We start from the raw sequence: 140,064 nt of genomic DNA on the forward strand, positions 1-140,064 counted from the left end.
ATCTAAAAGGTAAGATCTGATAAGAAGAAGAAAAGTGGCTGGTATAGCTTGAGTTGATCTCATACTAAAGCAAAATGACAGGACACTTCAAATAACAGAACACACCTTTAGTGTCTGAAATGATTCAGTCCAGGTTACTATACACCCTGTCTCTTTGACACATCCTTTAAAGAGGATGTGTCAAAGAGACCGCCGTTTTATTCCATCTGAACTAAAACTGTGTTTTGTCAAAAGAGAAAAAGGAGCCGAGCTGAAAGGAGCCGAGCTGAAAGAGGTGGTTGTCGGTTCTATTCCCGTCCTTTCTGTAAGTGTTTCCTGTCTGAACCTACTCCGACCTTTTGAGCAAAGGGTTTTTTTTTTCAGCTGCTTTAATCTACTGAGAACAAAGACAGAATGCTTCCACCTATCACAACAGGTGGCCACGCACACACCTGCTGGACAGACACACACAATAAAGCCCCTTTCAGACAACACTGGTGCGTCATCGGTCTGTTAAAGCGACAGCATTCTGTCATTCAGATGTAGGTCACTTTAACATGATATTTACCAAACATGTGAGATTGCACAGCACATCATGTGATATACAATACATTACAAACACTAATAAAAGACTGATTAAATAATTAGACATTAACTGTTAGTCTCACATCAGTTCATGAAAGACAGTCTTTCTATTGATTTGTGTACATGAACATGAAAAACAAGTACATTAAATCTCTGCATTACTGGCTGGCAATCTTGTTTCTGTATCACTCACTAACATGACACATACATTTCAAATTCTACCTTTTGTAGCCCAACACTCAATGGTGGGTGTCTTTTTTGGGGGTCAAAATTGCAGTTTTTCATAACCAGATGCTCAGATTTTAAAATTTCTGACAGTTCTTTAAGTAATCGTGTGACGTATGATGACATTTTTTTTTTTTTAATCCAAAAATGAACCATTTATACCAGAGCCAGTTAAAAAAATTAGTGTTTTGACCTAAATCTGGCAACTATTCTGCTGAAAAATCTGAGGCCAAAGTCATTCAGATTCATCCTCTGGGGACCACGAAGGTCTGTACAAGCTTGGAGAAGCTTGTATCCAGCCAATATTTAAACTTCTTCAATTGAGCAAGGAGTTAAAACAGCCAAGGTCACCAGGTTTCACTGGAAGGTATGGTTGAGTATCATCTGCATAAAGACATGGTCACACCAGTATTTAAAATGGTTGATGATTCTACTCAGGTGGTTTGCAGCAGATTATGAAGCAGCTAGGATGAGAATCAGCACCTCAGAGTTGGAGACCATGGTTCTTTGCTAGAAACCAGTCAACTGGGGATGAGTTGAAGTGTTTCAAGATCCTGTTCACGAGAGACGGGAAAATAGCGTATGAGATAGGCAAATATTTTGATGTGGTGTCTACAGTAATGTGGGCATTGTACTGGACCATTGCGATGAAGAGGGAAGTGTGAGGCAAAACTTTTAACTTATCAGTTGATCTACATTAGAACACTTCATCTACTATGTTCATTGTGGCAGGATGAGGAACTTGAACATCCAGAGGGAGCTCTGAGTAGAGTTGTTGCGTCTTTGCATCAAAACTAGCCAGATGAGGTGGTTCGGGTTAGGATGCCTCCAGGATATTGTCTTTTGGAGGTTTTCTGGGCATGTCAAAGTGGAAGGCAACCCCAGGGTTACCCCAGACCTCACTGGAGGGATTACATATCTCATCTGACTTTGGAACAACATGGGATACCCCAGTAGGAACTGAAAAACGTTCCTGAGGAGAGAGATGTCTGGAATGCAATGCTTAGCCTGTTGCCATCACAACCTGACACTTGACAGGTGGAAAAAATGAATGGATGGATGTACAGATGATAATTCTGTTGGAACTGGTGCAATAAGTGCATTTATTTGCAATGATGAACTAAATTTGGGACATTTATTTCAAAGTTTGGGAACTTTGCCATGTAAACATAACAAACTTTCTTGACTGTGCTTACATTTGAGAAAAGGGAAAGCACAAAATGTGTCAGAATTGGACAACGTTGGAGCATGAATCACTTCATAAAAGCGACTTAGTTTGCAGAAAGTTATGAGATAGCATCTGGCTGTAACAATTTCTTGAATAACCTGTGCAAACTTATTGTCCCAGGAGCAACCAAGCAACAAGCTGATGTTGGTGACTGCTGTTTCACATTTTGTACAACTGGAGGCCAGAAGAAACATATATAATGGAACAAAAAAAGGAAATCCACAATGTAAGAAGGAGACCCCTGAAAACCTACACCTGAAAGCCATTACTTGTCTAGTTGGAGGGCATTTCTCTACAAATTTGAAGGCAGTATGTGGCTTAAAAGGCTGAATTTACCTCGATAGTTTAGGAAAACTTTTAGATAACTATTCCCAATTGAACTATTTTGTTTTCCATCCTGGCCCTGACTGTAGGCCACCAGAGTGCTACTTGTTTTCAGTCTAGACATCTAATTTGAGACTGTTATACACCTGGGATGTGAGGTGAGAGCAGCAGTGACTGCTGATCCCTGGGTTCGGACTAATCTGCTGTCACATTCTTCTTTACCTCGGACAAAAAAAAAAACAGCAACAAAGAAAAATAAATGGCACAGTCACACAAATATGAGAAATCTTGTCACAGGAATAAGTGGGGGAAAGATAGGAATCCCGGCATAGACAGTCTGCACAGTCTCTGGAGAGCTGGGAGAGGGGAGGAGGAGGGGGAGGAGAAGGGGAGGAAAACAAAGGGATGATCAGAGGGGATGGCGGTGTGTCGCTGGAGGCTGACAAGGTCTCTGGTGTGGGACACTGGGAGCAGCTGTTGTGATCCCATCCCTGCTCGCCCTCACTCACTTTCTAACACTCTTTTTTAAAAATTCATTTCTTCTCTCTCTCTCTCTCTTCCTCCAGTTCCTAAAAAGGATACAGTACAAGAAGGGCGGCTGGGGTGAGGGGTGTAGGGGGGGAACAGTGGGGGAGAAACCAACAGAGGAAACCCCCTTTGGTGGACTCCATGAGTGCATGTGTCGAAACCGAGGTTACTCAGCAGAACCAGAAGGACTACTTTCCATCGCTATGGGGTGAGTACGATGCACGACTGAGGATGGAGGGAGGGGGGCTGCTGGTTTAGACAGACCATAACCACATTTATCCATGAGAGAGTTGTGTGTGTGTTGAAGGAAGGAGTGTGTTTTTCAAGGAGGAGGCGTGCAATGCTCACGGACTGTGGTGAAGCAAAGGCTGTGTGACTTGTTGCTATAATCGACTACATAACGGAACAATCTGACTGTAATTCCTCCTGAGCGAAAGAAAAGTGGTGCTGGCATTTAAAAAAAACACAATTTGCTGCTGTCTCACAGGGGAATTGCAAGCACTGGCAGACTTGCTTTCCCTCCGTTTGTGTCCCAACTAGTTATCCTCCGGTAGCGCGGCTCTATTAAACCAGTGCCAGGCTGCAGCATGTCAACTCTCACACTTTGACAGCCCCTCCTCTTGGATGATTTTTCACGTGCTACCATTGCCGCCCACAGAGGCTAACATAAATAAACACATGCCGTCACGAAAGAAAAAAAAAAAAAAAAACCAAGGTCGGCCTAGATCCCACAGTTCCTGCATCGCACGGCACCAGTCCCAGTGAGGTCGTGGGACTTGTGGGCTGAATCTGAGCCAGGTCCAGAAACTTGGGGACAGAGGTTGAAAAGGCAAAGCCAGGAAACCCTCACCCTTTTGACCCCCTCCTCCCTCCTTCAAAGAGGTGGACTACTGTGATTGGCCGCATCAGCTGAGGGAAGTGGAGAATTTGGCTTGTGGACTGGTCAGTTTTCATCATTTGTATTCTCTATCTTCTGTCCTTTTGGTTTCTTTTTCAAAATCAGATTCTTTCTCTCTTACGCAATTCATCACACATAAACGCCAGGGTTCTTCACCTCGTCCCCGTGTTTTCCCTCCTCCGAGCTTAGAATTCTTGGCATTTTTTCCCTCTTAGCTTCTAAAACTCACTGTGGTGGCTTATCAGCGAGCTTTGGAGAGGTCCAAATCGCTGGTTGTGCCCAAGGATGAGTTTGTTCTGACTATATAAGGCCTCCGTCTTCTCTCCTCTGGTCCCGCGCCGCCTTGTTTTGCAATTTGGCCTCGGCTCAGTAGTGGAAATATCTCAAGAGGGCTTTTTGCTTTGTTGTCACCACATAGGATCAGAGATGTTTATCTGCCGGGTTCTTTTCTAAATGATCTGGGAAGTGGATGGGATGCAGCACATGGGGCTGATTTAACTTGTTGTGTGCATGGTGGAGGAATTGTGGAATTGCTTCGAAAGCTGTAGAGGCTAAAATCCTAATGAGGAGTTCAAAAGATTGACAGCTAAGATGGAGTTTCGTTTCATCTTAGTCTAACTCGGATCTTCTCAATTACTGGTTTAGAGTGACAAATCCAGTCGTGAGCTCCCTGCTTATGATTTAAAGCTGCACTTATTAATAGTTGATGTGTTACAATAGATCAAACGAATGCATAATGTGAAAGGTGTCACATGTAGCTTGCAAACCTTCACCATATGTTTATGCACATAGTTTTATGGAACGGTTTCTTTGTGTGGTTCATTCCACTCGTGTCAACAATTTCATTTTTTCTGCACAGTGCTTGATCTGCAAGAAAGCAGGCAAACATTGTAAGTTAGGAACTGTTTATTGAAGAGCGTCTTGCATTTAACCAGCAAGATAATGCTGAAAAAAAAACATATGACTCTCAATATATGCTCAAATTGTTCCATGCAGAGATGTAGTCTAAGATTTTTAAGATCCTCGGATCAAACCCCAAGACACCCTTGAATTATTTGGATATTTCATATTACATTTGCCCTGTTAAACATGTTAAATTACTTTTTGGGACGCTTGAGGAAGCACTGATTTATTAGAGCTTTGTAAAGTTGATAAAGGAAACATTCAGAGAGCACAGAACGATATTAGAATTCATACAGAATCACATTTTTCTTGACTAATTAGAGCGGTCAGACTGAACCAAAACCAAACCCTGTTTCCCCAAAATAACATTCCTATACAACCAAACTGCATCTCATTTACATTTAGAAAGAAACGTGTTTTTCCCAGGAAAGATAAGACTGTGGCATTATTGAAAGACTTCCAGTTTAAAGGAGCCACAGACCCAGGAGACATGGGTTTGCGTCCCATGTGGGACCATTATTCTCAGATTTAAGTTTCGTCGTCTCTTGTTGTTTACTCTCTATTTGGTTATATTTAGGCAGGAAAATTACGTGGTTGGATTTTGGGAAATATCAGTTTCTGGGTTACCATGGCAACGAGCCTCACCCCAATCTAATATGACATATGATTGGCTGGCTAGAAATGAATAAAAGGCAAAGCAATAAATACATAAATGGCCAAAATATGTTGATTTAAAGCATGTTTTGATACGTCACAAACAAATTGAATCCAGCAGAAGATACAATCCCTCTTGAGAACGGAGTTCAGTTGTATTGTAACTGATTTTTTGGGAGACAAGGCCAATCAGTTCTGCCATTGTTCCCCATAAAACCAGTGGTTCAATGGTTCTGGTGTGAGGAATTTTCAGTTCACTGCCAGGATACAACGACAGTGGAGAAATGCTAAATATTTATTTAAAACCTTTTAATAGAACAAGTATGAAAACAGTGCCCATAAACAGAAACTGATGCCATTGTTCTTGTTTCATGTATGCATGTGCTGTTTTTTCAGCTTACTTTACTTACTTACGAAACCAATGGATGCCCTTCTTGGTATTTCAAGCATCCGTCCGTTACCAATACACCGATTTGTTTCTCCTGTGACCGAGGGCCGCGTGACGTTTCTAACTCCTGATTGGACATAAACAGAGCGGACAGTCGTGTGTGTTTACAGAGGGATATATTTGCTCTTTCTCCAGCGGCTGAAAACCCTTTTGGATGAAACGGCTTGATAAATGGCCCTGCTCTTCGGCTAGATTTGGATTAGGTCTGCGAGCCCTGCTTGGAAGTTATTGCTTTATAATGGGAACATGTAAGCAAAGGCCATGTGCTTTTCATCATTCCAGGAACGACAGTTGCATAAGTCATACAAGAAAGAAAAAAAAGTAAGATCAAAGATTTACATGCAGCGTGCGATGTTTGGATGTGCACAAGTGCTGGCATTAATCTGTGTTTTTGTTGTTTGAGTCACATTTCCTCTGTACCCCCCCTCCTTCTTCCTTTCTCTTCGTTTAGTGTGGCTGCAGTCATTTCTGTCGAGGTTACATGAGTCACTTATTCCCCCTGGGGGTGACAGTGATGGAGCCAAGTTCCCATTGTGTTCATCCCAAATTTCCATTTCAGGACGAGAGCTATTCCAAGCCATACTTGGTTAAAAATAAACCTCAAAAAATGAGATGAGCTGTAAAAGAAAAACTGTGATCTAAGGGAGAAGGGGAGGGGAGGGGGAATGAAGGGAGCAGATGTGGAAAAGCTGTTTTACGCTTCGTTTAACCCATCTAGATATTCGCTAAATGTGGCAGACTGTGCGAGAAACCACTCAAAAATCAATCCTCAAGAAGACGTGAAGTTTTCATGTCTAACACCTCCACACTTCTTGTTTGACATAAACTTCAGCATCTAAAATGTGACTTCGCGTGAAGAGACTGTCCTCCGTGGTGGCTATTAGGAGCTATAATAGCAGGACGGAGCCTCGGCAGCAGGATGATGTGTAGAATCTGGGACACGTTTCTGCATCAGAGGTGAAGCGTCAGCCAGGCGGCGCCTTGACGTTTATACGAGCTCGAAAAATTGATTCAATAAATCTGCGAATGGGGGAGACTAAACAGAATCAGGTCCGCGGGAGGAAGGCGAATCGTTTGATCGCTTATTGCGGCCTCGGCCAGAGCCGTCCGTCAGTGTTTGGAGCAAAATTTACAATTACACTTGCTGTAGATCACTGATGATACAGGAGCTGCTGACAGGTGCTCAGAAATTTAAAAAGATAGTTCAGGCCTTATGTAAGCTACTCCCTCTCTTGGTGTAGTTTTACCTTCCTTTAGAGCAGAGGTATACAGCAATAGTTAATGTCATCCCTTTAATGTCAATGATTCAAAACTGTATCACCTTAGAGTAAATGAATGACTTCTAAGTTGGACAGTGAATTTCTTTGCTTTGTCTCAATACTACTTATGTCCAGTTTGTTCCTGTTCGACATGAAAGATACCAAGTTTCTGGAGGGATGTTCTGTTACTCTTTAGACACTATTTCTTTACTCTTTGCTGGATGAGTTGTGTTGCTCTACCTTTCTCTTTAAAATGCCTCAAAGGTGTTTTGTTAGATTTAAGTCAGGCAACATTCTTTGCCAGGTCATATTTCCGTGTTTTTTTCTTTGGAAATTCTTGTACCGTGCTGGAATATTCCTCCTTTGCCAAGCCTCTGTTGGCTGGGAGGCATCTTGTCAGCCAGTACATCTCCAGGCATTCATTGTGTCATCTATAAATGTCACTTCCCCTTTTACACTCATGCAGCCCCATATCAGCACACTTTCACCTCCATGCTTCACTGTCAGGACTATGCCTTCAGTGAGGTTCGTACCAAATGTGCATCAGAACTGAATGCATTTATCTCATCTGCTCCCAACGTTCATCAGGCTTCTTTTCATGCATTTTAGCATCTTGGACTTTAGTGCCCAAGAGCCGAGGAATGTTTTTCTCTTGGATGCCATCTATAAAGGTTCATGTTATGTAATGTCCTTCACACTCTCTGAGCAGTCACAAAAACTTTTTTGTCAACCCCCATGCCAAGTTTGAAGCACTTGTCTTTTTTTTTTGGAGCTAGATTATCCAAGTAGTGCGCTGTCTGTAAGGTCACTTGAGGACAGCCATTACGACTCTGGTTAGTGGTATGATAGCTTGTTCTATACCTCTGGATTACTGCTGCAAATGCGTTTTGACCTTTTAGTTGATCTTTCTGTATCCTTTTCCATCAAGTCTCACAATCTGATTTTTAATTCCTCTTGCAGTTCTTTTCCACGGGGAGCCATGATGTAGATATGCAGATACATGTAGAACACAGGTCTACAGCTGAGAAAGTGAAGCATGTTGATGAAGTTAGGTTATTTGGAAAGCAGTGTTTTTGTGATCACAGATTTCCGACCTTATGTGTCAGGGATCACAGACGTATTAACTTTTGCTTCTAAGAGTTTATGCATTGCAGTCTGTATTTTGAACATCCATCCATCCATTATCTGTACACCGCTTAATCCTCACTAGGGTCATGGGAGGGCTGGAGTCTATCCCAGCTGACTTAGAACGATGGCAGGGGACACCCTGGACAGGTCACCAGTCTATCGTATTTTGAACATATTTCTTATTTCAGATTGTTCATAAAAACTTGTCAACTTAGGAATACTACAATTATTGAGTGGTGATGCAATTTGACATTTAGGTGATTTTGCTATTTACTAAATGCCAGACACTGATGTAGCCAAAAAAAAACCTATGAAACTCATGACATTAATGATATTGCAGTTCATTAACTGCATGCATTTTATTTTGTTCACTTTTACAGACCTCATGAACATTTTATCTGCTGTAGTAGAGCGGATTTGTCTCAGAATATGGACAGCAAAACACCCGGGAACACTGCAGGAAGCCTCATTCCAGAAAATGAGATTGTATTGATTTACTGGCACAAGTGGAACAACGCCAGCCTGGACATGACATTCACGCTTTGGCTTTCTATAAGACATGTGAGCAGTAGTGATGATATGGCTTACATGTTAGGAGTTGTAAGCCCATTTTTCCAAAATTTAAGAAGTCTCTTAAACAAAAACAATGAACTAAAAGACACTAAAAGTCTCTACTGACCCATTGTTTGTGTTAATATATTGATCATTATAGCTAATATGGAGCTTTTATTAGCGTTTTTTGTTCCCCCTGCACCTTCCCTGCTATGACATTTCAAAATGTCATTAAAAAAGTTCTCCTACGACTTTTACCTGTTCTTGACTTACTGACTTTGATTTTATTTACTTACCTTTTGCTAATTGATGGCGTCGTTTCAAACTGACGTAAAATAGGACTTGTTAACAGAAGAAAACAAATGTAACTCAATTTTCCCAATTTCTCTGTAATGTCACATTCATTTCACTTTACTTCTAATTGATCGCTAACAGCTGAATTTTCAATCAGTTTGTGCTTCACGGGTTTTAAAATCTCAGCATTTAAATGAGAAGTGATGTCCTACTGTACTTACCTCAGCTCTTTATTAAGTGTAGACACATCTAAGCCCGCCACCCACACAAGACGTTAGGAACAGCGAAGACGAGCCCATCACTCACGTCCTGCCACACATTAGCTTCACTTTATTGACTCTGCGGCAGACCCGTAATGTGCGCTGGAGCCAGCTGAGCCTCCCGGCACTGCTGGTGTCCTTGTTTGAGGACAAACTCACAGCAGTGCTACCTTTGGCTAAACACACGGTTATCTTCGGACTGCTGCAGTGCTGGATGGCTTAAAATTCCCCACAAATACACAAACTCTGAAGGCTGGATTACAAACTGAACAAATTGGGCGACTGGTTAGAACCACTGAAGAGGCTTGATTCACTGAGTCAGTTGGTTTATGGTCGTTTGACAAGTGCAGCTTTGGGAATATGCACAATTTAATTCATGATATCATCTGAAGTGATGAGGGCCTTAAGGTGTCTAATCCTGGCTGGGCTCTGTGTCAAATTATTGTTACTTCAGAGAAGAGTACTGGTTTGTTCTGAGGCTTTAGGCAACATGTGAGTATGCTGCCTGGTTTATTCTGTTGTGTGCATTGTACAAAATCTGTACTTGGTAGTCAGCCCATTAGCCAATACCTGACTGCATCCATACTGAAGGATTCCTCATTTCACACAAGTTTAGGGCCAGATCAGGAAGTACTTCATCCCTTATGTAGCAAGGTGGAAAGCCCAACCAGACTGACCATCATCCACGACTATGTAGGCAGAAAGAACCATACCTGGGACTGTAAATATCCAGTTCCAACCAGGGTTTTGTGGACTCATAACAGGCCTTTGGTAGGGTGATCAAACATCCTGTTTTCACATCCTGGGTGTTTTTTATAAAGTGATGAAACTGTCCTGGAGGAGGCAAACTTTAAATGTATTGAATTCATAAGGCATCTTGAAGTAAACTTTGAGTATCATTTGAGTATCTCATTGCCGGGTCGAGTGTCCTGGTTTTCAGTAATGGTCACCCTACCTTTGGAGGGTGAATACACATGACAGTAACCATGATCAACAGTGAAGGCAATGACTCAGTTCCCTTATTTGACTGAAATCCATGCCTCCTCTTGGTATTTCTGACAATTTTATAAATGGTAAATGCTCTGCACTTATATAGTGCTTTAGTACCTTAGTGGTACTCAAGGCACTTTACAATGTTTCCCATTCACCCATTTACACACCAGTGGTGACAGAGCTGCCATATGCAAGGTACTGCCTGCCATTGGGAGCAAATTCAGGTTCAGTTTCTTGCCCAAGGACACTTCAACTGTGGAGAGGTTAAACCACCAACCTTGCGATTAGAGGACAACTGTTGTCCTTATGTAAATGTAACCCCAAATAACTAAAGTAATGGAAAAATGTTCTCACTTCTTCATCATTTTGTCACTTCTATTTTTCCTTTAGTTCTTGTTTAAAATTCAAAAATCCCTCTGCAGAGAAATAACCTGTACATTCCATCTTGTATAGCACATGTACTGTTTGTTTGATCCATTTCCTATGTTGCCTGCGTGGTTGCCCTTGTGTTTTAGGAGGCTTTTGAAGTCTGCTGGAGGTAAAAGTGCAGTCATCATAAATGGGGCTTTGCAGAATCCTTCAATAAAGCTCTTGAGATTTTGACTTTTCACATAAGGGGAAGAACAGGTGTATTAATGGAAGCTGCACTTCACTGAGGGGAGGTTCTGCCTTTGTTCATGCCAGTTCGGTGTCATGGTTTAAGGGGGAATTTAAAGGAACTGTTCACCACATGAACCCAAAACTTTCAGTTAGGTTTGAAAGGCTCGTTGGCTTTAAAAATCACCCAAATCATACAATTTATCAGAAACAGAAACTGTAAAAACAGGGAAAAATCATTGGAATTTTTAACTTTTGAAGCCATAAATAGTGTTCAATGTATACTCCATTTGGAAAAATAATTAAATCTAGGCTTAGCGTTTAATCAAATTTGCTACATTTCTTTAAAAACGTCAATCAACAATGTTAATATGCTGCTTAGTATCTTGTAGAAATGCAGTTTTCTTAAATACTTTGCACATTGTTTTGGGGCAGAGAGGTGTATCCAGTGTCCTTCACTTACAAACTTGTGGGAAAAAAATGACTCCAACCCATTATATGTGTTAGTGATCAGACTATGGAATAAGAATGTAATCGCCACAGCTGAGCGCCACCCGGCTGAGCGTCAGCATCCAGAGCGGACCTCCCCGGGTGCTGATGATTATGATGAATGCCCAGGACCTGCTCTCTCCCAACGCGTTACCTAACACCTAATGCTGACTATTCATCAGCAGGCTGCCGCACCGGCCTTAATCCAGTTAGCAGAGCAGACATGGAGCCCGCTGAGGGAACAGAGTGCACGGGTGTATATTTTCATCTAATAAAATGCCAATAAAAACCTGGCTGCAATGATTTATTCACTTCGGGAGCGGTGTTGAGCTTCGTCAACAGAGCAACATCCTAACGATTCTTAAATAAGTTTTTCAGTTGATAACAGAACAACTGTAGACCTTTATAGTGCTTAACTAAAAAATAAAAATATATATAGTCTTAAAAATGTTATTATAAATTAAAGGAAATGTAACAGTTTCTATTTTGTATTTTAAAGCTGCTTTAGTACATTTTTTGGCCACTTGGGGGCAGCAGAATAAGCTGCAGTATCAACACGGAGGTGAAACTAATGAATGATGGACTCATTTTGACTTAAAACTGCAATAATATTCACTTCATTTTGGGTAGAACTTCTCAGCAAGCGGGCTAGAAATGAAACACAGGCATTAGACTTTAAAGCTGGTGTTATTGTCATCGTAAAGCATAAGCAGTGCACTATAAGCAAAAAATGGAGTAATAATCCATCAGTGCTCTAAAAAATGCTCTCGTATGTTCAGCAGCTCGTCACAGTATATTTCAGATTTTCTCTGAAACACTGCTTTTGCTATTTAAAAAAAACTAAAAAAAATCACTGATGCTAGTTTCTAGACAAAACCCTTTCGGAAATTTCAGATTATAGAATCAAAAACGATGATCTAAACTAGGCTTATAAACTCTCTTAGGCTGACTTGTCTGTGTGAGCGTCACTTAAAAATGGAAATCTTTCTTCAAATAGTCATTTTACCTTCTGCTAACACAAAAGTGCTGCTTTTAAAATGAATTGTTTCATTCAATTTCAAAATCTGTTTATTAGTTTTCCACGTACACACATAATAAAGAAATACAATAACAATTTGAAGTATTTTTTCAACTTTGTCCATTTATTATTGCGATTGCTGTGTAACTGGCATGCTTTAAACTCCACACTTTTTAAGTGGAGCAGCACAGTAATTTCTTACTCTTGGTCTGATCACTCCAAGAGACACTACATCCACTTCTCTTGAGACATTTTCTGCATAAATTTCATTAATGTAAAACATTTTTTCCCCTTTTTAGCATCTTTACATGCAAAGGAGTAATAATAAGGAAACTTAGTGAAGCTATAGAGGTGGAATCCAACGTTTTTATATGTCATTCTTAATAAAACAACCAGAATATCAGCAGACTGATTGAGCTTCTTGGTCCAACTCCTGTTCCCCTCAGTGGCCTCTGTTAGAGGTGTGCTCTTGCTTTACAGACTGAAGTTCAGCTCCTCTCAGAGCGCGTAGTCAGATTATTTGCTTGTTTCAGCGCTTATTAGCGGATAATTCATAAATTATCCATTAGAGGTTGGAGTAATGATACTGTTTATACACACTGAGCAGTAATCAATATTAGTTAATGTTTGAATCGCTCGATGTTATGGAGACATCACAGGTATGTGGAGAGACAAGAGGTTAAATCTGAGATGGTATGGTGCTTTAACTCAATTTTAAGATCATTTACCACTAAATGTACCCCCTGACTTTGCAAAGTTTATGCCAGTCTTTTATATTCTATGAGCAGATTGTGGTCTCAGTCTGTGATGTTTATTATAGCTGCTGTTCTTTGCCCTTTTCACATGGAAATTGCAAAGAATAAATAACTTGAATCTTTCCCACGAACCCTATTAAGGTCATAAAGTGTCTTAAAAGTCTTCCTCTATAAATACTTTGTTGGATCTTTAAAATAACCTTTTATCTTTTTAAAGAAAGTTGGCTTGAAAATGACAAGCACCGGCAATGCGAAGCAGTCCCAGATAGGCATTTTGAGGCAACTTGTGGCAAAGAACTTTTAGATTTAAGCTTTCGCACCTTTAAGTATGAGAGTCGTTTTCCTGCTGGTGTACTTTTAGTTACTCTACGTGTCGTCTGGATGGGCTAATAAGTTTGACGTCTTGGCCACTGGTTTCTCACACTGATAAAGTCTGTGTAGGTTCTCATGCAGCTTCAGGCTCTTTTCTCAATTTTTAGTAATTTATGGAGACCTTGGAGAAAGTACAGATGTAGAAAAGCTCATTTACAATCTGTCTGCAGATTCTCCAGGTAATCCTAAAGGCTTCAGTAAAAGGCAGCTGAGCTTCCTTTTAGTTCTTTGTCTTCACCTCAAGAGGCTCTGAAGCTCTAACTGACTAGTGGGGAGTCCCAGATAGTTATTCTCACCCTAAAGCGACATGACTAGTTGCTCATTAAATGACTCAGAGTCTTAGTGGTGGTGAAACCATCTGGGGAATGATCTCAGAATAGCAATGTTCAGAAATCTGGAAAGACAAAACAGGTGGTTTAAGAAAGGAGTTAGGAAAGCCATCAAGGTAAAACTGTACCAGGCATCTCTATACAGGGGAGGGGGTCTATGACACCACTCATCAGGTACTTACAATGCAGTCATGAGATACACCAGAATTCACACCTTGAGTCATGAATCTTTGTTTCATCAGTGGGATATAATCCAAGTGAATTGCGGTTGCGAAAAAAATACCTGGAAACCAAAAAACATCCAGCTGCCTTCTACTGAGACACTTAAGCTCATTTAAAATCCCTTTAGTAGAAATGCTAATAGCTAAAACTCAAGCTTTACTCGCCAGTATGTAGCAAGCTTCACTCCATGTGGCTCAAAAAGGCAGTTTTAAAAATAAAGAACGATTTAATATCTTTGCTTTTTAAATATTTGTATTTTATGGCTTTAACGAAACAGTTATTAATAGAGTTGAAGGCTTCTGCTAGTTGTTTGCATACCAAGACAGAGCATAGAACACATTTATAAGACAGCAGAGATGAAAAGATAACAGCATATAAAGGGTCAAGACCAAGTTATTGACAAAAGATGTTGTGTTTCAATGGGAAGTGCTGCAGTGCATTAGATATACAGTAGCATTATTCCAACAGACGATTGCTGTCACAGTGAATGTGCATGTATTATGTCGTAATTGTCCTGTGAACATGTAAAATGTGCCAGAGCACAGATGGGGAAGCCAATGCTGGCTTTGATGGCAGGCCCAGGCAGTTATCCCCTGTGTATATACGTAATGGAGGGCAACTTTGCATCTCAGGTTCCTCAGATATCATTGATGAAGATGGGCCGTGTTCTCCAGCAGCCGTCTCAGTTTATTTTCCCCCCGTTTCCAAGCAACTAATGATCCTGTGATGGTTTTGAATACACCTTGTGCTTGAGGAGAAGGGATTCAGTAAGTGTTTTTCCACGTGAAGCGATCATTAAAAGTTGATGGGAAGACTGGCACACTTTTCTTCTAAGTGGGAACATGAATGCTGCGAGCCTGTTTAATTCTGGTTTTTATTAATGAGTAGACGGTTAATGATGTTGGTCGATGCATTTGTCTTGGTTCAACTTTGACCCAATGTACTTGCTGTAATCGTCTGCACACAGTTTTCCTTTAGAGTGGACCTTTTTTCATAGCGGACTTTTTTTTGGCTTGCCACAGCAGGGAAAGCATGGGTGTAATTGCTGACATTAATAAAGGCTGCATTCCATTTCGGCAACCTGATTCCAGGGTGCTGGTGTTGTACACGATAGGTCAATGTTATGGTTTACTGGAACACTTTATGAAACTCTTTAGGAACTCGCGGGGCATTTTAAAGCAGCCCACACCTTAGTGCATCTTCCAGCTGAAGGAATCACCCCAATAGGACCTTCATGGATCCCACATTAATACAGGCGATGGCCATTCCTGAAGATGTTTACGCCACCTTACCCCTGCTCTGAGTTCTTGGAGGGGAAAGGCACCTATATTTATATCTAGATCTCAATGAAAACTTTGATGGGTACATAATAATTAGGAACGATGTCCAGAATCTTTTAAGATCCAAGGTGTAATAAAGACTTAGATCTGATTTATTGCAGAAAAATGTTATTAAAATCCTAAAATCCGGCAGCTTGGAAGAATTGTTGGTTATCATCTGCAAAGAGTTAACGCTTAATCAGCAGCCCGCTGAGGTTCCTGGCTTCCCACCCACCTTCTTGCTGGCCTGCAGTTCTGTAACAAAAACATCTTCCTAAACCAACCTCCACACACCCTAACTTTTAGCCTTGCTACATAAAGGGCAAACTGCATTTCTGTGCTAGCATTTAGTGCCAGTGCAGGAAGCTTTGGCACCAAATGCTATGTGGCTCTAAAAGACACACTGATTCTGTCCGAGTATCTCTTGGTTTTGTTTTTCTGATTTTACCAGAAAGCATGAGTTAAAACTTGGCTTGTGGAGTCTGAAACATTTGGGCCTTCATATATTCATGAGAATGTCAAACAAAAATTAATATTACTTTGTATTGTGGAAATTTTACAGCATGATCTAGTGTTTTGGGCTCTTGTCCATACCAGAAACTAAAAGTTATTACTTGTGCTTTGCTGCTTGAATGTTGGTCATTCTTTTTGTGTTGCATTTTGTGTTGTGCCTGTTGTATCCAGCTGATCACAGAGGCTGATAAAGTCCATGACACTATATACAAGTGCATGTTTCATTTTAGATTGTGATGTTGTAAATACTTTCTCCCAAATCTGCTCTTTTAGTGGCAGAGGTTAAACTTGTCCTCTTTGGGCTTCAGGTATCTGAAGAATTTCTACATTCTTCCCCTTGCACAGTACTACTAAGGTCTCTTTGAAATGTGTATGTGTTTTCTGTGTAGGTGTAAGCATGTGTGACTGCCACAAGCAGCACGAGTTACATTCTTACTGTATGTAGGAAGATAATTTGCCCATAGGGTTTATGGAGGCTGATAACAACCACATGCAAATGAAAAGCTTTTGCCTACTGGCAGCTGTAAATACTTTGACAAGGAAAGCATACAGCTGTTTCTCTTTAGCTTCAACTAAAGAGCGAGAGCCTTGAAATCAAACTCACGGCCAATTAATATGTTTAAAAATTCAGAGAATTATGATTCTATAAAACAGCACTGACACCATCCTGGAATACAAAAACACTCATGAATCAGCAGCGTCTTTAGGCAGGATGAGGCAGGTTTTATTGCAGGTCAAGCTGACACCCCAGAGGCTGCTGCTATCTAAGTTCTGCTACTAATTGTGTTAACGTTAGGCAATAGCCATATGGAGTGGGGAGCGGTCATGCTGCGGTATTTCCCACATCAGCACCCAAAGTCTCAGAAAGCTGAGTGTCAGGCTTAAGGAGTAACTGAATACATGGAACCATGTCACCTCAGTAGGATAAAGGGAAAAGTTTTCTGTTAATGTTATACAACAGAAATGCATAATCAGGTTACAGATAGGGGCTGTAAGGTGGCGCAGTTGGTAGCACTGTTGCCTCGCAGCAAGAAGGTCACCGGTTCACGTCCTGGTGGGGGCACTGGGATCCTTCTGCGTGGAGTTTGCATGTTCTCCCCATGCAGCGTGGGTTCTCTCTGGGTTCTCCTCCTACAAGGTCCAAAAACATGTTGAGGTTCATTGGTGATTCTAAATTGTCTGTAGGTGTGAATGTGAGTGTGCTTGGTTGTCTGTCTCTAAGTGTAGCCCTGTGATAGACTGGGGACCTGTCCAGGGTGTCCCCTGGGTCCGCCTGGACAGACTCCAGCCCCCCCATGACCCTGATGAGGATGAAGTGGTGTATAGATAATGGATGGATGGAGATTACAGATACATTTCAGGTAAACAGGGATTCCTAGAAGGATTACATCTTCAGTATTTTTTTCCTGCCCTAAAAACCCCCCCCCAAAAAACCCGGCAACACTAGAGCATAAATTTCAAAATAAACATCACAGAAAGCACAAAAAGACAGTTTGTGTTCTTTTACCTGGCGAAGGTGCACACACAAAACTCCTTCATTGTGAGTTTTGCTTTATTTATTTTGCTCTACATCTGTTACAGATTAAAGTGTTCATAAAATTACAACTTTACTGTGATTAAGACAGACTCCATAACAGCTCAATGAGACTCACTCGTAATAAATGAAGTCCAGGTTTTGGCAAAAGTGAACAGAAGCTAAAATTTAGTTTGTTGCTTCCAAGTGTTTGTAGGAGTCTTTCCTCTGAGTTTATTGAATACCTGCAGCATCAAACAGCAGCAGGATCTATATGAGAGACTCCAAAGAAAGTGAGTCGTGCACAGTTATATAGGAGGTAGAGAAGCGGTACCTTCATTAATTAGACTACTTATAAATGTAAATTATAGCCAACATGGAGACAGGATCGATCTGTGTCCAACAGTAAATGACTTTCTTTTTCTTCTTTTAACATTTACTCAAGGCGGAAATATTTTTCTAGCATGCCAAGTGCTTTATCACTGAGATTTTTCTGAGATTTTACAGTCTCACATTAGGATTTCTGCAGGACTGACGTTGTTTATGTGGTTGCCTTCCCATTGCTATGTACAGAAAATGATTTTAACGTATCTACCGAAATAGCAGCAGGTAGCCTCGTAACAATGAAAAAATATTGCAAAGTACCATAACTTGCAGTAGTGAGATAAGTTACACATGAATTTTCACCTCAGTGCTGACTATTAGTAATGATTTATTTGGGGTATTATTGTATTGTATTGGGTGAACTTCTTCTCTTCAATTATACTGCAGCATTTCTTCTACTGGCCTAGTTAAAGGGTCAGCTCACCCAAATTACTAATAAATAAAATTTCTATTAGAAATTAATTAAAATAGGTATATTGCATAACCTATAAATCCACACGGAATACATTTTTAAAGTAACCCTCCCAGCCCTGCTGAGTGGTCAAACCAACAATAACATCTAAAACTGGATCCTGCACTGTCTGCATGCCCTTCCTAATGCAGAGCCAACCACATCAGTGAATAGGAAACTCACCTGTAACTAACAGATGTTTTTTTTTTTTGCTGCAGCCTCTGCAGGACTGTATTCTGCTCATGGCATACATACTAGACTTGGAGGATCAGCTAAAGATTTCTTAAAATAATGATCAGATTAGCCATCTGTGCCCATGAATTTGGTTTGTGTATAAGAAGTGCTTCATTTGACACCAGTCATGCAAGTGAAATTGTAAACACAGGTGCTTCAATGGGAGGCTGTGCACAGTTTAAATGTAAAAATAGCCCATTTTAAGTGACAGCTCTCTGACCTTAGGAGTATTTTGCACATATTCTATGCTTTAGAATTTGAAAACCATCATGGAAAGAGCTAATGAAAAAGGCAACTGCAGGACCGTAAGACTTGCGACACATCCCCATTCTTCCGCACACTTACCTTTTGCTTCACTACAGAAAGGTCACACTGCTTCCTGTGGTGGCACTGGACATTCATTCAGAAGTGCAAGATCATCCAATATGCATGGATTTTCTTTTCAGTATTCCTCCTGATGCTTTTTTCCCAAACAGTTCCTATAACACGGCTGGTTAAGAAAATAAAGAATACAGTAGCCTACCAGGAAAAGTCATTCATCACTATCTTCATCTTCCTCCTGCGCACTAAAACCACTAAAGTCGTCTTCTTCAATGTCAGAGTTAAACAGCTTCAGAATTACTTCGTCACACACTTCCTCAGTCTCTCTTTCGTTGTCGCTCTCAGTGTCACTTTCGTCTCAAATTAGTAAAGATCTTAAAAATCCATAAATTAGCCTCATCATTGTTTAAGCCTCATTGTTCAAAGTGTGTAAAAAAAGGAGCGATTTATAGTCCAGAATTTACGGGAGCTTATTTGTTTACTATGATTATGCAAAGAATATCAAAATCATTCATGTAATTTCATAGTGTGTCATGGGATGATAAAGTCAAGATTTAGTAAATTGTTCACAAAGTAGCTTCACGAGAATATTTCATCACTAACAATTGCATAATCTGTCTTCTGACTTGAAGCCAGTCACCTGCACTGACTCATGAACTGTAATTATTGACCAGGGAAGCGTGTGGAAGAGCAGTGTGTACTGATCATGCCTATGTGGACACAAGTGCATCATGGGACAGACAGCGTGTGTGCAGTATGTGTGGGTGTGTGTGTGTAGGTTAATAACCAAACACCATCTGAGCACAACCCTGGGGCATCACACAGCAAACCCATACACACACCTACACAAACAGCTTTAATGAGTGTGTTTCCGCTCAACGCTTATTTTCTTCCCCCCACAGTGTTTCCACAGGGTGTTTTTTTTTTTTTTCCATTTATATGCATACACATCCAGATGGTTAGTTATTCTTGTGAGGACAGTCATTGACATAATGCATCCCCTAGGTCCTTATTTGAACCATCACAACTAAGTGCCTAACCCCAACTCTTACCACAACTCGTACTTAAGCCTTGTTCTAACCTCAGCACTAAAAACAAGTGTCATCCCACAAATGTCCCTTTGAAGGGGATGTGAGAAAGTGAGGAAATGTCATTACTAAAAGTCTAACTGGTCCTTGTAAGGATTATTGGACAGGTATACACTGGAAAGACAGGCACTGCAAAAGTCAATGAGAAAGTACAAAACAAATCTTGCTCGGGATTGACGGGAAAATGGATTGTGTTGGACGTTGTACTGAAGGCAAAGCTCTCTTGATCTATGTTCCCACCCTTAGCTATGTTCATGAACTCTAGGTACAATTGTTCAGAATGAGTTTCCTCAGTAGGGTGGCTGGACTCAGTCTTACAGATAGGACATGAAACTTTCACATGGAACCTGAAGTAGAGTCAGGGTGAGCCGACCCTTTAACTAGGCCAGCAGAAGAAATGCTGCAACATATCTGAAGAGAAGAAGTTCAGCCACAAACTCCCACAATACATCCATCCATCCATTATCTATACACCGCTTAATCCTCACTAGGGTCGCGGGGGGCTGGAGCCTATCCCAGCTGACTTATGGTGAAGGCAGGGGACACCATGGACAGGTCACCAGACAGACAACCACTCACATTCACACCTACGGACAATTTAGAATCACCATTAACCTCAACATGTTTTTGGACTGTGTGGGAAGAAGCCAGAGAACCCAGTGACTGTCATCATTACTGCTTTGCTTTATGACCAAATACCTGCAAAACTAATGGCCAGTGTCACCACGGTAACAAAATAAACTGTTGGCTAGACGACACACTATACCTACCTAATGTTATCATCGCTGTTATCACATGGGCCATAAACAACATGTGTATAAACTCGATTGTGCTGTTTGTGTGGGTACATTTTTAGCAACCTGAACTCATGCTTATCTTGTTGACTGAGGGCAGAAGGAAATTAAGGCTGTCAGGTCAATGACCTGTAAGTTCCCCAAGCAGCTGTTGTGATGTCAAGTACAAGTAGATACAGCTATTCTATTGAGACCCATTTTAGGACTGTATTCCTTTACATTTTGTAGAACTGGTGACTTTCAAAGTATGCTGAATTAGCTAAAAGCAGTAATCACTGGGTTGCTGTTACTGACAAAACTTAAACATATGACCATTTCCAGGGAAGCACTGTTTGCCCTGCCAAATATTCATGTCTATTACAGACCATATCTTGTACTGTAATTTGCACAGTGTTTAAAATTCTGTCCAGAGTTAAATTTATCAGAGACCACACTGAATATTTCATTCCCTACCTCACCTTCATGTTCATCCATATCCAACTGGGGCTTAAGTCTTTTATGTCAATCAAAATGATCAGACATACACAACAAAAATTGGGAATTAACACATGTTGCAGCCGCCCCGAACTATACATGGAGACACAATGGAAATTCTGTCTATAACTCACCAATGACATTTTTAAAGATTCTGTGTCTCTTTGGGAACTCAATGGAAATGACAAATTCTCTATTTTATATGAAAGAATATTTTGAAAAGTTCTTGCTCTGGTATCACCCAGTCGTATTTTAAAGAAAGAAACAGACAGCAAAACACAGACTGCACCAAAAATGTGAAATGAAATTAAATAACTAACAGAACTTTTGTGATTCGATTAATTCCACCCCTTTTATTCTGGATGTTCCTGTAACAGGAGCAGGCTTTATCAGTTATAAAAAGACAACTGTTGCCATTTTTTAAAGGTTGCTAAGAGTGGAACACGGTGCTAATATGATTAATACGACTAATGTTGTGAATAATTTCTTTTGCATCAAATTCGATAGAGTTGAAGTTTTTATAACACCTGTGTATTTTCTGTCTCAGCATCATAAGGTGATTTACTCTCTAATTTAAAGCTTTGAATTTAAGTTGGAGTAAAACTGTCTTCTTTCTTTTTTTGCTGGAGTCTTTGACATCTCAGTCTGGCCTGGTGAAAAGGGAAACAAGACTGATTGTGTTACAAAATTCTCCCGACTGTATCTAATCTACAAAGGTTGTTCATTTTGGCCTGACAGTTCTGCAAATGTTACTGCAAGCACCAATTATTGATTAAACCCTTAAATACTCATTAATTTATCAAAATTATGTCGTAGTCAGTTTTTCCATTATTTACCCCTTCCTGTCTTAAAACATCTGAGATGTAACTCTACACTGTTGCTGCTTCTAGAGTGTGTAGATCTATGAAATCACCCCCTTTCCACCCACCCCTCTCCTGTTTGCTGCATCTCTAGCACACCAGCTCACCTATGACTCAAACACTGTAAAAAATGCTGCTTACTGCACAGCAGCAGGTTGCAACGTTTTCCAAACATGTTTGGACCAGAAATGAATGCAGAACAAGAACACTGAAAGTTCCACCCTGTAAGTTATGCGAACTTATTTCACTTGTGATTTGTCTTCTAGCATATAAAAACACCATATGAACATGCTAACAAGGTAAAAGATTTTGAGCGGAAAGAGAACTGTAAGAGGTTAAAGGATGCTATGATCACACGGTGCAACTTTATTAGATGTCTATAGAAGAAACAAGCATGACGCTAATGCGTGTAATCAGTGCCAACAATGCCAAAAAGATATCCTGTGGTTTTAATTATAATCAAATCCAGTGTTGTATCAGCTGTTAGAATCAAACACTTTTCAGTCTAATTTGGTTTAGCAACATTTGCAAACCATTGAAGTTCAGTTATTAAAACTTGGTAGACAAAGAATGTCCATTGTCCTAAACTGCCTACTTTTAGGGTGATAAGTTAATACACCAGTTACGGCACCAATGTGCTAATAAATAAATAAATAAATCAAGGGAACGATAAAAGGTTCAGTAAGTATTTTACATTGGTATTAGCAAATCTGGAACCTAACCCTTTCTCTAAGTGCTATATGTACCAAAGAAATCGATTCTTCTTTTGGGCAAAAGTCAGCATGTCTTACCTTCAGTGTGTACTTACTCTAATAGCCACAACTGCCATGATGAATTATAGGTCATTGTCCCAGGATGTTACAACTCCGCCTTGAAAAATCACACAAGTATCTTTGTGCCAAATTAGGACAAGAATCAGTGTGACATCCCCTTTCTGCAATTACCTAACACAATCCAAAGTTCAAAATGAGGCCACTGAAAAACAACACCATAAAATATGAGGTGAAATCTATATGCATTACCGTCGCCGGCGGATAGATGCGTTCCTTAGGGGAGCATCTACTGTAGGGCTATCTTTGCTGAGTTATAGGGGCCATTATAGCAGTGGAAATTGCCATAAATCTGGACAGTAATAGAGATCAGGACAAACATCTTTTATGTGAGATAGATGAACAGGGAAAAGAAAAGCATTTCCTGGCGTGGAGCAAAAAGCCAAAGCCCTCAGGGAGACACATGATAGGAAGGAGGGCATTGTTGTTTCAGATATTTGTGGTAGATATGTATCATTTTCTTCTTCAAACTCTATGCTGTGCTTAAATCCCAGGAAATCTGAAGGGGGATGTGTGTCAGCTTTTTGGCAAACAATGCATTTCATCAAATCTGATTGTTCCAACCAACTTAGATTTATGTCAAAGATCGTCTGACTCCAAAGTATTAAAGTTCAAGGCTAAAAAAGCTGGAAGTTCACAAGACGAAAGGTTGGTAAGAAAAGTCCGATCCAGCTGCGTTAGCAATGCTGACCTCTCCAAGGTTCCACCCAAGATGACCAAAGATGTTTGTTCTCCCTTTCACTCTGGGAACACATTGACCCTTTTTACTTGATTTCACAGTCATGAAAAGTGCCGTATGTTCCCCGAGCAGGGATCTCACATCATTACCATTTAAAGTTTTCAAGGTGACGCAAACTTTCTTTCCAGCTGGAGCATCGAATTTAATCTTTTTTTAATGTTATTGCCTTGTGTGATTTTTTCCAGAGGGGACGTTGGCAATGTCCAGTTTCTCAAACAATGTGTTTAAAACCAGGCTGTGGGTTTCCCCTCACATGGTTTTCTCTTCGATTTCTGAAAGTCCGAAATGAGTTTGAAAGCTCGGCCATCGTTTTCGATCAGTCTGGTGATAATTCAGCTCTCAGTTGACATTTGACATCTCTGAAAGAATTGTAATGGTGTCGATTTACCTTCTCTAACATGTGTCAGTCTTACAATATGAAACCGTCTCATCAACACAACTTTGACACTGAACTCATCTGCATAATGCTCATCAAGAAACTAAGAGGCCATGCAAATGGATGATAATGGTTCAGCTGGGTGCCTGTCATCATGCACCATTTATCTTCTGTGGGGGTGGAGAGGCAATCAATTACAGCATCACTCAAAAACTCTGCCGACTGAGAAAAGGATGCAAAGTTCACTGCGAGATGTTTGGCAAAATGGGTCGCTTACTGTCCATGCATATAGGACGTGTAAATTCAATAAAAAGTGTGACGGAGGTTTTATCAGCATTATCTAGTGGCAAACTATTAAACATCTCTTGGAACTAGGGACCTACTGCTTTTCAAGGAGGTTTCAGTGACTAACTAGACTTTGAGAAAGTTGCGCAAGCTGGTATTGCACACTTAGAATGCTGATAAACAACTCTGAATAAAATAATTTAAATAGTTCAAGAAGTATGTTTAATTGTGGAGTCTGTGGGGCCCATTCCATGATATGAAGACTGCCATGTATAGTAGTTCTGACAGAGCCTGGAGGTATGTTTTGGGTCACTGAAGGTGGCTTTCCACTGCAGGAAGTCAATGCTGGTGCAAGGTGGTGCAAATGTTTGCAGGAATGGTCCTGTGATTGACTCTTCCAGCCTTACTGTTTCCATTGTGGTGTAGAATCTGAAAGTTTCAACCTAATTTTGGGTATGACAAAACAATAGGAAATTGTATTTACTAGATATAATGTCCATCAGTCTGGCCGAAAGGTCAAGAAAGGTGGTAGGCAGACAGGCGAAGCAGACTTCTTGTGTGAAAAAGAGGGACGATTTTATTTTATGTGAAACTTAAAGTAACAAAACAATACAAGAAAATAATTGAAAAGTAACAAATGTTTTTTTTTTGTAATTGACTCATTGCTACTCAAGAAAATATGGCACCTCACCTCTCTAGTGAGGGAGCAAAATCTCAACTCTTTATATAAAGTGGTCAATCCACACCATCATCAACCAAGCAGCATTTACCTTCTCTGAGTTTTACCAATCGGCAATGAGACCCTTGAAAACGGTGCCGAACAAGGTTTTACAAGGGTGGTTTTTGCCGTTGAAACACACACTAAGATTTGAGCTGCAATAAAACAGCCTATTGGAGAATGGCTTTTTGTTGCTAGAGGATAAACCCCTAACCAACAAGGTATGGATCAAAGGGCGCGTTTGGTACATTGTGCTAGTCACAGCTATAAGTTACCAACTCTGGATTGCATGAAAGAGCACCAGCACGTAACATCTTGTTTTACAACTGACATCACGCAATAAAGAACCCACTCAACAACCTAATAAGAAACCCCTCTATGATGAATTGAAGATGTCAAAATTTAGGTCGTAAATACCTGGTTCCAGTCGTCAGTATTCCACTGGCAGCGCTTCAACACCCAGGTGAGGCTCTTTTTTCTTATTTTGACACTTCAGTGATGGCTTTCTTCCTGAATGTGCCAAACCGACAGCTCACAGTCTTCTCTTCACAGCTGAAACCGGTACCGGCTTCCTTTGACCGCTGGCCTGTCACACAGGCTGACTCTCAGAAACTCGTCTTCTGATTCGGTTGCGGTTTTGGATCTGCCAGACCTATTTCTGTCGCTTTCCATGTGCTTTTTGTTGGAGCAAACTGCGATCCTGGACACATTGGCTTTCTTTGCAGTACCTCCAGAGGAAAGATCTTACTTTTAATTTGTAATATAAAAACTGCCATCCTTTCGTTGCACATTGGGTTCTCCATTGCAGCTCATCTGAAAGTGGCTGCTGTGGCTCTGTTGGATGCCATAATGACAGGTCAGGCCCTTCATTTTACTGATGACTGGTGTGTGGTTATTCACTTGACTTGAACTGCTTTCATTTTGTTTAAAAACTGGAAAGACTGGGGTGCTCTTTAACTTTAGTCCTGTAGTGTACATACAGTATGTCTGATTTAGGTGCAGAACAGTCCAGTGGGTGTTAGCTTGTATTTGGGTTGGACGTCTTACAAGACAGCAGACAAAAAGGTAAATGCAGCTCCTAGTAACGTAATCAAAAGTCATGTTATTCTGTTATGTGAGGTAGATACTGATACAATTACAGGAATTGCCAGTCTCCTGTGTCTTTGGGAACTGAGGCAAACCCCAGTGCAGACTGAGCAAAAGACATGGTAGGAAATCAGGTAAATCATCAAGTTTATACTTTAAATTTAACAGAAAAAACACAGAATACCATAAAGTCATCTTTAAAGCAGCAGGAACATCTCCGTAATTTCTTATTTTTCTAAACTGGAGCTGCTTCAGGAACAAGTTCCACCTTCTTTCTTTGTCATTATAATTTCCATCTATTTTTCGCTCCGCGCTGTCAAACTGCAGAGCTGCTAAAGTGCAGTCACAGCGGGAGAGTGATTTATACTTTTATACAAAACAGAATTATTTTGTCTTGTCTTCTTTTAGCCGCTCAGGAAATTGCATTTTTTGTTCGAGGGATTGGGAGCATCAGCGCTGACCCCTGCATTCATCTTCTGTATTCAGACTCTCCTGGGATGCTGGATTTACAAACTAAGAAAGTGTTGTTTGTTGGGAAAACATGCCAAAGTAGTTTAAGTCGGTAGCACGGTGCTGAGTTCCACCACAGAATGAGGGCAGATTATGTCAGTTTGCTTTTTTTTGTCAGTCATTGTCGCTTTAGTTGTATGCTATTTGAAGGCATCCTGGACATATTCTGAGAAAAAAACGGTTCCATTTGCGCTGGAAGGGAGCCGCTCTCCGTCGCTCTCCTCTTGTGAGATTTATTCCTGTTGTCCCCCGCTCTATGCTGACACTGTGCAGACACACATCTGTGTTTCCTCAAACATTTGCTGGATGGAGGGAAGCCATTAAACATAGCTCTGCTCACAAACAGCCCTGTTTTCAGGACCTGAGGTGATGCTGAAAAGAAGGCTTTTATCTCCTCAGCTGAGTATTTTTGAGGCGTAAAGCTTCTGGCAGGGGTCGACTTATGATGCATTGTTCTGCAGAATAGACGGAGTTTCAGTTCTTTGGCTGCAACTTGAATCCAAAAGGTGCATGGAAAAACTTGAAGTGATGGTTTTTCTGCAAAGCTTGGAGAGTTTTTATCAACCGAGAAAAGGGTATAGAGTCCTTCAGCCGTGTTTAAACATCAGAAAAGGTTCTTTTGACAATATCGGTGTCCGAGCACTGATGGCAGGCTGAGAGCTGAGTCTTGCTCAGGTATGGCTGATGGCCCGGTCAGGGTTTTTTATTTCCTTCCTTCGTGTTTCAGACTTGTTTACTGTGCGGCTCCAGACGGAAAAGCCTGAGGGCAAAGTCCACTGACACAGCAAAGAATGAGCAGAAATATGTGCCCACCTTTTATTTCTGCCCACTGTGTGCATTTGTGTGTGTGTGAGAGAGATACTACTTCTGAATCGTGTGTGTGCATGCATGCCTGTTTGCATTTGATACAGTACCTTAGGCGCATTATTCTGTTATATAAAACCCAAATGTGCGTGTGTGTGTGTTCATTTAATATTTTGTGATTTTAATAACATGCAACTACCTCTACATAGATGCACTTATATATTTGTAAAACGTGTGTTTGTGTGCTTGCGATACAATTTTTCTTCCTATTTAAATGACAGTTTCAATGCTATAAATGTAGGCATGTATACAACAATAAAACCACCTGTCTAATATTACACAGGTTCCCCCTTGTGCTGCTGAATGACCTGTTGGATTATGGGAATGAACATCTACGGGTTTAGGGTTAGGACAGAGGCGTCAGATCCTTTATGTCCTGTTTGGATCTGGCTTGTTTTGACGCATCCAGCAGATGCGTAATGAGATTTGGATCTGGGGAATTTGGAGGCCGGGTCAACGCCTCGGGCACTCTGTTGTTCACCTGGAGCCCTTTCTGAACAGTTTTTGCAGTGGGGTTGGAACACTTGGCCAGTGACAATGGGAAGCGCTGTTGCCATGGAAGAGTGTTCTCAATCTGCAATGATGCTTAGGTGGGTGGTACGTGTCAACATTCACATAAACGCCAGGAGTCAAGGTTTCCTAGAAGCACATTGTATTGTAATCAATGTATGGATCAAAGTATTGTTCACTGTCCTGTAGGATGCACGAGTCATTGGCTGAGGTTTCGTATATATGTTCAGCAAACAAAGCTTTTAGTTTAGCCACACTGCAGCATCTACAAGCTGACTCTCTATAGAGACATAGGTGCTCTGTGAGATTTAGGTCAGGGCTCTTGGAGGGACATTCCAAGACTCAAAATAGTTGGCTAGTCTTTTTTTTTGGCTGATTTCTTTAAGTTGGCATCAATCAAAGAGTGCATGATTCTATCAGTAAATACAAATGAACCTGCACTGCAAGAAAACCAGCCTTTCCCACCGCCATGCTTTACTGTACCCTCAGTACAGTCTAATTGGATCTCTTCTCCTGGCGTTCTCCTCACAAACTTTCAGATCTATGTATATTGAATTTGGACTAATCATCATATATACGGACATATATCCAAAAGCTGCTTCCTTTCCGTACACTTTCTTTGACAAATCTAATCCTAGCTCTCGTGTTCTCTTGAGCACATGAAGGTTTCCGATGTACCGATCTTCCTTTGTAACCGTAGTCATAATACTGTTTTGAATGATCAGTGAACTGAGTTGTACCTGGAACTCCTTGCTGATCTCTGAAGCATCTCTCGTGTCCTGTCCGAACCCTGAGTTTGTTGCTAATTTGACAAAACCAGTGGCTTTTCTTTGTGCAAGCAAATGGTTTTCGACCTTATCTTGTCTTATCTTATCTCTTAGCTCCCTTCGATTGTCTTTGCCATTTCTACGGTTTCTTTTAACTAACCAGTTCCAAGGTTATGTATAGTGGCTCTTTGAAGCCAGTTGGCCTTCGGTTTGCACAGATGCCCCCTTGCAGAGTAACTAAAGGTGTAGTTCATCACATTAACACCAGACATGTTCCCCTAAGCTTTATAAACTTGTCCAAATTGTTACCATTTTGAGAGGTACATCTGTCCTTTCTCAAGAGACAAATATTAGTTTCGGGATTTTCTTTTAATGGATCAGATACCAGCTTATCCTACGTTCAGTAACCTCCTGCAAGTTTGCTGATAGTTTAATCGTCCAAACACTTCATGGGGCCATTCATTACAATGCACACTCTAATGTGCATTTGATACTGTACTTGTTTTGTGGCTCCACATTGGGACTATATATGGAGTAAGTTCTCCGAGAGCAGCTCAGAGTGACTGGTTTACAGCAGTGACCTGCCTTTGTCATCCAGCAGAGGTTTCACTGTGTGTTGCTTGATGAGGGAGTGACAGCCTCAAACATCTTTAACCTTGTTTTCATGGTCTTGGGAGAATGAAATAACCTGGAAAGTTCTCGGTCTGATGCGATCAGCTCTGGCCTTTAAAGGATAATTCCAGTTCATCGCAACCTGGATCTTATTCTCATAGTTCTACCAGCAGTAATAACATTGTAGTCATCGTGCTGTTTGTTAAGAGCTGAGAATGTGGGAGCATCACTGGAAAGTGGTTAAACAAGGCAAGGAAAACGACCTGTCAGACGATCAGAGACATTGTTAGCAAATCCCAGGTAACTAAGTGCTTTTTATGCCTAAGACTAGTCAAACTTTAACAATAACAGTGTCACATGAGGTACTTACAGAGCAGCATGCTTTTATAGAAGCTTCTCTGGATGGAAAGTATTTTGTCATTTAACTTCGAGGATTGCTGGTTAAAGTTCTGCAGATTTGGACACCACTATCATATTAGTTCCACTTAGGGCTGTAGCCGTAGACATATTTGCCCGGAACTATTCGGTACAGGATGTTCATTTTAGTATAAGACTTCTGTTTGGTGCACCCCGTGATCCAAGCAATCACTGTCAGCCTATTTTTGTCAACTCCTGGAACAGAAATGCTACATTATGACAGTGCACCTGCTGTTGTCGATCATGCTATTAGGGTTCGCCTTGAAAGCTGGGCCTACACTGTGTCGTTTTTATTAAGATTATACTATTAGGTCGGTCTCTCTGTGGTGGCCCTGGCAACCAATTCAGAGTCTGCTCTGCCCTTTGTCCCATGATGGGTAAAATGGATGAAGTGGGTGAAGCAACTGGATGGATGGACTATAAGATGAGGTACAGACAGTGGTAGTAAAAATCATTTTAGACATGATGACTGTTCTTCAGTAGTGACAGAAAGAGAGAATGGCAACATTACTAAAGATGAAGCGCACTGCTGGTTTTAAAGATTAATTTGAGTTGATTATTAATTTGTTGTACTTGTCTTGTTGGACATTTTTACTTGATTTATTTTATACATGAAAGTGTACAGGTCAGATACTTTTCGTATTATAGATGCAGTATTTGCAATGAGACACTTCAGAATGTTTGCATTTTTCTAAACGACGACAAAAATGTGAATTTCAGTTTTCTTTTTTCTGCCAAAAATGTGTTGAACCTAAGTTGCTACTCAAACGTAAATTGTTCTGTTTGATTACACCCTCAGTCCTATTGAAATAGATTGGATGGCCCTACTGAAATTTGATGTATTCTTTTTAACATAAGGAAAAGGCTTTTTTTGTAGTTTCAACACACAACATCTCTACAGCAGAATGGATGTCATAAAATAACCAGATACGCACTATATTGGAAATAACAATGGGCAGATGAAGAGTGGCATCATAAACCAGAAATCACTGGTCAATAAAAAGTGTGTCCACCATTTGCATCTTGTGCTGCCGCATGTCTGGTTTGTGGAATAGTGTCCCACTCTTCCTTCAACGACTTGGTAAAGTTGGTGAACTTTTTATAGGACATTGTTGGCATGGTCAATCCAGAACTGCCTGAAATTATTCCTGAGACGACAAATGGTGGCATTTTCGACATTCAACTACATGGTTACAGTCCTAACTGACATGCCAGCATCAAGCATGCCTACAACCCATTCTTGTCTTTGTCTTGGTGTCCATGGCATCATGTCATTAGAAGAAAACTGCATTTTGAGGTTGCCTTTAGTAGTCATTGGTCAAAGAAGTGTCTGTGTACTGGTCACGCTGTCCTTTAAAGCCACACCTGACTAATGTGTAGATTAACTCAATGATCAAGAATATGCCACCAGTTGAACAGCTCAAAATTTTTTTGTGCAGAACAACAGAAATTACATTGTTAGCTTTTCCTTTGAGTCAGAATAGAAGACCATTTTCATGCTGCATTCATATTTCTGTTCATGTTATTTTCATGATTTTTTTTCAAGTGTCTTTTTTTTTTTTTAGAGATCTTCCATCCAAAATCCACTACTGTAAGAAAAACACTGAACAACTGGTGTGAAAATAATATTTCCACTTTATTCCAGCACACAGACTTTCATCTCGACAACAGTTCTCCCAGCTGGACTTACTGTCTTTCTCTCTGGGACTCACACACAGTCAGAGACAGCCTTTCAATTATGTCAGCACTGATCTGACCACAGGGGATGGACAAAGAGAAGTGGAGGGGAGTGTGAGAGTGAAACATTTCACAGGAGGCTCCTCTTAGATGATGCATTTTGCTTTTTGTGCAGTGCCTGTGGACACAGTGTCTGCTCCAATTCCACCACCACTATGACAGCTCTGTTGTATGATTACTATAGATTTTATCCTTCATTGTTGAGGTGCACAGCGACTGAGACAGCGGACTGGTGCAGACAAGTTGTAACCAGCATGACTGTGAAACACATTTTTAAAAAAAAGTTCAGGTGTCAAAGAGCCTGAGGGACTTCATGTTGGGGATGTGTGAGTGTCGCAGTAGTGAGAAAAGATACCTGAAATGTGTTGAATATTTTCAAAGAGGATCTGTACGCTTTCTAAGAGTGTACTTTTAGGTTTCTGCCTACAAACTGTTTTGCAGGATTCCTCACCATTTGCCATTTTTTACAGTAAATGCAGTTGGCTGCACACGCAAGCAACATATTCTCACAAGTTCCTCACAGAAATTAGGCCCATGAATGACCACACAGATACTCCAGAGTTGGTTCACTTCTTCATCTGGATATAAATACTGAACTTGCCATGAGATGTAGTACAAACATTAATGGTCTCCAGAGGATAAAGCCTCATGATTTTGGTGATTTCCTCATTTGCTGCTAGTACCATCACAGGATCAAAGTTTTCACATGTCCAATAAAGTATCTTATCAAACTGTCAATCTAGGTGGACTTACAAACTGATTTGAGTATCAAAAACTTTCCAAAATGATTTTTAAATGATCAGAATTTTAATCCATTCATCCTTTTCCCAACCCTGTGATAGACTGGCAACCTGTCCAGGGTGTCCCCTGCCTTCACCCTAAGTCAGGTGGGATAGGCTCCAGCCCCCCCACGACCCTATAGAAGATAAAGCAGTTTATAGATAATGAATTGATAGATCTTTTTCCCATTCACATGTATAGAGACTCAACATTGGCCAGCTCAGCCAGCAGGAGTCTCAGTTGATCAGCTCCATTGACACTAGCAAACAAAAGTCTAGCACAGCATGCTCTAGACAAAAATTATCTAGCAAACATCCAGGTATCTCATGGTGAAAGTTTAAAAAATCCAAATGCATGTAGTGCCATCTTGCAGTCAATATTTCATCGGTATGTGTTCGTCTTAATATAGCCACGTTACTACAGCATGTTAGCACACAGTATTAAGCTCCACTGTGCTTAAACAGCCAGTCTGAACCCTTAGCATGGAGGAATGTTTCAGCTGCCTCTTTGAGCCGTCCATCTCACAGTACATCAACAGGCTTCTGTGCTGATTAATATAGCTGTCAGCACTGCTGGCACAACCGCTCACATATCTCATTTGTACGAACGAGTGTACTTGAAAAGGTTCCCAGCCTCATCTAGAAACAAGGAGCTTAACTTCCACTTTGGGGCATAACTGTGTAGAAAGCATTTTATCACTGGCCACAAAAACTCAGATGTTTGAAGCAATCAAAGAAAAAAGAAAAGATTTGTAGTGTTGTAGCTCCTGGACAATGCGCCCGTCCACACCAAATGTTGCCCCATGTACCTTACTCACCCAACCTGTCACCATTTGACTTCTATCTGCTCCCCAAACTAAAATCCCACTTGCAGATTGCCATTTAGAGTTTCTAGAGGCTCAAAATGTGACCTTCTTGAGAGAAGTTTTCTGGTGAGACCAAGAACTTTTTCCTCATAGCCACAACCCAAACTGTATTTTTAGGTTTCAGGTCAGGTGTTTTCCCTGTTTTTCACACAATCATTGTGTATTGGACTCGGAAAGTGACACAACACTCGTCATACGTCATGGTGTCTCGAGCGACTCCAAAATAAGCTTTAGTATCTGAGCGCACAAAGATCAATGACATCCCTTTTCAGACTCCAAAAGATGTATGAGAAAGATGCTCAGAGTTTAATCTCATGATGAAGCAGTGTTCCAATTGTATTCATAGCGCATGCAAATTGTGAAGGCAGCAGGAAAGAGCCCACTAAACCTGATGTAGTGCGTATCTTGTCGGCTATGATGTATGTCTTCTACCCGTTTGATATCTAGGTAAATAAATACTGCTTTAATTATTTTTATTCACGCTACACATTTCCGTAAACATATTACGATGTAGAGAACATTTAGTGTAAATTTGGAATACATTGTGCGGAGACACAAAATGAAAAGAGACCGTAGACAAACCACAACAAGAGCCTCATCTGTTTGTGTCCTCCTTCGTCTCCATCTTGACTGACAAGTGGTCCCGTTGTCTCTGATTGGCTGTCTGTGCCTTGGGGGTGATGGGATGCTCAGAGGGGGGGGTTGGGGGTGGTTTCTCTCCCCCCCCCAGGACGAGCAGCCACCATCTGCTGGTAAGGTGACACCACCAGTGGGGGGCCGAGAGTCCAGCTGGGAGGACACTGGAGACCAGAGGGCAGACACGGGAGCTGAAAGCCATTAGACATTGTCAATAAAATCCCGAGCTCCTCCAGCTATGTGATTCACAGGATAATTGAAAGGTTGATTACAGCAAGAGGTTTATTGTGCATAGTTTATTTTCAATTAGTCGCTTAATTACAGCATACAGGTTTGGCTAGGTAATGCTCAATCTGTCGAATAAACGCAGGACTTGAGTTGGATTTGTAAAGAAGTTGCCTCTTCCTCTGTTTATATTCTCTTTAAATTGCAACCAGTGTGAGTTGCTACCAATATTTAAAATCTTTGAATTTATTTCGAGCATTCAGTGCATCTGTTCTTTTGTAATTTTGCCACATTTCTTGCTGCTAATATTTGCCTTGTTTGAGTCCGGTCCTTAGTGGAGTGTGAGAAACTGGAGCCATCTGCGTCTTTCTAGGGAATTCATTACTGCAGATGCTGAGGCTAAAAGGTCTCCACTATAGCCGCTATAAATCAGCACTGCGTAAACCAAATATCTGAGCAAAACTGAATGAAAAAAAAAAACACGACTGTGGTTGTTTATTCCAGGGAGATGATAAATGTGCATCACAACATTAAAGCCGAGATAAATCAAGTAATGAGTTTATCGTACTTCAGAGTTGATGCGTGTGTTTGTTGTATATTCTTGTTTTAATACACTTTCCTCCAAAATATACTTAAACAACATTCTTTAACAGTTGTGAAGAGCATTGACGATGGATTTTTTATCACCTACTTTGCTGTAATACTGCACCATGGTTCCAGATGTCTGCACAACTCTGAGATTCTACTGATTTAACTCTCCCAATGTATACTTACGTTACATATTTTTCACATTTTTGCAAAACTTTCGGGATGAATTCTGATTTATTTTACTCTTTTCTTGAGACCAGCTCCTGCTATGAAACATGTTATGGGTAATTAACAAAATCTAGTTGATTTGAAGGTGTAATTAGTGCTTTATTTTCACTTTAGAATAGTTCAAAATGTCCTTTTATGTAGGTATTTTAGATTTTATGTATTTTTGTATAGAACAGGTGACTTTTAAAATACAACAGCAGAGACACTTTAGCCCAAAATCGGAACTACTTTGTGCTACACAAACATTAACTTTTATTTTTGACCGTTTCAGGGTGCAACTAAATTTAAAACTCATGGTGATTTTTGATTAAACAGTCCTCAGTGACTTTCTATTATCGAAGCAGTCTTTACTACACCAATAAAAAAGTAGTACTCCCCAGTTACCTGAATACCTTCATGTCATCATTCATGCGACACGTACCCACAGTGAAAATGTGCAGCTGCCTGTACAATGGAGTACTTTGCGTTTCTGAAGCTTTTGTTTTGGATGCAAAGACAAGGAGAACACTCGACACACTCTCGCCAGTATTCGCATCTCATTTGTCACGCAAGGATGCGAGCGTGGTTATGCAGATTTCTGAGGAGACAGGTGGTGAAGAGAGCTGCCTCTTTTTTATCGGTGGTACATGTCTTGATTTTGTACAGCTAAGTAATTTCCACACCTGATTTGTGCTGCACATGAACACATCTGATCTGGATCCATCTCCTTCAAATGTGTCCGTCCATGCATTGTTGTACTGCGCTCCAGTTTAGTATGCAGAGTTATTAAACGTGCTGGACTTGAGCATGGTATAGAGTAGCAAGTGTGAAAGTGCCCTTAGTCTTCTGCTACGTACTTGTTTTAAAGTTTAGATCTGTTGGGATTATTCTATAACAGAGACAACTTCAAAAATTCATTTGTAGAGGCTGACACTGAATACATAGAACCTTTAACCCCACAATTGAAACTTTAATATCCCTTTGTATCTGTTGTCATGACCAGAAAACACATTACAAGATTCCTTCAAACCAATCCTGCTGCCAAACCCGACCTGAGACTTGATATTGTTTTGAAAAACCTCTGATTTCTCCAAGAAGTGGCCTGTGCTGCACAAAATTTAAGCTCTAAAATGCCTGTCAGGATTGTAAACTACTTTTCCTCTACCTGCAGCGAACCCTGTTGGCAGGTTATTTGATTTGTGCAACAACAAAAAAAAAAACTCCAACCCAACCTGCTTTTCTTTTACTTCATTGTTCCAGAAATGTTCGACTTTGTTTCAATAGTTCGCTGAATGTTCCCAGATGGCGTCTACATAATCTTCCATCAAACCTGTGTAAACACTGTCGTGACACATTTTCTAATGTTTCCCTGAAATACCTTCACAGAAGATCATCTAAGGTTCCTGCGTTGCAATATTCTGTCAACAGAACAGCAGAGGTGATCTGGGAACTTTTCTATACCTTTGACCCGAAGAAATATTTCTTTAGGGAATGTATGGAAATGTTACTTTTTAACCCTTCCCAGCATGTTTTTCCCCACGCGTTGTTAATGGTTGTATGCGGTGAGGTATTTTCAAAGGAAAGAGGTGGTGAGAGAGATAAGACAGACCTACATCTAGAATTCCATATCTTGTATGCGCAGTTTAGAAAGTCAGCCGGCACACTGAGCTGTGCTACTTGGCTTGTGAAAAAGCTTTGTAGGATCACGTCTTCTGAATCTCTGATGTCTCTTTGTCAAGTCAAAGAAAATAACCCCTGATGATGCCAGAGCAATGTAAGATTAGGCTTTCTCTGAGATTACACTCAAAGAGACTCAGAAAGCTGAAGTTGTGAAATTTGAAAGGTGAATTTCCCAGGAAGGGTTGAACAAAGAAATCGTGTTGAGCTTTGGTGCGAGAAAAGTTGGAGCTTGCCCCAGAATAAAAAGCATAAAATCTTGGCTTCTGCTGTATTGATTTGACCATTCATCTTCCCAGTGCCTTCCTCTTTACTATATATTCCCTCTGCTGTTTTATTCGACAGTCTGAATTGTGAATTTGTAAAAAATATTATGAATTTAATGCATTCTGATGTCCTGTAATGAAGCAACAACAACAACTTTCTGCTACAATTCCTCAATGCACATTTTATTAACGCAGAAATGAAATCATGACAATGCTGAAGTGTCTGAAATCTCACTTTTCTGCTATGTAGAAAAAAAATGGCTGAATGAACAAGCCTTGTAGTTTCTCTGGTGACATCAACTGAGGAAACTTTACAGAGGTTCTTCTGCTTGACACAAAATACTTTACACACCTTTGTTTCACCTAAACATAAGCAGCAGTTCTTTCCAAGACAGTCAATCTCAGTTTACTGCCAGTATTAAGATGCAATCTATGGGCAGGAAGCCAACTAAAGAAAAACCAAAGTGTCGTAGTGATGCATTGGGTCACCACAAGCTGCCAGATCAGCTGCAGTGCACCCTGGCATTGATTCTCCAAGTCTCTGGAAATCTACAGGAGGGATCCATCCATCCATTATCTATACACCGCTTAATCCTCACTAGGGTCGCAGGGGGCTGGAGTCTATCCCACTTAGGGTGAAGGCAGGGGACACCCTGGACAGGTCACCAGTCCATCACAGGGCTAGACTTAGAGACAGACAACCAAGCACACTCACATTCACACCTACGGACAATTTAGAATCACCAATTAACCTGTTATTGGACTGTGTGGGAGGAAGCCAGAGAACCCACGTTGCACGGGGAGAACATGCAAACTCCACACAGAAAGATCCCGATGCCCCCACCAGATGCGAACCGGTGACCTTCTTGCTGCGAGGCAGTGCTGCCAACCACCTTACAGCTACTGGAGGGATGAATTATTCCAAAAGATATTCACCCATTTGCTCTTTTTAAAAAAAATATATATATATATATATATATATATATATTAGGGGTAGCAAGGAGTGCTGTCTAAAATGTTGGTCCAAAATCTCTAATACAGGGCTGGGCAATCCTGGTCCTGGAGGGCCACAATCCTTGCTTGTTTTAGATGTTTCCTTCTTCCAACACACCTGATTCACATGATCAGGATCGTTATCAGGCTTCTGCAGAGCTTGATGATGAGCTGATCATTTGAATCAGGTGTGTTGGAAGGGAACAAAACCCTTAATCCTATTGTTCAATGCCCCCAATTTAGTTTCAGCCTGAACACACAGTTTGAAAAAGTTAATTGTGGTTTAATTTTTACTGCGATATCTGTTGTATGTACATTGTGAAATCGATGAAGTTTTGAGAAGATATGCACTTTATCCATCAAGAATAAATCACATGAGAGGAGGCAAAAATAAATTTAGTCCAACTTTATGGGCAACAGTGTATTATTATTATTATTTATTATAAAAAAACAACACAATACCACCATTTGGTACTCAATTTAGACTAATTATTTCATTTTTTCCCCTTTATTATTATTATTATTATTATATATGGCTTTTAATAGTGCCTTGGGATACTCCAGAACATCTTGTACAGGAATAAAATATAGATATAAAAAAATGTGATGTCTCTTATCACGGGGCTGTAACAGAAGGGGGCTGCTGTCTCTCTCTCCCTCCCTCTCTCTCTCTCTCTTTCCTATAGTCGCTTCACCAACTAGGAAGCGCACAGCCAGCCACCACTTTATGATCCGTGCGCACCGACCGACCGACCGACCCGCGAGGAGCTCTCTGTTTGAGCCCCGCTCTTTCTTTCTCTCTCTCTCTCTCTCTTTCTCCTTCCCTCCCTCCCTCCCTCCCTTCTTTCTTTCTCTCCTTCCACACGTTATTCGGTTTCGTCTCGATGTAGACGATCAGCCCCGGAGCTCACAGTTTTGGTTTTGGGGGGTGGGGGGGGATACTCTGTTGTCGCGCCTTTTGCGCCATGGAGGACCGCTGTTCCCCGGAAAACCAGAGGATGGAAGCGTGGCTGGACGACCACTTGGAGTTCACCCACTCCTACTTTATCAGGAAGGCGTCAAGGTAATGATAGCAATTTTAAAAGAAGGAACAGAGTAGATGGCTCAGATTGTTGTTAAATGGAGTTTCTAATGGAATTCTCTGCAAATGAACTCTTTTGCGAGCGCAGCCAATCAGGATCCCTTTTGTTTGTATAGGCAGTTTAAAAAAAAAAATCATACAGGTAACACTTTACCTCAGACTGATCATATCTTGCATCCTCTCCAGTGGAGGTGAATGTGCAAACCCAGCTCAGGTGCTTTATTTTTTTAACCTGCAGAGCTTGTGCTGATCTCCTCTCACAGCTCAGCATTATTCCATTTCACCACCTCACTTCACAATCAGCAGCAGCAGCAGCAGCTCTGAGAGTTGCACAGGGCCCTTTAATCATTAACTTTTACTGCTGCCGGTGATTCAGGTTTAATTCTCAAGGCTTGAATGGGTCCTTGGTGATAATTATACAAGGCTTTCCGCGTGCTGGTGCTTGTCCCATAAACCAAAGTGTCTTGTTATAGATGTAGCTTGGAGGCAAATGAGAGATTTAATTTGATACGCAAACACACATCTTTTTGGAGCTATAGCAGCTATATAAGGCTTTTTATTTGGTGGTGTTGCAGCACTTCATCAGTACACTCAAGGTCTGTGTTTGTTTTAGTGACGAACCCCTTCAGATCCATTTACCCACTTAAAAACCACCATCACTGACTTTTTCTTTTCATCCAGCATCCCATCTTGAAATATTTTCCATAAAAAGCATTGTCAGAGGATGTGATTTTAAACAACCTCTCCTGCTGTTTTTGAACCACATTACGAAGGCAAAGAAAAAAAGTTGATTGGCTCGACGAAGGAGGTTTGCACACATCAGCCATTCTGCCGTTCTGGTTGAGAGGCATTTCTTAGAGAGGTATTGATTCAGCCACACCTCCCCTGGATACATTAGGGTCGGCCCTGTGGGGAGGCAGGGCGGCTCAACGGGAGATGGAGTAAGACGGACTCAACCTGACTGGATCTGACACTGACAACAGCCACGTTGTTGTCTCTCCCAAGTTTTATTTGCGTGGGCCTAAGATACCACTTTCTTTCTCTTTTTTTTAAACATCATCTTCAGGTTTTTGGCCTTCAGGTGAACAGAGCCTGTGACTGGAAAAAGAGAATGAGTCACATGACCTTCAGCGTGTTCGAAAACTCGAGTCGAAGCCGGAGCGCGTGCTTGAAATGTGTGTGGGTTGATTAGACAATGTGTTGGCTGATTAGAGAGATTCTCCATAATCACATCCAATTTAGTGTCCACACGCAAACATACACCCTGTCTGACACACACACACACACACGCTGGCATTTGATTTGTTCCAGCAAACATCCACATTAGACACATTGATGGGTTAGGGGCACCCAGACTAAATGAAAACAGTCCATCACATAGCCTTGGTATTACATAATGATAGTGATGTGGCCTGTTGCTAATATTATATTTTTGCTGCCTTTGACATGGTTGTTGTTGCAGTGTTTACTTAATGTAATTTCACGTTGTAAACTCAGCTTGTAAAAAGGGAACTCGTTCCTCAATATAACTTTTGTGAGAGTATATAGACATAAAATACTATATCCACAATGCCAGCTTTCACCTTTTTCCTCCGTTCTTAATTGTCATCAGTGCCAAGAGCTTTTGTTGCTTAATTTTCAAGGCTCAAAATTTGATCTTTAGCTTGTCGATAGTTCCCTTATTTTCAGATTTACACAGCTGTAAAAAAAAAAAAAAGTTAGAGAGGATATGAAGTTACATTTACATTCAACTCAAGCAAGCAAAACTCATAAGAAGGTAAAGATTGCTCTCAAAGTCAAGCTGTCTGTCAATTACTGTCCCAAAGCTAAACTTAAAGCACCACAGTGTAACTACTGAACCTATGAGTGACACATTTTTCTTCTTAGTAACAAGAATTCACATAAAAGCCTCACTGCAACACTCAAGGTTTTTTTTTCTGCTTCATCCTCACATTGGCCTGATCCTCAAATGGCAGCTTGTGGTGGTTAATGTGAGATAATATCAGAAAGCTTTACGTGAACACAATGCTGGATGGTGTTTTGTATGTAAGTACATTTTAGTGTGTCACAAAGATACCTTCACAAAAGTACAATAAGACCTCACCAGCCATCTTACCCATTCACTGGATAGCTTAGCATTACAATGGCCAAGTTTAGGAAAAGGCAAGCTTGGCTCATTGCACAATCTAAATCCTCAGCAAAACTTAAAATTGCAGCGTGTTGGGTTGCTGGTTGTGAAGGGAATATTTGACTACAGAAGTTGAGGAGAAACCTGCTGGAAATACAGAGTGGATATGACATCCTTTTCCCACAGTCTACGTTCAGGGAGTCAGACTAGTATACATGTATGTAGAAGTCTAATTGTGTAGTCTATAAGAGTAAGTCTATGAGAAAATGAACCATACTTCTTGCTTGATTTGGTACCTAAGGAAAGATTTCCCCCAACAGGTTAAGGTCTCCATCGTTAGTTGAAAGACTTTTTGAATACAACATGATGTATATTTTGTAAATGATGTTCCCATTTAAAGGAAAGTTTCTAGACGATAAAGAAGTGTATGTTTTAGGGCATAAGTCACTACTGAATGGATAAGTGTAGTGTTCTCATGTTCTCAGTCACATCACAACAGCAACAGTCAAATTCCAAACTCAACGCTTCAAAACGATTGTCCACAAACCATCTATGATGTCACCAGGAGATGTGTTTGCTGTTTCCTGCTTTGTTCTACTGGATGCTACTCAGCAAAATGTACATATTCTCACTTAAATCATCAGTTTCAGATCAAATGTGCGAGGGGGAACAGTTAGCACGAGTTAGCACAGAATGAAGAGCAGCATGAAGCGGCCAACACAGATTCTATAGCCTTAACTGAGTGCGAAAAAAAAACAATTTTAGTGTTCTAACTTGACATCCTCCATCATCGTAATATATTCGACCAACCTTTCTGCTTTTCTTTTCTACAGGCAAATTGTCCAGCTCTGGTCACTTTGCCGTATTTGGTGATGAAATTCAGTTGAGTTTTTGCCACATAACGTGGTGGAAAATCAGTGCGGTGCAAAGTTTGTGCTTGCCATGCAACACTGAATCAGCTCTTTTGGTGTGAAAGCTCTGTAATCCTTACCTCAGCAGAGCCTTTGTGAGGCCAAATGTCATGGAAAAAACTTTGGGCACAGAGAAGGTTTCTGAGTCATTTTATTGGACTGAAATGCAATAACATCTTCTGTATTTCTAAGTAATTCTATTATGACATCATGACTGATTGGAGCACGTTGACCAGCGTTTGCTCCAATCTGGTTAAACGCACATCATGGTAGAAATATGAATGTTGGATAATGAAGAAAAAAAATGTCATATTGACTTTGTAGTGATCTACCTAAATGAAGGAATTTGGTCATTGTCATCGTAACCGTTGCGAGAGACAAGGACATTTTTACAAAAGGAATTAGAACATTTGACATCCTATTCATCGTTAGGGAAAATATTTTTTACAACTAAGTCTTTAACTTCGTCATTCAAGTAGGCCATTTTTTTCTCGGAGTCGTCTTTTAAGTTGTAGCTGTAGTATGAATTAGCTTGGTAAGCTGTTTTTGACTGATGTCTGTTTATGTTTTGGCACAGGAACAGCAAGGAATTGGTGTTCTCTTAGGATTTCGGGGGTTATTTAGCAGCTCTAATTGTCGTCAACCTGACAACCAGTGTGGACTCTGTTTTAACTGTCAGGAATAAGAAGTCTACGTACACCAGTAGACCAGTTATGAACATTCTGACTATCATGTAAAAGTCAAGGTCTGGGATATTTTAGATGGAACAGATGAGTTTCCTGGTCAGTGTTTGGTGGAAATGGGCAGCTGTGAAGATCTGAGTGGGCCAACAAGGGCCAAATGGTTATGGGCAGACGGCTGGGTCTCTGAAATGGCAAGGCTCCTATTCAGCACTGGTCCAAGGAGGGACAAACCATGAACCAGCAACAGGGTCGGGGGATGTGCTGGTAGAAGTCTGATTCAAAGCAGCTCCAGCTCGCAAAGATCTGCCGCTAGTCTGGTACCACAGATCCAATCCTCAGAGCTCTTTTGGTGGCAGGATGCTTACTATGTCAAGGGACTGATACATTTTCCTTTGTTCCAACAGGGAGATGGTGAATGCCTGGTTCGCTGAGCGCGTCCATACCATCCAGCCATCTGCCTCCAAAGACAATCCTCCACAACAGCGTGGCCACCAGCTCTCCGTAGATCTCGTCCCTCCCTCTGCTTCCACCATCCTCCCACCCACCCTCAACCTCCTGGACAACCGCTGCCCCTCCCCAGCTTCGGTCTCCAGCCCGGCCCCCGGCACCCCGACTCGCAAAATCTCAGCGTCAGAGTTCGACCGCCCGCTCAGACCCATCGTGGTCAAAGACTCAGAGGGCTCTCTGACGTTTCTGAGCGACTCCGACCGTGAAACTGTCCCTCTCCGGGGCTCAGTGATGGGCGAGGGCGGTGTCAGTGGGGGAGGCGGTAACGGAGGTGGCGGTGGAAGCGGGGGTGACCGCTGCGCCAGACTGCTGGAGCTGGTGAAGGACGTGTCGAGTCATCTGGATGTGACAGCACTCTGCCACAAGATCTTCCTTCACATCAACGAGCTGATCGCCGCAGACCGCTACTCGCTATTTCTGGTAGGAATGGAAAGGCCTGTGGGTCGAGCTATCATTCCAACTGGAGGTTTGCAATCAGCCAAAAACCAGAGAAAAGGACGACTTCTTGACATGGGCACTCTTTTCTTGGTTGTCAAAGTATGCCTCTAGAAAATGACAGTCCCCAAAATGTAAGGCTTTTGTTTTGAAGAGCTATGAAACTATTACCTGTGTTAGATTATTCACAGGTGTTAGGTTTATGATAGAGAGCTAAAGGTGGATTGCAATTACATTACTCATAGTTTCTATTTTCCCCTGCTTCCAGTCATTATTTTGAGCTACCTCCTGGTTGTAGCGCCACACTTAACACAAGACATGAGGTCAGTCTGTGTCAAATCAGATAAAATTCAGAAAATAAGTTGCTGCACTGTTTCAGATTTTCTTCATAGTTTACTTATTTGTTTTTTGGGATGCCAGTCTAAGTTTTGTAATGCATTTTTGCAGAATTTTGAAAATCTGATATGTTTTAAGACCCAATAGTTTTTCTACTTTCAGTATCCAAAAAGTCTAGGAAGCCAGTTTAAAGGTTCAGTATCACCGGAAATAGAATTCCCAAAGCCATGAAATTTGGTTAGGACACAGACAAAATCAAATGATTGAATGGGCTTTGAAAATGAAAAAAATGCATCATTTTCAAACAAGGGTGATATTGTGACCTATATGTGGACCTAACCACATTTCCTTTACTAAAAGTACAATCTGTGGTCAACATTTCACCAACCTTTGAGGCCTCCAACATTGTTAGAATGTCAAGGCTCCAGGTTTTTGTTATTTTGTCATTCCAAAATGGTGATATGGACTTCGTAGACACACAGTAACTGGTGTGCATAGGGGTCTATATATTGTCATTATATGTGCAAAGTTAAAAGTTGCTTTCATGTTGACTTCATGTTGAAATTTAAACAACATATGGAAGCCTTATATATGTGATTGACGGCCCCGACGAGGATGGAGAGGAGCAGGATGTGAGGGGAAGGCTTATGCTTATCCCCAGTGAGTCATTTAAGTGGCGTCCATCTGATGAAAGCCATGACGCAGACATATAGATAGACACCAAACTGAGAAGGTGTTTACAGGTCATTTCATGCCGTGTTCGTGCAATTAGATTTTGTATTGTACTTGGTTTTGTTTCAGTGATCACCAGTTTTCTAACTTGTGTGTCAGTGATCACAGGTGGTTTCACTTTTGCTAATTAAGTTTGCACTTTGGGGTCGCTATTTTCAATAGTCTTTTAAAAAGCTTTTACTTTGTGGTTCATAATTCTCATTCTGTGTGTCAACTTGAGGATAATGCAGCTTTGAAGAGGTAATGCAATTTTGAAAAATTTGACCTTTAAGTGATGCTTCGCAGGGGTTTCCTCACTTCTGTATGTTGTACCTGCTAGCAAACAGCCTGTTAGCAAGAGCATGTTAGTGTGCAGAAGTTAGCATTTAGTTCAAAGTGTTCAATTTCAGCCTAACAGAGCGCTGAGCATAACTCTTGAGTGTTAGTCTTGTCATAAAAAGTGCTGCTAAACTACAGAACTAAATTCTACCAGGCTCTTTTTGCTTCGTATTAAAAGAAAGAGACCACAGGTGTGTCCTCTTTGTTGATTAAGTTTGTACTGTGGAGCCTCTGTTTTCAGTAGTCTTTCAAAACTTTTTTCTTAATTGTTCACAATTTCTCATGATGTGTGTCAACTTCATGTTACTAAAGTTTTTCCAGAGCTAACACAATTTTGAATAATTTGACCTTTAAGTGATATTTCACAGGAGTTTTCTCATTTCTGTTGTATATTGTAGCTGCTAGCTAGCAGCCTGTTAGCAAATACATTGTGAGTATATTAGCATGCAGAAATTAGCATTTAGCTTGAAGCGCTATTGTATTTGTTTTAGCCAGAGCTGCTGGCATACCTCTTGACTTCTAGTTTTGTTATAAAAAGTGCTGCTAGGATATAAAGTTAAATTTTACCAGCATCTTTTTAAATTTAAAGAAAGAGATGTTTAACAGAGTTTATCAAGTATAACATGCTGTAGCAGCTCTGTTTAAAATACAGGTTAGCATGCTAACGTTAGCATCGAGGTCAATGCACATTGCACCAGCAACTATTAAGGGCATACAATTTCTAAAATTAAATTTTTGTTCCAGTCATCAGTTTTCCAGCTTTATGTCAGCTGTGTGACACCATCATTGTGTGTGTGTGTCTCCAGGTGGGCGAGGACAGCTCCAACAGGAAGTTCCTGGTCAGCCGGCTGTTCGATGTGGCCGAAGGCTCCACGCTGGAGGAATCATCCAGCAGCAGCATCCGACTGGAGTGGAACAAAGGCATCGTGGGACACGTAGCCGCCACGGGACAACCGCTCAATATCAAGAACGCTTATGAGGTGAGGATTTCACGCTGCTATGGTTTACATATTACGAGGGTCAGCATGGATGCTGCTGAAGCCTGTAATGAGGTGGTTTGCAGTGTGTGTGTTGAAGCAGCTTTGGGTGTATTTGATGGTTCTTGCTGACAGAGCACAGGCTTGAGAGGAACCAAAGAAGGGCAAATAGGTCAAAGTGCTCCTCTGGAGGGTTCATCTTCGCCACACAGACACACATACAGACACACACATGCACACACGCACATTATTCTCTTTCATTTTGTAACTGCAGAGTCTCTGATGACATTTTAACCCCTGAGAGTATCAATGGAGTGACCTACTGAGCGATCAGGTTTCTCGTCCTTTTAAATCAATGACCAAAGCAATCTTAAAATGTGTCCCTAACTAAATTCACCAACACAGAAAAACAAGATTATAGAGGAGACATTACAGCGAATACTCTCAGGAAATGCTTTTTAAAATTTGTTTTCCAAGAGTGAGCTTGATACCAATTAATATTTCTGTATTCAGAATACGTTTAGCCCTCAGTAGCACCGCACAACGACTGGAAACACCAAGTCTGGCACTGTCCAAGGTTAAAAATATGCCTACCAGAACCTCTGAAACGCACTATGTTGTAAAAAAGCAGTGGAATAACACATTTTTATTCATTTTATGCATGTTGCAACAAACTACAGCTAGAAGCAGCGACTGTGCACAGCCTCCTGTGGTCTTGTCTGAGGGTGCAATGAATAATCAATGTAGCTGGCAAAAGAAGATGATTAAATTAGTGGCCAATAAATTTAATTGTCCATTAGTTGGGGATGTTATTGCATGTGTGACGACCTGACATGAGTCGCTAACACCTTCTCAACACTGGATAAGCCAAATGTAGTAACCAGGCCTATGCAACCAGGAGGATATTTGGTAGCTGTTGTACTGCTTGTTTAGAAAGCTCACCAGAGACATTGAACATTTGCGTCTCCACCGAACAGTAGCCGGCGAGCACCGTGTCCTCGATAAACCTACGGTCACGCTGCCAACAATCTATCGCTGGCCCGTGCTGGTCCCCTATCATAAAACACATCTGGCTGCAGCAGTGTACCAGCCATCAAACATTCATAAAGTTTTTACTGGCCATCTCTGTTTAAGTAAGAGGCATAACTGTGCAATTTGTAATCTGAATTTCTGATTATTTGTTGAATTAATTAATAGATTATGAGAACAGAACAGTGATTTGGTTCGGTGACACCGAGACCAAATCCTGTCATCACAACTGTATCTGACAACCGGCACTGCAGCCTCAGCACTGAAATAGCTTCAGTAACGTTCTCATTGTGCACATAAAAGAAACATGCAATCATTTTTAGACCTTTTCTTTTGTTTTGTTTAAACAGAGCAAGGCTAACTGTTTCCCCCCTGCTTCCAGGCTTTATGCTAAGCTAGGCTAACTGTGTCCAAATGTAACAGAGAGGCTAACGTTTAAGCAAAATAAAAAACTAATGCAAGTTTAAAAGAATGAAATTAGTTAAATGCTAGGTTTAATTAAGAAAAATAACAAAACCTAGAAGTAAACATTGTGTCTGCAAAATGATCGCATCAGTGTTTAAAGGTAATGCTATAAAATTAGCCTTAGCATGGCTCCTGTTATTAATCATAACAGACTCTATATCACTTTTATTAAAAGCAGCATATAGTTAGTGAAGCGAATACTGTTCAGCAGCTTATTAGGACAGCAGCTCACTTTGAAAATCCTGTTATGACATATTTAAAAAAAACTCAACAAATTGAATAAGTGGGTTCAACCTAAACATCTTCTCCTTGGTCTGTAGCTGCAGATTGAATTTCAGCTCAGACGGAGATACCGACCTTTGACTGCTCCGTCTGCTTCTCAGCTTTTACTGCGTCCCGTTGTTTCTCCTGTTAACTGTTTATAGACTGATGATAAGAGGGATCTGCGGAATGCATGTGGCCGTAGCTTTACTGTATGTTCATGTAAGTGTGTGAGCGTTTGTGCTGCTGACTGCATGCGGAGCAGGACCCTCTGAAAGAGTTACGAGTGTCTTCACAAAGAAGCAGATGTGTGCGTAACGTTTGCGTGTGGATGGAAGCGAGAGAGCATGTGGCTGTAATGAAACCCATCTGTTCTGAATGTCTTCATATCAGTCTGACTTCAGCGTGTGCAGCGTCAAAAATATCTTCCTTAACAACGGATTGCTGTGTAAATGTTACTTATGTTCACCAAAAAAAAAAAAAAGTCAGACACTTTAAAACCTTATAGATACATCGAGTTAAACCCGCATGATTTATACTTGTTGAAATTACACAGTTCCACTTTTTTCCTGCCGATGAAGGGTGTTCTTTTCATCCTTTTCTTGATCTTCTGTCTTGTGTCAAGTCGTTGGCAGCTGTTTCCACAAAGATTCTGAAAACATCGGAGTAGAAAGAAGTAGAATGACTTCACTGCTGCTGCTTCCTCCACTGCCTGCAGACATTTTGGAGGAAAGTGAACCAGTGATAATTTAACAAAACAGCGAGTAAATAAAGTATGTGGAAAAGATGTTGACAGTAACTTCTGCCAAGAGAAATATGCATCAAAGGGTCACTTCACCAAAATAACAAAAACAAACATATTTTCCTAGAAAGCCTTTTGGTGGTATTTAAGCTTGCTGTGCTGTTGTAGTTTGATATCTGAGTGTCTGAGTTTTGTACAAATTTAACCACCTTTCTTTAATTTTAAGCACTTCACTGATTTTTTTTGTTCTGAAAACATTCTGAGAAAATTCAGCACAACGTTCTAGTAATGTTTTCAGCAGAAAGTTTTATTTTACTTTGCAGTATGTTGTTTTTAAAGGCAATTTAATGTTAATGTTGCATTGAGTACATCCTACTTTTTTATCATGTAACATTGGAGGAACGTTTTATATAAGAAATTTCTGAACAGCAACATCCCCAAAACATCCTCAGAGTATTCCAGGCTAAATGTTTTGTTAATATGTCACGCTCCGGTAACGTTTTATCAAAACATTCTGTCATCTGAGGCTTTGAGAGCATCTTGAAAATGTTTTTTTTTAATGTTTGTTCTTCTTACGTTGTCATGTAACACAGTTTGACAGCATCCTCCAAACATTCTCTGAATGTTGAGACATTCTATGTCAGTTTGCTTTTAACGTTATTGGAACATTACTTGGTTGATTTAATATCTTTAGCAGATTCTTTGAACATTAGGATAGAATGTTTTTTGTTATTAGAACTTGTAGGTAATGTTAGCGAGTGTTGTGGGAACGTTCCCTGCTTGCTGGGCGGGTAATAATTTAAACATTGTGCAATGAAATGCACAAATAAATACGTTTACACACATAAATACTTTGATAGGTATGAAATAAAGAAAGTGAATTAAACCAGGAGACACAGGTTGAAGCTCTGCTCACATTAAATACATTTCTGTCTATAAAGTTATCTATAAAATCTCTACACTGATGCATTTGTTTGTTGTGGGAAAGGTTTTTTTCCCCACTATCACTGTTCTGCTGGACAGACAGATTCAGTCAGTTCAATCAGAACCTTGAGATCAAAAGTAACAGTTTAATGAGTGATCAGAGATTTGCCATATTGTCTGTGTGAGGGTATCTACACATCAAAAGTGACCCCGGAATGTATTAAAAGTCTTACATTTCATACACAAGCCAATATTGTTGTTTTTTGTCGGCAGTAATGTTGGTTATAAGATGTTTTGTGTGTGATTACAGGATGCCGGGGGATGTTTTGTATCTAGAAACTACACATAAGATTGTTGTACAGTGAGTTGTGCAGCAGGAGGCTGTTAGAGCCTTTTTGTTTCATTTAGCGCCTGCAGCAAACACTGTCACTACTGGTGCTGTGGTGTTGTAACAGAGCAGCATTGTGTTTGTTTCCACGGGTCCATAATAAATGCATTGATTGTCTGTGCTAGGAATTCGGGGAAATAGTGATAAAAACGTGGCATGATGTTTTGCTTTAGTGCATGTGGTTGACAGAGAAAAGCATTCATTTACATTCTATGTAGTACAAAATGAGTCCGAAAACTATCATGTTGTGTTTGAGGAAGATTGTCGAAACCATGTATGCTGGGACACATCTTAAATTGTGTGATGCTGTATGATGAGGAATGTCAGATGTGCATTAAATGCTTTGGAAAGTACGTTGAGCATTTAATGTCTGGGTACTAATGACTGTTCATATGGACGACAGTAATCTGGTTATTATACTGTGCATGATTTTGTCTGTAATCTGACCCGTTCAAATAAACCGATGTTGCTCAGATGCACCCGCAGTTTAAAGAACTGAGGTCATCTTCACGCGTCTGTGCTCTGCTGGTCACCGCTGCATGTTGGTCTATTCGGCGATGATCCGCCTGCACATGGTACGAAATTAGCTGTCATATCCGTCATGAAATGAATCCCGGCAATAATTGGAATTCTGTTCCTGCTGTTGACAGCTGCGCATATGTTACCCATGAGCTTCTCAGCAAGCAGATTAGAAGCCCAGTTACATGTATACACAGCACAGAAAATATCAGGAGAAATCTGCCCACGGAAATCAGATTTGACTAATCTCCTACCCTAGTTATGTTTCTCATTTATATGAGAGTTAAGAAGTCAGCTTTACAGACTGTAATCTGTTACTTACACCCCGAATATGAGATTTGGCCACTTCATTAAACATCATTTTATGCCAGTAAGGTGCCACGTGTGACAAAAAAAGATATAAAACCTCTGTTCCAAAGCAACAAAACAATGGCAAAGTTAAAGTTTCCGCTTCACCGTGTCCATGAAATGTCTTTCATCGCTGTCTGTATACTTCACAAAACACACAAAAGCAGCCTCAGCAGCTGGCATTATTCATTTTGTGGTGTGTGTGTGTGACAGAGATTTCCTGCTGTGTACCTTCCTCCTTTGAAAGCTCTGTCATCTGGTTGCCTGCCAACCACAAGATTATGATGATGATGATGATGATGTGACTGGGGGAGAGAGAGAGGGAGAGACGGGGTGAGAAAATGACAAATACAGAACAAGAGTGGCTGATGGGATAGTCCACCTGTGTCCAATTAGCTCGCTGTGTGTGTGTCTGTGTGTGCACCTTCTGTGTGATTGCACTTGAGGGTTTAAGTGTGATTTTGAGTGCATGTGTGTGTGTGTATGAATGTGTGTAATCAATGCGTGTATAAGTACGTGTAATGAAATAGAAAGTGTGTCCTTTTTGCTCGCAGGTGAGTGCGAGCTTTAGTTTGCGTGGGGGTGTGTTAGTCACCTTGTTGGTGCACACTTCTGGAAATCAATATCAGTGTGTGTCATGCTGAGCACTAACTGCTTCATTCAATGCACAGTGTTACTCTAGATTATCTGAGTGTAAGCTGCGCGCTGTATTTGTGAATGTGTTTGCGTACAGCCGAACCTGATACTGCTTCCAGGAAGTCCATCTGCGTCATCTGAGGGACTCCCCAGCCCTCTGATTGGATCTTTAACTTCCCATTAGTCTGGATTATATTGATTTCAGAAACACTGTAAGAAACAACCCCCCCTCTGCCTGTTTATTTTAGTACTGCCCTCCCTGGGTTGGACCAAATATATGTTTGGCAACAGCACTGGGCCAAACCAATCCACAGAGAAGCTCGGAGAGGGGGGGGAGTGATGACCTTATCAATGCCTTCACTGTGCTGCATCCAAAAGGCAATCTTGTGGGAATATAATACAGCACTTATCTATCATCCACTGGCTTCTGTTTTGATTTTAGTTGATCCGGCCACATATTTCTTGGATTTTGACAGATAGTTGTACAGTGTGAAGTGTGCAGGAGAAAGAAGCTTTCTTGCTCCAGAGTGTGGCTCTACTTGTGGTTGTGAGTTAGTTTTGCTGAAAGAGACAATGGTTTGTTGTGGGGTTGCACAATATGTCGTTTCTCTCACATCACCACAAGTGCAAAGTGAAGTTAGGCAAATAAACTCAGTGACATCTACAGCTGTTTTTTGCTGTTTCATACACAAAGAGGACTTGCATTGATCTCATTTTCATAATCTGCTCCAATCTTACGGGTTCTTGGATACAGATTTTTTTCTTTTACTTTATTAACAAGAAAATTATAAAGGATTCATATTTTCTATCCAAAAGGTCGAAGGTTACTTTAGACAGACATGCATGTGAACGTCAATCTGACTGGTTGACAGAGGCATATAACTGCAAGGTAGTGATTCCTTTTTTTCTTGCAAGTGTGATAGTCAGACTTACAAATTGACATACTGATATAAATGTCATTACACCATTCATTAGGCGATGTCAACACACATCATTCCCATGCATATAGGCAGGTAGAAAGCTCCTCCAACTTGTAGGACTCTCAGCAGGCCGTTATCGTGCCATTTTGTCCTCTACCACATCTGTAATGTTTTTGATATATTAACTGTTCAGGCAGAAGACAAGGGACCAGGTGGAACCTCTACCTCTTTGTGGAGACTTACAGAGGTGATATACTGACAATTTTGTGTTTGCAAGCACTGTTGGGATTTAGCTAGCAAGGGGCCACCATGACAAAGACTCCTGTGGTATTTAGTGACTTCAGATCAGAGCTCATGTATTCAAGACAAGCCAGAGGCTGCGAGAACAGTGTTCCTATAGCCGAGTAGCTAATGAAACCAAATCACTTTTCCAGTGAGTGTCACATATCTGCGATTAAAATGAGCTTCATCTGCATGTAGAGTACTGCCCACTAGGTTTCTTTCATTTTAATAATTAGTTGCTTATTGATGGCTGATGTTATTTCTGATTACTTTCTGCTAATCAATAACTGGAATGAATGATAACGAGCCTACTGACCTCACTAGAAGGTGGAGGAGGTTCCTATGGGCCCATATGTATGGTAATGATGATAACCAGACATTGATTGGGCTGATCACATCTAAATCAGTTAAATTTATTGCCCTCTAAACCAGTCTTCTTAACAGTGACCATCCAGTCGCTTAGCAACCATTACTTGGTCTGGTTGGTTTATCAAGCTTTGCATTTCTGTGCTTGTTGAAATGATTACATGGAGCTGAACCAAGCCTCAGGATTGTTGTGGTATTGCAACTTCTATTTTACTGACTATATTAGGGCCCGACCAATATGGATTTTTTGAGGCCGATGCCGATTCCGATGTTTGGCAAAGAAAAATTCCGACAACCTATTAATCGGCCGATTAATTTTAAAAATATATAATGAATAGAAAAGTGTCTTCTTTGGTCCCTTAATGCTTACAACAACTAAGATCTGAATCACACTCAGAACATTTTACTCTTTACACTTTGTCCTTTTAGTGTGTTGTGGTGTTTTGAAGTTTTGAAGTGTTTTTCACACGCTTTTGCCTTGGAGAATATTTGTCTTTTTACAAAATCAAAGTGTACAAAGCGACTGTGACACTTGACAGCATTTACTGTTTTATGAGAAATTAAGAATATATCGGTGATTAATCGGCAAAACTCCGGCCGATTATGAGCATTTTGTATCTTCTTTGGTCCCTTAATGCTCACAACAACAAAGGTTCAGAAGACGCAGACAAACAGCAGAACAAGGACAGCTGCCACCTCACCCTGAATAGGGAGACCACCCTCTGGGAGCCAAGCCGAGGGGGCCACCACCCTCAGGGCAGAGGATCGGGGTCGGGTGCTATGCCCACCAGGTGGTAGGCAATTGCAGGTGTCCTGGCTGCTCGACTGAGACGCTAATGAGCATGCTCTATGGACAGAACCTAGTTACAGAAGCGTGCAGAACATCTGGGTACCTCGTGGAGGACACTTGGCAAACATATGTGCAACTGAGCAGCTTTCTCGAATAATTGAAACGGCATCTTGAAATCCAGTACCCAGCTGTTCTTAATACATTCATAAGCTGAGCTAAGAGCAGCAGTCAGTCTGCATGTAAAAAATCAGCTGGACTGGGTTTTAAAGCAGCTCAGAAAGCAAACACTGAAGCTACCACTGCTATCATTGTGTACGTGCTGGGGAGTGATTGACAGGCCATTGCAGTATATAGTATGTAGTTACCATCAAGCCTGCAGTATGTACAGAAGTCCTGCACGAGCAATGGGAGCCGTTTTCTCACACGGTCCAGAACCTGTTGTGTGTCCAGTGTAACTGTGAAATCAGTGTAGCGTTCCTCTTTTAGTCATGATTTTATCCACACACAAACACAGTCCCCTTGAGTCTAGAGGATGATAGAAATGGACAGAAAGAAGCAGAGTGTTTAAAGGTCAGCCGGTGGGTGGGAGAGTTGCCAACAGGAGAATAGTCCTCTAAACAAAACAACTCTCCATCCGCTGGTCTTTAATATGCCTTCAGAAGCCACTTCTCCCTCTTAAACCGACAAATGTGTGTGCCTCCTTGTGACTGATATCAAATACTAACAGAACTATGTATCTGGGGCCTTTGTTTTGGAAGAAGAGTGGAGTTCTGTGTTGCATAATGAGCTTCTGCTTCTTTATGCAAATTGGACCCGCGGTTGTCGTGAGTGTAGGTGGTGGAACTGCTTGTTGAGCGTTTGAATGCAGATGAGGTCTGGTCCTGATGCCAGTACTTTGTTTTAAATGTTTGGTGTCTCTTAATTAACTGTGTCGTAAGCCTTGTGTATTGTTGCTTTGCACCTTAAGCTTTCCGTTCCTAATTGGACAGCATCTGTGGAGGTTACAATGGAAACAGCGGGTGCTGAAATGTACACCTCTCGAAGGCCAACAAAGTAACACAGAGCTGCAAATTTTCTTTTGATATATCAGAAGTGGTTTCCACAGTGAGAATATATGACACAATCATAAACTTCACATGTTCAGGATGACAGCTTTCATCTTGTTCACCACACTGTTTGTCATACAGATTTGACATCCCACATTCTTCCTCGCTCTTTCAACTTGTGGAGTCTGCGTGTCAACTATCGCTAGCTTTTAAATGAAGTGTATCTGAGAACACTTAAGATGGAGTTCTATCAGGCAGACTTGTAGATTAGTCATAAAGCGAACCGTGCACGTTTTCTTTTTCTATCAAGCAGCCAAAGAAGTTGTGGTATGGTGCGTTCATTTGCCTTACTTCACAATGTACCTCTTGAAGTGTGAGTATTGTTATAGTGTCAAAGCTGAAATTAAATAACGTGCATCATCATTTTTTGACGCAACACTCGGTTACCAGTGTCGGCAGGCTGCTACTTTGTTACTAAATACGTGCTGATGATTGCAACTTGCCGATAAAATCACAGTTTGATCCGTTCCTTGCACTGCTGCGGTTGTGTTTCTGGTTTTGAATGGAAAGTCAGCACCCTCCACACTCTCAGTGCACACTTGTTCAACATATGGACCAATCCCTTGTATGACACAGAAAATGAAAACTCATATGTAGTGCTTCAGCAGGAATGCGCTGACAATATCAGGGGTTAAAAAAAACATTCACTTGACTGGATATTATTATTCAAAGCTAATATCGGTACCAAAATGTTTGACCCTGCTGTGTTTGTCCTTTGCTTTCCCAGGACCCCAGGTTCAACGCAGAGGTGGACCTGATCACAGGTTACAAAACGCAGAGCATCCTTTGCCTGCCCATCAAGAACCACAGAGAAGAGGTGAGATGACGCACATACAGCATTCAGACCACATACTAGAAAGATTTCTAAGGCCTGATTGTACAGATGGTAACTAAAAAGCAGAGGGATTAATTCAATTCTAAATCTGGAAAAGGAGACATCTAGTTTGGAGGTAGCCACTAGGGCCAAAATAAAGTATCAGTGTGACATTTCATGAGCTTTATTTGTTTTTTTCTTTGTACCTTACCCAGAGTTAGATGAGATGATCAGTGTCACGCTGACATTCTTATCTGGCGTGGTGCTACATTGCAGTAGCTGTTGCAGGAATCTAAACTGAGACTCTTTTGAAGCAATCCTGAACAATCTGCTTAGCAAAGCTTGTTTGACGCCTTTGTTTCCTGCTTACGTGATTAACAGGTACTGTAGTCCTCAGAATGTGCTCAGTGTTCCTTATTTCCCCTGACTGCTGGCCAGCACTTACCTCGACCAGCTGAAGCCTTATAGAAGTTTGATGGCAGTGCAATTAGATTTTAATGTGCATACTTCTTTTAGAAGTTTTCATCTTATCTCACCAGCAGAGGACCAGCTATTCTTGTTTGGAGAAGCTAAAGATGATTCATGCATTACAAGATGGATTGTAAGACTTGCAAATTCCAGCCTTTAGCACGTAGTAAAGCTCGGATGATGAATTGATTAGTTGCCAACCATTAAATTGACTTTGATAGTTTGATAGATTAACTTTAAACTTTTTTTTTTTTTAAAAATTCTAATAATTCTCTAATACCAGCTTCTTAGATTTAAATGTTTTCTACTTTTTTAAAATACTTTTTTGCTATATATATGTTCAGTCATCTTGGGCTTCGAGAAACACAGATTTTTCACCATTTTCCGATCATTTATAGACCAAACAACTCATTGATCAATTGACAAAGTAATCAAAAGATCAATCAATGATGACGCTATTGCCTTTAAAACATAGCTTTTACCTCTCACTTCATTTGAAAGGAGCTGTGATTATGCAAACCAAGTAATCAGTTTCTAAAGATAATTTTATAACTGTCTTATTAAACAATGCTGTTGTGATAGTCTGTACTTGGTGATCATGCAGTTATGCTTCACATTTGCTCAGTGTGAACTACTACTACCTCTGTTAGGCTGCACTTTGACAAAGTTGTGCTCTTTAAAGTCAGTAGGATTCATCCTGCGGTGACCATGAATTTCTGGAACAAACTTCCTGACAGTCCAGTTGTTGTTGAGATATTTCAGTTTGGACTAATGTGGTGGAGGGACAGGTGAACAGAAATGCTTTTCCATCTTAAATCTTCACAAAAAGCTTGCATGCTTCAGGTGAAAAACTTAAAATGTGACAAACAGGAGAGACAAAAAAACAGACCAAAATGTCAGAATTGTTTGGAGCAATGAGGAAACCGAAACCTTCTGCACATTAGTACACGAAACAAACGAAAATGCCATCCTTGCAATTAGCTCTCCCAATATTTGCATAAAACTCGAGGATGGAAAAGACCATTAATTCACCTTTTCTTCAAAATTCAAAATGGAAAACCAGCTATTAGCACATGAACCACTCTGAATTATGGCTGCGACTGTGCTTAATTAACCTATCGCAGGTAGTTGGAGTGGCTCAGGCTATCAACAAGAAATGTGGGGAGGACGGTGCCTTCACTGAACAGGATGAAAAGGTTTGTAAAGTCTTCCGTCTCACTTAAAAGGATCTTAAATTTAGAACCGTTGATAAATAGCCATTGTCAAGATGTTAATTTGTACTAAGTGTTGGACAAACCGACTGACATCTATTAACAGGAGGAACACTGTGTCTCAGATATTCTGCAAAATGGAACTGTCTTCCTTTACCTCAATCCATCTTTCTCCACCTTTGTGTCCTTCCTCATGCCATCTGTCATCTGTCTGTGTTCACTTCCGTTCTCTTTTTGTTCTCTCCTTCACTGATGTATCTTTTTTTCCATGTAGCAGTCTTGTCCTTTTTTCACAGATTTCGCTCTGTTCCTCCCCAACAGGACTTCTCGGCTTATTTGGCCTTTTCGGGCATTGTGCTGCACAACGCACAGCTGTACGAGACGTCACAGCTGGAAAACAGGCGCAATCAGGTGGGCGTTAATGTGTGTTACAGGAGGTTTGTTCACGTACAGGCACAGCTCAGTGCATGATGTGTGTGTGTCTGTGTATGCAGGTGTTGTTGGACCTGGCCAGCTTGATCTTTGAGGAGCAGCAGTGCCTGGAGGTTTTACTGAGGAAGATCGCAGGAACCATCCTGTCCTTCATGCAGGCTCAGGCTTGTACCGTGTTCATCGCCGACGAAGACTCAATGGTCAGTGCAAACACGCGCACGGACACTTAATCCCGACAAGCTCACACTTGTAGTGACTCCATCTTCAGAATGTGCTTTTGTGATAGACTGTTTGAACCCAGCGCCACCAGACGGGATGATAAATTCGTTAGTGAGTTTATCTGGTTACACTTGCTGCCCTCAAACGCCCAACAAAGCAGTTGTATGATCCATTTCATTACAACACATGAAGTAGCTCAGGTCGATGCTAAATATAAGCCTGTTACATCCACGTATGTTCCCTAATGGGTGTAAATGATTACCGTCCCAACATCTTATTCGGGTTTTCTCATTTGTTTAGTTTGTGGGATAAATTTGCAAGTAACCGCTGACGATGCAAATGCTTGGTCACATGATCAGATGTGCGTCTTGTTGTTTGACTGATATGAATCACTTCAGTGTCAGTAGCTTGGCAGTAGAGATTTCAAATGGCAAGTGTGCTGATCAAACATCTTTATCCATATTAAACTGCTTAAACACCTGATTTAAACCGGTGCTATTTGCAATCAACATTTGCCTAATTCACACAAAGCTGGTGAGAAAGAAAGTGATGATTTGGCAAATTTTTAGACCTCATGCAAGCGCCTTATTTCAGTTCCAGGAGTGCAGCGACAGTTGCACAGCAGTAGGTCTTTGGCACAAGAAACTGTGTGAGCTTCTCCAAACTCACCTGTTATTTCATCTAAGAGTCGAAAAGAAGTGGCTGAAATAAACCGAAGGGAGCGGTGGTTAATAAATTCACTCTTTGCCAGTCCTATCACTGGTCTCATCACTCTGAAACATCTGAGGCAATCGCAGCGGCACACGGTGACGCTGAATGAATGGAGAGAGGCTTCTCGAGAATTTTTTATTATTGTCGAAATGGTGCAGAGCTGCACAACATGAATTCATCACACCTCACATCAGTGTCATCGTCACACACTTCTGGAATAAAACGCAAAATGTTACTTCGACTGAAAAGAGGAGAAGTTGGAAAGAAGGCAGAGATACACAGGATTGATGAGCTGCTGTGATTTGACATCTTCCACATAAATAACGTTGTCAGACAGACTCTGATCCAGGTGTAGAAATCGTTTTACGCCTTGATTTTGAGGTCCTGTTTTGGTATGATTTTGCTGCATCGAAAACAAGAAATACTGCATCTTTTTTCTTTTTTCAAAATTCAGCACTGGTGAACTGAGCAGGCTATTGGTGTGCCTTTAACATAAACAACCTTCAATACTGCTGGAACTGGCTGCTAATAGAAAAGAAAAATGTGCAAAAGTGAATCACCCCAATCATTCGGTTTGGCCTGAATTAGTAGCAGATTAAATGCAAACACACACCACACATGCAAAGAAGTTCAGCATGTGCAAAGGCAGCATTTGCTCAATACACATGCGCGCCGAACCGAAAGGCCCACACTGAAATGTATGTCGTTGCAAATGGAGTTACGGTATAGCAGCCTTGTGTCATCGCAGGTGTTTTAGTCAAGGTGGACACAGTAGATGGTAGCGCATAATTGTTTGAGCTCCGGTGCATAACTTCTCAAACCAGAGGCGGCAGATCAATCAACATGCCAATTTTAACGCAATCAGACTGCAAAGGTAGTGGGAGACTCGAAATGGACATGCATTGTGCTAAGTGAGATACATGCTAATGTGTTCATAATAAAAATGTTAACAGGGTGCTATTTAGCAGGTGTAATGTTTACGACCTTAGCGAGGTGTATCAGCATGTTAATATTTGCTCATTAGCAGTAAATACAAGGAGGGCTGAGGTCCATGATGAAGGGATGAACTAAACTATTAGACATATTCAATTTTCATTTGATGATGATAATGAGGATGACTAGAATAGTGCTGGATTTCTTTTTTTTTTTATTTGAGTACATGAATAGAATTATAAGTCACAATGATAAACATGATGAGTTTATTAACACTAAAGAGGAAAGTGGAAAACAATATCAGTGAAAATCAACGACAAAATAAAACCAGAATTAAACAGAGAAGTAGATGGAGCGACAAGAACATCTTTAATTCAAGGGAACCATTGAGAAGGGACTTTCAACATGAAGCAGACACCTACAACTGGTAGGGAATAGGAATGATAGTTTATGTAGCTTTAATAAAGTCTTGTGGATCCAGGACATTACTCAGTGCAACACTAAGTTTTGTCGGACACCCCTAGGCAGCAGAGTTTGATTATTAGTGACATAACTATTGATTTGGGGTATTTTGCTATCAGACTTTATGGGTGAAGTTTTTTTTCCCTCACCTGCATCTCTTCTCCTGGACTATTCTAAGGATCAGTCGCTCACATTATTATTAAATACTTCTTATAACAATTAAAATGAGCAGTAATAACCTATGAGATATACCAGTCTCACTGTAGCTGGTAGCTGAAGATTGGTAACGATGGTCTAGCTCAGTGGTTCTCCAACATCTTTACACCTGTTTGTAGCTGTGTGAATCTTCATAAACAGCATTAACTCCAAGGCACACAGTTTGAGAATCACTGCTCTAACTCACTGCACAAACTCTGGTATAAATTTGGAACATAGGCTGAGTGTTGAAAGCAAGTACGAGGACCCTACTTCCTTAAAAGCAGTGTTTTGTATCAGTTTTACTCTGAAATAACTTGAAAGGTGTGTAAGCGTCGATTTAAAATTTGTGACTCAATTGGCTGTAGTTATCAATGAAATACAGCAGATTGCATTCTGAGTTTTTCATCAGAAAGTATTGCACTGTACATGCTGCTTCACCTTTTTTGTTGTGAGGACACCAAAGCCCAAACGCCAGACTGTAAAGGTGCACAATGTGATGCACAGCCTTTATTTACTGTCAGAGAGAAAATATGAGCTGATAAATCAGCCTGCGGGTATACAGATAAGCAGTGAATAATTAATGATTTAGTGGCACAACAAAGACAAAGTAACAAGTGAGCATTTCTTGCGGACACAGTGTGCATACATTATGCTACAGGACACAAAGTCCCCAGAGAATGAGATGCCAGGATCAAAATGAAAACGTGACACATGCACAAAGTGAAGGCAAGGTGAAGCTGAGTGACAGCTCACAGAGGTAAACAAAGCCATCGTCTCAAACTTCACTGTCAAACACAGACTGTGTGTTTTGTCTTCTTGTTTGTCTGCTATCATTTGCCATGAAGTCGTTTCCTTTGTTTGACTTTCTCACTGACTGTAGATGATGAATTAAATCAAGGTAATTTATAGAGTTTTATGAAGGGTGAGTTGTTTTTGATGATTTACTGTATATAGAAATATAATATGCAGCAGGAGTCCTTAGAGATATAATATCATCTTAAATATAAAATGGTTAAATATCACAGAATATAAGATAAAACTTCCTCCATCTGTACTTTCCTTGCTGGCTTTTGCCAAGTAAAAAGTCAAATTTAGTGTAATAAATCAGAACACTTTCAAGTTGTGCTTAAGCTATTTTTTCCCCCAAGATTTCATTCTTGGTTGCTTCATAAAAGTGGTCATTTATTTTTTATTTTTTTGTTATTTTGAATTGTTATTTGGAAGCCACAGCCATTACAGAAGTAACATCAGCTATTACTTCAAAACTGACCACTTTTTGCTTTTTCCCACATGCTGGGTTGCCTCTGAGACTCAGAGAACCGTGTCAGGTCTACAAACACAAAGCTGCACTTTGCTTTTCCATTGCAGTCTTTTTTTAACTTCTTGTGATTACCTCCCATGACCTTGGATTGGCTCACTGTTTATTTATTAGACATGCTGAAGCATAGCTGCTCTAATTTTCTTATCTCCACATAAATGTTTGTCATCCATCCATCATCTCTACACCGCTTAATCTGCGGTGTAGATATCCCAGCTGACTTAGGGCGAAGGCAAGGGACACCCTGGACAGGTCACCAGTCTATCACAGGGCTACACTTAGAGACAGACAATCAAGCACACTCACATTCACACCTACGGACAATTTAGAATCACCAATTAACCTCAACATGTTTTTGGACTGTGGGAGGAAGGTGGAGAACATGCAAACTCCACGCTGAAAGATTCTGGGCCCCCACTGGGACGCGAACCAGCGACCTTCTTGCTGCGAGGCAACAGTGCTACCAACTGCACCACCTTGCAGCCCCATGTTTGTCATTGTTTACAAAATGATTATTTTTTTTCTTGAAATTACAGCTTTGTTTATTCCAATTTTGAGAAAATCCTTATGTTCTCTCGTACAGTCAGATTTTGTAAAAGGATACGGTTCAAGTACTATATTACAAAATCCACTGTTTGAACAGAACTGCTGTTTCTCTGGAGATCAGCAACTCAGTTAAAAGACGATTTACTCGTTTATTCAGCAAGAAGCTGTTGAATTTAACGTGGAGAACATTAATACTGTGATATTCCTCCAGCAATTATCCGTATAAAGATTGCTGTCATTAACACTATTGTTACATCAACATCACTGGGTAATGCTAAATTAGCTTACATTTTTAAAGAAATGTTCTGACTCATCAGATTTAGACTTCGGCTATAAGCCTGGAGCTGGCAACGCATTTTGCGGCGCTATCGCCTTCCCTTCCATTATCTGTGTTACTGTTTTCAAAATCCCCTTCACTGCGGGAAACAGCAACAACAACATCCAGGTGGAACCTATGTGCGACATTTTCAAGTTTTGCCAAAGGTTTTTGTAAATCATTCATTTTAATGACTCCCTACATGCAAATATTCCATCAAAAACAATTCTCCCGTCACTATTTTGGGTGAAACCGTCAGTGCATGTGGTTTTTACCCCTAACCAAGTCGATTATAATTATTTTACAAACCTTTCTCCTTATAGCATGAATGCTGAAGTGGTGCAGCCAGACCATTCTACACAGGGCCATATCAGCCCTAGAGAATAACCTGTAGATAGTATTGCATTATTTTTTTAAAACTTATTTTGTTTTAGTTTGTTTTAGAAAAGTAGATCGTCAACAGATATTTTATACCACAATTTTTGATCACTTTAAGGGACAACTGTGTTACCTTTTGACTGATAGGAAAGGATACATTTAAAAGATCGATTTTAATAAGGTTTCTTTTTGATTGTACTAAAAAGCCTCATTAATTAACCCTCAGAGGAGTCTCCAATTGATCCTTGGATTAGACTAAATAAAACAAGATTGTATTAGTAAAAGATCTGTGGCACCAGTAAAATTAAAAGTGGCCACAAAAGGTGAATACAGTCACTGTCTGTAGAATTAATAATTGTTAAATAGTAGCAAACACACCAAAACATACATGTAGTTTTTCAAGTTTTGACTAATTTCTTATACTTTAGTGTATTTTGTAGTTGGAACCAGGTGGTTGTTGAACAGGGGATAGCTGATTAAAATAAGTCCTGTTCAGATCGCTGCATAGCCAAACAGACAGAGCTCTGACACCGCTGACAGTGAGTGGAGAGACTCTGTTCTGCAAATCAGGGAGTTTCATATACGGAGCAGAGGGAACAGTAGCTGGCCCTGTTTTAACGTAAATACAGTCCATACTGTCTCTTTCACTTTACCGACTCTCTCACACACACAGCGCAGTGTTCGAGTCCTCTGTGGGCATTAACATTTGTTTTGGCTTGTCCTCCCTCATGGTCGTCCAGCACCTGAAAGACGCACACTGACACACTTTACGCTCGCACACAGCAAGCAAGCACACGGGGAAATTAACTGCAAATTAACTGTCACACAGCGAGGGAGAGTGATAGACGAGCTCGGTTACTGTAATTCCACATCTCAATACGTGCAAAGACACCTAATCGGCCCGCGGCGGCACAGAAACTCCACTCTACAGTTTTAATTTAACTGTCAACATTTGGAGCCAAACACTAGAGAGCAGGAGGATTCTGGCTGCCTCTGGCCTGTGTTACTCCCGGTTAGTGATGCAGGTTTACAGTGTTCTGTTTGTCCATGACTACAGGTAGAATCAGATTACAGTGTTGCTCAGCACTTTGCGTTGGTAATGCAACTTTAGCTACATTGTTAATGCTGCTAGCAGGCGACGGTTGTGTTTAAAATACTGGAATCAGGGTTTTGTAATAAATCCAACAGCTGCATGTGCTTGCTGACAAGAAACACCTCAATATGAAGAGTTACTGTAGACTTCTGGAAATTTCGAAACACAAGTAATTTATTCTCACGGTTTAAGCAGTAACGATTGGGTCAGCGCAGCTCAGATTTTTCTCAAAATCAGAAAAGCAAATGAAGTGCCTCCTCTATGCTTAGTTTTGTCTCAGAAGGAGCAGGTAGTAGTGACTTCTTGGGATGCAAAGTTAAACAATTTTTCTAACTAATACTTAACAGCGGTTACCAATCAGTGATCGATTATTCATTAACGTGATTCAAAAACAGCAGTTCGATCATATCCGGATCTCGGTATATGAGCTAAACATGCTTTCATTTTCTGCAGCACAAGATGTGCAAGAGAAACAGGCTAGCTGTGTTGTGCATCACAAACAAAGAAACCATCAGAGGAGTGAACGATGAATGAAAGAATGTTTTGCTGCCTTTTCATCTTTACTAGTTAACGTGTGTGAGGTAGAAAAATAATGTTTTTTTGCATGTTAGTCAATACACAGATCAATACACTTTACACGTCAATACAACTTTAAATATTCCATACGTTTTATAGACACTCTTGCGTGCCATACGTTTTATTTTATGAAAAATATAGACTCAGTAAATGTGAGAACAGTAACAATATAACTTGCAAATGCAGATAAAACACTCAAGGTTGACTTACTGGCTTTTTCTGGAGCTTTCTATAATTGCATATTGTCGTCTTAATCATCAAAGAATGACTGCTGAATCCTTTAAATTTCTGTATTTATAGATGAAGGCCTTGACATGCATTTGAAAGCTCTGGGAAGAGCTAGTGGAAGTTGATTAATTTTTTCATTTGTAATTTTTAGGGTATAGTTGGATTTTGTGGAACGCTTTTAGCTGTTTTCTTGGGATGGATGTACTTCCAGTTTTTCATAATATCCAGCTTGCAAATGATGAAAAGTGAAGTAATTCAAATTTATTTCAGGGGCATCTTTTGGTGTCGTTAAAGTTCTTTTTGCTTACTTGGTAATAAAGGATGTGACATGCAGTTGTAAGCTCAAAAGTTTATAGGTTGATTGTGATTCTCTTATCAAGTGCTTTACTTGTTTGTTTTGGAGTGACTGTCTATTCCCAAACTTCTAAAATACATATGTGAGAAAACATACCAATACAAAAAACTCTGATTTTGACATTTTTATCGCAGTTTGTTTCACCATAATTTTAGCTTTCACAATCCACTTTTTGCAACCAGAGACAAGCACCACTGTATCCAATGGGCGTCACAAAACGCAAAACCTTCCCCTTCGCGTCTCCCACTGTGCTGACTGTATTTATGGAGTGAGCGGAGTGGGAGTACACGGCGGTCAAGATGACGACAGCAAGTTAAGAGCTCTGCCATAATTTTGGACCACAAACAGCAGTACTTTGACTGGATGCCGGTGATTCAGGGCAATTTGGAGAGGGGAAAATGACAGAGCTAATACATATGTGTAATGAGACTGTCCACCCAGCAAATGAAGGGTTCCACAAGACTTTCCTGGTTAGAGAAAAGCTCATCAAAGAAACCTCTGATTTTGGTGCAGAAAGAAGAAACCTACAGGGTGTAGCTTTTTCACACTAAGGTGGAGCTCAACGCTGTAGCAGAACCTCTTTTTAACTAAAATATTTATTCTCGCTGAGTTTTCTTTCTTACTCTTGCAACCATTTGTCTCAAAAACCTACAAATGGCCGCCTGACTGGTTGTTTAAAATAAAACTATCCCAGTTATTTCCTTTATTTTAAGTGGCCTCGGTTATAAGTGTGAGTCAGAAATTGTGAACAGAAAACTGCCCGTACAAAGAACAGACAGACTAAGAGCTGATTTAGTGTCAATAATGTACTGACATGGTCATGGTGAGGTCTAATGGATTTCATGGCCGAATGTTTTATTGCGTAAGCATATTACATAATTAAGTTTTATAAGGTAAAATCCAAGTAAAAGTGAAAATAATTGATGAAATGTAATACATTTCTTGTTAATGTTTGTTTTTATGTCTTGTTAGAGTTTTTGCCACTGAGGTCAGAGACGTATGCTTACTATAACCATTTATAGCAAATACCAACATTTTATTTTATTTATTTGGACTTTTTGAAGATCCCAACACACTGAGGTTTGTTTTACTGTCGGAAAAGTTTGCTTAGGGATACAGATGAATCGAGGAGAAGTGCCATCGTTTGTAAAAGGAGTTAGCATCGCAGGCTATTTGCTCTGTGAGTGCGAATTCCTGTTGCTTGACACAATTGATTTATTTCTCCCTGACTAGGGTCCTTGTTACACAAATACAGACTTTAAGATTGTTTTGTAACCTATAAATATGTGAAATTAGAAGTTGTAGAAACGCCACTCTTGTTTTGTAGTTACGTAACGTATATTCCAAACCCCAAAAGCCATTCAAGGGTATTTTGATACTTTTTAATCACCAAATAATCATTCTTTGCTGTAGCAACAGGAGAAAACAACTCCCACACCGATCATATGTCAATAAAATATTAACTAAAACTGATGTATTGAAGCTTCCACTAGAATTCTTCATGACAAACTGCTGGAAAAGTGAGTGTGCATCTTCATATCATGGGCAGGATATAAGCAAATCGAAGTAGCTCTTGTTAAAGATTTTCAGATATAAGTTTGAATGATACTGGATGTGCAGCAACCACTTCACTTCACTAACCCACAAATAACCTTCTTTTTCTTAAAGTGAGCTGTTCACTTTAGGCCTGCTTTGTCCATGTGTCCCTGAGAAAACGTGTCCTGCACTCACACTTCCACATGCTCGAACAAAACAAGCTATTCTTAAAGTTAGTTTGACTAACACTTCAACAAGTTTACTACCCACAACTGGGAGCCTTTCAACAAAAAAATGATGTATCTGACAGGTCCGGTGTTCCGACTGTCAACTTATCATAAATACTGGCAGCGAATGGTATGCTATTGTAAGTGAAGACGCCATTAAACGTCAACTTCAGCGCACATCCCTGTCCATTTACCAGCTGATTTGTGGAGGTGTTGGGTGGACATGCTATGTAGTTTTTAATGTGCAGAGCAGAATCCTTTTGTTTAACTTATCAATATTTAACTCAGTAAAGAGTCAAACATGCAGCTTTTTAGGAAATATTTTTCCAGTAAACAGGACTCAGTGTAAATTTATCTTCTCTTACCTACATCCCAGCACTTGGCTCACAGCGCGGTGCTCAAGTCATTTCCAACCTCACCACCAATCCCAACAACAAGAGATCAGTTTTTAGTGTTCATTCCACTGGGCTGGTGGCTGGGCGTACTGAATGTCAAGTTATTGTAAATATTGGTTTCACAAAGTATCAACTACATAGCCAATTCACCATTTAATATTTGTGTTTAGGTCTGGGTTAACTGCATGGGCGAATGCTACGCCACTGAAGTGGTTTGGATTAAGTTACAAAACATTGGTGTTTAACTTTCTCTGGTATTTGTTAGAACCCCGGTTTGCCCTGCAGAAATGAAGGCTCTTGTTTTAAACATTGTCCAGGCTATGAAAGCAGCTTTCATAAAAGTTCCAAAGCAACAACTGACGTATCGAAAATATTGTCCCAGTAGAAGAAGGGACCAACGAAATCTTAAATCGTATGAGCTCAAGTAAACGAGATAGTTGGATTTTTTGTGTCTGTGTTTTGAGATAGCTGGGAGGGTTTTGGCCCCAACCTAATGTGATGGAGTAGAGAAAAGTGAAAAAGAAAATCAACAGCAATGCACTTTTCCAGATGCTTTGTCCAGGTTGGACTTCACTGTGAGGAGTTTACACTGAAATTACTTTGTACAGAAGAATGGATTCCCAAGCAGACCTCAAACCCTCAAGGCCCCTTCTTTCCAGACTTACATTGGTAGCATTCATAATTTTAAGGTGACGTAAGATTTTGCACCACATCTTTTGTTGCTATGAGATACTATTGAAATGTAACCTTTTTTGGTCAGTTCCTCGTAGTTTTCTTAACACACCATGTAAGGGATTGTAAAGAGGGATAAAGCTGCAGATAAGTGGTTTGTATATTTAACCTTTTTTTTTCTTTTTCTTCAAAAAGTTGATCTGAAACTTAATGTAACTCTTCTTTGGTTATGTTGTATGTAGTTGCAGTATTATTGTAGTTTCAGACTCCTCAATGCTTCAGTTTAAATGCAGACAGGCACTTAAACTCAGCTGCAGGGCCATGCATGGGACATGGTTCTTGGAGACACTGCAATGTGGGTGCAGTGCGACCGATGTGCATGCAAAGGCTCGTGCAATTTAGAAGGGAAGAGTGTCGTTCAGATCATTTTCTGATGCTAAACTTTACCAATGTCCCTGAAACGCCTCACATGCGTCAGTAAATGCTACAAGTCTTGCTTTATTGTCACACATGCATCACTAGATATTTGCAAAGTGCCCAGAGAAGCCTCTAGTCCCCACTCAGTTACTGCAGTGCAGCATTTTCGACAGCTGTGTGGACAAGCTGGAGAACCCACGCTGCAGAGAACATGCAAACTCCACGCAGAAAGATCCCGGCTGTCCTCACAGGGAGACGCAAACCGGTGACCTTCTAGCTGTCAGGCAACGGTGCTAACCACCAAGCTACCTTGCAGCCCTAATGTGTACCACTAAAGTGCGATGAAACTTAGAGTAAGGTGGTGCCAGCATTTTAACAAATCTTGAGGTTCCCTCTGTCAAATCTAGCTTTTGAACTTTTTTAGCCACACTAGTTAATTAGCATCTATTTATTAGAATATCAGTCTGAAGACCAGCCTATCAATTCAGATTCAGTGATTTCTCTCAACATCTGATTGTAATGAAATCTGCTGCAGACCTTCAGGATTATTTCAGATAATTTCATCCACAGCTCAGGTTAGAATTCCAACTTGTCCAACACTTTGGTTGATGACCGAATAGCAAATCAGCCAATCTTAACATGCTAATAAGCTAAACTAAGACAGTAATCCTTACAGCTGCTCAAAATGAACCTGTTGTCATTGTGAGGATGTTCGCTTTTAGTTTAAAGCTCTGCTGTTCCTCAGTACTCCCTCACAAAGCTGCTGCACACTCACATATGTTTTCAATGAATGTGTCACTAACTAACTGACATAGCAGACCTGGACAGGCACAAATTCAGCATAGAAATACTGGTTGGTTTCTGACACTATGAGCAAAACGTGTGGTGTGTTTGTCCCTCTCATGACCTTTTTCTTACCAGACCAGCTGTCTCTCTTACTTTTATAACCCTCCTCTTTTTGCTCTCTACTCTTTCTTTCCTTACTAAACATTTACTCTGAGATTAGGGACTTTTACTGGCCTTATCTTCCAGACGGCCCTCTGTATACAGGTGTCAACGTAACGTGTCTGTAGTTTCTCAAGCGGGACCCACGGGTCTTTGGATTTTTAGCAAAACCTCTCTTCTATGAAAGGAGCTTTCCTGTAGGAAGTCTAGTAAATGACAGTGCTCGCCTTGACAGCTGGCACCGACTGGACCAACAATAACACAGGAGTTTTTTAAGATGTTGGTCTGCATTGGATCACTTCATTTTACTGCAGTGTGTGGCATCAGCTTGGAAACAGTGCTGTGTGTGTGTGTGTCTATTTGCATGTGTGCACGTCTGTGTCCAATATACCAAACCAATGTGCTGTATGGGTTTGACTTGTTTGCATATGTATATGTATGGAAATGCACATGCCAATAATATGTTTGTGTTTCGTTTGGTCATGCACCAGTATGGTGTGTAGCACATTTATGTATAATGTATGAAATGTCAATCACATGTTTGCATTCATGCACGTGCGTACGCAATGTGCATAAGTTTGCATGCTATGGTTTATGTCTGAGTGTGTGTTTGTGTGTGTGTCTGAGTGTGTGTTTGTGTGTGTGTGTGTGACTGTGCGTGTTTGTTTGTGGCATTGATGTCTGATAGGGTTTGGCATCTCTTCACCACTGGGAGTTTTTTGTTCTTCTGTGTTGTTTAACTCTCCCCAGTAGAAACCAATCAGAAATTGGCTACAGGTCTCCTGCAACATATTGCACAGTGTGTGCGAGTGTATTTGTGTGTGTGTACATGTTGTGCCAATCTCTACAGTTGTTAAACCACCTGCTGTTTTCCATTTTCTCTTTATTTCTTTCCCTCCCGGGCTGTCTTGCTTTTCTTTGAATTTTCTCACCAATATCTCCTACCTGAGCAACAAAATAGGCAATTTCGCATCACCTTCCAACACCACAACTAAGACTGTTTTGTCGATTCACATCTCCTTGTCTGAGCTGCTGCTTCTGTAGTTAACATTCAAGTAGGTTTAGAGAAAGATGCAAAAGGTCTGGTTGTGGATAAAACAAGCCTAAGAGCTAAAGCCGTGCTTCCAGGTTTGTGAAGCCATAGTAGGGTACATGAACCTGTAAAAAAATGAAATTCTGTCCTCATTGGCCAGATGTGATTTAGCTGCAACAACAGTCACATGACAAAACAATCTGGTACTTTTCAGTTGAACTGCAGGCAGGTGAAGGCTACGAGTCTTAAAGTCTTAACATTTTAGAGAGCTAACATTTTCTAATCAGGCCTCCACACCAGTAGAGTTAGGGCTAATGGGAGTGACTCATTTGTAAGGATTTGGTTGTAAACCACAACTGAAAGTCTGACCTGATAATAATGAGGTAGACCTATTAGGAGTGATACTTTGGGAAACATTAATGCCTAATAGTTAAGTCAAGCTCAATAGGTCAAGATAATACCACAGTTAATCGGATTTATTGTCTGTACACCCTAACTGTCTGTCACATATTAATGCCAGAGTACTCACATTTAGATCTTGATCTGATAAAAAGTCAAGACATGAAAGTTAGCAGGGTTCATCCTTTGGGGACCATAAATGTCTTTTGACAAATTTCATGAGTATCCATTTGGTAGTCACTGAAACAAAGCAGTGACTGACCAGCCGACCAACACTGCAGTTCCTTGAGCCAAACTGTTAGCTGAAGCTAGTTAAGAGTAGGGAAAAATCGCAAAAATCATTCTGTAGAAGATTGCACTTGCATGGAAGATTGCGAGAGGTCACTCACTAGGAATACATTTAAACAGTAGATATCAGTTTTCTGGTCAGGCCAACCACATTTCACACACCTCTCTCATTTTGTTGCCCGTCTCTGGTGCTCAGCTGCACTATTACACATAAATCACACAGCATGTTGTGTTTTGAGAAAATAATGTAGTACGAGCAGACAGGTGGCGTTTTATAGATGTGCTACTGACTCCCAGTGAACTATTCCTTTGTCCTATGTTGACATGTAAAACCTTGATTGATGCCTCCAAAGAACACAAGAGGACAAACTTGATTTATTTGAGTATTCCTTCACGCAGGAAAAAAATTCCATCAACCCGTGTCATCCTGTTATAAACCTCCCCCCTTGCCAGAGATCCCAATAAATGTCATAACATTGCTGGATCCTTTTTCTGTTTAAAACAGCTTTATTACCCTCACCTAGATAGATCAGGGTGAACTAATGCCACAGAGCGAAAGTGTGTGTGCATGCACGCAGTGTGAGGGGGGCAAATTTTTCCAAAACGAAGAAGCCTCCTCCATCTTTAACATCCTGTCCCCACCTCTTAAAAATGGAAAAAGTATCCTTTGTGAGGGCTTGGGAGGGCAGGTCGAGAGAAAACAAGTCCCTATAAGGGGGGGAAAGGCGTAAGGAACAAGGGAATGTCGAAATAAACACTCCTTCTGGAAAGACTTGATGGCAAGTAGATCAACATCTTGTTTTTTCATGCTTGGAAATGTGTTTTAGGCACAGTCACACTGCCTAACTTATTGAGTACTGGGGCGTTGGGTTAATTAGAGTTAAAGAGGAAGCTGATATGGTTTTGACCTGCAGCAAAGCACAAAAGATCTTTTTCTGAGATCAGACTGGATAGAAACAAGACCTTGAATGCAGTGTGATTCCAAATAGCAATTTCTAACCTCATATCGCCCCCCCATGAAGCCCTAACCACATCACTCAGCCTTTAATATCTCAGAGAAATAAACCCGCTTTTATTCTTTCTGCAGAACTCCTTCTCCAGTGTCTTTCACATGGAATACGAGGAGCTGGGTGAAGTCCTAGATGCCCCCAAAAGGTAAGAGGATCACCCTCAGCTGAAGGCGGTTACTAAATCAAAAGTCCCGCAGGTTGGCCTTGAGGCGCACTCAAGCTGTTTCCACCGGTTATTAGCGCTTGAATTTGCAAACTACCCTTTTCCTCTCTCTCAGAGGCCCTTAGATTGAGTAACGGGCACTCTCACAAGGATTCATTATCATCACATAGAAGGAGAAACAGTAAAAGTGAGATGTAAGGTAATGTTTTGGCAGTAATGAAAGTTTTATTGTGTCCATTCAGTCACTTTGAATTGAAACAGAAAAGACGAGACAGAGCGGCTCAGTCCAATACTCATAAGTTTGCCGAGCTGATTTGCAGCCTCTCGGGATCTCTTTGAGGTAATCCACCTCCTTTCACCTGCCAAATTCCCAGACATTCAATCGCAGGCTTTCAGAACAAAGCTCTCGTTCTCATTAGCCGGGCGCATTTGGCTCGATACGCTGCCTTCAGGGTTGAGCTGACAGCTTCTCAATCACAACATGTTTATCATGATGAAGTGGAGCCTTTTCTCTTTTTTTTTTACTATCTTGGAGGCAGTGTGAGACCTTTCCAACAATCGTCCATCACGCACAGACACAGTTGTTTTGAGGTCATCCTGCACTCTTATTGCATGTGACAGCTCTGTTAGCTGCATATGTGCAGAAGCAGTTGAGTTGTGGTGGATGGAAATTTGCAGTAAAGTCATAGCAATCAGGGAAAGGTATGTATATATGTTTGTCATGTGTGCAGCAACTTACAAAAGCACTTAAATGTGCTCGGTGAAGAATCACTGAAACATTGACCCATTACAGCGCTGCCTCTACATGATTATGATTATCTTAAAATATTGTGGCTATGATCGTTGTTGCATTGTTGGTGTGATTTTCAAAATTTGGCCCATACGTTCTGTCACAAGGAAAGGAAATACTGTCAAATAATCATAAAGTACCAAACATTTGTTTTGCTGTGTAAACCCCCTCAATTTATGGGTTAGACGATATTCAAAAATCCTAATAATGCGACTGGTTTGACAGGTTTTGTGGACACGGTCATTTCTTCATTTATTCCCCCACTGATATAAATATATTAAAATGATCATGTGATTTTGGCGTACTGTGATGAATAGCATAGGGCATCTTTATTGCACCACAATGCTTCATGTCGAATGGCACGTTGTGGCACATTTTACCTTAACAGGAAAACTGCTGCTTCTGTGATTTGGATATTGCCATGCTGTTTTGAATAATTTCTCTGCCGTCGTGCAAAACTGCCACATCTTTAGTTCAAGTACAAACCGGGACTTGAACCAACCAAGTGCCTGATTCAGTTCAATCACTCACAACTACGGGATACATCCATCCATCCATTATCTATACACCGCTTAATCCTCTGTAGGGTCGTAGGGGGGCTGGAGTCTATCCCAGCTGACTTAGGGTGAAGGCAGGGGACACCCTGGACAGGTCATCAGTCTATCACAGGGCTACACTTAGAGACAGACAACCAAGCACACTCACATTCACACCTACAGACAATTTAGAATCACCAATTAACCTCAACATGTTTTTGGACTGTGTGGGAGGAAGCCGGAGAACCCGGAGAGAACCCACGTTGCATGTAAACTCCACGCAGAAAGATCCTGGGTGTCCTCACCGGGACACGAACTGGGGATCTTCTTGCTGCTAACCAGCAAGCCACCTTGCAGCCCCCTACGGAATACAATAAAGGCAAAAATGCAACAATAGTCTGAGGAGGTAAATTTGGAGCCAACATTCCTGTTGAGTGGATTAAGTTCACTTGCAACATTTTTTCCAAATCTAGGACATTCTTAAGTCTGTCTGCGTGGTCCAGATAAAGTGCGTATCAGATGTTTAAAGAGCATCCAAAGCCTCCCTAGACCAGACCTTTCACTGTTCCAACTTAGTAACTTTCCGTAACGGACATTCTGACAGTCGTGCCTGAATCATGCCAGTCGCTGTCTAAAATGACAGTGAGTGCAGTGGACACAAATAATTCTGCCAATTTTTCTCCAAATGCAACACAAAGAACTCCCTTTAAAGAGAAACTACCAGAAAGTGTTGGCATTTATCCTCATTTTAATGACTGATCACGTTTACTCCATTTACTATAAAAACAAGGCATTTAGCCCTTCCTTCAAATGCGGCAATTCAGCAGAGGTTTACTCCATTTTTAGTGACTTTATTAGTGTTCTTTCATTTCAACTAGTTTGTTTTAAGCATAAAAATCTCTTTATACTTTGCACAAGTCCTAGTCGGTGGTGGTCATTTGGCTGTAGAAAGCAAAAGGAGTGTGACACAGGAGACCAGACTGCATGTCCTGTGTTGGTGAAAGATTATAGTCTTGGATAAAGATTCGGAAAAATCCTCACAGATATAAAATAGTTGTTTTATGAAAATATCAGTGTTTAGTTGCATAACCAGATATCGTACATGAAAACAAATTAAGTCAGATAAAAGTGAAGAATGTGCACATATGATAAACACGGCAATCAGATTAGCATTCCTATTATGTAATAATTACAACAAATATTGGTTGTTTGACACTAAAAACATAATTTAATGTCTGTTTATAAGCTTTTTAACTGCTTCTCTCAGATTTTACTTCTGATAAAAACTCCTCCTTCGACTAAAGGCCAAGGCAATTTTCGTTGGTCTTATATAAATGTAATTTTTAGGACACAGGGCTGGCTTTTTCTAACCTAATTCTATTTTTGGTGAACAGGAAAAACAGAGGTGCCTCGCAATTACCACTCCTTTTTCCTGCTTGTTCCCAAAAAACTAATGTCTCATAAACAGCACAGTGGTCATTTGTAACGGAGAAAGAGCAAAACGAAAAGATAGAGACAGAAACGATGGAAAGGAAAGAGCGGAGAAGTGACGACTAGGCAGCCCATCACAGCACCGAATGATTGAGGGATTTACAGTCGGGGTGAGGGGAAAGTCAGGATGAGGAGGAAAGGATTGGACGAGGCTACAGCTGCACAGCTTCCTGACATCAACTTGTGCTCCAGCCAGGAGGAGTGAATAAGCTCTAATCTGATTTAAGACGCAATGAGATAGAAATCCTTCCCCTCTGCTCCCTCCCTCTCCTTCCTCCCTCCTCCCCGGGCCCGCTGGTCTCCAGGGTGGCCTGGCCTCCACAGTTGCTACGCAGCATCTAAAATTCAATCTTAATCTCGGCCCAAGCAACAGAATTGGATAGTGTGTGTTTGTGTGTGCAGTTATGTGTGTATTGTATATGCGTTTGTATCAACTTACCAACGTATGTTGGTCGGTCAGGGTGGCCCTCATGAAATACGATATAAGAGATATAGTTTGATGGATGCCACTATTGTAGCACAATCTATCAATAATACACAAGGTGTGTGAAAAGCCCTCAGTCTGAATTTGATAGTGGTGAAAGCAGATAAGATCTGACTTCTGCTGGTGAGACGTTCCTCCACCTTGACAAAGATAAAAATCCAGATGTCGCACAAAATACGTGGAATTCCTCAAAATAACTTTTGACATGGTTAAACTCACAACTGTTTACTAGTGCAACAAAAGCTCAGTTTGCAGCAGCTTCTGTCAGGGTGTTTCAGAAAACCAATAGAATCTAGATAAGTTAGTTTACTGTATTATTTATTTTAAGGAAGGTTACAAAGAGAAAAATCCAGAAATATATTTATAGGCAATTTTGTACTAATTTAACCCTCTGAAGCCCCAAAAATGCTTTGAAAGGCATTTTGTTTAAAAATCACCCAAATGACACCATTTGTCATAGAAACTATTAAAACAGGGAGAATTGTCAGATTTTCGCATTTACAACAATCTTTTGACTAATCCCACATAATGTGCTGATATGTTGAAAAACTCTATCAAATCATGTATTTTGCATGTTTCATTCAAAAATTCACCAAAAAAAGAAGAAAAAAACACACATTTTGGCACAACTGAGAACGATGAATGTCTCAGTTGCGACCAGCAGTCACATGACAGAAAAAGTCTTGGACTATTTGGCTCTGGAAACATTTTAGAGAGGTTGAAAGTACTTGATAAATAAATGTAGCATGCTTCAAGAACAGTATACAGAGACTCAAGTTGTTGCCAAGTTGTTAGATACATCCAGCATGTATCTGGAGTCGATATGCAGAGTAGTGGGAAAAAACTTGACGTATATTGTAAAACTGTACATCTTAATGTATCTATTGTATGTAGCGCCACCTTTATTTCCTGGCATTGGTGACCCCTGTGGCCAGTTTTTATTTTAAATATAATATATTAATGCTATCTTAGTTCAAGGTTGGTTCATTTTTTCTGTAAAATGAATAATGAAAAATTCATCTTTTTATGATTTATGACAATCAAACTGTATTATACGGCGCAAAAGATATTTTTGAGTTCTCTTTACTTCTAACAAGAAACTGCGTGGGGTTCAGAGGGTTAATAAAAGTTTGACTTGACACAAAAACACATGTGCAATCATATTTGGAGCACAGAGCTTTCAACCAAATGTCATGGTCAGCCTTTTTTTTTGCCTTTACTAGAGTTAAGGAGAGAGATGAGAGGAAAATCAGGGAAGAGAGAGGGAAGAAGTGAAATGTCAGTTCCACTTGCACTGTCCTGCTGCCATCACAGTGCCGTCGAAGCTACAAGCTGCTCCTCTTTTAAGGAAATTGATCGACATAGCAGCACTTGACTGCTCTACAAGTAACTTAACACATCAGTGCTATTTACATCAGGAAACATCTGCTGTTGAATGCTGCCACCACTGCCCTGATAATGAGTTGTCCTGAATCAGCAGTGTTTTCTTGGAGCAGTTAAAGCACAAATGGAATCAGAGTCAAGCATTGTACTGAGATTTAAGGCTGTAAAAATCATTAATGTAAACTCCCACTTGACAGCTGTGAAACTGACTCTTAATTTGCAGCTAAACAAAACACAGTAACAACATTTCACTTAGAATCTTCAGAATTTGACACGACAAGATACCGAAACAGATGGTGTTCAGGAAAACCCATTTCTTTTGAAAGTTGACTACAAATTTGCTAGAACTAAATAATTCAAGCATGCTGCTTAGTGTGAAAAAATCAGCTTACTGCAGGAAATAGCAATGATTTTGAAAGTAACTGTGCTACTCTAAAGATAGGAGAAAATGTAGTGTAAAAGCATTGTTACATGTGTTAGCACTACTTAAAATTGTACAGCATATAACAGAAATGAGTGGACCTCTGTACAGTATCACTTAAATATCAAATCATTCAAAACTGCATCACCTCACAATTACTATAATATTTCTAATTTCACAATTATAGTATTTCTTCTTATGAACAATCAGAATCAAAGAGGCAGAAAGACTATATTGAAAATAGAGGCCCCAAAGTACAAACTCAATGCAACAAAAGTGAATACACATGTGATCACTGACACACAAGTTTAAAAAACCCTGTGATGACTGAAACAGAATTGAGTACACCAGTTATTTCCAATCAGACAAATGCATTGTTTTAAACGTTAATTGCATCTATCCGCATGACTCACCATGGACATGAATTGTCAGAGAAACTGAAAAATCTTATTGTGAGACTTCACAAAGATGAAAAAGGATACAGAAAGATCTGTGAACAACCAGACATCTGTCGAAGGACATTTGCAGCAGTGATCAGAAGGTATAGAACAGGCCACAGTACCACTTATTAGTGGAGCACTAAGTGTCTATAAACACATGTCCAGGCACACAGGTTATCAATGAAAATTAAATTTCTATAACAGCTCAGACAGTGTGAAGGACATTGCATAATATCAGCCTCGATGAATGGCATCCAAGAAAAAACCTTGCTTGAGCTTTAGCGCTAACCTGCAATATCAGGCTGCTTTAGTCAGATGAGACCAGATGAGTCAGATGAGACCAGCGGTGTGAACCTGGCCAGTACTACCACAGATAATAAGTAGTCCTGACAGCAACACACGGAAAAGTAAAAAAGGATTTGAATTCCAGTAATAAAAGATGTACTTGATTTTGTTCCACTGGGGTCCTACTGTGGGGCCTGAAATTGTAAATCTAGCTGTTAGTTTTTAATTTCAGATAAGAGCAAATGACCCACTGTTCAGCTTAAAAGTAATGCAGCTACTGAGGTGACACAATTTTGACTCATTTGATGTTTAAGCGGAAGTGCACAGGGGTGTAATCGCATCTTTTATATATATTTATATCATTCAATGGGTAAAGTAGTCCCAGATAAATGCACAATTTCCCCTTATTTTTAAGGATGATATTTTAGCTATAGTATAGAGTAGGGCTGGGCCATATCATACCGTGCACAGCAATACCGGTGTAACATTAGTGGATGATATGAAATTGAAATATCGCTATAAAATTTGAGTGTAACGTGCATGCACAGTGCCGTTGTTTTCATCTGGTCTAGTGCACATGGAGCAATAAGCAGTGCATCGACCACAGTAGGGCTGGACCTGAATATCGTAATATTCGGTTGTTGTGGTGGTGTACGCATAGCAATTTTGAGATCCGAACATTCACCCACCACCCACCGCTAGCCCCTCCCAGCTGCCGCCACCACCACTGCCACCCGATTGTGGAAACAGAACTGTGACCACTATCCTAAACTGACATTAGCAGCCAAGTACTGCCTGTGCGTCCCGCCCACTTCCACCCCATCGGTCCGAATATTCACCCATCGCTATACACCCCTCTACCCCCAACTGACGTGGTGGTGAGACCAAAGAAGCTGGCTGCAAAGTTTTATGTTGCAAAGCAACTCTACTTTACTTTTGTGGATACTATGCATTGTTATGCTCAGGATTTGGTTGCCCATTTCCATTTGAAATGCCTTTCGATTAAACAAACTGTCAGCAAGCAGTTTACAACTTATGCGCTATTGATTTTGGTACAATATAGCTTTAATGTGCATCAAAAACAGCTGCTTGCTAAATGGAAAAGGATTTGTCCCTTTTTTTAATTTGCACCAATAAAGTTGTGCAGTTTGTATTTTGTCTCGCGTCAATTATATCACCAGTTACATCGTTATCGCAAATTTTGTTTTCTTTTTTTAAATAAATGAAACTCATATTGTCTTATTACATTAACCCTTTCAGTAAGAGCTAAAGTCCTAAGATCCACAGCAGGACAGAGAAGTCAAAAAGTATTGAATGCACACTGATGGATTTTCATGGGATTTTTTGACCATAACAATGCAGTCCTTGTCTTTTAAACACCAGTTGAAAATCCAGACTTTTAGGTATTCAAAGCCAAAAAAAACCTCTCCTTTCTTTTAAAACAGAAAGCTCATGGCTAGGCCTGATGTATCTCTCTGGTATAGGTTATACTAAGGAAAGAGTCACAAGCCATACTTTCTGTCAGGCTATATTGACTGTTTTTTCACACTAATATCTGCACCTGGAAGAGATATAGCTAAGAGGCAGACAGATAATAAAACCTGATAGAAAGCGTGGTTGGTGACCTTCTTTTGATTGGTGAAACGAATTGACCTGTCAAAACCAGTGACTTTTTAAAAAGGAGATTTAACCAGTGAGTTGATAATCTCCACTTTGAAGCTGTTATTTCTTACTGTGTAAACAGCTCATTATGTAATTCGACAGGCAAAAAACAGGGAAATATGAAGACCCAACACAATGATGATGGACCAGCTACAAGTCGAATGTTTTATCTTGTCCCGTCCTTCATAGAGTCTTGTGGGGTTTTTTTTGTTTGTTTGTTTTTCTCAATGCAGTTTCTCCTAATCTAATAACTCTTGGTAAATGCTGCTGTGCGACTGTGCTGTATTGCCTCTAGGACAGCTGCAATAGGGCAAAACCGGGCATCTCCAACTGGGCCAACGAGGGAGGGGAGGGGCCCTGCAGGATGTTAGCTTTAACCAGCTGGAACCGCAGGAGGCTTTTTATAGTGACATTAACCGTGGGCCTCGGCTTCGTAACGACACAGCGTCTGTTTCGCCAAAAGTAGGAAGTTCAGTCGAGCTGAACCGATGTTGATCCAGCTCGCAAGGAGCAGCAGGCAGGGGTATTTCAAGTAGACAAAGTGGGGCAATTAACTTTTTCAGGATGTGGAGTTTGATTGTGATCGTGAACTGAAAAGCCAGAGTTGTGCTGTCAGAGTTCGTAGTGATGCCGGTAGCTATTCTATGGCCTCGTTTCAGTCAATCACAGAGCAAGGGAGAGGAAATGTGGCTTTTAGTGTGTTTAAACTCAAGCACAAACGCAAGCACTGTGCAGCATGTCCATCTGAAGTGTGTGTTTGTGCACCGAGGCCAGCACATTGTTATAATTAGTCTGAATCCTTTAAGTTATCCAAAATGAAACTCCTGGCATGGACTGGATGTTGGAAACCATAGCAAAACACACACACACACACACACACACACACACACCAGCACTGGTAGAAATATGCAGATCGCTCACTTAGTTACAAATAGGAACATCAAAGTCTATAATGCTCCATTGTGCTGTCTTCAAAACCTTGCTGAAGTTGAACTACAAGGGTAATATCTGCTATCTTGATGTAGTGAAGTATTCATTTTACAGTATTGTTTTTATGTGTGTTAATAATTACTCACATTACTCAACATCTAAATGTAGAGTGCAAAGTTAACCGCATTGTGGAAAGAAACAACAGCAAAAAGAAAATGTGAATTCATTTGTTTCCTTCCTATTTCCATTATGTTCACACTGGGCGCTGGTTTTGTTCAGATAAACATCTGGCGTCGCAGTAGTTCTCTACTCAGCTGCCGTTAAACCGCTGCATAATGACATGGCACAATAGAAAGAGGACTAGTCAAGCTTCAAAAGAAGGTAGAAAACATGAAGGAGGTTCCAGTGGGGATGAAGCGTTCGATCAAAAAGTTGAAAAGCTGTACTCATAAAAATGTAAAACTATACCTGCTTTGAAACTAGCTGCCATCTCCGTTGCATATAATAAAAATACTAAGTAAAACGTAAAAGTACCTAAAAAATTGTACTCGAGAACATTTGCTTAGTTACATTTAACCATCATTTGTTCTTCTCTCAAACACATGACCATCAAAACATGTTTTCTGTTTGACGTCCTTTCTGTCATCCACTAACACACTCTCATATTCCCTCCCTCTCTCACACACACACATACAATCCAACCACAACTCTACAGCCAAAATCCACTGGCTTTTACTTTAACCCCATGTTATGTTTACATATCCATTTTCCATCATTTATCAGGCAGTATTATGGCTGACTCTGTGGTTGGACTTGGAGCGACTAAAGATAACAAACAGGCTTATTAAGCGCTGACAGACGTGACTGACGGCTTTAGCTCTCAGGCTTGAGACAGTGGACTCAGGTGCAGTTCCCTCATTAACCAGCAGATGTTTTATTATTCAGCGCTGTTAGCCTGGAGCTTCAGGAAGCAGATTTAAGGTCTCAAGAAAGAATCCAAGGAGCAGCTGAGCGAATCTGTGTGAAGGAATACTCAAAATGCATCTTCTTAGTGTCTGCAACAAAGTGACAAATCACAGAGTCGTTTTAAAATTACAGTTGTCCCACTCTGTTGCAAAGATTATTTCCAGATTCCATTTTTCACTGACAGATTTCTAGTGTATGCAAGGTTTTTCCTCGAAGAACCATTTTTGTCCTGGCCCACATGACTAAATGTTGAATTAAGCATGAACAGTGTTAGTCACCACAGCTAATCAGGTGGCGGAAATACCAACACCTACAAAAACACAAACTTCAGGAAGAGAATTTTTTAACTTTCCAAATAAATGTGATAGGTAACAGCTGTCTGAGAGCACAAAGCAACGTTAGCAATCTGATACATTTCAGTTCATGCTTCTTTTAGCTCTATTTTTGGTCTCCTCCAACTCCTGAGAAGAATATGTCTCTTTAGCTGCGAAACTGTGCACATAAACTTTTCTTTCATAGAAGTTTGTACATGCTGAATGAATAGAGCCTATTAATCAATTAGACCAGAATGTCCCCTACTGCAAAAAAAATAAAAATGATCTATTGAGTGGTGAAATTTGGGCATGTATAAACATTTAGACAAGGAAAAAAAGGCTCAGGTTTGCAGCTTTGTGCATTGCGCCTAACAGGTGCAAACTGGATTTTTGTCTGAAAACCTACAGTCATAAGTCAAGAAAGTTACCTGTTTTTAGTGCATGTCATAAATAATTATAGAGATTTAATTCTCCTAAAATAAGCTGCTAAGACTTTCTCGAATGTCACAGACTCATTTTCTGTTGTTTTATCTTTAATTTAAAGCTGCGTGGTGACAGAAGTAAAAGATTCTCAAATGTCACTCTGTCCTGATGATGGCGACAGAGAGGCTTGTTGTATTTCACAATGCTAGCAAGTGTCTTTGATCCATAGAGGCCAAGATTATTCATGATGATATTATGATGATTATACTACATTTGGGGTGTTTTTTGTAGATGAAACTTTTTAAAAATTGCTTTGGGCTTGAGGGGTTATGTACAGAGCTGACGTTAGCCAGCTTAGCATTAAAACTGGATGCTAGATCAATATGTTGCCAGCAGGGTGATAGCAAGCCTTGCAACTGTATTTATGTAACGCCATCAAGTTGTTGTTCTGTTGGTGCACTGATCAAACCACCTACATTAGTGAACATGTCGGTAGGTATACTTTTAGACAGACATTTTTGGACTGAGCCAGATGTACCTGGGAGTGAATGAAATCACTGCAGTGCAGTGTGGGCAAAAGCAAACCCTGCAGAATCAGGGACAGTCACATGGTGCAGAGGGCCAACATGAACGTGAAATATAGTTTTACTTTTCAGCTGTTGTTTAGGTTTTCTGGCCTCTTTTCCTTTAGTGTATCACATGATGTTAAGCATTTTAAGCTGCAGTTGTTTTTCTTGTCCAACATTTCCTCCAAGATTCATAAGGCTGATCCATGGTCACTTCTGAACATCTCTCTGTTATTGTTGTTGTGTGTTTCCTCACAGGGACTGTGATGTCAGTCAGATTAACTACATGTACGCTCAGTATGTTAAAAACACCATGCAGCCTCTCAACATCGCTGATGTCACCAAGGACCAGCGTTTCCCCTGGACGGTCGGTACTTTTTTGTTTCCATTCTTTTTCATGTACTTTCCTTTTCCAAAGCGAGTAATCATCCCTCTTGTTCTCTGGTAGAGTGAAAACCCAGATCACACCAGCAACCAGATAAAGAGCTTGCTCTGCACTCCCATCAGGAATGGCAAGAAGGATAAAGTCATCGGTAGGATCTATCTCTCTTTCTCTCGTGGGTAGAGCAGCCCTTGAAGTTCGAGCATTGGGCTTAAACTACCTCTTTTCCACCTTTTCATGACAGTATCTTAGCTGCAGGAAGATCTCTGTTGGGATTAAATTAGCCTGAACCAATATGGGTTTTCACAGTGGATCAGATTTAACCTGTGAGTCAACAACAAGGTCAATGTAATTAGCAGTGAAGTCTCGCCTTTGCAGTGTATCGCTAATACAGAAAATCCGGTTTTATTGAAAAAAGGAGGCAGTATCAGCCAACATAAGTATACACTGAGAAGAAAACACTGTGATCCCAGAATGTCTTCAATATTTAAATTGCCTGTGCGGCTTTTTACTTTTCAATGCAGTGATGGGACCTTAACGCTGGGGGCGAGAGGCTTTAATAGTCTTAAATCGTAGGCTAAAGAACACATTAAGCTAGCATAGCATTACCACTTACTTTGTCCATCCATGAATAGCCCTCCCACTCCATCCATCACACTGATTGTCATCAGCATAATTAGCTGATAGCAGCTCCTTTAGTTGGCTATGACGATGACTAATGGCAGTGGTGTCCCTGAAAGATCAAACAAGACAGGTCCTCAGAGCCTCTTCTCCAACCTTTGAGCTTTGTTGATGAGCAAGATGAAAAGCTCAAGCTTAGTTCGTTACTATGAAATGACCTTCGTCTTTCTCCTCTTACGGATTAATTCAGACCAATATATGTTTTGTTCCATGAATGTATTATCAGCATTAGAAGTGTAATATTCTGCTCCATGTTCTTACATTGAACAGATTTGCATCTGGATGTAAACAAAGACTAACAATCGTCCCCCCATTTCATGATAATGTAGTGAGTCACGTAATTAAACTGTCTGCATGGGTTTATCTCTCAAGTGTAGTTTTGCAGTTATTCAGAAGCTAGAATACTAGCCTGACTCAGGTTTGCTGTGTGGTATCAAATCAGCAAATAATTCGGGGATATGCAGTAAATACAGAATACAACAGAAGCGACAACACCAGAAGCATTTTTTAGTTGACAAGTAGAGTATTTACTAAACAATCAAAAACCCTTGCATGCTATTTAGTACAAAATAAAACTTTGCTAAATAGCTTGGATTGAAGTCTGATTGACATTGGGACCACATTTAGTCAGATGAGACCAAGATCAGTTTGTTCAGCTCAGATGGGCTCCAACAGGTTTGGCCTGAATCTCGCCAGGGCTGCCACAGTGAATGCTGACAGTGAAGCATGGAGGTAGCAATGTGATGATATGGAGCTGCATGAGTTAAGAAGGTGTTGGTCAGGTGACATTTATACATTTCGTACTGTGCGTCCTCAATTTTTCATACAGTAAATCTAAACATGAGCACCCTATTGTTCAAATTAGAAGTGATGTAATTATTGTAAGGTGACGCAATTTTGAATAATTTTACATTTAAGTGATATATAAAGAGGACCAAGTTGTGTGTTTGAGTGACAGTGTGTATTTGTGCGTGTGCTCGTAGGTGTATGTCAGTTGGTGAACAAAATGGACGAAGCATCCGGCAGCGTGAAGGCCTTCAACAGAAACGATGAGCAGTTCCTGGAGGCATTTGCCATCTTCTGCGGCCTCGGTATCCAGAACACACAGATGTACGAAACAGTGGAGAGAGCCATGGCCAAGCAGGAAGTCACTCTGGAGGTCAGCCTTATTAACCCACACACATACATACAAACTGTACATATGACTAAGAATGCACCATAGTGGTTAATTTCAGTACTTGTATGTATATTAGGTACCAAACCCAGGTCAGTATATTTGCAAATAATGCTTGGTACCATTGTAAAACCTATTTTTAGTTCAATTTAACTGAATAAAGCATCATGCATTATTAGAGACCCTGTTTTACAAGTACAGTGTCTCATATTTTAGGCAAATGCTGCTCAAGTTTCTAATCTAAGAAAGATAACGCACAGTCAAGGGCAGGTGAAAGCTCAACATGACATCTCCCTGTCAACCTCTAACAACGAGAGTACAGAGACAGTTTTTCAAGTTTTTAGTGAGTTGATTTTAGAGAGTGAGTTATAACAAATGTCTCCATCATCCACACTTCTATGATTTATCATTAAAAGAGATGTAGTTGAAGCAGTCGCTGCCGGACTTTAAAGGGGCGTAGATTTGTACATGCTTTCCATCGACGGAGCCTAAACACAGCAGAAATTTCTCCAGAAATCCTGTGCTATGTTCGCCTCAGGAAATATCACTAACACGTGGTACTGTCCAATCTGTCACTAGCTGCTATAAAAAGTGCAAATTCACAGCCTCTCAGAAACATCCACAGGAAAAAAAATGTGCTTTCTGTGTTTAGTACGAGGGGGTATTGTTTGGTTGTTAGCATGCTAGCATTTACTCGTCAGCATTACAGGCAAATTGCGTCAGAACCTGATGGAAAATGTCCTCAGATCCTGAGGGGAAGATGAACGTCTGTAAAACATTTCCAGACAATCCATCCATTTTTTGTTAAGAAATGTTAGTCCGGCCAAAAGTAGTGAAGTGAAAGGCTTTAATTAGAAACACAGAACATAATTGAAAGCAGCAGTATGTTGAAAATAGGTTGAATGAATGAGATAAAACACTAATTAGCACAATGTCCACATTTGTTTTTTGCTCATCCTGCATACAACAATTTTTGTGTGTTTAAACCATCTGATAAAACAAAGAAAAAGTCTTAAAAAAAAAAACTGTACTGTGCAATTTCTAACATGCTACCCGAGGAAATTGCAATCCCTCATTGAGTTACCAATTCATTAGATACACCAGTTTAATCTAATACAGTCTATTGCAACAGACCTGTGGTCTTTGAAGCTCACACGGTTCAGTTTGGTTGCCACTATCTGTTGTGTTTGTAGTAGTCTTTCAGTTTTTCTTTTTCCCTTCCCTGCCTTTCATTCCATCAGTAAATATCCTGACACCTCTGCTTTAACTCTTTATGCTTCTTTGACGCCTTACCAGTGAGAAGATTTTTAGAAAGAGAAGACGTTTCATCTTACAAACACTTCACTTTCAGATTAGATTGCATTCATGTTTTGGTTACAGTTAGGTTAAAGGTTGGGACTGGCAGTGAAGAGTTGACAGTCAAGATTGAGTGAAAGAGATTGCATTGTGGTGGTGTTAAAAGTATAGACACATACAGTGTGTGTGCGTTTCTGCGTGTGTGTGAGCGCCACTGATAGAGTTATCTGTGGGTGTGTGATTGACAGTGATGAGTCGCGGCAGGAAGATTTTTCTTGCTTCTTGACACTTTCCTTCAGCCTCTGCGTGCGACAGACTGCAAAGCACAAATTCATTATAACTGAGCCCACACACAATCCACTGTGACACTTTCCATTCAGTCCTTGGTCACACACATGCACACACACACACACACACACACACACACACACACACCGTTCACTCCGGTGATGGAGCTGTCAGCTTCAGGGTGTCAGAGGTGATGTGTCCTCTCGGCTGCAGCTGACGCCCACCTCCTCCAGTGCTGCAGCTCTGGACCACTGTGTTGATGTTGTCAACAAAAATTAGGCACAAAAAAAGTAATAGGTGCAAGATGACATGTATTATACGATAGAGTGGAAGACAAATGTGCTAATTACTGTTTTGTTCAACAACCTACATGTGCCATTGTTCACGGAAGAAACAGATGGACGGACTAAATTCATGCACAAGCTACTGAGAATTAGATAAAAGGCAGCAACAAAAGAGCGGAGACAAAACAGGGAAACATGCAAACAAGCAAACCCACCAGAGGATGAAACATTAGCATCACTTTCACCTTTCCTGTTTCAATCAAAAGGTGTCACCGTCCACCTAAATCTTCCTGTAGATATTCTTCAAAGAAATATTACCGTATTTATATTATTCAATAATTTAGCTTCTCCTGTCTGGACAAACATGAACAGTATTTTAGTGGAGGGAAGAGGCAGCTGCTGACAGTGTGTGAACAAGTAAACCTATTTATTTGAGTGTCCAAATCCTATAATATATTGTGTAACCAAAAATTACACAATGGAACCTAAATAGTAGTGTCCCAGCATATTTTCTGCTAACAATCCCTAAATACAATGTGCCACATTTTGCAGAATACTGCATTTGAAGTTTTGTTTTTTAAAGTTAGTAAAAGGTTGCTCTTCTGTGAAATTAAATAAATGAAATCCAAATTAAATTCTGGTTCCTCACTGCTTCAGTTTGTCGGTGCCCAGCACAGAGGCACAGAGCGAGTGTCTTTGTTTTTTTAAATGTTTCAATACAGAACATTGATGCCCTGACAGCTAAAGCTTTGTTCCCATCCATTCTGTGCAATACCTGCATGTTGTTGAGTTTTATTCATATAGCATCAGTTGACAACAGAAGTCATCTTAGCTCGCTTCACATAGTAAAGTGAAGACCTTACTACATTTCACTATAAAGAGAAACCGAACAAATCCAGATGATTCCCTTTAACAGGCAGAAACCCTCCAGCAGAGCCAGGCTCAGGGAAGGCAGCTATCTGCCTCAACCAGCTGGGGTAAAAGGAAAGGGGAGCAAGAACCAGATAGTAGAGAGAAAACACAAAAACAACACATAAGAGAACAATATACACGAGGATCTGAAAAGCTCTGCAGCCAGAGGTACCTGCAGAGGGGACAAAAAATACAGACTACATGAGAAAAGACTCAAAGTGAGTGACATACACTAGTGGCATATGAATGTATAGTGACAGAAAGAGAGTCGAGTGGGAGACAGGTTCTCGGTGAATCATGGGAAGTCCCTCAGTGTTGGCTGTTGGATCATATCTCAATGTTTTCCAGGTTGAGAATTTACTTGTGGTGGTTGGTTGGGTATGGAGGTTCATGCATGGGGAGAGTCGACCAGGTTGCTTTCTGATACTGCAGTTTACCGATGTTCCCTACATGCTTCAAATGCAAACTATCAACGATGCCACAATTAACAGATGTTCCCCAAAGGCCTCACACGCTTCAGTAGATGTTAGCTAGGCAGCCGTGCACAGGGAAGCCTCTAGTCCCCATTCAGTTACTGCAACAAACCAGCTCAGGGCAGGTGTGCATTGAAGCTGAGCGCTACCTCAGTCGGTCATTCAGAGACACTAACAGACCTGCTAAATGTCACGAGCGTGTGACTAATGAAAATGTTTTGTTCAGGTTTTTCGATCACACCTTGGAGCTTTGTATCCAGAGTAATGAGTGAATGAGCAAGGTAGTGATTCAGACACAGGGAGTCTTTTCCACTAACCTCACACACACAGATGGCCTTGAAATGCTTAGGATACTTGTCTTTCAAAAGACTGAAATTTGGCTAGAAGTTCTACACATTTTTGCCCAAATCCAAATCAGGTGTCAGAACGAACACTGCCGGACAGTTCATTTCATTCTGACTGCAGTTCAGTTGAATGTGGCTACAGTAGCCTACAGAACTGTGGTGATGAAGAAACGGACAATTTAATCACTTCTGAAGTGCTGCCTCCATCATTCTAAATAGCAGTTTGAGCATTTTTTTTTTTCAGTACTTCAAAGACTGCCTTTAATGTACTTCCATCACTCTCCCAAAGCAAAGATGGTAAGTGATCAATGAACACTCGCCTTAGAAGTTACATTTTTGTCCAAATTACACTGTCACCGGTCACCACACATCAAAAATAAGTAGTCCTGAAACTGGGCCAAAATGTGCTTTTTGGAGGAAAGTTCAGAAACAGGGATCACTGCCAGTGCAGGAAGGCTTTGATCATGCAGCACACTTATGGGGACAGCTATGAAAGTCTGTGAAAGCCTGAAGAACAGGCAGGAAGAAATCATGTGTTATGTGGCATTTCCTGGTAGGAGGCAGCAAAATGGAGGAAAGTTCTCAATCATGGTGTAGAACTTTTTAAAGAGTAATTCAAGTTGTCATTCAGTCATGGTGGTGCATAAAGGTTAAAAAAAGAACACAACAGCTGTTAGTGGATTTGAAAACTTGACACGCTACCTCATGTTTTTGGAAAAACACCAGACAAATGGTTGCGTACGTAAATGTTAAAAAGCCCAATTTAATTTGGAGTTTGAAAATTTAAAGACAATGTAATGGTCACCCCCTAATGTTCTGAAAGATGTTTGTGTTTTTGTCTATTTTTTTGTTATCATTTATTTTATTTTATTTTATTTTATTTTAGTTTAGTTTAGTTTAGTTTATGTATTTTTATATTTATTATGTTATTTTAAATATATATATTTTTTGATGGGAAATAGTTTTTTGAAATAAGAACAATAATAATATTTTGCACATGTTGGCTCACGTGAATTTTACCATCACTAAAAATTGTTAAAACTGATAAAGAATCTTTAAAAAAAAGAAAGAAATAACAGCACTGATGCTTATTAATTTTACATATTAAACTATTATGCATAACCGTTCTTGTGCTAATTTGGAAAACAGGATTAAAATGAGCCAAGTAGGCTTTCAGTGAAGCAGCATTATCATGGATGTGATCTGTACTTCTTTTCTTTTCTGCCACTGCCTTGTCTTTTTTTAGTCACCAGGCTCTCTCCGTATTGACAGTTTACTCCAGATCATGATGGATTCTTTATATTTTAGATTTGACAGACGTGTGGTTGATGAGTCGCACCACTTTTTCTTATCTTGTCTGTCAAAAAGCCTATTCATCTTGAGCTTTGCATGACATTTTGACTGCCTTGCTCACATCAAAACCCCCTGACAGGTTTCTCAACAGGCATTAAGCCACACTAGACCCACAGGTTGAACCGATGCCAGTCACTTAATTTAGCACAATCACAAACCAAAAGAATCGGCGACGCGTGTTAGAGAGCAGCTGTATTTGAACTGTATGAGTGTTTTCCCCGATATGTCCGCATGCATCATCATTTTTGCATTTGTGTGTTCCAGGTTTTGTCGTATCACGCCTCCGCCGCAGAGGAAGAATCGCGGGAACTCCAGGTAACCGCGGTAAATTCAAATTTATTCATTTATTAATACACACTTACACGCACATGGATTATCCAACACACAGCCAGAAGCATGCAGTGACACACACTCAGGCAGATGTTTGTCCCTCAGAGTCAAAAGAAGGAGACTTTGTGTAGATGAGCAGGAAGCATGTAACACAACACCACGAAGCTAAATCAGCAAGAAAGCACCAGGATAGCAGCTCCATACGGTCGACCTCTTCACAAACACACAATTGCACAGTCACAGTTGGCTAGCAGAATTCTAAATGTGTTGAAGTGAAGTGGCATTTAATTACCCTGAACAATGGAATTAGTTGATACTCGGTGTCCATGTTTAGGAATTTTGTCATACAAAAATTTAAAAAGTACAGAAAAGAAAGTCTGATAGTCAGTGTTTCCTAATCAAAAATATCATTCAGGCGTTCATATGAACAGAATTTAATCCTAGAACTCTGGTAAATACAATAATAGTTTGGTATTTTGTGATCTAAAGGCTTTACCATTTTGCATATACTGAGCTCCAAGTTACAAGTTTGTATGGTTTCAGGACCTCTACGGAGGCCCGGTGGTGCCAAATACAATATGTCAGCACAACTTAAAACATTTCAAAAACAATGCTTCAGAAAAGTTAGTTAAGCAAAGGTAATCGCTTAAATTTGGAAAACTTTAAAATGTAGAAAAACTTTCCAATGACAGAATCGAATTTTAGAAAACAGAAATTTACAGGAAACGAATATTTTCGATGCGGTAAATTTCAGAAATGGCATTTTACATAAGCTGACATGTAATGAACACAATAGGAAACCGTATTACAGGAAAATATCAGAAAGTTGTGCGTTTCAGAAAACAGTGTTTCAGTAAAAGTTATATATTTTGGTAACATTTACATCTCAGAAAGTAGATAAACAAAATAGGAAACATTTCAGACAAAAGAATAATTTTAAGTTATTCACAAAGCACTTATATTTCAGAAAGTGTGACAAGTTCAGAAAACTTTTAGTCTTATCTATTAATAAAACTCACACCAACATTTCTGAATCACTGTTTCTGCAAATTCAGTTGTTGTTGAGTTTTCAGAAAACAGCCTTTTAAATATAAAACACATAATTTCTTTAATATGACTTTGTTTCTAATGAGCATGACTTTTCAATAAACAGCAGGCAGGAACATATTATTATTATTATGTTTTCTGTTCTATTATTAGTTAACTGAAGTGCTGCACTCCAGGGCCTCAGCAGCTTATTTAGTCAGAGATAAACAGAGTGTGTGACCGATCTGTTGCTTTGGATTAAAACTCAAACGACACAGAGGCAGTTCTAGTGGCAGAACGTACATGGAATTACACACTTGTCATATTTTACTGATGTATCTAAAGTTTCAAAGAGACGCCCGACAGCGTTGCATTTGATGTCACATTTAGATGTTCTTTGATTCAACCTTTAATCCAAAACAAGGTGTTTAACAGCTCTCTTCATGCATTTATTGTATATACAGCCGCTGGAGGTATGGCACTTTAATCGTTGCTTAGAGTTTCTGAATGTCTTTAGTTTCTGCAGCCAGCTGCTCAGTGATGCTGTTGCTGCTCCAAGAAATAGTTAATAATGCAGTGGTTAGAAAAGTTTGAGATGTCGTCTGTGTCTAGCCACGTTTAAACTAAAACTTTTTGATTTATTCATCATGTAAATGTCCCCCAGGCGTCTCCTCCACACTTCAGACACCTCAGTGAAGGAAAACAACTGTCTTCTGTCTATGGGATATTTTATAACCTGGTCTGGCAGAAACATCTATTTTCAAATTGCAACAAAAAAAGCAAAAGTTATGAGTGTAAAATAACAGTTCTGTGATTTTGGGATAATCACCACGGACTTTCAGCAGCATGCCCTAATTAATGTTTTAGTTTTAGGGGTTCTGAAGATTAGGGCAACATCACTGACCCCCACAACTCCCATTTCATTTAGCATCCACTGATGGCAACATGAAGGGATTACATGTTACAGCTAACTACCAACTTTATAAGTCATTTAGTAGAGCTAGTGTTAAGTTACTCTCAGATCTTTTAGTGATGCTTTATAGATATTTTTTCTTTACTTTTGTTTAACAATTTTTACAGCTTTTTCACACATAAATGCATTTTAGGTGGTTTTTAGATAGAATTTATCTGTTAATTGTATCACAATATCACAATTAATACGCTTCGATTTGGTTACCACGTCACACTTGGTTAATTCAAAGAATGTGGAAATCTAAGAATACGACAATTCATTGTTTAAAACATTTTGACAATTATTTAAATGTTACATGCCCTACAAACCTGCCAGCAGGCTATGTGGTCTTAATGAGGTCTTGCAAGAAACGCTAGCATTCAGGCAAATATACAGATTTTAAAGAAGCTGATAATTTAGCTAGATTAACTACACATTTATTTGGAAGCTATGAAGTCTGTACAGTTGTAAAATTGTTTAATGTAACTCCTTCACACAAGTAGAGTAAATGTAGAAGTGTGATGGACATTTACAGCAGAGAGTTTGGTAAGTTTACTGTTGGTATGTGTTTTCTCTTTTATGAAACACTAAATATTCAGATGTAGTTTTTTGTTATCTGATTCTTTTATTGTTTTCTTACACCATTTTTTTCTTCTTTTGGCTATAATTGCTTTCCTGAGTACAACAAAAACACAACTGATATAACAAATATTAAAGTAGAAGCTGCATTTTCTCCAAAAATGATTTTAAAACTAAAGATTTATGCAACCTTAATGCGTGGTAATCGGTGAGACTGTTAATCACCTCGCTCTAAACGTCAAATGTGTATTACCACTAGTAGTAATTTGATGGAAAATTACTATTTTTAGTGTTCACTTGAAATAAATGGCCCTCTAGCTTTGTGCACAAAAGAGCCAAAACTTAAAGGACCTCCCTGCAATCAGACTGTCTTACGAATTTGTGAAGTAGCTCATTTGTAAATGGTTTTCTGGCAGAACTCCAGGGCGGCTCTCCAAATATGAACCAGTCAACACAGCTCGACTTTTTCCACCAGCCGTAACAATGACACTACATGACCGTCTGAAAAGGTCGCGTTCTTTTCTCCTCTCCTTATGGCAATGTGGCTGAACGAACAGCGTAGCCTGATTAAGTGGCCTCCCTCGAGTGCCAGAAAGAGGATGTGTCACTCGGTATCTAGGACACAGGCTTGATTTTTCGGGTACTTTCTACCCAAGAGGCCGCTGCGTAGCACCGTAAGATGAAAAGCCCACATGATTGTGTAGTTAAAGTTGCTTATGTAACTGTGGCAGAAATAAGAATTGGGATTAAGGATCTGGGAAGTGATTACTACTCATTAGTCCAACTAAATAATGCAGGAGGTGAACTGCTGCCTCTAAGTGTTTGTGTTGTGTGTGTTTGAAGGTAGCCACAGTGCCGTCGGCCCAGTCGCTGCGCCTTCTGGACTTCAGCTTCAGCGACTTCGACTTGTCGGACACTGAGACCACGCTGGCTACCATCCGGATGTTTGTCGACCTCAACCTGGTCCAGAACTTCCAGATGAAGTACACGGTAAGAATGGGATGTTGTACAAGTGGAAGCCTTAACACCAATTAAAGTCCCCATCCGGTCATTGTTTCAAATCCCAAAAAGCTCATCCCTGTATATCAAAGTTACATATTTAGAAGTTTTTAAAAATAAAAATAATCCCTTCATGCATTGACGTGGCTTGAATGTAACTATACCGTCCTCGAGAATGTCCATAGCAGCATAGTCCCAACAGTGCGCAACACAACGGTAAGTACATGTTGAAGCTGGAAGCCAATTAACTAGATTAGTTAATTAAATCAGTAAATTATAAAGAAGGGTATTGGTATGGAAGCCACCATCCTGCAAGTAGACAGGATTGGTTTCGTAGCATGTATACGTATGAAACCCTGGCTGTCTAAATTTGTGTCTTTGAGACTTTGAGACATGCTCAGCCATGGTGCTGACTGCTTGTTTCACTCATGATATGTCTTCTAGCAAAAACCCATATGGGCATATTAACAAGGTACAAAAAAAAACTCCAAATCTTGTGTTTTAAGTGATCCGTGCTCATCCCTCTGCTTAAAGACCATTTCATTATTTTTTGGGCACATTATTTTTTTCCAGCAAAATCCAACAACTACACACAAAAGATATCCCTCACAGCTTAATATTCAGGTTACCATGACATTTCCTGAGCATGCTCGTTAGGGAAATAACCCTTTTGAGTTTAATTACCCAGTGACATCCTGCTGGACACACTTTAGGCTTTACGAGAAGCATTATCATCAATTAGTCGTTAATTGGCTCCAATACAATGGTTGTTTTGAGTGTTATCGGCACACAGCCACAAGTGGCCACCTGTTTGAGTGAGTGCTTCTAATATTACCAGATTTGAAACAAAAAGACATGTCTACTGCCAGCATTTTACGGGAAGAGACATGTAAAACTAGAAAAATTGGGGGTTATTTTTTTATCGCTAAAAAAGTCTGCAAATATCTCATCAAATGACAAAAAAATGAAGAAAACGTCACAGGTTACGACATAGGCACGGGTTATTTTTAGGCTGTAAAGTAGAATACATGAAGGCTTGTCGTTGCAAACAGCCCAAAAGTTACAACAGACAACACTTTAGCACGTTGTTGTCCTCAGAACATGTCATAAGAAGAGCAGCATGTTGTGTTAGGAATCGCAGAAAAACAATCTGCTTCTCGTCAGCAGCATTAGACCGCTAGAACATTAGTGTGTGTGTGTGTGTTGGAGGATGAGTGAATGCATTTACAACCCAGTTAATATTTGTGTGTTTGCTTGCATCCTTAACTCAGAGACCACACACACACACACACACGGCAGCGTCATGCACCTAAAACACTTCCCCTAAATAAAAAATCACCCACACACTCTCCTTCCATTACTGCCGTCTGTCAGACCCAACGCTCCCCTCGTCTGGCTCCCCCTCGGCGCCACAGCATCGCCCGGCCGCTGGTGGGTTTTGGCTCGCCTCCTTAGCGCGCTGTTCTCGTGAAGAGGTCCTTGTATGTTGGTGGCTGACCTCCGGAGTGCCTGCGGGAGAGAGGCCTCACAAAGAAAGGCTTTGATTGGAGGAAATGAAGGCCCTCCAGCAGCACAGGCTGTCAGTCTGACACCGCGGGCCGACACGGCGGCCACCCCGAGAGCATCACCACCTGGGGGCTGAACCGAGCGACATGTTATTATTTAATTGCCCTTTCTAACATATTTATCGTTCTACAGTCATTCATTCCGATCTTAAATCAAATTATAATGATCCCTATGGAGAAAATGAGCCATTATTTGATTAGCTGAATAATGGTTTGCGGTTCTTATGGTGCCTGAGATTGGATTAGTTTTCATTCGCTGTGCAGTCATGATGAGCGTGTAGCGTAGCGCAGACTAACAAAGCAGAGGGCATTGATTTGCAGGCAGGGTGCTGAGTCCTCACTTTGAGAAAGGGCAAACATCCTGGCAGTTAAGTCCCTTTGCTCATCACATTTACTTCTCCTCTCTACTGTTGTTATTTTACACCCACTTACAATGTAGCTTTTTTTTTGAGCCACACATCAGGCTGCGAAATACATCGAATTTGACAGATTTCACAAAATATATTCAAATGTGTCACTTGAATTTATCATCATACAACACCGTGGGGAGGAAAAAAAAAGAAAAAGAAAATGGCATTGCTTACACTTAATGATGTCGGACTCCTGCGTGGCATTCAGCATTAACAGGGTCTCTTCATTGCTCCTGTGATGCTGCTGTTTGCTTGATGTTTTCCCGCATCTGCTGTCGGCCTGTTGATAATTATAATTCTGTTTCTGCCAGTGACACCTTCCTGGGCTTCTGCAGGCCAACACATAAATGTTACAATGTCATATCCTCTTTGCAGATGCAACAAACCGATTAGTCAACCAATTACACATCCAGTATTTCTATATCTATTTATCTTCGATTATGGTGACAAGTTTTCTCACTAACATGAGAATAAAAAAAAAAGCTTTCATGGTTGAATAAGTGCATCTAAATACCCTGTGTGTGTGTGTGGCAATAAGTTGCACATATGTTTAATACCGTATGCACCATTACAGTGCAGTATAGATGCTGCATGGAGACTTAAGGATGCACTAATCAATATTTTTGTAGTAAAAGAGGATCAAATGACTGTATGCGTAATGGGAAAGATGAGATTTATTATGACAAACCCACAGAAAACCTGCCAACTCTGCCAGTTGTCTGGATCTTTTTTAATCTGCTCAACCAACAAAATCTTTTTTAAAAATCAGAAAAATTACAACTTCTAATAGATTTTAATGTAATGATGTGTAACTTATGGTTGATATTGGGATATTTCTACAAAACCACTTTATTCGACAGGTTTGCATCAATTAGATTTTTAAAAAAACGAATGATTCTGCGCCCCTCTGAGCAACTTAGAGGTCAAGAGTGACTCAGGTGTGACTTATCTGTGGGATTTCTCACCTGAACTGCAGGTTGTGTTTCCACAGAGCAGAGAGGAGACAAGTATGGAAACAAATTAAATTATAAGGAGTAAAATATCTATAGTATGCAGAGCCTCATTTTTTTCCCCCCAGTATTCCTAACTCTTGTTAGTACTCGGAAAAATGGTTCCAGGTTTTTTCAGTTTTTGTCAAATAAATAAAGTGTGTTTTGTTTTTTTTTCCTCAATTCAAGTCATCATAAATGCACAAAAGTAATCTTTGAGTCCCCTCTACTTCCACCCGTAGTTGTTCTTTTCCCATAGAGGTGTGTGACTTCATACTGCAGTGAAAAATGAGCCCACAGGGAGTAAAAATGTGACAGGAGCAAAAAAAAAAAAACATGAAGAAACTGCTTGTAGTTCAGAAGGTTAACCTTATGTGGCCAGCAAATTTACTGCTGCTGTTCGGCTCCGCTGCTCTCACCACAACAACCAGATGTTTTCAGCAAAAAAAAATAAAAAATCTCTGATAAACACCAAACACATCACAGACAAAGTTGGCTGGTGAACACAGTGAAGCAGCGACAGAGTCAAAGTAGCGCCATAAGGAGAGTGAATATTTTACTGAGATTTATCGGGAAAAACAAAAATATGAATGCCATAATGTAATATGCAAGTTGACCCAGAGGCAGATTCATATGCACTTAGCTACAGTGAGTCTCTGAGACAAGCATAATCGGAATAGTTTATGCAAAACTGTGGAAATACTTGAGGCAGACAAATTGCACAAATCCTTACAATTGATGCAGCGAGTGCAAAGTTTGCATGATCTATAGTCGAAGTGGACACATGTATGAGAACGCTGGACTTTCATTTACGGCAACAGCTGCATTGTTACGCAATGTCTTGGCCCTGACTTGTAGCCGGGCTCTTAGTTAACATTTACATTCAAGTTATTTACAGTTTCAGTGCTGTTATAGTTCACGGTGTGTTTTACTAAATAAATGTGTACTTAATCAAATTACGACAAGCACATTTCTAACACCTACACCACGTTCGTCACATTCCCCTTCTGCCTGGGGAAAGTGGCTTACATGGGTTCAATAAATCTTTCTCTGCATGTTCTCTCCTCTGCAGAGTTTATGTCAGTGGATTATGAGCGTTAAGAAGAACTACAGGAAGAATGTGGCTTATCACAACTGGAGACATGCCTTCAACACATCCCAGTGCATGTTTGCACTCCTCAAGTCCGGGCGCTTACAGGTAGGAGCAGCCAGTTGATAATGCTTTTAATTCAAATACTGTCGCTTCAGAGATAATGTGGTGTTATTTTCCCTGCTTTATAGGATGAACAAACTTATCTTTCTCGTATCTATAGACACAAAACACACTTTGATTGATTTCCTTCAGCTCAATGCGAGGCGCTGTACAGCACGGAACTCGCACATAATGAAAAAATCCATTTAAGTAAACAACTTTTCACGTTATTGTTAAAGTCTGTCCTTGATTGCGCATACAGGATTTCTGAGAGAAAGTTACAGAAGAGCTTTGAGTGGATAAATTACCTCTTTTGACAATGAAACAGTGAAGATACGCCGGAAAAACAAAACGTGGGCGTCGTGAAGGAAACGCTGTAAAGGAAAATTCTTGAAAAGTTGGTGTTCAACAGATGATTTATAGAATTAAATGAGATGGATGGATGGATGGATGGATGGATGGATGGATGGATGGATGGATGGATAGATGGATAGATAGATAGATAGATAGATAGATAGATAGATAGATAGATGGGTAGATAGATGGGTAGATGGGTAGATGGGTAGATAGGTAGATGGATAGATAGATAGCACAAAAGAAAGTAAGAAAAAATAAATTTACATGATTTGTAGCTAATGAGCTAAATTATTATGGATGGTGAACACGATTCAAAGGCTCTCCTGCATCGCCAAGAACAAAATTTGTTTGGAAAACACTGAATATTTGTGTTTCCCATGATACAAAACAATCATCTCTGCATGAAACATTGGCAACTACCTGCAGCTGCGATACGAAAGCTGTTGTGTCATATGCAGAAGCAGCCTTGCCGTCCACTCCAGGCTGAGCGCCCACACTGCCAACAGTGTGTGGAGAGTTACAACAGCACTGTGTGTACACATAACAGCCATTATGTTTGGTTTGATTGTGGCAACAGACTGTCATCTGTGAAGGAGCTGCCACCGTGTGGGCGGATTTTCTCTTTGTTTTCGTTCTCACCTCCATTCTGTCGTCCAACTGTCCTCCCCTTCCTTTATCTTCCCGTCCAGAATAACCTGAGCGACGTGGAGGTCTTGGCTCTGATGATTGCAACGCTCAGCCATGACCTGGACCACAGAGGAGTCAACAACTCCTACATACAGAGGTACAGCGGGAGAGCATGAGTCACCGAGGCGCATGTATGATTGTATACGCATGTGTGGGAGCACTCTGGATTCTTACATGTGTGTTTTTCGCAGGAGTGACCACCCACTGGCCCAGCTCTACTGCCACTCCACCATGGAGCATCACCACTTCGACCAGTGCCTCATGATCCTCAACAGTCCTGTAGGTGCACCCGCTCTCACACACACACACACACACACCCATCATCCTTCTCTCAGGATCATCCCTCTGCCTACCAACTACCTCATTAGAGGAGACATCAGTCCTAAACGGTTTCTCACTTTATCTAACAAGCAGGAGATGTTATAATATTACTTATGATCGTGAAGATGTGTTTCATGAGGCACAAATCAATTGGCAGTTTTAGTTTCCATTTCAGTATAGTTACACCTGTCTATGTATCCTTTCAGAGCTCCTCTTTTAATAACACAAAACCCGTGTTAATCATCGCTACACTGCTAACACAGTTACGCTAATATATGGGACAAAGTATTCATGTATGTGGTGTTGTCCCATCAGAAAAATTCACCAAATCAGCTTAAAGTCTTTAAATTTCATCAGAACATCCTTTTGTTCTACATGTATTGTTAAAAATCACCAAAATAAGCAGTTTTCTCAAACTAGATTCTGTATAAAAACTATATATCTTCACTCCACTTTACAACCAAGAAGCCATTAGTGATTAGTGACCATTAGGGAACTTCAGCTGAACTGCAGGCGGTGTTTACACAGAGCAGATAGTATAGAAACCAATTAAAAATGTAAGTAGTGTAATATCTGTGATATGTAGAGCCATCATTTTTTTCCAGTACTGGTAACACCTGTGGGTACTTAGGGAAATGATTTGCATATTGATTCAAGAAAATAATCAAAGAAATGTATTCATTCAGCTAATTCAGAAACTTTAGGGGGTTTTATTTGTTGTTGTTTTTTAGGGCATTATAACTGTGACATACTGCACAAACCACATTTTTGTGTTCTGTCTACTTCAAGCAGTGATTGTGCTGTTTTGCTTTATATTGCAGTGAAAAACATGAGTTGACAGGAGCAAAAAAGAAAAGAAAAAAACTGAAATTGCATCTGGTTGAGAGGGCCAAGTTTCAGTTTCTCAAACATTCACAGTGTGAACTGTATGAAGGCCTGTACGAAACATGAAATTTACTAGCAGATGAGTAAGTAGGGGTCAAGTGAGTTTAAGATCATTTGGAAACAGTGTCATTGTTTTGGGTTTATCCTTTAGAGACATTTTATTGCAATTTCTGATTTTTCAAAATCCCAAATATTAACATCATCTTTAATCAGGTCAGTATTTATAGCATTCCTCAATTATTCTGATAGCAGAGATGTTTATGTGTTGCCTACCGAGGTATAGTAAGATATGTTCGCTGTAATGATCTGGAAACTAAAGCTGTGCCTCTACTGGTCTGATCGGAGGTTTTCTGCAGGTTGACTTGGCTCCTTTTATAGACACTGGGGTGAAATCTGAAAGTGACCAACTGTGGAATCATTCAGTCAGAATCCTGTTGCATATTTCAGAGTCGCCACCCAGGAGTGTATGTGTGTGTGTGCGCGATTTGACCAGTAACACAGTTCAATGATAAACACCTGTCCAGAAGAGCAGTAACACTGGTTTATATCGAATAATATTGATGTAGCAATTTATACAGACTTGACATGCAAGTAATCCCCTTGTGTATTAGAGAGGTTTGGAGCTGTTGGTGGGTGACACATACGCCGACATGAAGCAGGACGAGTTTCTAGTTCCAGGATATATGTTGCCTGCAACAGTTTAAAGCTTTACCTCTTTCTCTTCAATAAAATGTTCATATCTTGTCCATAAATTCACATAATAATCCAATTTTAATGCATCAATATTATGTTATTTTTACACAAAAAATCCATCCTGTTTACGTCATTTTCAGTCAGTAGCTCAAGTGTTACTGTAAAATGTTTCACAATGAAAAAATGTGTAGTTGAAGTTATTAAGACTGTGTAAAATCCAGTATTTATTAGGTGTTGTGTGTCATTTAGTCAATTCTCTTGTAACAATGACTAAGCCCTTTTGCATACTTTACACATATTAACTTGATTCATGATGAGCTCAGCTTTAATAAACATTTTCAATATCAGCACAGAAATGATGATCATTTTGCAAAATATTGCCTTTAGTGTGTTTATATGACAGAAAAATATTGCTCTGTTTTGCAGTTCTAATGAGCGTTCTTCAGAGTATCATTTGGTTTTAGAGCCGGTTTACAGAATCCCAGACTTTGAGTCATCGACCCTCACAGGCAGCAAAGAAGTTCAAAAAATGATCACAAGTGTCAAACACGTTCGTGATGCATTTTCTGTGGCACGAAGAGCTGTCACTACCACCATTGCTCTCAATGTAATATGAGGAGAACAGAGGGAGCGAAAACATCCGGTGAATCGAATCTTCACGCCCGCATTTTAGCCTCATTCCTCGTTTCACAGTTATGCAAAACATGACATCAGTTGGCCTTTCACAGCTGCATCTGAATCTGTATGCAGCAGCCGAGCTTTTACCAGACAGAAAGCTCCATCTGCACCCTTTTCATTGTGGCTCACAAATAATTTTAAAATCTTTATCAAAGCTCTTCGTTGCGTCCTACAACAGTCAGTATTATTTGTCCACATTGAAGCTCCAGATCACAGGGCGCTACTCCCTTTTCTGGAACTGATTGCCAAAAAACCCCAGCAGAAACCGATAATTTAATAACTGCCTATAAAGTAAGAAAAAAAACACTAATAAAAGTTTTTAATGTAATAGCAATGCCTACAATCCAATAAAAATACTGAGCGCATAATGTAATATAATAAGTGTATCCTCACTAAATCCTTTTAAAGTGCTGGAATTGCTTTGTGCCAGCTCATCTCGACTCATTCCCCCAACTAGTTATAGTTCCCAGTGTAAAAACCAGGACAGTATCCCTCACTGGCTTCCCACCCACCAACAGTCTGGCCTGTTTAAGCTGCAGGCCTTCCCGCCAAAGACTGAACCCAACTGTCAGTGGAAGGTGCACTTTTGGTTTATGTGTTAACAAAAGTGTTTACTCAGTGGAGATTGGAAATAGTTGCACCACAAGTTACTCCTAGGACTTAAAATTCAACTGCTGTTTGCAACAGTTAAGTTGCTAACAAAATGACAAAACTGACTTTGTTATGATGTTTCAGTCTGGCTGAATCGTAAGGGATCAATCCAGCATCGTAGCCGTCTTTAACAAACTGCATTTCCCATAAGCCCACGCACCACTGCAAATTAAACATCACGGCTCAACTGAAAAGTCAAGTCCACGAGCAGGTTTGGGGATCACAGTTAGCTCAGACAAGATGATGTAGGAAAAACCACGCCGCCATTATTGCGAGTTTTCATGGGAGTTGTAGTTTTTTTCTGTGCTCATTTTAAAGTAATGATGTTTTCATTATTTAATTGTAAATCGTGTCGTAAAATGCTATTTCTTGGCAGTATCACATTATTTTTTTTTTTTTTCAGAAAATCCCTTTAAAGAGATACTCAAAGGGAGATTTACTTGATTTATTGAAGCTAATGGAACTGAGACCATCCTGAACATGACATCATGACTTCAGCTCTCCTACTCAGCTAAACTACTGCACAAAAGTGTTGTGGTTTGCACACAGTAGTCAACCTATTATCTGGTTGGCGATTATGCTAGCTTGCAGACCTACAGTTAGTAAGCCAAATGTTGAAAAATCAGCATCAGTGTGACTCTGGCGGACTAGGGCACTTGCGACTACACACGACACAAACCTGCTGGATCCATTTCATTCACAAGGACACGCTGATGTACTTGGTTATACACTTTTTCTGTCAAACCTTCACTCTGAATAATCCACAGAGCAGACTGTCATCTGTCTTTAATCACGATGAAAGTAGTAGAAAGTAGTTTCATTTGAAGAGTGGCTTTTTTGTGAGCACCACAAGTTCAATTTCATTCACTTCAAGGATAAATCTTGGCTTTATTTTTTTTTAACCTGAACCTTTTATCATGTACAGACTAAAAAGTATTTTAAGGAACCTATTCCCACTTATTCAAATGTATAATTGCAAGATAAAAATGTACCGAATTAGAATAACCTTTCAAGTTGCAAACCTTATTTCGATGGGTTGGGTTGACGTAACTAGACTGGTAAATGCGTAAGCTTAATATTGTGAGAAACAGGAACTCAAATTTCTGTGTTCGTTGAATAAAAACAACATTCAAGTGGTAGCAACTTAATAAAATTAGCTTGAGAACTTAATTTTTCTTTTCCTTGAGTTCAGGATTTTAAGTCTCCTCCTCTACCTACTGAATGTAGTCGGTTAAGATTGTGTGTTAGAGGACCTGTAGCTGGAACACATAAAGTCTCATTTGACAAATCTGCTCCGCTACAGGGGGCTTTTTTCATATTCATTAAAATGTGTGTTGTTTATGCAGGTATTGAAATACACAAATTGCAGTTACAAAAGGTTAATTACCAACAATTTTGTTGTTGAATTGATTAATTAAAGCTTCTTAAGAAAGTCAGAAACAAAAAAGACAAAACAAACTTTGTCTAATCATATTTGGCTGGTTGCATCTAATTGCATTAGAAGTTGTCCAAATCATGTCAGCCTGAGTTTGCCAGTACACTCTGCAAAGAACAGTTGCTTGATTGCTGCTATTGACAGGCCATAATGCTCTTGCCCGCCTGCTGCAGTATTCTGGATGTCTCTATCTTATTTATTATGCCTATTCTGCTCATTTTCCAGCTGCTAGCCTACCACTGAACTCTCTGATGGCCCCATAAAATACAGCGACTTACAGCCCGCTCTGATCTTTATGGCCTCAAAACAAACTCTAAATACACTCCAGACTCCACAGCACCACTTAACCCCAGAGCTGCTGGGCACATTATCACAAAGCAAGGACGCCAACTCCCCGTTGCAAACCCTGTCACATGCAGGCTGATAAGCTTTAACGCAGGCACTCACTCTCAACAGAACTCCAAGTGGTGCGGACATAGAGTAATGTCTCAGTACACATGCATATACTCAAGACGTGTGGATCGGATTCAGTTGCATAATTTATTTGCATGTGCTTTGCAGTCTAGAGTTGTCATGGCAACGCCTCGGCGGGCTATCGCTGTGTAAACTGCAGTCAGCACTATCGGTACATAGTATCTGCTCCTCAGAGGGTTGCTATCTCAACCTGTGTCAGCACACACGCAGTGAAACATCCACGTATGAACTCCGTATAAAGTGTAAATCATTGCATAGAATGCAGAGCTATCCCTGCACTCACACAGTTTTCTCCCTGTTTTTCTCTCTCCAGGGAAACCAGATCCTCAGCGGTCTCTCCCTGGACGAGTACAAGGCCACTCTGAAGATGATCGAGAGGGCTATTCTGGCCACCGACCTCGCCCTGTACATGAAGTAGGTACCAAATGTCAGGCCCAGATGGAAATCTGAGCTGGAGAGGAGTAGAGGGGAGGAGAAGATGCTCATAGCATCCGATCAACGCTGCGTCTTTCATCTCAGGAGCACAGAAAACGATCACACCCCCTCCTAACGTCTTCATTACTTTTCCCTTAGATGATTATGCAGGAAGTCTAATCTTCAGTTCAAATACAAGCAGTGTAATGTTTGCACTTTCTTGTTCAAACTTTGTTTTTGTGCAGTCGAAGTCATAAATTGTTCCTTTATAACACAGTTAGCACAGAGGTAATTTACATCTGCAGTCCCAAGGCAGCTCGCAATTATGCAATGATGCACAGCACTGGAAAAGCAAACAGACAGAAGAACTCTCAACGATGCTTGAACAACCCACCTGCCAAGTGCTTTGAATTGTGTGTACTTAGGAGCTCTGGTGGTAAAACACACACCTTAAAAAAAGAGATGAAAATGTTCCATTTTAATGGAAGAAGTCTACATATATAGCTCTTGGTGCGTTTAATTTCTCTTTTTTATCCCCTTTCACGCCCTCTTCTTCACTTCTTTTCATTCATCTGCCTCAGTGATTTCAGCTCTTATCTCGTCCCTCTTGCAGTCTAGACAGTGGGTGGTAAGGGGCTAAGTGGGTTATATATGAGGATAATTACTTGCCTTGTCATTGTACCTGTGTGTGTGTGTGTGTGTGTGTTGTCAGGAGGCGAGGGGAGTTCTTTGAGCTCACCAAGAACAGCCAGTTTGTTTGGGAGGACGAACATCACAGAGACTTACTGAGGTGAATATAAAAATAACACTTGCACCATAATTAACAAGAGGACACACAGAGTTTGACTTCAGAGGAGTAGTTTGACACTTTGGGACACAGTTGGCCTCGCTTAGCATAAACACTGGAAACAGGGGGAAGCAGCTCTGGCTAAAGGTCAAAAAGTAAACCTCGAATATGAGTTGTTGTATGCACTGGAACTCCTTGCATTAGCTGTGGAGCGGGTTGCCAGATACAGGTGGCGACAACAGGTTTAGGTATCTGTGTGGTCTCAGTGGGATCGAGCCTACCACAATCACCACAATCACTGTAACAACTGCAGGTAGACGCATACATTTTCTGCACTTGGCTGCTGTTTGCCAAGAAATAGTTGAGACGCGTAACCACTGCTGCCAACTAGTGTCAATGGAAAGATGCTAAAGCGTGCTCCAAAAGGTCACCTGACCAAACGACTGACAATACACTTCATTTTAAATCTACTTAATTTTAAGAACTGTTTCCACTAAATCTAACAACATGCGATCATGCATTTAGAAATATAACACAGGTAATACAAAAGGAGCCAAAGCAGGAAGGAAAGCTGGAAAAAAAAACTGTATCACTGTGTAAATTAACAGGCTCATCAATATCGTTGCCCCACGACGAGTAGATCTAACTCTATACAGTTGTGTATTACATTAAATCTATGTATTGCTTCGATATATTTCCCTGGTGTTTCAGCCGTATTCTTTCAATTGCAACCCTGATGATGTTAAACAGGGAGTGAGTAAAAGTACGACTAACAACAAGTACACAGATTTAGTGTTTTCATCATGCTCTGTCATCATCACTCTCTTCAGGAGTATGTTTCTGTACAAAGGTGTACAGAACAATGAAATAGATTTGAAATTTCTAACCATGAACACCAAAAAAAAAACCCCACAAATCGCATTGTCCAGGAAAACAGATTGTTCAACACATTAATCTGTTACCTCGATCACAACTACAACCTCCATGTTAACTCTGTAACCCTGGGTGGAATCTTTCATCCTATTCTGTGAAAGATGTAAACAAGCATTACCTAAAATGTAGACATTTTTATAAATTCGTTGTATTATTGCAGCTTTAATTTCCCAGAATTCTTTTCCTACCTATGTAAAGACTCAAGATTCTGTTAGTGATGTTAAACACACAAAACACATTCATACCTAACTTTCAGCACCACAAATCCCCTGTGATTATGCTATGAGGAGCTGTTGTTCACAATGTCACTGTGTGTCTCCCCCCTCAGGTCAATGCTGATGACTGCATGTGACATCTCAGCCATCACGAAGCCCTGGCCAGTGCAAAAAAGGGTAAAAACAAAAAAGCCATCTGTGCTTCTTTATCTGCTCCCTCACTCTGTCCTTGCTTCTGCTTTCTGTAGTTTTTCTCTGTAGGAGACATGACAGAATGCTATTCATCCCTACATACCCTTAAAATGACGTCTACGCTGCAAGATCATCAGTCTCAGTGCAAGAATGAAGCTTTATGAGGTCAATCAGTGGCACATACAGGAGGCAAAGTTTGTAGGAAGAAAAGTATTCATATGTTTCACTCAAGTTAAAGTAAAAGCATCACAGTGTAGAAATACTTCTATAGTACAAGTTCTGCCTTTCATTTCCTACTCAAGCTACTTGCATCAGATAAATCAATGGTTGTATCAAAGGCAGAAGCACTTATTTTGCAGAACCCAGTAGACTGGAGATTTCTTTTCTTTTTTTCTTTTTTTTTTTAATACCGATCCATCAATGGACAAGCAGCATTTCATCGTGATAGCTCCTGAGCTGGAGCTACTTTAATTACAGTTAGCTACTTTAGTCAAGTGGTTCCCAAGCTAGAGGTTGGGTTCTCCGAATGGTCATAAATAAAAAGAAATGAGATGAGAAAACCGGTGGAGGGTGGAGAGCTGGAAAGAAGAGAGCAAACCAGACCTCTTTGTTCAGCTGCTACTTTCACCAAATCTTTTACCAACCGGTCAGAAGGAAAAGGAATGTTTGTACTCATGGTTCTGAATCATTGTACGTTTGACAGCGTTACAGGAATGTCGTGCTTAATACGGCTCTTAAAGCTGCTTACAATTTTATTTTGTTTTTTTGCCAAATAAATTAGATGAGCTGTTTTCAGATGTACTATGATGTTATTAGGTTGTTATAACTAACACATCAGCAAAGAGGTGCCCGTTTACACGTCCAGCAAAGACAGAGTAACATTAGCGTTCATTTTGAGTTGTTTGTACACCTCATAAATGAAACTTTGATAGTCAGACTCCTTTTGGCCATTTTGGTCTCCGGCTATCTAAACTTTTAGCTGCGAGCTTAGCATCTGGGTGCTAATTTTGCCAGTCTGCTGTTTGGTCCCAGGCAGATAATGTACGATGGTTCATCAGATCCTTTTATCTGCAAAGAGTTGCCTAAGACAGGACGCTAAAAGAAGTTTAAAAACCATCACGAAACTGCACCATTGGACGATTCTCCATTGCTTCGACATTACAAGTGAAATGACAAAATGTTGATAAGTGCAGATTTAACTTCAGAACCCCAAGCAGGTTCTAGGAAGGTTTTTTTTCCCCCTCATGTCACTTTTCTACTCCGTGTGGGCTCATTTTTCACTGCAATGTAAAGTGCTGCACCTCTATGGAGACAACACAACCATCGCTAGAAGTAGAGTGATTAAAACGTTGTAATGTTAATAGGAAAAAACATTAAGAAAGAAAGCATGAAAGTTGACTTTTTTTGATAATTTCTTCAACAAAAATTTAACAAACGTGGAAAAACCTCTGCTCTGTGTGAACACTGCCTGCACTTCACTCAAAAAGTCATTGAATTTTTGTTACATGACTGTTATTTATACGTTCTGGTCGTGCCAAAGAGTGCAGAATATTTAGTTTTCTACATGATCTGGTGCAAATGGGTAATTTTAGGCAAAATGAGCCATGTAGACTAAAGTTATTATGATTAAACATCACAATTTTAGGCTTAGATTTGGCTACTTTGAAGACTGAACCACACGTCCACATGATTAGTTCAACATCTAAAGATTTTCCTGCTTTTGTAGCTCCTTACTGTGATAAATGGTGTAAGTTTGGCAGTTTTCTAAAAGTAAAATGTCTCTCGAACCCACCTACGGGTTTGTGAGGTCGAGAGGGTTAAATGTCAGAATCAGTCCTTTGAAGATTAAGTCTTTACCGCCCGACAAAGGGCAGAACGCTGGCTCCAAACAGTTTGATATGTTTCTCTGCAGTCAGTTTTTCACCTTTGAAAACTAACGAGAAAGACTTGCTGTGACACCGATTGTGCACCACGCTTAAAGATTTCTGCATGTAGAGCTTTAGCCTCGTGTCTTTGTTTGTCTTTCATCCTTGATTCTGTCATTTCTCACTCTATTTACCTCTGAACACTCCCTCCTTCTCTCTCTCTCTCTCTCTCTCTCTCTCTCTCTCTCTCTCTCACACACACACATTTGTTTCATCTTTGTCCTCACCCAACTGAGATCTACGTCCTCGCTGTTTCATCTCTCCGGTGACCTTCGTTAGTCTGCACCTTGTTAGGAACCACAAGCACACAGGGAGCTTGAAGCACGCACACATGCTGTGTGTGTGTGTGTGTGTGTGTGTGTGTGTGTGTGTGTGTGTGTGTGTGTGTCTGGGGATGGGTGTGTGTGCACGTTATTTTAAGTTGAGTGCTCATTATTTAAAGCAGCTGGGCCCCTGTCTTCAGATAACACCTGTAATCAACATTCAGGGCAGTAAACATGCACACACATGCAAATCTGTTCTCTTTCTCACACACACACACACACACACACACACACACACACACACACATGCTGGCACCTTATCCAGATCTCATTAAAAAAAACTGTGCCTCTCATCCACCAGAACTTAAGGAAAACTTATTGCATTTTGGTTTCTCCCTCTGCAAAGATACACCTTCTGATTTTGATTCATCAGAGGTTTTGTCTAACTGAATAACTTAATTAACTCAAAGCTATATTTTGGGTAGATTTGGGTAGATTGCTACTCTGGTCGGTCTAATAAAGCCGGCTAATGCATACTGTAGGCACAGTATCAGTAATTTTATATTAACAGTTGATCAGATGGCAACCTGTAATATTAAAGGATGTTATCACCTCACTCTACATTTTAGGAATGTTGTGGCCTGCATTTTAGTGATTTTGCTTCAGTGTAAGGATATTCTTTTCTTGAGGACAGAATTTGCCTTCGTCTTTACAGTGTTTATACTTACATGCTATAGTTTCTACAAATGAACGTGGAGGCATTGGGAGCTGCTCCCAGGTTAAACCAGGCTTTTGGAGGTCCACGATGTTGTTTTTGATTTGTTTTTTTAAGGTTTTGGCTAATCTCTTTTGATTTTCCCACAATGTCAAGCATAGTGGGCGTAAAATACATCCACAGGTACTCCTCCAACTGATTCAAATGACGTCAGCTAAGCCTTGAATGTAAAACAAATTGTGCGTACATAAATTTGTGGCACACTGTAATTGTGATATAATAAACTGAACATATAATAAGGTGTCTCTAAACAACTGTCAAAAAAATACCATGTCATAAATAGAACAGATGTCATCACAGACTTGCCAAAATTGTAATTTTCTTACATGAAATCTGTGGAGCAGTTACGAAAAGAGCTTAAATTATTCCAACCTAAGACTTCAGCTGTACATGGAAGGCCAGTAGTTATATACAGCAAGACTTACTACACAATATGATCCTGTAATGTCTGAACTCGAAAGGCATAAGATGTGAGACAACTTTGGTTCTGTGCTGTGTATCTCTGTGCTGGACATCTCACCATGTCCAAACAATTTGTTAACCCTCTCTCATGTTTTATGGCAACCACAATATGTTCTGTAACAATATAAGACAAAGAGAAGAAAGATAAGACAAAGGACAGACTGTCCTCTTGGTGTGACCCTCAGCAGGGTCCTCAGTCCTTAACTCTTTGATTTTTTTAGGCTTTTTTGAACACAAAACAGTCACACATTGTTTACATTCTCATTTCTGACCACAGGAGTCATAAGAGTTGTAATATCCTGTAATTATTCTTTGACATTCCATTTGACTTGGTCTTGATTTGGACGGCCTTAGATGGCCAAAGAACCAACCAGTGCTTCACCATGCTGGTCATGAATACATAGCCTGAGTGTGTGCAAGCATCCTCCAAGACCAACAGTTTGAAATACCTTCATAAATCCACTGGTAGGTCTTTTATTGCTGTTGTTGGAAGTGCAGTGAAGCTTTCCCTCACCACTGCAGTTGTACGTACTTGGAACTCGCTGCGCTGTGTGGACATAAAGACTTTTATTGTTTTGACTGATAGGAGGTTAAGTAAATAAAGACAAAATTACTTAGGCTCACTGGTTCATGCGTGCTGTTGGTTTTAGTCAGCTATAATAAGCTCTCTCTGGCTGAGTCCCCCTCCCCTGCAGCTCCACAGTACTGAGGCTTGATTACCGACTCAATCAAGAGCTGCAGATGGCTTCAACACACACAGAGTGATACTAACTGGAGCCCGAGGCTGCGGTCAGATCTCATTTACCTCTCTGTAAACAGACGGAGACCATTAACTTAGTGTGTCTCTTTTGGCAGACTTCTTGTTGTTTCTACCGTTTGTTTTTAGAGGCTTTCCTTTTTCCCTTCCAGCCGTCACATATGCCGCCTTAGCGTGTATTCTCAGTCGATCTTGTTTTCTCCAAGTTATCTCCTCCGTATTTAAGTTTGACAATGTTGACTCTGGCGGCAGGAATAGCATTTTGTCGTCTCTGTAGTGGGATTTTCCAGCCATCTCCACAAAATCTGCCTCCCAGGATGTTCATTAACATGCTTCCACTGAAATTTTAAGCTGCCTCAAATATGCCAGAGGGTTTCTAAGAGTTTCGACGATCGAGTGTGTCCAAGCCAAAGTGAAGATATGATAGTGATGACAGAGAAAATAGTGAAAGCGGACTTTGAAATATTTTTTTCTGTCTTTTATAGTCACAGAGCATTTTGGTGAAAGATTCAACATAAACTTATTTGCCTGTTCTCTCTGGTGCAGATTGCGGAGCTGGTGGCCACTGAGTTCTTTGAACAGGGGGATAAGGAGAGGCGAGAGCTGAACATTGAGCCTATTGTAAGTACTGTGTAACACTCTGGGTGTTATTCTGCTTGATATAAGATGTATCCTCCTCTAAGAATGACAATGTACACTGTGGTGTTCCTCAGGGACCCGTTTTGGGTTTTCTAGTTTTTAATCTTAATATGTCTTCCTTTAAAATCAAGTGATACTGCAACTCATTCAAGAGTGACACTGAACATATTCAACCATATGTTTTTACATTTTCTTATGACTGCTGGGGTGTTAATTACAAAATAATAACATGTTTTGAGACTCAATACGTAGGTGTTTATTATTGGTTCTTTAGTCAGAATTGAGACATTTTCACTTATTCTAACCTTTTCTTAAAACAACCAAACAACTGAAAACAAATAATTTTTGACTCTAAATGAAGAACTTAATTATATATTAACAACCTTTTAATATTCCTTTAAGGCCCTCCTCCTGAAGGACTGGTCAGCTGGCCAATGAAAGTGTTCCCAGATTTGTCAGTATAGGCAGAGACAGTCCTAGGAAAGGCAGCTCCAGTGAAAAAATGATGCAGACATAGTTTTAGGTTTGCAGACTTGTTACATGTACAAACAATGCTAAAACACACTGAAAGAACAAAAAAAGGACAATATGGGTCATGAATTGGTGATCCCTGAGAACCATTTAGAGACTTGAAAAGTAGCTGTTAGAAGCTACTGCCCTGCTCCTTTAAACTGCCTGCCACCAGAACTTCATATAATCTGTAAGCATTTGTCTGATGCAGTTCATATATTTTGTTTTTCTTTTCTAATTAGGACCTGATGAATCGTGAGAAAAGAGATAAGATACCCAGCATGCAGGTGTCCTTCATTGATGCCATCTGCATTCAGTTATATGAGGTAATTCAGGCGCTGCTGTTTCTATCTCTGCAAACCAGTTTACCTGATGAATACCTGGAAAAGTCATCCTGCATTCAGTTTGTTGTCATATTTTCTACTTACTGAAATGTGTTTGTCAATGTCACAGACTTTGGCAGGCATGTCAGAGTACTGCTCCCCATTGCTGGAGGGATGTCAGAAAAACCGGCAGCATTGGAAGCGATTGGCTGAGGAGTGCGAGAAGGGGCTGGTCAACGGCTTGGTGTGATCTGGATGCCAGTTTGGGTTTCAACACAAATTCCCAGGGTTCTCCCTGTTCAACCTGGTCTCACAAAGTTTCATGAACTTAGCATGATATCTAGAGCAGACAAATAACATGCTGTGACAAAGAATATTACTTTCCCTACACCGAAAAGATTGTGGTGTAAAAAAAAATTTGGTCTGACAGTGAAATGGCAAGTACACTTGCCTTCAGGTTTAGCAGTCTTGAACCAGGGTCAGGTCATAGTCAGTTTCATAGGTTTGTCCATCTTTCCTATCTGTAATAATAACGTACTCGGCTAGCAAGTTCATTGCTCGGATCTGGGAATGTGGCCATGCTATCAGTCACACAGAATGCTAACATAAGCATGCTAAAAGGTTCGCAAGGACAATAGTGACATGTTTGGGATCAAATAAGGAGGTATTATCAGTGTCACTCCCAAATTCTTGCATAGCATCTGCTTTATCAGGACTGCACATTGGTGGCGTCACATTTGAACAAAGCTGGTGTCGTCACAGTTGCTCCTTTCAGGTGACGGGAAGTTTGCCTTGTAACAAGTGCTTAATTTTTCTTAATTTATCTTTTCCTAAATCTAAATTGGTTTCGATGCCTAAACTTAACCACACAGTAAGTGAAAACATTACTTCAGTCACAAAATCAATCGATATTAAGGGAAAAAATAATGATCCATGGGTCAAATATTGACTCTAGTGGCACCAATGTCAACGGACACCTTATCTCTCAGACGCCAGTCGCTTTGACAAAACAACAGTATTTGAAGGCTGAAAAATTAAAACCAGCTGGTATTCTATGACGTTCCCCAACTTCTCAATCCTATTTTAGCATGTTAGCGTGATAGCATTTGCCAATTAGCAGTAAACACAAATCACAGCGGAGGATGATGGGAGTGCCATTCGTTTTGTGAGCATTTAGTCAGTAGGCCGCTTCCCTCTGCAGGAAATCAGAGCAGGTGGTGCAATGGCTGACAGCAACAGCCTCGTAATCAGCCCTTTCAGCCTTTCTGTTTCTATCACGGTGTTGAATCCAACCACTTCTACTGTGACATTAACTCCATATGTGCCAAACAAAGATAAATCGTAGCTACTGGACTTTACTCTAGTTCAATAAATATGTAGAACAATGGAGGGTTAATGTTGGGCCTGAATGATGAATTTTACATTTTTGATGGTGATGTCAGGGCGATGGAGACTGCTACTGAACAAGGACATTAAGAGGGCAGACAAATGGTGCTTGTTGGCTTTCCAAATTTAACCAATCAGCATTTGTCTTCTCGGAGTTTAATCGCTCAACATCATAACCCGCAAAGCAGTTTTTAGGGTCACTTAGAAGTAGGTACTTTTTCTTTCCTAAAAGTGGCCCTGAAAGAGGTTCTACAGGAGCGTTCCCTTCAGTTGGAACATGCTCAAGACCGCATGAAAAGGCCAATTAGTAGGCTGTTCCAGTAAACGTTCACGCCACCTCCCACCTGCCCGAGTTCCTGCAGACATGTTAGCATACTTTGTTGTAGCAATTTTGCCATCTTCCCAGGTCGCAGTGGTTTTAGCGAGTACGTAGCACAACAGATATGAAAAAATGGCTAAAACTGTGAAACTAAACCCAAGTTGGAATACCTGCCAAAATAACAACTTCAACAAATTTGTTCGTTAGCTTGATTTAACCGTTAACTAGCTCCCACAACAAACAGGAGGAAGTAACGTGTCGTGTCCACAACATGGCATCATCGTTTCTGGGGTCATGCTCTTTTCGTTAAAGTTTGCAAGACCTGTCTTCCTGTCGTCACTATTCCGTACGTCACTCACCAGAGGTAATAACAGAGTCAGCACTAAGCTATATTTATTAGCATAGCCATTTTTATTTTTGCACAGAGTGGCTTTTATCTTGAAGTCTCACCTACGCTATCCATCACAGGTAGTGAAGTTTAGGGGAACACTGGATGGTTGGACACAGATCCGTAGAGATCAGCACCGTTCCAGTGGGCTCAAGATACTGTACTTGCTATATACTTTACATAGTGTCACAACAATCTGATAAGCTTGTTAAATGTCTTTGTTCACAGCACACACACACTACATGGGTTTGAATCTTTCGAACATATTTTTTTTTTTGTCACTCATTGTCTTAACTATTGCATATTTATTTTTTGTTTTATATATTTATTAGAGTATCTATATTGTAAGGTCATCCTTTTGTCAAGAGCACACGATTCTTTATATAATGAAATGTAGTTTTCATACTCAAAAAGAAAAAAAAATCCCATCTCTGCTTTTTTGAAGGACCTTTCTTAGGGAAAACTCTTTCAGATGACATTTGGAAATGTACTGTATTGTGTTATCTGAAAATCAGATTTATTATTTTTTTCTCAAAAATGTAAAAGAGCCAAAGACTAGACCTGAAATTTCAAAGGGAAATAGGTCTAGATGTTTCCACTGCCTTGTTGTAATAAAATAGGACCAATTCACGATTAAAAGAAAGAACCTATTTTTATTCATCATCCACATCTCTCTGCATCCATTAATGCCTTTTTTTCTCAACAAAAGGCTGTTTTTACATCCCAGTTTTTATAAAGTGAGTGATGGGGGAGTGTTTCTGTTAAGTCGCGGGCAGCCTGACCCCACAGTGTTGACATTTACTATTTTGATGTCATAACAACAGACCATGAAGTACGTTTAGCTCAAAACCAACCAACAACATGTAATCGAGGGTGTCATCTGGCTCCGATACATTCTGTGCTATCACACATAATTGCTATTTGTGTAAATCGCCGATGGTTAAATATACATGACTTAAATTTATCTTTTATCCACCATCAAGCTAGTTGGAATGAAAAAGATTGGCTCAGAAGATTCTTCAGCCACATTCAGAGTGTCGGATTGTGCTAAAAAGCCCCCTCCATATAAAATAACTCAGAATGTATCCAAGCAAATGTGCTGACAAGTTGTTCATATCACACTCAAACAGCAAAAAGGGTTCGCACATCAGAATCGACTCATACTTCCAGTCATTCTTCAGCATGCAGTTCAGTTTCAGATTTGGGTACACAAATAAACACGTCAGTCGACTTATTACCAACAGTGACTGACTGTACCGAGGTGTCCTTAGATCTGCCTATCAGATAATCCACTTTCCTGCATTTAGTCCTGCAAGTTTAACCACCAAAAAAGCTCCCATGTGTTCTAATTAATGTGGGCTTTTTCTGGCAATTCCAAAGAAAACATTACTAACAACAACAACAGCAAAAAAAAAGAAAGAACAAGCAACAAACCTGTAAATCCATTTCCTATAAAGGTTCCCCTTTAGATTCACTGGATGTGGACTGTACTTAGAAGTCTGCTATTTCCACCACACATTTTCCCATTTTGCAATCTGCTTGTACTGTTTTTTTTTTTTTAATTGCCTTCAGAAAACAACAACCTCCGAGCAGCAACATACACACAAGTTTTGCCAAAGATTTAGATCATGCAATAAGGCAGTAGGGGTCGAGCTTTTATTGGCCTGACTGATTATCAGATCCGATAGTCAGCATTTTTTCAGACTTATGTGCTTTTTTAAAAAATTGATTCAATGTAAAAATGCCCTAAAAAAGATGTATATCATATGGCCTCTCTATAGCAGTCCTACTTGTTTTTTTCCCCCCCATGAATTACTTGTTATAATGTGCAAATGTTTCACCAAAACCGTTCCCTTCAGCACTATTTTGCTGGGGCACCATCACTCCATCCTGGGCTAAGCACCACCCAAGATGACTTTGATTAGAAATATGCACTGGACAGAGCTTTTTTTTACCCCAAATGCTGAATAATAATGGATGCAGTCAGACCATTCAACAGGAGATACTCACTACTCCTTAGTCAATACTGTTTCTGAAGTGTTGAACAAAGGTTAACATTTTTGCCTATCCAAAAATTGCAATTGTACAAAAAACAAAACAAAAAATGAAGCGTTTCTTTGCATAAATGAATATCAAATTTATGGATTAGTGGACTTTACACCAAAAACGTCGCTGTGACCACCAGGGCGTCAACAAAAACACTGATGGCGACCTCACACAACTTGTACTAGTTTGTAGTTAGTACTAGTTAGTACAGCACAGACAGAGGAGGGGGAATAGTCACTCTGGCTGCAAGTAGAACAAATTCAAACTAAGACAGCTCTTTTTAGGATAGTAACTGTATATGTACCGGTACTAACCCTCCTTCCGAAGAGGATTAGCAAGGACTAAATCAAAGCAGCTATCTGTTGTGGGTGTGTGAACCCTGTTTGTGCTTTGAGTGTGGTTTCACTACAACCAAGAGTCAGCACATGTAGCTGCCGTCCACTGCTAAAAACCCGACAGTCTTATGCGGCTCCGTAGCAGCAGTTCCCAACCCAGGAGTTGAATATCTGAGAGGTCACTACCACCAGCAGATTAAAGGCCTCCAAAAGAAAAACCTGTTACATAAGTCTGTCGTTTTTTTGCCTTTTCCCTTTCGCCTCGGGAAATACAGGCCTCTACAAATCATTCAAATGAAACTGTCAGAGAAGGAACAATCACTCCTGCTGCTGCAGTACGACTGCATGGGTATAGTTAAAAATGCTTGGAACACCATTGTGGGTGCAAGCTTTTTGTACATTTACAAAAATATTCTTTTGCTTTGGGGGATACTTTTTCATCAGAATCCTGTTTAACAAAAGAAGCATAAGGTTGCAAATTGTAACTGTTTTTGTGCTCTTGGAACATAAACTTGTGAAATGAGCAGGACCAAGATAACCCAGAAGGTCAACTTTTGGGTACTTGAGACCAAATATCACAGTTCGATTCGCATTCGATGACCTGTGATGAGGAGTCACAACCAAAAAAGGTTGGGAACCACTGCCAAATAGAACAGTAAACTAGCTGCATTTGTCCTACAGACACCTACAAATGAGGTGATCTGCAGTCAGTCTACTTGGTGGTAAACAGCAAGGGGCTTCTGCTGGTTAATGATAAGTCACCATAGCTGATGAGGGAATTTTCCACTTAGACCTCCTGCTTTAAAACACACTTCCAGATTTTTATTTTTTTTTTGTTATCATGTATGGAGTGAAAGTTTCAGACAATAAAGATGTCGGTCGTTTACTTCTGCCATCATTCAGATCACTTTACGCTGTTTGACAAAGCTGTAGTGCTCAGTACGCACACTAACAGGTGCCCCCCTAGGTGCATTCTAGTAACAGCAACAAACGGGCTCGACGACCTCGTCGAAAAAAGCACTTTTGTAGACGCACATGCTCACAAAGCTCATTTGTATCCGTGGTTGTGTTTTGTACTTTGAATAAGTCTCCAGGACTGTAATACATGTGCCTGTAGCCTAACCTCTGTGCTTCTTTCAGAAACAACTATTATTTCCTCACTGCTTGGGTCTCAGAGAATCTTTGGTTTCCTGCATGTACATAGGAGGGCATTACACCAGAGAGAGAGAGACAGATGTTTGTTTTTTTTAAAGATAAGAGATATGTGGGTGTCTCCTGCAGGTGACATAATGTAATATGCTGATACGGTACCGTTATGAAGGAGGTGTTCTACATCTGCAACTGTCGACACCACTGAACACTGTGAGCCAAGTAAATGGTATGTCCCATTAAAGAATAATGCTTATTTTCTATGTCTTCAGTGTGTTGTTCTGTACTTTTGCCATGTGTGCTACAACAGTCCCACTGAAATTGTGTTACACTGCCACCTTCTGGTCAAAAGCAATAAAACCCACAACAACAAACTTAAGGGAAAAAGCAAAAGATATTTATTTATGACATTTTTCTTTTAAAAAGTTGAACATATAAACCACTATCTTCTAAGACAGGTTGACAACTAGAGAGAAAGTGGAGCGAATAAAGAAAAGAATAGATAAATGCTGCTTATGAGAAATATTTACATCAGTGTGGACAGAGCAGACTGTCTCCTTCTCAGACAGACAAATAACACAAAGGAAAGGAAATGGGCCCTTGGTGTAAAATCTACTGGTTTCTAGAAGGGGTCAGTGGCTGGTGCTATGTACAGCTCAGGGGTTTGCTGGTTTAAACCGAGTCGGTCCTCTTGTACGCCACCATGCTGTTCACCTTGTGGATGGAGGTGGTGAAGGAGCGTAAACGCACCTCCTCCGATTGGTCGATAATCTGCGGCCCGGACTCTTCCCACTTTTCTGGGATCTCCAGGTCTTTGTCTGTGTAGACGAGGAGGTCAAAGGCACCTGGAGTAAAGGGAGCAAAGAGGTCAACATAATTAACTTCACCAATCCAGAAGTGACACACACACTTTAGCTTGTTGTAACAAAAGGAACTGAAAAATAGCACGGTTACTCACATGGTGTCTCCAACAGCGGCAAGAAAGTCACTGTGGCCGTCACCTGTCTGATCACAGAGCGGATCTCATCCTGGATGGTCTTGATGGACTTCTCTCTGGGAGCACTGGGTAACACAGGAGAACTCAGTTAGCACACATGATCTAATAGTCACTATGTAACTCAGCTGACATGCATGATCAACAAACTAGGGCAATCTGCCGGAGTACAAAGTCCAAGCATGTTTTGTTCTGATCAGCTGCCTGCATCTAAGCGGCTCTTCAAATGTCAACAAAAAAAACAGGTCTTGTTACAACCATTGGTTCAAATTTTCACCCATAACCTAAAAAAAATGACTTTAGCTACAAGTCTAACAGCCAAACACTTTTTAACTAGACTGTTCTCTAGTTTTCTTGCCATTAAGTCCCATGGAAAAAAAAAAGAGAGAAAAAAAAAATCAACCATGTATTTAATTTCATTTTAACTAAACAGGCTCAGTAATCTCCTTAAACAGCTGGTCAACAAATCACATTAGTCAAATTCAATTTTCACCAGCTGACTTAAAACATTTTATACTAAATGTGGCAGCAAATTGTCATGCTGAGTCATGTCAGCGTGGAGTATAATCTCAGGGGAAGGTTTCCAACACCTTGTGGAATCTGTAACAAAAAGAACGGAGGCTGTTTGACAGCAAACGGAGGCCCAATTTAGAGCTGTAGTATGCTGCTCCTAGTAAAATGCTCACTGTGTGTGTGGGACGGAAGCCTCAGAGTACTTGTTACTGAGATACATTCAGTGTTTTTGGCACATTGGGAGAAATATCAGCACACTTAAACTGACAGTATGTGTGACACCAGTATGATATGTAACCTGCAGGAATCTGATTGGAATGCAACTCAACCGACAAAGTCCCAGCATGTGGTGGATCCAAGGAATCTTCAAATGTTAGAAAATCATTCACTTAGACTGATGAGTACAGCACTTTTTCTGTTCAGCTGCTTTAATCAAACAGGTTCCCAGGACCAGTAGAGAAACTGACCTGCTCTCCTTAGCTGACTTGTCGCACTCGATGTCAAACTGCCATCTCTCCAGCACCTCGTTGGTTTCCAGACACGTGATCACCAGCACCAGCTTCTGCACTGTGCACTCAAACAGCCACTCTGCAACACAGAACAAGCCGATTATTTTGGGTTTTAGACTGTTTGTTAGAAAAAAAACAACAACTATGAAGCCATCGTGATGGGCAGTTAAAATTATAAAGGACGGTTTCTGCCATTTTTGGACAATTTTAGAATATTTTTTAGCAGATTAGCTAGTAAAATAAAATATTTGTAGTTACACCATGACTAATCCAAACCCAACAGGTATTCTGGCATATTAAAAACACTATATGACAAGCAAACAAGGTGAATGCACAGGATTATTCTAGCTACAACAACTGCTAGTATTTGATGATGCTCTTAAATTTCCCATCATGCTATCTCTAGTCACACACAGGTGAATAATTCCAATCCCAACAGTCTTTTAAAAGGATATTTGAAGAGGTTTCAGGGCACCCCAGCAAGCAAGCAAATTTCCTCAATATATTTTACATAATGTCAGCTCCAAATGCAAATCTGCTGAAGTTTTAAGGAGGCTTGAACACAGGAAGGAAGGAGCTCATTACTGAGGCTACCTTTGAGCTGAGACACCACATTGGTCAGGTAGTTCTTCAGCTTGGGATCAGTGGTGAGTTGCAGGCTCATGTCATAATGGGTGACTCTGGTGAAGGTTTCCGGAGGATAGATCCCCCGCTGGTACAGGATGCTGTTGATGCCAAAGGCTGTGGAGGTAAGAGAGAGAATCAAATCGTTTTAGGTAAGATGGAAATTCAGTAAAAATCAAAGAGAGGCTTCAACAGAAATCAAGGAAAGAGATGCAGAAAAATATCATAAAGCTATAAACACATCTAACTGGACTACAGCCAACTAAGTGGTAAAGTATGCCTGAGAATGACCAAAAACACTGTGTAAGTGTTGGAACATAAAATATATTCTTATATGTCTAAAACTAATTTGATTACTTTGTATGTGCAGAATATGGACATTCTGTGGTTCAATTAAAAAAAGTGTACATAAATAAGCAGTTAAACATTTAAACAAGCCCCTGTCTTTCTGTTGTCAAGTATACTATTTTGAGTATAAAGTGTGGGTTAGCCTAGCTTTGACGTTCAGCAAACAAGCTAACGGTAAGCGACCAAACCTCGCTCATAAACTATGTAGAAATGCTGCAGGGCTAACTGGCAAAAAGAAACAGTTCTTTCACTATGACCGATATCTTTCCTGAAACACTTCGGCCTTCTGTTGAATTCGGCAAACATATATTACATGAAACAGTATCAAACATAATATAATTTAACTCAATTTCTTATGTTGTTACGCTCGATTTCACCGGCAGCGCAGTCCGTGGTGGGCGGTGCACTCCATCGTGACCACGCTTCAACGCAAAAGTAAGTTTTGCGAGAACAAACACAATTTAAAAGGTCGTTTGCTCAAACCAACAGCCGAGCTTAAGCCCTCCCTTCGACCGAATACGTTATTTTCAGATATGACTGCGGAGCTCCGCTTGTCGTGCTGGATGTACCAAAGCTACACTACACAGGCCCAGTAGCATGTTAGCTCTGCATGTGTGTCAAAGGTGTTCAAAACGTTCTCCTGAACGAAGAAATATATACGAATACTTACAGAAAAACTCGGCCACGAGCTCCGCGCTTCCCTTGAGAGTGATTCCTTTTAGAGTACTTGTCATTTTTAATCCCTTTTGGTTAAATTCTTAACAATGAACCTTTGTTGTCTGTTTTTTCTCGGTCGGCTTCAACTACCCGCCGTCCAGTTTGAAATTTGTCAGCTTTCAAGTCTTGCGCATGCGTGGATTTTTTCGTCTCACTCTTGATGACGTGTGACGTTGCGCTTACTATTTTTTGACGCTAGAGGGCAGTGCGTAATAACTCAGCGACATGTTTTGTCTCAGTCGTTCAGTGTGAATGCTCTGTTTTTATCTCGTCATTGACTCTAAACTAATTTGGCACTCTCACTTCTCCATACTAAACGGTTGTAAAGCTACAAAATTTCTAAAAACTCTGTATAAACGGTTCAGGCAGTAGCTACAGTTACATTTATGTTTTTTTAAATAAGTTTTCAAGCCTATTAAAATATCTTTCTGTAAGCATTAGTGGCATTGCGAGCCAGTTTGAGGGCCACTCCTGCAACCAAACCAGCACCAGGAGCCACCTGTTAGCAATCACCATCAACCACCACAACCAGGAATAAACAGCTTCTGATGCAGGATGTGTAAGTTTTTGTTTAAATAAACCACCCTACTATCATCTTTTGTACCTACCATTTGGAAAATACTTAAAAATGTTGCTAGCTAATGTTACCTTCACATGGCTAGCTTAGCATTAGCAGTATGTTCAATTGTGTCACTTAGTGTGTCAGCTAATATTCATGTCGTCTGTTCAAAATATGTTTAAAAATAGAAAGCGCAAACTAAATGCAAAACAAAAGTTTATGTGCAGAACATGTACAGACTGTTTACATTCACCGTGAACAGCATAAACAGCAAAAAATTCTTTGAGACAACTCTGGTGTAATGTTGCATGGCCATTGTTCAGCTGGGTGCTGTGGTCTGGTCTAAGTTAGATGTTCTGCAGAATTTAAAACTTTTAAACAGCGTCAGAGAAATTTACAGATACCTTTCTGGGTCATTTTTTTGCGGGGGCTCTGGATTGTGCACACGGTTCAATTCATTAGGAACATTACTATTTACATGGAGGATTTTGTTGATCAAAACAAGGAAATTATAGCGCTCAAGCAGCAAGACATGGATTTATGATGGAACTACAAATGCCTGTGGACAGACCTTTAAACAGAAGAAGACATAAAATAAGTAGAGACAAGTTTTGTTGTTTTCATTGTGCCTTTGTTTTGAGTCTGTTTGTGTACACGTTGTGTCTTTTTAGTCTCGTCCATCCCTTGTCCCCTTTGCCTGTGTCCTGTAGGCTGCCTCACTCATCCTCCCATACCTGCAACACAAGACAAAGGTAAGAACAAAATACAACAAAAGCCAAACGATATACAATAAATTAACAAACACAATTGAATAAAAGTCAGATTAAAGTTGGAAATTGATCCTACAAGCTGAATGATACATTAATGTGTCAATAGACATTGAGGTGATCATGCCTATCGTATAAGAGTTTGAGTTTGTATAATTTTAAAGTATATTTGAACAATAATCAGATTTCTTGGTACAATAAAAGTTTAAACCCACGCTGCACGGGGAGAACATGCAAACTCCACACAGAAAGTTCCCAGGTGCCCCCAACAACAGTGCTACCAACTGCGCCACCTTGCAGCCCTCACAAATTCTAAACATTACATATAACCTTCTTGCACAAGTGTACAATAATAGGTTGTTTGTTAATTGTGGTATGGGCTGCAAGATAAAGCAGTATATTTCTAACCTTCCTTATTACTGCTGCCTTGACCACTTACTTTTTTCAGCTCACTATTGGCTATTTCAATATGGCTACTGCACCTATGAGGCATAACATTACAAATAATGTCAGAAAAGGCACCATGAGTTGGTTTAGTCCATCCAAACCTAATGTCAGAACAATTTAACAGAACACATTTTTTGCTAGAGACAAGGTAAAACATATTGAACAGGAGTCAGGAATTGTTGGAGCCACTGTCGATTGCACTGCACTCAGAGAAACTTACAGAAAGGATTCAACCTCATGCTGTGAGCTCTGCCACTTGATTCAACCTGCTAAAGTCAGTGATAGTGTGGCTCTACACTGTCATCACTGCGTCCATCCTCCTGTCCTCCACCACCATCTGGTACTCTTCTGCCACTGCCAAGTGAAAAGGGCCAACTGCTGTTGTCAGACAATCTGCCATCCATCCAGCACCTGCACGCCTCCAGGACCCTGAGGTCAGCAAGAAACACTGAAATTGACGTTTCCCACCACAGACATAAACCTTTTTCAAACAAGGAAAGGCTGCGGTCTGTCAAGAACACTTTCTTTCCAACTGCAGCTGGTCTCATCAGCAAGGCCCCCACTGACACGGAATCCTCCCCATGGATACTACACATCTACACATCTGTGGTCGCTTCACGTCGAACTTGCATGTTACGTTTACTCTTGTTTTGGAGCGATTACTGCACCTTGCACATAGTGAAGAGTTGTAATTGAAGTAGTCGCCATTGGAGGCTTTGATTTGTAGCGAGAAGCTTTCCATCTATGGTACCAAAACACAGTAGGAAGTTCTAAATTCTCCAGAAATCCTGTGCTATGTCCACTCACCTCAGGAATAAGGCCATTGTTTTCCACATTACGTTTCCACAAGACTGGTGGGACTGTTGGCATGCCAACTGCGCATATGGAAATGGGGCTCAAAATAAACACTGGTTTTGGGGGGAAAGTATGTGCGAGGATATTCTTTGTCATCTGCACCTTCATAATTCATCATTAAACAAGCTTAATTAAAGCAGTTGCGGTGAGACTTTGGAGGTACTTTGACTTGTACATTCTTTCCCCCCGATGGTGAACAAACAGTGGAAAAGGAGGAATTCTCCAGAAATCCTGTTCTGCGTCGGCCCACTGCGCTCAACACCTCAGGAATGATCACTCTGACATGATGCTACACCCAAATCTGTAACTACTCCTTGTAAAAAGTGCAAAGTCACCGCCTTTCGAAAACATCAAGAGAGCTGTATTTCTGTGTTTAATGCAAAGGGCAACGACTGTATGGATAGCAGACCGACTTGTCGCTACAGTGGTGTGAACGGAACCGCATGTGTCGCCTTTCAAAGTCGTCACCAGTCAGTGCACGGGAATGCGGAAACCATGAATCGGCCTATAAACACATGAAATGGGCCCTCTACAGAGAGCACGTCCCGTCCTTCCACAAATTAGCTGTTCCGATCACCTGCAGATATATTGCCGCAATTTTCAGTGGAAACCCCGCCGCTTCCCTGCCAGCTGAAGGAAGTGATGAGTGTATAAACCCACAGCAGTGAGCTCATCATACAGAATATATTTCATAGCCTGACAGGTCCTTTTTTCCCTACCGCAGGCATGTTGCCATTAATCACACGACTCTCCAACAGGCTCCGTGAACGCTCCACTGCTCTGTGACACAATCTGGCAACTTTCAGGCCTCATGTCAGGTTAAGTGAGAGAAACTCGGCCCACCAACTCTTCCATAACAGGAGTTCCAGAAACACAAATCCAATTCAGACAAAGAAAATTGGGAAAATGAAATGGCACGATATGACACCGGAGGGGACAACAAATCCGATTCTTTTAGTTTTCATTCCTGTATCGCACTTTTATTAACATGACATTAATCTACGCAGTGGGAGATGACAAGATGAGTAACGAATGCCTGCTTTGAATTACACAGGCTGCAATTATCATAATTAGCCAGACACAGAGGCAGTAAATGTACTGACGTGCAAACAATAATCTAATAAATCCAGAGCAATCTGTAATCCTTCAGTGTCAGTTGGCTCGTGGTGATTTTTAAAATTCAGCCCCGTCAACAACTTTGAGAGCCAAGTGTTGGGATCCCAGTGTGAAATCCAACTGGTGTCACTTTAACAAAGAATACACCAACAGCTCTTTGGGTTTATATCGAAAAGACCTCAGCGCCACAGTCGTGTTTCATAACAGAGACTGTGGGTGCTGGCAGCAAGCCCTGTTAAGAATCAGTCTGGCATCATGAAAATGATATATGCTTTGCTTGTACTCTGGGCTTATAAATGGGATCAAACCTCAAGTGTGGCTCCAGAGCAGAATTGAGGAATCTGGCAGACACACAAACAGATACGGGACTTTCATTAAAGCCAGTCAGCCATCGACTTCTGATATGGCCCCTTTGTGCTATGAAGCATTTTTGTAAGCCATGCCATGAATTGTTATCCCTTGAGAAAGAAACTTGAGGCACTATTTATTAGTTTTACTCTGAAATGTTTTGACCAACCTTTTTAAAAAATGATAATTACTTAAAAAGCTAGATTTCAGTCTTATCTTCTTGCGGTGACATCACATCAGCGTTCAGGAACTAGTATAAGCCGACCGCTGGCGGCACTACAGGAACTCAGGCAGACTCGCTTTTCAAACATGTCCTTTAACTGCACATGACAAGCTGGTTTACCACCATGTCACGACATTTTCTAAAGATCTCGTTCACCGCAGCAACCGCCATTACTTCCTCTAACTCTGTTTAAATGCTTAGCTGGACCGATATCCAGCAGGAAGGAGCAGAGTCAAGCACAACAGCTTGTACTTGTCATAATAACATTTGAAATATCTGCTGTTGTTATTTTGTCCAGACTGAATTGCAATAACTCTGAGTGTCATTTTGACTGGTTAGAATTAAATTATGGATATGTGGGAGAACAATCCTGACTTGTCACAGTGTAATTACGACGATGTTGTTCATTTTGTTTGCAGATAGTTAAACTCAGTTTTAAAATGTTGAAACATTGAATTTGGATCGAATGAACAAAACACATTTAGGTTAACAAAAGTACAGGCTTGTTTACCATTTTATTTCATGCTGTGTACAGTACCATTAACAGTACGGTGAAATTTCAGTCGACAAAGCTACTTTTGGAGGGCGCTTGAACCACATTAGTGTTAGTATTGAATTTTATTTTATGTAGCTGCCAGTGGTGGTGCATTTGCAGCCATTCTGCAGACAGTTTGCCAAGATGTGGGACATACTGTCAGCGTCATAACATTTTATTGTTTAGCAATATGATATGAACACAGCATTAAAGTTTGTGGTCTTGCTGAAAAAGCTAGGGTGGAGAGAGAGGGATGCCGTGTATCGACTTTGCTAAAATAAACCTGATCTTCTCATAATGTGAGGCAAAAACATTTATTTCTTTCCAGCGAAGGCACTACAAATAGTTTTTGTAACAGTATTTCCTGTTAAAAACAAACACTGGATTTCTTTTTGCCATCATTTAAATCATGACCTATGCTACATTGTGGGCCTTTCATGTTTTAGAACTATTACCAAAGCACATAGTAAAGTTTACACACTATTAGTATTGTGATAAGGGTGTGGTTTCAGAAGTAGAGGTACGACTGGTTGTCAAGGTTTCCATGGTTTCAAGATTTAAAAATACTGTATTGATAGATAATGTTGCATCTTTATGGCTTTTTAGTGCCTTTGATTACAGTTCAATTTATTTCTATTGGAGCTTTAGATGTGAAAGTTTTAGATGTTGGTCATAAAGTTCTCTTCTGCCTCTGTGAATCCTCCAATAGGCTTATGTGTGCTCCAGCAGTTTTCCAGACTGACATTTGCTTCATGTGCATATCTGGCTCAGCGCTCACATCATATCAAGCAAGAACGCTCCTTCACTTCCCAACTCTCAGCCTGGGAAAGGTGCATTGCTAATTACATACGGACAGCGCAGAATATGGCCGTCCCTACATGGCGTAATGAGGTGTTTGCTGTACATTCCTGTCCTGTAGGTGCTGTGTGTGTGTGTGTCCTACTTGGAGCTGAGTGGCTGCAGCGAAGGGCGTGCAGCAGCTCAGCCGGTTGGCCCCGTGCCTCGTGTTCCCTGGCGCTGCATGCGCAACAGCTGGAGCTCTGCAAATGACTTTTCATGTCTCATTCACACGCAAGCACACACACACACACACACATTCTCGCATTTTTTGTAGATACACAAATCAAATGCGAGCGTAGTGTATTTAAGCGCACACACTCCACGCAGGATGTTATTGCTGAAGATAAGACTCTTTCTTGTGTCTTAAGTCTCTTTCCATCCATCTACACTCCAAGATGGACAAATTAGTTTTCTTTTGCTTTAAACTTCTCGAGCCAAAGTGGAGCCCCAGCTTTCAGCGTGTGTATTTATTCTAAGCACCTCAAGTTCATCACTTTGAACCTATAAAAAGTGTTTCCCTGTAAAGTCTCTGCTTGTGTTTGTCTCATAAAGACACAGAGTTCCTTCCTTTTACAAGTGAGTTTATATGACGGCTTACAGCCCCATTAGAGACTATCTAAACATGCAGACCTCAGCTATGGACAGATAGCCCTCCAGAATAAACAAGTTCTAATTGATGGTGGGTGGGATACGAGCATATATAGTTACTCAGTCATTGTCGAGCCACCTGCACAGCATCCACATACAATAACTCCTCCCTACACATGGGTACGTCTCTCCAAGGATGGCTAGAGTTCAGAAATGTCTGCGAGCTGGAACATTAACAAACACACTAGCAGGGGAGGGGGCGGTGGTGGAATAGTTTTATTGCTTTCTGACAGGCATGGATGCAGTGTGAAAGCTATGTTTTCTTTTTACATATGAGCAGCACCAAGTGTTAGTTAAAGGGGAATGGCGATGTGTTTGCTTTTAAAACGATTCTGTAAATTTGTCATACAAACAAGTCCGAAGGCAAAAGTGTGTCAAATCTGTGGCGACAATCCAGCTGTCGTGGAAAGGGGAGAGTCACGTTAATATGGGGATCATTTTGTGTTAATAAAGCACAAAACATGTGAGTTCCCATACAACAGTTAGTGTAGAACTGTTTGCTTCCACATATTTATGTGTTTCCCAAAGAATGTATATGAGAGATGGATGTAGCAGCTGTTAGCCAGCAGTTTGTGGATTACTGCTCTGAAGCCTCGAGTTTGGAATTTAGCTATTGTCATCTTGCTCTTCTGAAATCGGTCATGCCAATTAAGGGCACTATGCTCGGTGAAACAGTAGCGACCTGTCAATCACAAGGAAGCCCTGCCCTTGAGCATCATACTGTATTGAAACTAGCAGTAGAGACCATAAACTCATCAAAATGTTTCCTGAGGTAACAGATCAGGGTTGTTTTCTCATAGACTTCTACGCAATCAAACTTCTGTTTCCAATCAGATGCCCCCTGCTGGCTGTTAGAAAAGATGCTGGTTTAAAACATTTCTGTGTTATTTCACATCGGTGTAAAAATATGAAGATAAGTAGGCCACCCACCTCCTGAAACATCCAGCCTGCTGTGATTGGTCAGGATGGAATAGGCACCGCCCACTCGTCTGCATCTGCTCTGCCTGTGGTTTTATAACCATGAAAACCAGCTCAACATGAAAAATAGTCTGGGTTCTTCAATATCGGTGAACTCTCCTTCACAAAATGTTAAAGTGTTTGGATTGTTTGTACGAGGTGCTTATCTACCGTCACATTATTTTCAGACTGTATATTATCCTTTTTGTCAGTGTGCTTTGAGGAGAGCAATGCATTGGGTTCAGTTCAGTGGCAAAAATACTGTAAATATAGCTCACACTTAAATTAGTAGCATTTTATCATGGGCCCTTTTTATGTTGTGCTGCTGACCTGATCCACTGCAGTTTATTGCTTACAAAGTAATGCACCGTCTACGGATGAGGAACCCCACTTCCAAAAATCCCAACCAAACGCTTCAGGAGGATAAAGGACGAGATTGTGTTAGTTAGCACAACCAAAAGCACAGCAACAACATATAACTTAGCTGGTTTATAGCTAGCACAGGCTCTGTAGTCAAAGGGGAGGCATAAAAAAAGTTTAAGAAAACATTTCTTTGGACAAAAAGTTACTTTATTCTTAATGTTATATTTATCATTTTCCAAGAAATGACGTTCTAAAACCAAAGAGGTACAACTTAGTTTCCAAAATTGTTGGCATTCATTTTCTGTTGCCATATGGGTAAAGATCTTCAAAGGTGCTCAAACAAAACGGTTGATATAACATATTTTACTTCATAGAAATCATAGAAATCCAGGAATTCATCTCGACTTATCTGTGGCACTACGAGCAAGGACAGAAATAGAAAAGTTTAATGTGGTGGAAAGAAAACAAACAATGTGGACAGCATGTATAAATCCTGCACTGACATAATCTCCTAATTGTCCATTTGATATATACATGAACTCCATCAGTCTTCTCCTCCACCTTTGCCTTCGCTTCATTCTGTCTCGACCCGTAACATGAACCCTCCACTGTGAGATTCCAGGTCAACTCATCTTTGGCCACGTTGCTTCTCGACTTCACCTTTCCCATCCCCCTTTGGCAACAGAATGACGAGTCCATGCAGATTGATCGGACAGCTGCCTTTTATTCTAAATGTGTGTACGTATTCTTCCACCTAAACACTAAATGTAAGAACTGAAAGATGAGGAAAAAATCCTGCTAGTTTTTTTAATATTAATCCATCAAGTAACTCTTGGGATCCAGTCCAGCAGTGTTACCTCAACAAGGACAATCTTTATTTCCTAGGTTTAAGATTAGAAGCAGCGTTCGATTTAGATCAGGTTAGAGGTTAAGGTTAGGTATTTATTACAGTAAAGGTGAGCATTAGGGTTAAGGGTTTAGTATTCTTGAACCAAATTAGTCTGTATAGTGTCCCGACAACTTCTGAAAGTAGTTGGCAAAAAATTCCTTTGAGAGTTGCCGCTCTCTTAATTCCAGTGTCAGAAAGTATTAGTCCATGAGTCCAATATGAGTTCTGTGTGTTCCTGCAGCCAATTACCAGAGCACGCAGGACTCTCCAGAACTCACACATTTGTACATGTTGCAACAATGACTTTGCCAGGGTTGGGTTTACCGCCTTAATCCCTGGATGATGTCCACCAATCCCCAAATCTTCTTCATCACGTCTGGCATATTTTATTTCAAAATGGTCAGAACGAAGCACTGATGGAACAGAACACTTATCACCTCCAGTCCCCATGTACAGTAGTCTCTACCCATTCCTTCTCACTGATATTCGGACCTCCGGCAGGGAGAAATCTCAGGGGCCAGTATCCATGCTGGGATAGCTGTGGATACTCAGAACTAAGCAGTAAAAGATTTAAAGTGTAAGTTGTAAAAGGTTCCAAGAAGTGAGCTGTAAAAGATTTAAAAGGCAAATTGTTCAATCAATTAGGCAACTTTTCAGCTGAACATTTTGTTTGCATGGACACCCAGATTCATTATAAGACACTGTGTAAGCAAGTTCTGAGCAAGTGTTTTCAAAAGTTGAACAATGCAACAGAGGCTGTGTTGTCTCTGGCAATGAAGGTGATAATGATAATACTCTTGTCCAAACTGCAGTCCAAACCTGGACCTCAAACAAGAATAAGTTTTGTCGGATGGCTGCAAGGTGGCTCGGGGGTTAGCACCGTCGTCTCTGCATGTTCATCTCGGGTTCTCTGGCTTAATTGGTGATTCTAAATTGTCCGTACGTGTGAGTATGGCCCTGTGATAGACTGGCGACCTGTCCAGGGTGTCCCCTGCCTTCACCCTGAGTCAGCTGGGATAGACTCCAGCCCCCTGTGACCCTAGTGAGGATTGAGCGGTGTATAGATAATTGATGATGGCAGATCCCTACTGGTTTGCTGTGTTTGTTCACTGAATGGCAGCTGCATACATCTATCAGCTGTTCAATTTTCAATTTTAGCAACTGTAATAATCCCACTGATAGATGTTTCTTCTTCTTTCTGTTAAAGAGGCAAGACATCGGCTCCTATACACCTTTTTAAACATCTGAATAAATAAAACTGCCATGAGTTTTAGTAAAATGATCATGTTTCATTTAACAGTGAGTTTGGCTTCTTCCTAATGTTTCTTTTTTCTTACGAAACACTGCGATTGTCCTACTACCAGTACTGCTAATACAACTAACTACAACTGATACTGACGTGGCTGTATCCTAATTTAAAGATTTCCATGCTTCTCTGTTAACCCTAAAACCGCCCCTGTTTGGCAGCTGCTGTGTGTCTGTCAGCCAGCAGCGCTGCAGTGATGTTAAAAGAGTTTCCACAGTGTATTATCAAGGGCCTTGTGGACTGCTGCTGCTGCAGGATGGTGATATTTCACTTACTCTTTATGCACCAGCATGTCTCGTCTCGTTGTATTGTTTCCCCAGTTTGTGCAACTGCTTTCATAAATATTCTTTTTTTTTTTGCAAGAAAATATATCACTTCTTTCTTTTGCTTCTTCATCCAAATCAAGCTATTCGTTTGTTCATCTTGGCCTTCAAAGACTTTTCCACCAGCCTTGGTAGTCATATTTCCCATGCATGGTCATGCTTTTATATCTGCACTCTTCCTGGAGCTAACAAAACTGATTTATACGCGCAGACCTGCACTCAAAGACGGCGATAAATGTTTCACGACAAACACATCTGTTGACCCTCTGAGGATACGGACGAAGGAGCAGACGAAGGATGGACTGGATAGGCGAAAGAAACAGCGGAGGGAAAGTGGAGGGGGAGGAGGAACTTCAGAAAGAGGCGCTAGAGTGGAGTTTCTCAGCTCTTCTGGCACATCTGTCCTTCTTCCGTCCCCGCAGCGCTGACGCAACTGCGAGGGCACACAAACAGGCTCACAAAAACACACTCAGCTGGCTCTGTTTAGCCACGCTGCCTGGATTACTGCATTGTGCTGCCATTATTTAATAGTAGCTTTGGTGCAACACGGAGCGATGTTTATGTGGCCAAGCTTCAGACGGCCAAACGTAACCAATGAAATCATGCTTTTAAAAAAAATGAAAAAGGAGTTTAATAGAATAATAAAGGCCATTTGGTGGATGCTGTTATGCAAAGCTAGTTGTAATAGAACACATATTCCATAATAATTTTTTTACAAAGCATCAAACACCGCTGCAAGTGAAATTAACTGCCTGTACATGAATTGTAATCTTGCTTGTTATGTGAGGTTTGGACAGTGAGATGATGATTCAAGAAGGTCATAAGTCTGCTGCATCAATGGACACAATGCACAACATCTGGTTCCACAACTGCACAGATTGTTAGCATTAGCCGCCCAACGAAGAACTAAACCACCAACTGTTGTGCCCCATTAAGACCATCTGAGCTTGAGATGGCTGTGATGTTGTCTCTTTATTAATAAAGTCACATGAAGCGTTTTAGCATCAATAAACCACCACATGAGTTTTAAGGCTGTGAGACGCACCAGGAAACACCAGGGCACTGGCAACAACCAGCAGTATCTTTAGATCTTGTGGGATGCTGGGTAGGGCTTTCATGGTTCAGGCTTGTTCCAGCACATCCCATAGATGCTCACGGTTTGGAGGCCAGGGCATCACATTGCAGCACTGTCTCTAATGTGATATCATAGCATGCTACTTCACACATATTTTGTGTTGAGATAATGATCAGGGATGGGAGGGTCTTTTGTCTCAATGTCTCAACACAAAAAAACGCATTCTGGTCACTTGGCGTGTTATACGGACGCCCTTCTATGATACTGAGCTTCCAAAAATGACGTTCCTATACAACTAAAACGCATTCTCAGTTACGTTTTGACGGAACCTTTTCCTGGCGGTGCACAAAAACGAACTTGTGCGTAAGAACAAAGGCAAATGCTTTGTGCATATCATCACCACAAGGATTCGCTTGATATAAATTTCATCCTCCACCCAACTTTGTGAGGCTGCAGGCGAAAATGATTGACCACATCGACTGCTCGTACACCAGCAAAGCAAGTAGCGCTTCAAAAAGCAAACGCTTCTTTTGAGGAGGGGCCGTGCAAGGACGCTCTCCGTCATCGACACCTTTACAATCCATCATTAAAAGAGTTGTAATTGAAGCAGCCGCTGCCAGGGTGTGAGGTTTGGAACTCCGTTTAGGTGGGTGGTACGTGTCAGTAGATCCAAGGGTTCCCAGCAGAACATTGCATTATGATGAGATGATCAGTGTCATTTACATCACCAGTGAGTGGTCTTAATGTTTGATCAGTTTATACAGAGTTCTATATGGTGTCTAGTGTATAGATGTGGCGAGAGAAGACTTGAAAGGAGGTTATTATTTTTGCTGCTGTTGTTGCTGTTTGGTTGCATGGTTAAAAATCTTTTAAGATCTCTGACACAAGGAGTTTGGACAAAAAATACAAAGAAAACTTTAAAAATATATTGGTTATTGATTGACATTTGTTGGAATCTTAAGGTCTGGGCTTAAGTCTTTTCAGAGGAGCTCAATATTGGTGAATTTTCCTGGAATAAATAGATCAAAATGCGTCCCTATTTAAAGTTTTCCTTAGAAGTTTATTCTTGGCAAATAAACCACCAAAAGCAACATTTAAGGGACACTAAATCTCCACACATCTTCTGAAAAACATTTAATTTTCTAAATAAAGATGTGGTTTCAATCTGACGTTGGCTAAAGTTACCTTAATGCATCCCGAACAAAAGAACGTTTTGTTTACGCCCAGCACGCCGTGTGTTTTCAGTGACATGTCAGCCTAATGTCTGACCAACGTCTCGACCGCATGTCCATAGATCCGTCATAATCACAGTTGCACACATGCAAACGCACATACGGAGCTGTGTTATCGTTGCAGTGTTGTGTATCCAGCAAGAGAGAGAGAGAGAGAGAGGGGACGAGGGTGAAAAAGCTCTTTTCAGCGCACTTCATGTATGGTGAAAGAAAGTCAGTGTGCTGCGCAGAAACACTGCTCATTTATTTGTGTCAGCGCAACCAAGCTGACACACACACACACACTTCACTGGCTGCAGCCACCTCACACACCTCCAACATGGACCAACATGCACTAGGGAGGCTAAAAATAGCTCAGCGGGTCCACTGTGGGCTTCCTTTGTGTGAGGTTGGTTGGGACGTTATTAAAAAAGAAAAAAAAAAGGGGGAGGCATAATTACTTCCCTCACCCCCTAAACCCTGCACTCTCACCCACAGACTATTCGTCAGCGACACAACTGCAGCATCAGGGCTTTACTGACCCACTTCTTAAACTATCTCACACAGTGGGGAAAAGGTATGGCTCTAAAAAGGCTGTGAGCTTAAAATGCTGAAAACATATTGAGAAAAATCACAAAACACAGACTGAATTTGACTACTTTTTTCAAACTGCCATGCGGGAAAAATTACATTTCTGTTTTGACAAGAAATTTGCACCAATCATGAAGCAGCATATAAAGTATAGTAAGTACAAGAAAGAGCACAACTTTTACATTTCATATGGATCTTACAGGATTGATAGTTCCTGCTTTAACTTGATGAAGTAATCCAAAGAATGCTTTACACTGCTGAGCCACAACATTCAAACCACTGACAGGCGAGGTGAATAACACTGATTATCTCGATACAGTGCAACGCTCTGCTGACTCCCGGCATTCATGCGACTGTTACTTTGACACGTACCACCCACATAAACATTGCAGCAGCCCCCCCAGCAGATCTACGCCAACACGCCTGATTCATGGATGCAACCCACAGCACCCAACAAATCCGCCACGAACTAGAGCTGTTTCAGCAACATGGTAGAGAATTAATATGTTGTTTTAATGTAGTGACTGATTGTTATATGCATACGGTTACTCCGAATTTAAAACTCTTTAAGTTCACAATAAGGTAGCTTCTGGGTTAAGTTCTCTAAGACTTGTGTATTTCCTATTTTAACAGGAAGTGTTCATGGCCTTAAAATACCGGCAAACAAATTTGAAGATCAGCATAAACAAAACTGGCAGATTGTCCCATAAGAAGCTAACTGAGAAAACAGCCTTTAAGAGACACAGAGTCAGCAATGAAAACAGAATATTGCTCGCACACACCTTTTCAGCTCTGCCCATAAATCTTCAAGATTGAGATCAGGGCTTTGTGATGGCCTCTCCAAAACATTGACTTTGTTGTCCTTACGCCATTTTGTAACTAATCTGGCGGTATGCTTAGGGTCATTTTCCACTTGGAAGACCCATTTGCGCCCAAGCTTTAACTTCCTGGCTGGTGTCTTGAGATGTTGCTTCAATATTTCCACATAATGTTTTTTCCTCATGATGCCATCTATTCTGTGAAGTCCCTCCTGCAGCAAAACACCCCCACAACATGATGCTGCCACCCCCATACTTCACAGTTGGGATGGTGTTCTCAGGCTTGCAAGTTTCCCCCTTTTTCCTCCAAATGTAACGATGCTCATTATGGCCAAACAGTTCAATTTTAGTTTCATCAGACCACAGGACATGTCTGCAGAAATGAAGGTCTTTGTCCCTGTGTGCACTTACAAACTGTTATCTGTCTTTTTTATGTTGCTTTTGGAGTAATAGCTTCTTCCTCTCTGAGTAGCCTTTCAGCCTATTGGTCGGTACAAGACTGGTTTCACTGTGGATAATGACTCCCTTACCAGCTTCAGCAGCATCTTCACAAGGTCTTTTGCTTTTGTTCTGGGGTTGATGTGCACATTTCGCACCAAAACACTTCGTCTCTGGAACACAGAACCCGTCTCCTTCCTGAGTATGATGGCTGGACATTCCCATGGTGTTTATACTTGCATATAATAGTTTGAACAGATGAACGTGGAACCTTCAGGCATTTGGAAATTGTACCCATGGATGAACCAGACTTGTGGAGGTCCACAATTCTCTTCCTGATATCTTGGCTGATTTCTTTAGATTTTCCCATGTTGTCACAGAAGGAAGCAGTGTGTTTAAGGTGTGCCCTAAAATACATCCACAGGTGTGCCTCCAATTAACTCAAATGTTGTCAATTAACCTATCAAAAGCTTCCAAAGCCATGACATCATCATCTGGGCTTTCCCAAATAGTTTGAAAGTTTAGTAATCTGGGTGTATGTAAACTTCTGACTTCAATGAAAGTAATAAAAAAAAAATCTCAAAAAAAATTCTCTCTCTCATTATTCTGGCATTTAGCAAAAAGAAATTATTTTAGTAATCCTAAGTGACCTAAAAAGGAAAAGTTTAGTCTGATTTAATGCCTGACAGTGAGGAAAAAAAAGGTTGTGTGTCTTTTTATACAGTTTATGTAAACACTGGTTTCAACTCTATATTTACACTCAGACATATTTTAGTTAAATGACTGGTTAATTTTTCTGCTTTTTGTTTTTATATAACAATTTCTGTCCTCTTGTATGCAAAATAAGAACAAACATGAACAAACCATACTCCCCTTCTCTTTCTCCAGGTCTTTTGCAGACTCTCAAACAATGGATTGATGACAGATTTCCACTTTCCGTTCCACTCTTGTAAACCTCCAGAATGATCCAGAATCTGCAGGTTAGTTTTGCCCCATTTCCATGATCTAGTCTTTTCACAAGCAATGATGAATATTTGAACCAGACATTTATCTTCCTGCTGCATAAAACCATTTGTAAAATAAAAAACAAGTGCATTTTCTGCTAATATGTTGCTTCCCCGAAACGTAGTTTTACTTTGGACCTTTTCAGAATACATGATCAGCATTGAGTGATGCACATTCATTCATTATTTATTAGGCTGGAAAAGGGAATCTAATTAAATTCTATATGTGCTCTTTGTTATTGATTAACAAGCCCTGATTGAATGTTGATATGATGGTCATTGTACTTCTTTGTCAGTTCTTTCCTTCTTTTCTCTGCATTGTGTTCCACTTCCATCACATCAAATCTAAACCTCCGTTTTAATAAAGTTAATGTCAACTCTGGATGCTGCTGTTGTTAATATCAGCGACTGTATAATGTCACTGTGTGCAACACATGCGCTACGAATCCTTTTCATTTCCAGTTTCGCTTAGTTCAAGTGAGGCTGTGTAACTTTTGCCAAACAGTGGCCAGAAGTCTCATTTATATGACATTAATACTAATAAACAGTGTACCAGAACAATGAATAGTGAAAAAGTCATAAAGTCAGCAAACTGGCTCCGTAAACTCCACTAGTGTTGGTCATAGCAGAGCAATTTGACGCCGTAGCAGTAAAAACCCCTGAGTGTGTTGGCTCGAGCGGGGAAATATTTTATTGCTTATAAATGTAAGTTTTTATTCGAATAGGGGAGATTGTGCCATTTCCCTCATTTTTAAATTCACATACAATAGTGTCGCTTTAAAGTAAGACAACAGCAGGCTGATTTTCTCTGGTGTTTGTGTACCCTAACTCAGCTTCTCCTCCACCTTTCCACACCGCTCTGGCCTTGTTTTGGCGCGACACAACAGGGTCTCTGTGCAGGTCCGGGAGGAGGTGAAAATGGATGCTTCCCAAGGGAACGAGCTGTGGAGCCGTGATCTCTAATGTCCAGATTCACCAGTTTCGGTCGGTCACAAACAGCACCGAACGAGTCGCTGATACCGTTTGTGTTGCTATGAAGTATGACGAGCTTCAGCTTTTCACATCTGTTGTCATCGGAGCTGTGAGTATGATATTACGTACAATTACAGAAAGCTCAGCTGCAACACTGCTGGTATTTCAGATATTTCAGGTATTACAAATGATAGTAACAGGCGCTGGTGGAGGCAGACGGTCGCCTATCTTGAGTCTGGTTCACTTTCTTCCTACTAAGTTTTTTCCCTGCGCTGTCGCCAAGTCCCAAGTCTCTCCATGATACCATCAGGCCTTGACCTTATTATGTAAAGTGTCCTGAGATGACACACGTTGCGATTTGGTGCTGCATAAATAAAATTGAATCGAATTAAACTGGAAGGAAATACGCACCAGTTTTATGTTCAAATAGAAAAGGAGGTCTTGTAAACAGTCGCGAAAGGAAAGACACTCACAATTTAGCTCTTGGCGGCACAAATTTAAGCAAATGCGCGACTGCTCGAATTAAAAACATTTCAGCTTTGGCAGCATACATCAAGCTGCAAGTTAGTCATTGCGGTTTGTTTAACTTTATTTCATGGAGGCCACCAAAAGAGAAGCAAAGAGGAAGAGAGATCTGACGGAAAACGCGGGAAACGGCGGAGTATGAGCAAGCAAAATATTTGTTAATGATTGAAACTCATTTTTCAAGCAAATCCTCCAGAAACGTTCACATGACGTATGATTCAAATCAGTTTAGTCTGTCTGATCCTAAGTCAGCGCTCTACACATGCCTTCCATCTACACATAGCAGCTTGCCAGTCATCCTCTTGCTGCTCTGTAGTTAGGAACTCATTCGTTTATGACAGGAACAGTGCTGACACAGTTATATTTTTAAAAAGTACTGTTAAGTGAAAGAAATGTGTACGCCGAACAATAGAAAGCCAGAGATTTTGATTGAAATGCAAACTTAAATTCAGGAAGTCTATAAAAACGCCAGTGGCACTTGCACTTTTGTGGCTGACGCTGTAATCTAATTGTGCTTAGACTAATTGCTGCGAGACATTCCAACACCCACTCACCTCTAGTCCAAGCTGTGATTAGCGGTTGATGGTTGGATGAGATGTGGTACATGTCATGAAAGGCGTTTGTAGTTTTAGCTTGCACTAGCAAAAAAACATCCCAGCCGTTGTGTACACTCAGCAGTAAAGCTTTGGTATCAGCTGAGGTGATGCTACAGTTAAGAAAGGCAGAGCGCAGTATTAGTTATAAGATCAATGTAGAGGCACCGAGGCTACTTCTACTCAGTGCAAAGAGACTTCAACACATTAAACCTTTTGCATTTTCTTCCACATGTTCGGATACTCAAGTATGTTTCCAATCTTTTAAGCTTTCTGGTTGAAACCATTTGCGTGTCCGTTTGGGGGGAGTAGAACAAACTGAAAAAAGATACTTATTTGTCTTATTAACACATATCATGAACTTGTAAGGAAACAATTGCGTTTTCGCACTTAAGTAACTAGTTAGCGTTCATTTGGAGTCTTTTTTTTGACTAATCATCAAAAACATAATTCCAAGATTTGGTCTTTCTTATTTATTTTTTTATCTCTGTTTTTGGTCTCCACCAACTAAACCAAAAAATGTCATTTCCTTATGCTGGTAAATACTTCACCAAGGGTAACTGCATATCAAAAACTTGAATTACACAAAAACTACCCATGTCTAGGATAAAATTCCTGGACCTTAATGCTGGGTAATTCTTCTTTAATTTTTTATTTTGACGCTGTAATTTGTGTGTCCACAGCAGGGCCAAAGTCCAGGAAGTTGCGAAATCTCTCTGACTGCTCCGTCCTTGAATATTTACAACCAAAAACTACAAGCAAAATTGTTCTTACACCATTTGTAGTAGAAAACGCTAGCATAGTTGATAAATCAGCGACATTCAATCCTACACCTACAGTGTCTTCTTTAATCAGAAGCACAGTTAATTCCTTGAAAAATCCCAGTTCCCCAGAGAAAAATCCTGAGGTTCAACCACCTCCTGTGTTCACCTAGTTAGCTTTCTTTGTCTGCTGTTTGGTGCTGGACACTTAACATATGGTGGATTTGTCTGAGAAGTTTAGCTTCTGCAAACAAAGTGGATGAGAGAACAAAAACAGTGAGGCTGTAAAGCTCCAAAGAGCTGAGGGAGGTTGCAGAGGTGTTGTTTTAAAATGTACCTCTCTTATGCAATGTGTCTCTTTCTTATGATG

At 40.5% G+C, this 140,064-nt stretch overlaps 2 protein-coding genes across 2 annotated transcripts; one reads left to right on the forward strand and one right to left on the reverse strand.

Moving 5' to 3' along the window:
• Positions 1 to 38,491: 38,491 nt before the first annotated feature.
• On the forward strand, positions 38,492 to 118,088 carry pde5ab (phosphodiesterase 5A, cGMP-specific, b). The gene is made up of 22 exons (XM_008287953.1): positions 38,492 to 38,742; positions 42,887 to 43,409; positions 45,617 to 45,790; positions 55,291 to 55,380; positions 56,970 to 57,041; positions 57,378 to 57,467; positions 57,551 to 57,688; positions 71,821 to 71,888; positions 82,856 to 82,964; positions 83,046 to 83,130; positions 84,644 to 84,819; positions 90,049 to 90,108; positions 93,515 to 93,661; positions 97,707 to 97,832; positions 98,873 to 98,967; positions 99,062 to 99,149; positions 104,321 to 104,421; positions 105,134 to 105,211; positions 106,470 to 106,533; positions 111,277 to 111,351; positions 112,122 to 112,205; positions 112,333 to 118,088. The coding sequence occupies exons 1-22, from the start codon at positions 38,645 to 38,647 to the stop codon at positions 112,450 to 112,452; spliced, it is 2,661 nt and encodes an 886-aa protein (XP_008286175.1). The 5' UTR covers positions 38,492 to 38,644; the 3' UTR covers positions 112,453 to 118,088.
• Positions 118,089 to 118,200: 112 nt separating this feature from the next.
• Positions 118,201 to 121,644, reverse strand: mad2l1 (MAD2 mitotic arrest deficient-like 1 (yeast)). Its single transcript, XM_008287954.1, has 5 exons — positions 121,484 to 121,644; positions 120,436 to 120,582; positions 119,800 to 119,920; positions 118,784 to 118,887; positions 118,201 to 118,670 (listed from the first exon to the last, which is right to left on the reverse strand). Exons 1-5 carry the CDS (start codon positions 121,545 to 121,547, stop codon positions 118,498 to 118,500), a joined length of 609 nt encoding a protein of 202 aa, XP_008286176.1. The 5' UTR covers positions 121,548 to 121,644; the 3' UTR covers positions 118,201 to 118,497.
• Between the last annotated feature and the right edge of the window lie 18,420 nt (positions 121,645 to 140,064).

Source organism: Stegastes partitus, unplaced genomic scaffold, assembly GCF_000690725.1.
Source record: "Stegastes partitus isolate 25-593 unplaced genomic scaffold, Stegastes_partitus-1.0.2 Scaffold529, whole genome shotgun sequence".
In the NCBI taxonomy this organism is placed as follows: domain Eukaryota; kingdom Metazoa; phylum Chordata; class Actinopteri; family Pomacentridae; genus Stegastes; species Stegastes partitus.

Excerpts from the sequence above, each read along its gene's own strand:
- mad2l1 (XM_008287954.1), bottom strand. The coding sequence starts at position 121,547 with ATGACAAGTACTCTAAAAGGAATCACTCTCAAGGGAAGCGCGGAGCTC. Across the intron at positions 118,888-119,799 it reads AAGTCAGCTAAGGAGAGCAG|TGCTCCCAGAGAGAAGTCCA; the intron begins GTCAGTTTCTCT and ends TGTGTTACCCAG. Across the intron at positions 118,671-118,783 it reads GCCGCTGTTGGAGACACCAT|GTGCCTTTGACCTCCTCGTC; the intron begins GTGAGTAACCGT and ends CCTTTACTCCAG.
- pde5ab (XM_008287953.1), top strand. The coding sequence starts at position 38,645 with ATGGAGGACCGCTGTTCCCCGGAAAACCAGAGGATGGAAGCGTGGCTG. Across the intron at positions 90,109-93,514 it reads GGGAACTCCAGGTAACCGCG|GTAGCCACAGTGCCGTCGGC; the intron begins GTAAATTCAAAT and ends GTGTGTTTGAAG. Across the intron at positions 99,150-104,320 it reads TCATGATCCTCAACAGTCCT|GGAAACCAGATCCTCAGCGG; the intron begins GTAGGTGCACCC and ends TTCTCTCTCCAG.